This window comes from Nomascus leucogenys, chromosome 4, assembly GCF_006542625.1.
Source record: "Nomascus leucogenys isolate Asia chromosome 4, Asia_NLE_v1, whole genome shotgun sequence".
In the NCBI taxonomy this organism is placed as follows: domain Eukaryota; kingdom Metazoa; phylum Chordata; class Mammalia; order Primates; family Hylobatidae; genus Nomascus; species Nomascus leucogenys.
In genome coordinates, this window is record NC_044384.1 from 98,403,584 (window position 1) to 98,546,548 (window position 142,965).

At 46.2% G+C, this 142,965-nt stretch overlaps 2 protein-coding genes and 2 non-coding genes across 6 annotated transcripts; all 4 read left to right on the top strand.

Moving 5' to 3' along the window:
• Positions 1–3,053: 3,053 nt before the first annotated feature.
• On the top strand, positions 3,054–67,931 carry DCP1A (decapping mRNA 1A). Of its 2 annotated transcripts, XM_003257197.4 has the most exons (10): positions 3,054–3,297; positions 5,748–5,788; positions 8,414–8,541; positions 31,267–31,333; positions 38,327–38,465; positions 46,743–46,856; positions 58,563–59,318; positions 60,540–60,605; positions 63,109–63,327; positions 63,733–67,931. In XM_003257197.4, exons 1-10 carry the CDS (start codon positions 3,163–3,165, stop codon positions 63,811–63,813), a joined length of 1,746 nt encoding a protein of 581 aa, XP_003257245.1. In that variant the 5' UTR covers positions 3,054–3,162; the 3' UTR covers positions 63,814–67,931. The 2 variants fall into 2 exon arrangements, with proteins under 2 accessions (XP_003257245.1, XP_030667469.1); XM_030811609.1 differs by lacking the exons at positions 3,054–3,297; positions 5,748–5,788; positions 8,414–8,541 and adding an exon at positions 28,144–28,147.
• Positions 17,799–17,867, top strand: LOC115834956. Its single transcript, XR_004029938.1, has one exon. It is a non-coding gene; the product is annotated as a small nucleolar RNA SNORD38 (small nucleolar RNA).
• Positions 67,932–68,060: 129 nt separating the features above from the next.
• Positions 68,061–68,164, top strand: LOC115834988. The gene has a single exon (XR_004029968.1). It is a non-coding gene; the product is annotated as a small nucleolar RNA U13 (small nucleolar RNA).
• Positions 68,165–94,057: 25,893 nt separating this feature from the next.
• On the top strand, positions 94,058–125,372 carry TKT (transketolase). 2 transcript variants are annotated; one of them, XM_030811611.1, is made up of 15 exons: positions 94,058–94,330; positions 107,814–107,931; positions 108,813–108,926; positions 109,709–109,806; positions 114,975–115,166; positions 116,858–116,976; positions 118,579–118,772; positions 119,512–119,676; positions 120,697–120,853; positions 120,991–121,121; positions 121,766–121,849; positions 121,977–122,070; positions 123,231–123,353; positions 124,151–124,331; positions 124,473–125,372. In XM_030811611.1, the coding sequence occupies exons 1-14, from the start codon at positions 94,224–94,226 to the stop codon at positions 124,324–124,326; spliced, it is 1,872 nt and encodes a 623-aa protein (XP_030667471.1). In that variant the 5' UTR covers positions 94,058–94,223; the 3' UTR covers positions 124,327–124,331; positions 124,473–125,372. The 2 variants fall into 2 exon arrangements, with proteins under 2 accessions (XP_030667471.1, XP_030667470.1); XM_030811610.1 differs by lacking the exon at positions 124,473–125,372 and having other exon boundaries at positions 124,151–124,434.
• Positions 125,373–142,965: the final 17,593 nt, after the last annotated feature.

The following is a 142,965-nucleotide window of genomic DNA, read 5'->3' on the forward strand; positions in this document are numbered from 1 at the left end:
CTGCCATTTTGTGTACATATGATGTATGAAGATGCATGTTTATGAATTGAGCCTGCGTGCCTGGAGTCCCACCCTGCACATACTAACATTCCTTTCCTGCCCCATAGGAATAAAGGCAATAAACCCCTTGCCTTTTATGCTTCAAGAAAAGATGCTTTCAGAGGAAGAGCTCAACTTCTCCATTCCCTGGCAAATGAATAAAACCTGATTGCCTTTTTCAATGGGATATTCTTTGTGACTGATACACAGGGGGGAAAAAACTCATTTTATCAGTGACACTTTGGGAGACCCAGGCCAGAGGATTGGTTGAGGCCAGGAGTTTGAGACCAGCCTGGGCAATAGAGCCAGACCCCATCTCTACAAAAAAAAAAAAAAAAAAGTTTTAATTAGCCAGGTGTGCTGGCACACATTTCAAGTTGTTTCACCTTTCTGGACAGAACCAATATACATCTGAAATGTATTTGATGTCTCATGTCTCCCAAAAATGTATAAAACCAAGCTGTGCCCCAATCACCTTGGGCACATGTTCTCAGGATCTCCTGAGAGCTGTGTCAATGGCTATGGTCACTCATAGTTGGATCAGAATAAATTTCTTCAACTATTTTACAGAGTTTGATGCTTCTCATCAACACAATGACAAAAAACAGTGGTCCTGGGATATAAAATCATAGGCAATACAAATATTTAGTGTTATTGTCTTGAAAACATGGTTTTATCTTACAAAAATTTTCAATTCTGTTGGGGATGTCAATTTTTTTTCTTTCCAGACGTAGTCTTGCTATGTTGCTCAGGCTGGTCTTGAATTCCTGACCTCAAGTGATCCCCATCTCAGCCTACCAAATAGCTGGGACTACAGGTACATGCCACCATGCCCTTTTTTTTTTTTTTTTTTTTAGATGGAATTTCTCCCTCTGTTGCCCAAGCTCTGGAGTGTAGTGGTGTAATCTTGCGTCACTGCAACCTCCGTCTCCTGGGTTCAAGCTATTCTCATGCCTCAGCCTCTTGAGTAGCTGAGATTACAGGCATGTGCCACCATGCCCAGCTAATTTTTGCATTTTTAGTATAGATGGGGTTTCACCATGTTGGCCAGGCTGGTCTCCAACTCCTGACCTCAAGTGATCCACCCTCCTCGGCCTTCCAGAGTGTTAGGATTTACAGGCATGAGCCAACACATCTGGCTACCATACCCTTTTTTTTTTTTTTGAGTCTTGCTCTGTCGCCCAGGCTGGAGTGCAATGGCACCATCTTGGCTCACTGCAACCTCCGCCTCCCAGGTTCAAGCAATTCTCCTGTCTCAGCCTCCCAAGCAGCTGGGACTATAGGCGTATGCCACCACACCCAGCTAATTTTTGTATTTTTAGTAGAGACGGGGTTTCACCATATTGGCCAGGCTGGTCTCAAACTCCTGACCTCAGGCGGTCTGCCCACCTTAGCCTCCCAAAGTGCTGGGATTACAGGCATGAGCCACCACGCCCAGCCTCCATGCCTTTTTTAATGAAAGAAATGTTGCTTTTTAAGAAGTCTGGCGGGGATAGAACTCCCTATAGTCTCCATGATTTGTTTTACTTGTTAGCTAGTGCCTCTTTCAAACCCTTTAAAATGCTCAACACACATTTACCAAAGAAATGAGTGATCTGCTTAATGCTTTAAATGAAGCAAGACAAATTAAACCCTTCATGGACTCTTCCCAGGGCTGGACAAAAATATTTATGTGGGTCAGACGCAGTGGCTCACGCTTGTAATCCCAGCACTTGGGGAGGCCGAGGAGGGCAGATCACCTGAGGTCAGGAGTTCAAAACCAGCCTGGCCAATGTGGTGAAACCTCGTCTCTACTAAAAAAAAATACAAAAATTAGCTGGGCGTGGTGGCGGGCGCCTGTAATCCCGGCTACTCTGGAGGCCGACGCAGGAGAATCGCTTGAACCCGGGAGGCAGAGGTTGCAGTGAGCTGAGATCGTGCCACTGCACTCCAGCCCGGGCGACAGAGCAAAACTCCATTTAAAAAAAAACAAAGAAAAAGAAAAAATTAGCCGGATGTGGTGGCGGGCGCCTGTAATCCCAGCTAATTGGGAGGCTGAGGCAGGAGAATCGCTTGGATCCTGGAGGCAGAGGTTGCAGTGAGCTTGAGATTGCACCACTGCACTCCTGCCTGGACAACAGAGCGAGACTCCGTTTCAAAAAGGAAAAAAAGAAAAGGGCCGGGCGCAGTGGCTCAAGCCTGTAATCTCAGCACTTTGGGAGGCAGAGGCGGGTGGATCACCTGAGGTCAGGAGTTCGAGACTAGCCTGTCCAACATGGCGAAACCCTGTCTCTACTAAAAACACAAAAATTATCAGGGCATGGTGGCGCGCCCCTATAATCCCAGCTACTCGGGACGCTGAGACAGGAGAATCGCTTGAACCTTGGAGGCAGAGGTTGCAGTGAGTCGAGATCGCGCCACTGCACTTCAGCCTGGCTACAAGAGTGAAACTCCGTCTCGAAAAAAAGAAAAAAAAATCCACTTGTGCCTTCTGCTAATCAGTGTATATATTCAAGGATCTATGCTCCTGGGTTGCAATCCTCAAGCTTGAGCCAAATAAACTCTCTGCTTGCATTTATTTTGCCCCAGAATCTTCTTCCTTTTAGGTCGATATATCCATATCTGAGACCTAGGGTAAATTTTCTGGGCTTCTTGCCTCTCCCTTTCCTCCATGCTTTTCTGTGCTCTCTAAACGGGCCCGGTAGAGTCCGGCATTTCCACATTCCACAGAGATGTTTTCCTTCTGTGGCCCCGGGCCCTGCCAGACAGCGCACCGCTAGGCCGGCACTTTGGCGGTCTCCAACCTTTGCCTGGAAAGAGCTCGGCAGGCGAGCTAGAGGCCAGATCCCAGGACCCAGTTGTTTTAGCTCAGGGAAGGGAAGCGCCAGGGCTCTAGCCTGCAAGCTCCACTGCGCAGCCTTGCACACCGCCCCGCATCGTAGGGCCGTGGAACCTGACAGCGCCGGAACCCGGCGCCCGGAGCGTGCGCGCCGCGGACCAGAATGGCTGGCGTACCGCCCTGCCGCGAGGCCCGCGTAGAGGCGGAAGTTGAGAGGACTGACGCAGATGGGGGAACTTTGCCTCGATGGCACTTTCCTGTCCGCGACTCCGCCCTGCCAGAGGGGCTAGGGTTCGGGATTCAAGATGGAGGCGCTGAGTCGAGCTGGGCAGGAGATGAGCCTGGCGGCCCTGAAGCAACACGACCCCTATATCACCAGCATCGCAGACCTCACGGGCCAGGTCGCTCTGTACACCTTCTGCCCCAAGGCCAACCAGTGGGTGAGTGCCGCCTGGCTCTGAGGACGGCCACCCGGCCGCTGCCGTCTCTTAAAGGGGCCGCGCGGGTTGCTGTGGGGTGGGGGGCACAGCAAGAGGCCAGGGCGGCGGAGACGAGGCCAGGGTCTGGCGAAGAGCCTAGCCAGAGCCTGAGGGGTGTCGGGTTCGCCTGGGATTGGGGGATAGGAGTGAGAGACGTGGCTCGAGACATCCCAAGGAAAAGCTAGTGGAGGGGAGGATTGGAGCAGGATCAGTCTTGGCGTCGGGTCTGGGGACGTGGGCGACCTGCCTTCTTTGCAGATACATTGGGGGTTATGAGATCGGTGGGGTCAAAAGGGTGCCTTTTGAAAGCTTGTGTTTGAGGCTTTGCGAATTATTAGATAAATTACATGTACATTATCTATAAAACACTCTTCCTCTCCCCCTGGCAAACGTAAATGAGAGCCCCTTTCGCAGAGGTCATTTAGGTTTAAAGTTTAAAATCCAATTAGTTTCGATTCTTGGAAGGGGGGGGGGTGGGTCCGGCTTTAATCGAACTACACAGAGTTTCGGAAAAGATTCCAAGGCACTTAGGAAAAAGGCTTCCCTGGTCACTGGCTCCCCGAAGACCTTTGTACAAACAAGAGAGACCCTGTAAATGTGTTTTGTTCCATCTATGATGCTGGTGATGTCATCTCTGAATGCTCCCCTCAGACTCAGTACTTTCTGGCTTTCGTGCACTGGAGAGGGTCCGAAAAGTTACATTCAGTCTGTTCACTGATTCTTGTTAGCCCCTGCTTGAAGCTTTGTTAGTTGTTTAAAAAGCATAATTTCCCACTTTCTTGTAATTGACCCTTCCTAATTAACTCATTCAGCTACAGGCTTTACACTTAGAAAGTAATACGTAAATGCTTGTTGGATTGAATTCACCAATGACTGAAGTTCACATTTCAATAAGATATGAAATCCTTAAACGAACAGAACTCTGGAAGATGACCGTAGTATGTCGTTTACCCTATAATACAGATGCATAGATTATATTTATCAGTAATTTATCGAAAATCATTTGGCATTTATGAACAGTTAATTCAGATGAAGAGTTTTTATAATCACGTTGTTTACCTTTGCCTCCTGGAAGAGAAGGAGATATGGAAAGCCACAAGGAATAAAATTGTAGATTGTTTTTTAAATGTAGCTATTTTAGACATTGCCTTAGTTTGAAATGTTATGAATCTTTTTTCTTTTCTTGGCCTGTATATAAATTTGGGAAATATGGATTGCAGACAAATGGTGAAGACTTGGGGCTAGGACTTTTTACTAAAGAGTTTTTCTAGTTTTTCACAAAGGCTTTCAATATTTTAAAATTTTACATTGTGGAGTTCTGTTTTAAATATGAAATACAAGCTATAATAACCTGAATTGAAAAATAAGCTGCTACTGTTTATTTGGATCCTGGCACATAGAGTATGACAAAAATCTTTTCCCTCTTTATTATTTTACAGTGAGTTATAACTTTGCATGATGTTTTTTGGTGGGCAAATTTTCTTTTACTGTAAGACAGTTGATTACCAATTTCTTATAGTAATAACCTAACATTTTAAAGGTAAGAAAAAGCCTCTGAATCCTTAGGAAGGAAAATAATGATATTTAAGCTAGGGTAGTACTTATGGAAGAAATCAAGATGATCAATTTTCTAAATTTTTTAATCCCAACACATTCAATATATGATTAACATTTAAAATGTTAATAATGTGTTGATTACAGTAAAATATTTAGGTCCATTGTAGGCTGTAAATTGCAGACTAATAAGCTTATTTATTTTTTAAAAAACACTGAACTGTGTTTAAAACCTAAATACACTCTTGTCACAAAAAATGAACTATGGAAAAGGCCTCCAATAATTACACTGAGGCAGGGTATACTTTCAGTATTCATGATTCTTCAAGTTCTAAAAATAACAAGCTGATTTTATTTGGTAGTAATTCTTAACCACAAAATTTGCTAGTTGTGAAAATGTACGAAAACTCCCCAGTGATGAAACAAAGTATCCTATAAGAAAATTTCATTCCTTTCCTTTTTTAAAATTAACTTGGATAAACTTAAAAGAGAAGAAATTGCAGTATACAGGACCTTAGCTTTAAAGTTAAGAAATCTGGCTAAAACATTTTAGCTGTAAAAAGTGAAGGTTTATTCTATGATTTTATCCTTTACTAATTAAAAAAGAAAAATGCTGCAGATACAGATATGTTGCTGGATTAAACATTGTATATGCTTATGCACTGAAAGCATACATTAGAAATGGTAACCACAATTTGTGGAATGAGAGGGAGACTTTACCTGTTCAAAAGTGGTGAATTTTATAATAAATGAAATGAAACAAGTTGATCTTAAACGTGAAGCGTTACTTCTCCACTGGGACTATTTGGGGTCTGATTATGGGGCAAAAAAACTAATTGAGTCATTGTCTTTCATAGGAGAAGACTGATATAGAAGGGACCTTATTTGTATATCGAAGGTAAGTTTTTAAAATATGTATATTTGTTTTTAACAGTATAGTGGTGAACAATGTCAAACGGTTCAATTCTCTTGCACATTTGGCTTTGGAACCTTCCTGCTAGTATCCTTCAAGTTTTCATCTTTCCCTAGCTGTGAAATCTTAACCAGGTTCTTTCTTTTCTCTGAGCCTTTCTGTGATTCAGAATAAACTGAACTAGAATTTATATTAGCAGCCTAGCAAAGCAATTTCAAAATAATAACGATTGAGTCTAAAACAGATGCCTGCCTCTCTCTCCCTACCCCCATATTAGAAAGAAAAAAAAAAGATATATATTTGGGGAAAAGACAATACATAGACTAGCTCTGTAAAATAATGTTATTGAGAGGTTGATCCCTCTGTTCTTTCATTACTACATGAGTGGTTGTCTTTTATGACTGGTTCTGTCCTCTTTCCCAACCCACAGAAGTTCTAGATTATGTACAGTGTCTTATTTGAGAGTTCTTTAGAAAGCTTGGATTATTCATGATGGCATATTTTTTATTTTTAACTTATTCAAAAATTCATTATCTTTAAGATTGGTTTGCAAATTGCAACTTTTTTGTTAGGCAGCTTTTGGGGCCTAAAGACAACTGACAGTATATGATAGTCATGGGGTACTTGTTTTCCTGGATTCCTCTAAGGTCTTACTCTGACAGGGGCAGGTTCCTTCCCTTATTTTCTAAAGCTTAGGGAGTCAGCAGGAGTTACTACTGATATCTGGTCTTTTCCCTTTTTTTTTTTGTATTGAGTTGCCTTTTAAGGATTGCCTTTTTCCATTGATGCCAATTTAAAAGAATTTCTCAAATAATCTTCTAAATTTTATACAAAGCTTTGAGATCTTGTCTAAATGCACTCATTTTTTTCTTCTTTTAAGTGTAATTCTTTGATATTTGTACACCAAGCTCTTTTTTCTTAGACACTTTGTTCCCTGCTATTCATCTTTCTCCTTTTAAAAAGGAAGGGATCGGCCGGGCGTGGTGGCTCACGCCTGTAATCCCAGCACTTTGGGAGGCCAAGGTGGGTGGATCACGAGGTCAGGAGATCGAGACCATCCTGACTAACATGGTGAAACCCCGTCTCTACTAAAAATACAAAAAATCAGCTGGGCGTGGTGGCAGGCACCTGTAGTCCCAGCTACTTGAGAGGCTGAGGCAGGAGAATAGCGTGAACCCAGGAGGTAGAGCTTGCAGTGAGCCGAGGTCGTGCCACTGCACTCCAGCCTAGGTGACAGAGCGAAACTCCGTCTCATAAAAAATAAATAAATAAATAGGAAGGGATCTTTACCCTCACTCCCTTCATTACTCTTCATTAGCAATATACATCTCTAGAAACTCTTATTAGAACATTAGTTTCTATGATATTTGGAAAAAGTACTTTACTGGCTTTATTGTTATCATACAGAGGCACTGATTGTAGAAAGTAGGAGATTTAGTGTAGTGGGTGGCTGGATTTAATACAATTCACGGAGGCTTATATATATGGTACTGATTCTAATTAAAGGAGACGCAAGAAACTGTGTTTGGAAAATGTGAGACTATTTTGTGTACCTTGGATAAAGAATACCAGGATGTCAGACTATCACTTTGCAGTGATTACTTCATATAGTAGAAGCTTGGATTTGGAGTCAAAAAACCTGAAACTGAATCCTAGTTATATTATTTGTAACTCATTATTTGTGTGACCTCAGGCACAGGCCTTAATCATTCAAAGCTTGACTCCTAATCTATAGAATAGTGTTCTGTTAACACCCCGGGTATATCGTAGAGAAACATGAAAAACTATGAAGTGTTAGGTACATGTGAAGAGTAAAGGATCATGTACCGAATCCCTCTGATATGGGAACCAAGGGTGTTTCCTATTGTAGGATTCAAGGCATTTTCCGTCTAACTCAGGAGCACTATGTAAATATCTATTTGGTGCAAGAAAAACATTATTGTAATGATGGGCAGCCATTATAGCCAATCCAATTGAATGATATTTCATTCAGCAACTGTGTGTCTGTCTTGGGATATATGTGTGAAAAAAGTAAGACAAAAGCTCCATCTGCACGGGGCTTACATCCTAGTGGGGGAGGACAGTAAATATTAAAAATAAGTGGTATGGATAAAAGAGGAAGGTTAGAGGTATTGAGCTTGGGAGTATTAAAAAGGATAGTTCAAGTAGGCCTCATGAAAAAGGTGACATCTGAACAAAGGCTTGGAGGAGATGAGATAGCTGTGCAGCTTCTGGGGCAGTAATCCAGGAAGAGATCTTTAGGTAGAAGCACACATGCAGAGAGAATGGCAAGGAGCCCAGTGTGGCTGGAGAGTAGGAGCTGGAGAAGAGCCATAGGAAACGAAGTCAGAGGGGGGAGTACATCAGGTGGGGCCTTGGTGGCCTCAGTAAGGACTTTGGCCGTTACTCTGAGAGACTGTCTTTGGAGACTTCTCGTCAGAGGAGGAGTATGATCTGATTTAAATTTTTTGTTTACAGATATAAGTGCTGATAATATTGTATAATGTTCTAATGTATTCTTTTTTGAAATGAAAATAAAGTACATAGTAGATAATATTTCTACAGATTAAATGGTAACTAAATATTTTTTTTTCTTCTATTAAACCTAAGGTCAGCTTCCCCTTACCATGGTTTTACCATTGTGAATCGACTAAATATGCACAATCTAGTTGAACCAGTGAATAAAGATTTGGAATTTCAGCTCCATGAACCATTTCTTCTGTATAGAAATGCAAGCTGTGAGTATATCTGTTTTATTATAGTTATTATATTTAAAATTGAGTGACTTTAGTTTCTATCAATCCATTATTTAGGAAGTTTCAAATTACAAAACAAAATATGGTCTCTACTTTATGATTATAAATGAGTCTGTTAGAAAGATCAAACCTTTTAAACTGGGCTCTGAGGCCAGACGTGGTGGCTCATGCCTGTAATCCCGGCACTTTGGGAGGCCGAGGAGGGCAGATCACTTGAGGTCAGGAGTTCGAGACCAGCCAGGCCAACATGGTGAAACCCCGTCTCTACTAAAAATACAGAAAAAAATTAGCCGGGCTTGGTGGCGGGTGCCTGTAATCACTTGAACCTGGGAGGTGGAGGTTGCAGTGAGCTGAGATCGCGCCACTGTACTCCAGCCTGGGCAACAGAATGAGACTGTGTCTCAAAAAAATAAACTGAGCTCTGAAACTGGAAACATTCTTTTGTATATAATTTAGTTTACTATTTCATTTAATAGCACTACATTTCTGTTGTTGGTTTATTAAAATACGGTTTATGCCTTTGTTTTTTTGCAGCTGTGGACTATCAGCTGCCCATGTCCCTAAGCAACAGAACTTAGTTTGGGACACACAGGATGGGAACAGATACAGATAATTCTTCCCACAAAGAAAGTATTATTATTATTGTTATTATTATTTTCTTTTTTTTGAGACAGAGTCTCACTCTCTTGCCCAGGCTGGAGTGCAGTGGCGCGATCTAGGCTCACTGCAAGCTCCGCCTCCCAGGTTCACGCCATTCTCCTGGCTCAGCCTCCCAAGTAGCTGGGACTGCAGGCACCCGCCACCACGCCTGGCTAATTTTTTCGTATTTTTAGTAGAGACAGGTTTCACCATGTTCACCAGGATGGTCTTGATCTCCTGACCTTGTGATCTGCCTGCCTCGGCCTCCCAAAGTGTTGGGATTATAGGCATGAGCCACAGCGCCCGGCCAGAAAGTACTATTTTTGCCCAGAATAGTGGTGGTGGGTTTTTTTTTTTTTTTTTTTTTTTTGAGACAGAGTCTCGCTCTGTCGCCCAGGCTGGAGTGCAGTGGCACAATCTCGGCTCACTGCAAGCTCCGCCTCCCGGGTTCACGCCATTCTCCTGCCTCAGCCTCTCCGAGTAGCTGGGACTACAGGCGCCCGCCACCACGCCCGGCTAATTTTTTTTTTTTGTATTTTTTAGTAGAGACGGGGTTTCACCGTGGTCTCGATCTCCTGACCTCGTGATCTGCCCACCTCGGCCTCCCAAAGTGCTGGGATTACAAGCGTGAGCCACCGCGCCCGGCCTTTTTTTTTTTTTTAAGATATTTATTACTTTTTCTACTTTATTTTGTCTGAATATGTTTCTAAGTAAGGTTTTTCTATCTGTTTATTTAATTGAGTGTCTACTGGTTACCAGCACTGAGCCAAGAGCTATGGTGCTTTAATGTTAACGATACAGTTACCTATGTGGTGTAAGCAGGCAGTTAAGTCAACTGAGAGTCAGAGATGCATAACTATTACCCTGTTGGAGAGTTGGGATTATGACTCTTCTGTTTTTTAGTCCAGGGTTCTTTCAGGCGTTTTTACAGTCTCTAATAACGATTGGATGTAGTCAGCAAAGCTAGAGTGGCCCTTCCAAGAAACTACACTACTAAAAAATATACTTGATTCCAGTATGTTAGTATGGATATTGAAGGTATGGATGTTTGAGGACAGTTTTTTGGACATTGACTATAGGGATATGAAAACTGGTTATGGTAACAATGATTGTGCTCTAATTAGCATCTAAGGATATAGTTGGAGAAATGTTGCTTCTAACTTAAAAAGTAAAAGTTAATGTGTTTGAATTTCACTTGGCCGGGAGGTAATTGTTCTTGGGGGATGTCTTCGGTATAAAATAGAAAAAGTTACTAAAAAGTATACACCTCTTAATTCCCTGAATGAGAAGTAACAAGGCCTATTTTAAAGCTAGAAACCGCAAGTTCTTTTCCGTAGCACCCTTTTTTTTTTGAGACAGAGTCTTGCTCTGTCGCCCAGGCTGGAGTGCAGTGGCGCAATCTCGGCTCACTGCAAGCTCCACCTCCCGGGTTCACGCCATTCTCCTGTCTCAGCCTCTCCGAGTAGCTGGGACTACAGGCGTCCGCCACCACACCCGGCTAATTTTTTATTTTTTTATTTTTTAGTAGAGACAGGGTTTCACCGTGGTCTCGATCTCCTGACCTCGTGATCCGCCCGCCTCGGCCTCCCAAAGTGCTGGGATTACAAGCGTGAGCCACCATGCCCGGCCAGTAGCACACTTTTAAGTATAAGTGAAACAGGTTCTATCTTTTGACTTCTCAGTAAACTATTTGTCCAGGTAATTACCTCTCAGGTTTTAAATTCTGTGGACATATTCGACATGCTTTGTAATAGCTGTAAGTTCAGATGGATTTATTTAAACTAATGTTAACAATATAATTATTTCAGATTGCTCTTTTCTTTGTACTGAATATTCCATTAAAGGGAAAATTCAGCTGGGCACAGTGGCTCACGCCTGCAATCCCAGGACTTTGGGAGACCGAGGCAAGCAGATTGCTTGAGCCCAGCAGTTTGAGACCAGCCTGGGCAACATGTCAAAACCCCCTCCCCACAAAAAAATAGAAAAATTAGCCAGGTGTGGTGGCACACACTTGTAGTCCCAGCTACCCAGGAGGCTGAGGCGGGAAAGTCACTTGAACCCAAGAGGCCGTCGAGGCTGCAGTGAGCCATGATTGCGCCACTGCACTCCAGCCTGGGCAACAGAGCGAGGCCCTGTCTCAAAAAATGAAAAGAGAGTGGGAGAAATTCTGCAAAGGAATACAGATCCAATTTTTTTTTTTTAAATGAAATAGGCTTAATTCTGTTCTTTACTACCTGGAAACTTAATCTAGCCATCACTCCTAAGTGGTTTGATTATTAAAGTAGTCAGTAGGGAAAGTTATCCGGACCCAGTTACCATTTAGCATAAACCTGAGATGAATTGTATTATATTTTTTTCACAAGGCAAAAGTCCCGTGAAATTGAAAGTGTGACATAACACAAATATAATTGAACCATGAGTAACCAGAAGCTAACTAATCGGAGCTTCAGTTGTCTGGAAATATTTTTATAGTTCGTGTGTGGAAGAAATGAAGGCAAATTATAAGAAAACAAGCTAATACTAGGTTTTATTTTCTGAAAATCAAGCAGATATCCAGAGAATAACATGGGGTCAGCATTAAAATGTCAATATTTTATAACTTTAACTCCACTGTAGTATCATAGGTTAAATTGTTATAATGAGACCTAAAATCATCAAGAGTATTTATTATGTTAACTAGAACATTATTGGGGAGAAAGTGAACTAATGCATTTTACTTTAGAAAATTTTCAACTGATTGAAACAAAACTTTTCTTAGTTGAACAGAAAACTCACTTAACCAGGTCATTTCATTAGGGAAAGTATTTAAAGGAATAGCTGTATTGGGGAGAAGTGATAAGACAACAGAAAATGATGTTGTGAGTGTTAAAGCCTCTCTTGAGTGTGTGTTTTGTCTACCTAGTCTTAAAAGTGGAAAATAGTCTTGTCAGGTCAGCGAGCTATTAAGTTGTTTAGGGATTTGTTCTTTAAATAAAAAGTTAGTATCTGATTATGCATACAGGTAATTATACCTGATTCTATAGCTGCTCTTCTACCATTCTCTTATGGGAAATACCATCAAGACACCTGACCCATTTAACTCAAGTTACACCTTCATATCCAACTTCTTTCATTCAAATTAATTTTTGGAGTTAATGTACTAGAACAGTGAACCATAACTTTTTTTCAGTTCTAGGTTATTTGTTTTATTTATTTTTAAGAGTTTTTCTTTATAAAACATGCCCATCTACACCCACCCCACCCCTCAAGAAAAAGATAAAATCTTACAGAGAAAATTCTTACATTGACTAAGGGCTTAGGCTTGGTGATTCTCTTAAATCTTTGTGGGGTAGTGGTGGTGGTGGTGGTTTTCAAAAGACAAGGTCTCACTGTGTTGCCCTGGCTGGTCTTGAATTCCTGGGCTCAAGCAATTCTCCCGCCTCAGCCTCTCAAAGTGCTGGCATGAGCCACCATGTCCAGCCTCTTGAATCTTTTGGGAACAGTGTATTTTTATTCTGTGCAAGGGCCTTTTGGCAGCCACAAGACACCAGTGGGACTGCAGTGAAGAATGGAGAGGTTATAAATTCTGGAGTTATTGAGTAACAGTGGTATTTCTAGCACCTTATTTCTGATCCTCAACTTACAGGTTGAGAAAACAAGAGGCTCAGAGTTGTTTAGGGAACTGCTCGAGATTCGCAAAGGTAATAAGTGACAGATGCAGAATTCAAGAGTAGGTCTTTCGGGCTTCAAGGCCAATGTTCTTTCCACTCTACTGTAACAATAAAATTACTTCATCAATCCATATTCTAGAGCAGTGCTATCCACTAAAACTTTGCAGTCAGGGAAAATGACAGTTCCGTGTCAGCACTGTCCCATATGGTAGCCTGAAATGTGGCTAGGGCAAATGAAGAACACTTCTTTTTAGTTTATTTAATTTAATTTATTAGAATTTACGTGGCTGTATGTGCTGGCAGCTGCCATGCTGGACAGTGGAAGTCTCAGCATGAGTTCATGTGCTAACATACTCTTTGTTGTGCCATACCTGAATAAAACACCTACTTGGGAAGCTTTGGATTAGATTTTTATGCATCCTATTTAGTCATTCCTTTTTGAAACTTACAAATAATTTCTAGATACAAAAGCTGCAGAATATATCCCTGAGGGTGGCTTTGCCATGGTAACACTCTTTTGGCATGGAATTTAGTTTGCAGATAAGAATTCTATTCTGGGCTTGCCTTACTGACTACAACCTTGGCTAAATCATTTGAACCACTGATTTGACCTATTTATCTTAAAAGGCCATCATGAAAGTAAGGTATTTTGTTAGGCATTTACAAATACAAAATATCATAGACTGTGTCTCCATTCTGGACTCAACAAATGATCTCATTAGTGAAAGAATCCTAGGGACATCAGTGTTATCCACACCCGGCCTATCCAGGTTCTCTTATAACACAGGCCTGTGATATGCTTCTTCCTATCCCTTCTGATAGTACCATGCACGAGCTACAGGCTGTTTGTGTCTCTTTACAAGTATTATTTTCAAATGTTGTAGGGGCCGTTACTAGAAAGCCTGAGGTATACATTGGAAAAATATATATATTAAAAATGAGAAGTCTCGGCCAGGTGTGGTGGCTCACGCCTGTAATCCCGGCACTTTGGGAGGCCGAGGCGGGTGGATCACCTGAGGTCAGGAGTTCAAGACCAGCCTGGCCAACATGGCGAAACCCCATCTCTACTAAAAATATAAAAAAATTAGCCGGACATGGTGGTGCACACCTGTAGTCCCAGCTACTTGGGAGGCTAGGCAGGAGAATCGCTTGAACCCAGGCAGCGAAGGTTGCAATGAGCGTAGATGGCCCCATAGCACTCCAGCCTGGGAGACAGAGCAAGACTCCATCTCAATTAAAAAAATAAAAAATAAATAAATATGGGCTTTGGGTTAGAAGGAAGACGTCTTCCTGAAAAATAACCGTGGGCCTTCCCTCATACAAATCTAAGGTTCAAGTTGTACCATTCATTTAGTATCATTTCTTACCCAGGTCAAGAAATTAACATAAAATTAATCATCAGCTGGTGATTACTCTAGGGCATCTGGCAGAAGCAAATGTAGATCCCTTCTGGCAAGATACATTCTTAGCCCAGGTTGCCCAGGAATATCAGACATGTCTTGTGGTCTAAAATTACTAAATATACAAGAAAATACTTTGCAGTGAATGAAAGGTAGCATACGACAAACAGCAGGATTATACAACCCTTCCCAAAGACTTTAGTTCATGGAAACTAGAGACTCTAATGGATGTAAATACCAGATACAGATTATAAAATAAAGTAAAAAGAAAGAACAGCAAATGTGAAAAAAGAATAAAGGCCCTGCGCAGTGGCTCACACCTGAAATCCCAACACTTTGGGAGGCCGAGGCAGGTGGATCACCTGAGGTCAAGAGTTCGAGACCAGCCTGCCCAAGATGGTGAAACCCCATCTCTACTAAAAATACAAAAAATTAGCCTGGCGTGGTGGCAGACGCCTGTAATCCCAGCTACTTGGGAGAGATTGAGTCTGGAGAATCGTTTGAACCCAGGAGGCAGAGGTTGCAGTGAGCCAAGATCACGCCACTGCACTCCAGCCTGGGCAACAAGAGCTAAACTCCATCTCAAAAAGAAAAGAATAAAATGCTACCAGGCACAGTGGCTCACACTTGTAATCCCAGCACTTTGGGAGGCCAAGGCATACAGATCACTTGAGCCCAGGAGTTCAAGACCAGCATGAGCAACATGGCAAAACCCCGTCTCTATAAAAAATACAAAAAATTAGCTGGGTGGACCTGGGAGGCTGAGGTGGGAGAATCACCTGAGCCTACGAGGTTGAGGCTGCAGTGAGCCATGATCACGCTACTGCACTCCAGCCTGGGTGATAGAGTGAGACCCTGTCTCAAAAAATAAAAAAATAAAAAAGAATTAAATGCTATAAAGAAACAGGAAGATTCGAAAAATAGCTGAGTAGAACTAATAGAAATTAAAATTTTAATTGAAAGACACTCTCTACTTGGATTCAACAGTTAATTGGTAATAGCTGAAAAGAGAATTGGTGAGCTAGAAGAGATACCTGAGGAAATCCAGAATGTATCCAAAAAAAAGGACGAAATGGAAATATGACAGAGTGATTAGAATTATAAACTCTAACATTTGATGGATAAGAATTTCAGAATGATAAAGCAGATTTGTAGAGAGGCAATATTTGAAGAGTTGATGACTGGGAATTTTCCAGAATCCATAAAAGACATAAATCTCAGATTTAAACAATAGAATGAGCTCCAAGCATAAAACATAGAAATATAGCCGGACGCTTTGGCTCACGCCTGTAATCCCAGCACTTTGGGAGGCCTAGGCAGGCAGATCACTTGAGGTCAGGAGTTCGAGACCAGTCTGGCCAGCATGGTGAAACCCCATCTCTACTAAAAATACAAAAATTAGCTGGGCCTGGTGGCAGGCACCTGTAATTCCAGCTACTCAGGAGGCCGAGGCAGGAAAATCGCTTGAACCCGGGAGGTGGAGGTTGTAGTGAGCCGGGATCATGCCACTGCACTCCAGCCTAGGTGACAGAGTGAGACTCTGTCTCAAAAAAAAAAAAAAAAATACACACACACACACACACACCACACACACACACACACATTCTGATGAGATATCAAAGGCAGAGACAGAAGCAACCAAAGGTTACTCAAGATTGAGTGTTTACAAAGGAACACCAGTTAGACTGACAGCATATTCCTTAGTTGCAGCTACTGAGTTTAGAAAACAAAAGAATAATATATTCAGAGGACTGAAGAAAAAAACAACCAATAATTCAGTAATCCAAGAGAACAAAATAAAGATACTTTTCAACAAAAACAACAGCAGTTGTCTCCCCAGATTCTTGCTCTGGGAGCTCCCACAGCAGTGCTGTCAGTGCAGTAGCCACATGTGTCTATTGAGCATTTGCAGCGCGTGGCTGGTAAAAGCAGACAGAACTGGTTTTTCTCTTTCTTACAGCCAAACGCTCCACATTATAACCTGATTAATTGAAAATATTAAGATACAGGCTTGTGGTACCATCAAGCTCTATGAAATTGGTTCTGGCTTTTAATGATTTTATTTTGCAAAAAGCAATAACAAACTAGAAGCTGTTCAAACCTAAGCATTCCAAGATTGTGATGACGGCAGCTAAATTGATTAATAAGGTTTTATGTATTCAAAAGATTCCACCGCAGAACATAAATAGGATATCTTAACTTTCAAACCAATAAAAACCAGGAAGTGGGAAAAAAGTAAATAGAAACCATGGGAAAAAGAAAGCCCAAAATAAAATGGCAGAAATCAATCAATTTAGAACAAATGTTAAGTGAACTAAACTTGCCAGTTAAAAGACTCAGATTGGATAAACATATAGAATTTGCCTACATACTGTTATAATATTTTTAATTATTTTTATCTATTTATTTATTTTAGAGACAGGTCTCGCTGTGACATCCAGGCTGGAGTGCAGTAACACACCATCATGGCTCTCTGCAGCCTCAACCTCTGAGGCTTGAGTGATCCTTCCATTTCAGCCTCCCAAGTGGCTGGGACCACAAGTGCACGCCACCACTCCTGGCTAATACGTTTTTATTTTTTGTAGAGACAAGGTCTCTCTATATTGTCCAGGCTGGTCTCAAACTCTTGGGCTCAAGCAATCCTCCTGTCTTGGTTTCCCAAAGTGCTGGATTACAGGTGTGAGCCACTGCACTGGCCCTGTATGCTGTTTTCAAGAAACTTGAACTCTTAAGATCCTGGAAAGGTTGAAAGTAAGCAATAGAATGAGATTTATCAGGCAGATATCAAGCAGAAAAGGCTGGTGTCTCTGTGTGAGTCATACACGGTAAACTGTAAAGCAAAAAGCATCATTAGGGATAAAAGTTACCACATAATGATGAAAGGAATAAATGACCTAGAAGATAAAATAATTTTGAATGATATATACTTAGTATATGTCAGAATTGCAAACTGAATGTTAAAAATCCCTAATTATAGTGACAGATTTTAATAAGCCACTTTAGTAATTGACAGATAAAGCAGACAAATTTTTTTTTTTAAGAGTTGGGGTTTTGCTTTATTGCCCAGGCTGGTTTCGACCTCCGGGCCACAAGTGATCCTCCCACCTTGGCCTCCCAAAGTGCTAGGATTACAGGTGTGAGCCACCACATCTGGCCACAGACAAAAAGTTATTGGATAGTTGAACAATACAGTTAACCTGATATGATAGACATATAAAAAACCCTGCTGGCCAGGCGCAGTGGCTCACACCTATAATCCCAATACTTTGGAAGGCCGAGGAGGGTGGACCACGAGGTCAGGTGTTCAAGACCAGCCTGCCTAAGATGGTGAAAACCTGTCTCTACTAAAAATACAAAAAAAAAAAAAAATTAGCCAGGCATGGTGGCAAGCGCCTGTAATCCCAGCTACTCAGGAGGCTGAGGCAGAGAATTGCCTAAACTCGGGAGGCAGAAGTTGCAGTGAGCCAAGATCACACTACTGCACTCCAGCCTGGGCAACAGAGCAAGACTCCATCTCAAAAAAAAGAAAAAAAAACCAAAACCCTGCTGCTCTCAGTGATGAAAATTTTGTCCAGTTCTGCTACTGACATTAAGTGATGATAAAGTCTATCTGGGGAGAAAAAAGAAAAAAAAATCCTACTTCTAGCAATTAGAGAATTTGCATTTTTTCAAGTATATATTAGAGGTTTATAAAAATTGCCACATATAGGCCATTCAGCCAAAGAATTTAGGGAGGAAAATAGGGAAATCTGAGTAAAGTTGAAGGAAAATAAAGAGTAGAAATTAATTGCAAAAAGTAGAAATTTCTTTTTTTTTTTTTTGAAACGGAGTCTTGCTTTGTCGCCCAGGCTGGGGTGCAGTGGCGCGATCTAGGCTCACTGCAAGCTCTGCCTCCCAGGTTCACGCCATTCTCCTGCCTCAGCCTCCTGAGTAGCTGGGACTACAGGCACCCGCCACCACACCCAGCTAATTTTTTTGTATTTTTAGTAAAGACGGGGTTTCACAGTGTTAGCCAGGATGGTCTCGATCTCCTGACCTCATGATCCACCCGCTTTGGCCTCCCAAAGTGCTGGGATTACAGGCGTGAGCCACCGCACCCGGCCTAGAAATTTCAATAGAATAGAGCAGATCAACAAAACGAAAAACTCCGCTATAACATGATCCAGCAACAACCATAAAAAGAACAAGGGGAGGTACAATATGCAGTATTAGGAGTAAAAATATAAATATGTTCCAACTAAAGGAAGAGAACATGCATTTTTAAAAACAAGCCACTGTGAAGAACTTTTGCCTGTAAATTTAAAACTTGGATGATAAAGACAGTTTCCTAGGAAAACATAGTTTAACAAAAATTACTTAGGAATAAATAGATTTGAATGGACTCATAAATAAAATAATTGGGCCAATAGATTAAAAATCTCTCCCATCACTTCTAAAGAAAATGCTGAGAGGAATGTTCTATTCAGTAAATGGCACTAGGACTGTTAGTTCTCCGTGTGGAGACCAGCCTCTGTAAAGGTAGCTACGGGGTTCATACACTTCTGGTCTAATCTTCAAGGGAAACTTGTCTCCAAAGGCCACTCTTCTGTGATGAGGAAATCATGCTTCTGTGATTCACTATTCCCTCAGCAAGGTGGTGAGCAACATACCTCCCTATTATATGTACCTAGTACAAGCAACATACCTCACTATTAGGTTGGTGCAAAAGTAATTGTGGTTTTTGCAATTAATGTCAAGAACCACAAATATTTTGCACCAACCCAATACATACCTGCTACAAGCAGCACACCTCACTGAGTAATACTTCTCTTAGAAGATGTTTTTCCTCAAGACCAGTGTCAGAGGTCTTTTGGTTTTCACTGTGGACACTTCTTAGGAATAAAAGTAGTAATGGGGAATCTTTTTTTAATATCTATATGCTTACCTATCACTTAATTAGAAAATGCCCCAAGAATATTCTGTGAAGTGTGTTCTGAGGAATTTTTTAAGAATCTAAACCTGGCATGTGAATCAATAATAAAGTACAGTCATGAGTCACTTAATGTCACTTAACAACAGAGATATGTCCTAAAAGACGTCATTAGGCAGTTTTGTTGTATGAACATCATAGAGTATACTTACACAAACCTAAATGACATAGCCTACACACCTAGAATATATGGTATTGCTCTGAGGCTACAAACCTGTACAGCATGTTACTGTACTGAATGTGAGAGGCAGTTATAGCACATTGGTAAGAATTTGTACATCTAAATACATCTTAAAACGTACAGTGAAAATGTGGTATTATAATCTTAACAGACCACTGTTAGGTATGCAGTCTGTCACTGAACAAAGCAACATTTGTGGCACGTGACTTGTAAAAGCAAACAGAACTGATTTTTCTCTTTCTTACAGCTAGACAGTCTACAGTATAACCTGGTTAATTGAAAGTATTAATAATATAGGTTTGCAGTACCATCAAGCTCTATAAAATTGATTCCGGCATTTAATGATTTTCTTTGGCAAAAACTATTTCAATATTGCATTTTGGGCCAGGCACAGTGGCTCATGCCTATAATCCCAGCACTTTGGGAGGCCGAGCCAGGCGGATCACGAGGTCAGGAGTTTGAGACCAGCCTGACCAACATGGTAAAACCCCACTGCTACTAAAAATAAAAAATTAGCCGGGCGTGTTGGCACGCACCTGCAATCCCAGCTACTTAGGAGGCTGAGGCAGGAGAATCACTAGAACCTGGGAGGCGGAGGTTGCAGTTAGCCAAGATCGCACCATTGCACTCCAGCCTGGGCAACAGAGCGAGACTCCATCTCAAAAAAAAAATTATATATACTCCCATCTCAAAATATATATATATATGTGTGTGTGTGTGTGTGTATATATGTATATATATGTATATATATATGTATATACAGTGAAAATGTGGTATTACATATATACGTGTATATATATGTGTATATATATATACACGCGTGTATATATATACATATATACATACACATATATATAGTGTTTTACCTTGTTTTTAACCAAGGTGATTATTTAACTCGGATACATACCGGAATTCAGCAACATTTATTGAATATGTCATTTGCCAAGCACTTTACCAGCTGCTATACCATATAGATTAAAACTACTGTGTACTTTTAAAGAATTTTATTTATATTTTTAGTCCTTAGGTTCGTTTGTATTTTCTTAGAAAATTATAAGCTGAAGTTACTAAACTGTGTTAGAACTTTCTATGTCAAACTCTTTCTTTAAGGTCAATTTTTTTTTTTTTTTTTGAACAGGTCTCACTCTGTGCCAGGCTATAGTGTCCAAATGATCCTCCATCCTCAGCCCCTGCCCTGAGTAGCTAGGACTATAGGTGTGAGCTACCACACCAGCTAAATTTTTTTCTTTTAAATAGAGATAGGGTCTCTACAAATTTTTTGTAGTGATAGGGTCTTGCTGTGTTGACCAACCTGGTCTCCAACTCCCGGCCTCAAGCGATCTTCCCACCTCAGCCTCCCAAAGTGCTAGGATTACACTATAGCCACTGCACCCCGCTAGGTCAGGATTCTTAATGAAATTTGCTACTACAGTAAGCCCAAAGCTATGCACGTTTATTCTTAAAACAACTCCCTGTAGGTTAATGATAAAAATTAATGATTTAAGGTCTGTGATTTGAGAGTTATCTGTTGTAAATTTGAATGACTGGGCTAGTAACAGTGACAATCTGATCTATCAGAGAGACAGTAACGGTATGTACATATTTTTTCTTGGTCATTTTCAGCAGCAGTACTCACCCATTGTTTGGAAAGAGTATATGGTCTTGATTTTCTCTTCTCAGACCTAACCTTATTCTCGCCATAGACCAGTGTGTAATGGTAGTTTTAACCAAAAACGATGATTTTACTTTATGTGCATGTTAGATACGGCATCTTTTTACTGGAAGGTAATCATTTATAAGGACAACTTTTTCATGTTTCCTCCATGTAACACCCTAAGGCATGTATCTCCCACTTAATGCCACTTTTTGTATTTTTTAACATTTTCTGTAAAACCAAAAGCAGTTTTGGGAAAATGGACAAAGTCCTTTTGAGTTTTTCAAAAGAACACAGACATTTCCCGATTTTTATTTTACCTCGACGGGTTTAAACAATTACAAGTTTGTGGTTTGTATGAAACACTTTCAAAGTGATCCTATGTGAGTAAAATCTGATTTGAAATTTTCTTAAAAAGGAGTTAATGTCATATATCTACTGGTCTAATATGTTGCTCTTTAGCCTGCTTAACCAAAAAAGACAATTACCTCTTAAGTATAATTTAAAATGTTAAATATTATTGCTATTTAATATTTTTAAGAACTTACCTCCAAAAGCCAGAGAGAAGTACCCCTTCGTTTCTGCTTCACTTATCACTTTTCCTTTATATCGGGCATCAATCTCTTGATATATAGTGTTTTTAATTAAAATTAGATCACTAGAAAAAGTAGGGAGGTTCATTTCCATAGTGTTGAAAATGCCGCTGCCAAATGGAAAGTTTTAGTAGAAGAAATGCTGTAGTGTATGCTTTTTTTGTCTCTCTGCTTGTCCTTTCTCAGTTCAAGGGCAAGTCTCAGAACAGTAGAGATGGTAGGTGGCTGTTGGCATTTGGAGCAAATCTTCAGACTTTCAAAGCACAGCACAAGAAATTTCCTTACAAGATAAGTTTATAATTTGTCCAGTCCAAAAATGTGAGTTCTCCCTCCACACTGAAAGAGGAATTCATAAACAACAAGAAAATTTCCGTGATTCATTCTTTGATATCTTTGAATTCAGTGCAGTACTTCTTTCTTAGCCTGAAGAAAGGCAGTCTTCCACCATCAGCTGCGGCACCGCTGTGCTTGGTATGATTCTGTAATCAGTGAAGGAGAAAGGGTCTGTGGCAACTGCATTAGTCTGGCCTTCTGGACGAAGATAAGGAAAGAGCCTTGCTGTTGCCACATTTGTAGATTGAAGAGGTAAAATCACCACAAAAACATAGAGGGACTTAAGAGTCAGTGGCTGAGTCTGACTCAGTGACACTGTTAGTTCAAATGTTTTAAAAATACATATATTGCTTTCTGGCTCATTGTAGGCGCTGCTTAGTGTTCTGGTAGAGCCTTTACCAAGTGCCTTCTTGGTAACTTTGTAAATCCATGAACATTCCAGAATTTCCAAATCAGATTCTTTTCATTATGATTCACTATTTACTGGCTTTTTCCCCCTCAGGTAGTGTTGTCAGATAAAAGCACTTTTTATCTTTTTTTTTTAATTGTGGTGTTACCTTAATTGTAAAGATTTGTAAAGTTAACCATGCCTGTATCATTTACCTCTTTTAGATAATTATGTTAAGTATTCAATACTTTGAATGTTTTTTCTTTTGAGAACTCACAAAGGAAATCATTATTTGTACCTAAGTGACAGAAATATGTTAACATGTAATATGTAGGTTTTCACCTTCTGTTTACACAGTGAAGTTATCTGTGTATGTAAAAATTGAAACAGAGTAACCACTAGTCTAAGAAGACTGAAGCTCCTCTGGAGTGTGCAGAATAAACCTCCAGACTGGGCCCTTCAGGTTCAGTGCCCTGGAGGATCCAGGCAGGTCTGAGTCACTTACAAAGTCACTGCTTACAGGCATGCTCAGCTTCTGCTATTTCTTTTCTTTTTTTTTTTTTTCTGAGACGGAGTTTTGCCCTTGTCGCCCAGGCTGGAGTACAGTGGCACAATCTCGGCTCACTGCAACCTCCACCACCCTGGTTCAAGTAATTCTTCTGCCTCAGCCTCCTGAGCTGGGATTACAGGCACACGCCACCACGCCCGGCTAATTTTTGTATTGTTAGTAGAAACAGGATTTCACCATGTTGGCCAGGCTGGTCTTGAACTCCTGACTTCAGGTGATCCACCCACTTCGGCCTCCCAAAGTGCTGGGATTACAGGCGTGAGCCACCACACCTGGCCTTTGTTTTTTTGTTTATTTGTTTTTGTTTTTGTTTTTTGAGGTGGAATCTTGCTGTGTTTCCCAGGCTGGAGTGCACTGGCACAATCTCAGCTCACCACAACCTCTGCCTCCCAGGCTCAAGCGATTCTTCTGCCTTGGCCTCGCCAGTAGCTGGGATTACAGGCACATGCCAGCATGCCTGGCTAATTTTTTGTATTTTTAGTAGAGAAGGGGTTTTACTATGTTGGCCAGGCTGGTCTTGAACTCCTGGCCTCAAGTGATCCACCCACCTTGGCCTCCCAAAGTGCTGGGATTACAAGTGTGAGCCACCGCACCCGGCCAGCTTTTTCTTTTTAATAAAAGGAAAGCACAGGCTAAGCGTTTGCTACCAACATTTAAAAATTACCATATTTTATACATCCTTACCTGGATTTCTGATTTTTCTTGTGATAAAATGACATCTGTGACCACACAGCACTTGGATTCCTGCAAGTACTACAGTCAGCCAGAGTTGTAGGTAAGACATTTTCATCACTGATCTCACCACACCCTGAGGTCTCTTACAGTCCGTGAGGTATTTGTGCTTACAACCCTGCTGTGGATGATCGATTAGTAAATTGGTAGAAAAATGTGTAGGAGAGTAGAAGTTAGGGAAAGGAGAGAAAATAAGTCCCCCCCCTTTCTTACACCCCATCTGACCTGTTTCCCAGATCCCTAAGTGTAGATTTTTGGAAGCCTAGGAAATGGGAATTCAAATCCATAGAGGTCAAGGGCCATGCTTCCACCTGCCTTTGTCTCTCCCTTATGATACATAAAGATGACATTTGTGTGGGATACTAGAGCAACTAGACTACCAGTTGCGGGGTGGGGGGTTGGACATGTCCAACATTTGGCAGAACCATAATCATTTACACCAGCATTCCCCAACCTTTTGGCACCAGGGACCGGCTTTGTGGAAGACCATTTTTCAATGGACGGGGATTGGGGGATCGTTTCAGGATGATTCAGACACATTACATTTATTGTGTACTTTATTTCTATAGGTATTGTAATATATAATGAAATAATTATGCAACTCACCATCATGTAGAATCAGTGGGTGCCCAGAGCTTGTTTTCCTGCATCTCAACAGTGGTCCCATCTGGGGGTGATGGAAGACAATGACAGATCATCAGGCATTAGATTCTTGTAAGGAACCACAATCTAGATCCCTCGCATGTGCAGTTCACAGTAGGGCTGGAGCTCCTATGAGAATCTATTGCCACAGCTGATCTGACAAGAAGCAGAGCTCAGGCAGTAATGCTCTGTTGTCTGCCACTCACCTCCTGCTGTGCAGCCTGGTTCCTAACAGGCCACGGACCGATACCAATCCGTGACCCTGAGGTTGGGGACCCCTGATTTACACCACACACTTTGGAAGCTGTACTTTAAGGAGCTGTGGGTACTGTGTGGCAGTAGCAGATATAAATCCTAACAGCAAAGGCAAAAACCTAGTGCAAATCACTGTTTTACTTAGGGTTGTCCATTGTTTAAAACTTTTGCAAGTGGGAGTAATCAGTTGTGATATTGTTAGGTTTATTTTCGTAATTCCTAAAGAAGTTCAATGGTCATTTCATGTGTCTGAATTCTGTACTGAGATTATAATGTTAATGGGATTGTGGAAAGAGTATTTTGGGTTAATATATTCAGATTTGATTTAATTTAGACAGAGGCACCAGATTTTTAAATGATAATCTGAAGACCTTGAAGAGTAGCATTTTAAAATTACCTGTCCTAAGTCTTTTAATCATTGTTCAATATTCAATCAGTAGATATTACAATTTAAATTTTAGAAGTTGGACTCTTTCTCTACCATATTAGTGTTCAGTGGTGGTCTGAAATGAGTGGGTTTTTTGGCCAAAAGGGTTAAGCTGCAAAGATAATTGAATCACATTTTCCAGAGTTACTTGCAGATATACAACATCTCATCTACCTAAGTGTTTGTAACATGCCAAAATCTGTTGTGATCCCATGTCAGTCAGTTTTAGGCTCCATATCCTTTTTCCTGTGTGTGTGTTTTCTGCCCCTCTATCCTAGAGCGTTTCTTGTCTTCTCACTCTTTCCTAACCCTTTGATGTTCTTGGAGAGCCTCCATGCTTATTCTTGTCTTAAAGGAAATGATCTGCCGAGTCAATGCCTTTTCACTTGCCAGGGCTGACTTATGTTTATATACCTATTCCATTTTTATATATAAAAAATGTATTTGTCTACACCCAAAGCCCATTTTCTTGTTTTTGTTTACTGGCGTAAGAGATCTTTGTCAGTATCATCTTTAGAAATTGCATAACTTTTTTTCTCTTTATTTATTTTCTCAAGCACAGAGTTTCAGGAAAAAGAAATTTTATAACTCTTAACATCACCACCAAAAAGCTTTTTATTAAACCACCTTTTTGCTTGGCACCATACTGAGAAAATCTCCAGCCTCCTCAGATCCTTCTAGAAAGTAGGTTAGATCTAAATAATAAATGAACAAAGACAACATATGTATGAGAGTGATTCCCAGCTCTGTTTCTGTGACATTTCACAGCATCTCTAGAAGTCTCAAGGGATTTTACAAAGATACCAAATTAATTTGGCTTTTCTTGATCTTATATGAGCCATGTACCTCTCTCAAGACAAGAAACAGTGAAATATTTTATATGAAATCATAATAGGTTGCTATATCTTTAAACGGGTCTAAGGAAATAGAAAACTCTTACTCAAAACTCCACTTAAAATTTCTCAATACAAAATAGTTCGAATACCTTTAATTTTTGTAATTAGTATTTTTTTTTATATTTTCAAAAGAAAGGGGCCTTCATTTGAAAAGCAAAGGAAACATTTAATGTTCGATATTCTTAGATGGATTGTGATATTTTTTGTGGAAGGCAATGAAATGTCCTATCACACCTCCTAACTTTTTTCTTTTTTTTTTTTTTAATTAAAACATTTTTTAAAAATAAACAAGGTCCCACTGTGTTGCCCAGGCTGGTCTTGAACTCCTGGGCTCAAGTGAACCTCCTGCCTCAGCCTCCCAAAGTGTTGGGATTAGAGGTGTGAGCCACCACACCCAGCCAACTTTTCAATGACTTGTGTTGTATCCTATGCAACATGACTGACTTAGGATAGCTGTTAGCAGTCACAATGTGTGGTAGGTATCCATTAAGTAAGTAGTTTCTTTCATCTTGAGAAAGGCCATTTGTAAAGCAGTGTGCCATCATTTGCCATAGCAAGGCAATACTGTATTGCCAAAAGCCTGAATTCTCTGTGGCATAGTTAATCAGAGAAATTTATTTCAGCAAGTGAATTGTTGGCAGAATGTGTTGGGCCTTAGAGTGTAAGTTCTCTAGAGGGAAGAATGCTTAGCTTCGGTTTGAAGAGGAGGTCCTCTGCAGTTTTAGCTATCTGGTGAACTTGTCTGTCTTTCCTCATGAGTGACAGTGACAGGCTCCGTGGCAGCTCCCTGGGCTTTCTTGCCAGTTGCACACACTGACCGTTTGATATGTTGGCAGACAGCTGATTCTTGGATGCGTGTCTGAACCTCTGCAGGTCTGCTTTTGGCAGAATCGAGTGTGACTCTTATCCCTTACCCATTAAGCTATCATTATGGCTTTCTTATCTTTATTTCTTCTGCAAACATGGCTTTGAAAGTGTTTGGCTCTTTTTAGGCAGTTTGATAATATACAAAAGCAGAAGGCATGTGTCTTATGTCTAAATTATATTGTATTTTTTCAAAGGAAAAGGGGGCATCTTAAATGAAGGTTTTTCAAAATAAGTTGACAGCTTTGATGGACTTACTTTGATTATTGATAAGTAGTTCTTTCCTAAGTGTTCGCTTTATAAGCCCCTGTGAAAACACACTTAATTGCTTCTGTTTAGCACAGAAAAAATTGTGTGTTCCTCTCTAAGCCTGATGTGTTGCATATCATAAACTTTTTTTTTCTTTTTTTCTTTTTTTTTTTTTTTTTTTTTTGAGACAGAGTCTTGTTCTGTCACCCAGACTGGAGTGCAGTGGCGCGATCTCGGCTCACTGCAACCTCTGCCTCCCGGGTTTAAGCAATTCCCCTTCCTTAGCCTCCTGAGTAGCTGGGATTATAAACATGCATCACCACGCCCAGCTAATTTTTGTATTTTTAGTAGAGACGGGATTTCACCATGTTGGCCAGGCTGGTCTGGAACTCCTCACCTCAGGTGATCCACCCACCTCAGCCTCCCAAAGTTCTGGGATTACAGGCGTGAGCCACTGCACCTGGCCGCATATCATAAACTTTTCTTATCACTGTGTATTGTTTTGGTATGCCCAGATTATTATAGCTTATTGGAGGAAAACAAATTTTTGTATTTGGACTTAGGTGTTTGGGGTGTTCATTAGCCAAGCTTGGAAGAGGCATATTTCAAGAAAGGCAGTCATGTGTAATTGCCATATATGGAGTCTTTTTAAAGCCCTGATCTGATTTACTGTAGTTGGAGCAAGCCTTAGCTGCTAAGAGCATAACTAAGAACCTGCAGTAGATAATGCTTAATAATTATCTCTGTAACAAGGCTGCTTCTGTGCTCCTTCCATTGAGATGTTAAAGCTGAGTGAATTTGTTGACTTACCATCATGTAAAACATTCCAAAATTACTTGTTATTCGTTGGAGTTTGATTCTGTTTGGAGCACTCATAGTGCTTTGAAATTCTGTGAAAAAAAAGAGGCACTGTGAAAATGGATTCCAAACATGGGAAACTCTTTCCAGCTGGTTGAAGGCTCAGACACTGGCGAGCCTGGACTTCCTTCAGGTAGTGTACCACCTGTGCGACACATGGTCATACACGGGCTCCATAGATTTAGAGCAGTTTTAGTGTAATTAGAGGTTTTTCCCTGCCTGAGAAGCCCTTTGTAAACAGGGTAGGAAAAAAATTCTTGTTCATGATCTTCATTCATTAAAATGAAGCTGTTCACTCGCTGTATCAATAATATTTTCATCAACTCTGCAATAACAATAGACTCAAAATTATATTTCTGTTGAGAAGGGAACATACATATATATATATATATGTAATTTTTTTTTTTTTTTTGAGACAGAGTTTCACTCTTGTTGCCCAGGCTGGAGTGCAATGGCGCGATCTCGGCTCACTGCAACCTCCACCTCCCAGTTCAAGAGAGTCTCCTGCCTCAGCCTCCCGAGTAGCTGGAATTGCAGGCATCCACCACCATGCCAGGCTAATATTTTGTATTTTTAGTAGAGATGGGTTTCACCATGTTGGCCAGGGTGGTCTCGAACTCCTGACCTCGGGTGATCCACCCACCTCGGTCTTCCAGGGTGCTAGGATTACAGGCAAGAGCCACCACGCCCAGCTGAGAAGGAAACTTTTAAAGTTATGATTTGCCATGAAGTCTTTTGTGGAATAATGGCCTTAATTCAGGGTGAAACAAATAATCGAGCATTAAAATAACTTTTAAAGAGGTGGTTTTCTAAATTGGTATATACTGATAATTATAGAATTCAAATAATAGTTATAAAAATGATTTTTTGATTGATTTAAAATCTCTTGTGCTAGCACTTCTGTTTCCTATATTGTATGGCACCCTCTTAATGTGCCTTTTAACTTAATTATGTATAGGCTTTCTTCTTTTATATGTCACTTTAATCATCAAGCATAACTGAAGCTCACTAACTTTTTGTTTCTATAAAAACTTGTAATGTTATTTCAATGTAATGAGATGTAAGCAATGAAAATGTAGTGACAAGATAACTGGTCTAGGAGTCAGAAGACCCAAGTTTGTTTTTTGGGTTTTTTTGTTTGATTGTTTGTTTGTTTTAAGGCGGAGTTTCACTCTTGTTGCCCAGGCTGGAGTGCAGTGGTGCAATCTCAGCTCACTGCAACCTCCACCTCCCGGATTCAAGCAATTCTCCTGTCTCCGCTTCCTGAGTAGCTGGGATTACAGGCATGCGCCACCACACCCGGCTAATTTTGTATTTTTAGTAGAGATGGGGTTTCACCATGTTGGCCAGGCTGGTCTCGAACTCCTGACCTCAGGTGCTCCACCCGTCTTGGCCTCCCAAAGTTCTGGGATTACAGGCGTGAGCCACCACGCCCGGCCTCACCCAAGTTTTACTTACAGCTCTGAGACTGATTTTTTTCTCTAATTTGTTAATAAGTTACTTAGTCTCTCCGTTAACCCCTATTCCCATCCATAAAAATGCAAAATGAAAGTTCCAGTTAAACTGAGTAGCATAGACTTGTCTCTCCCTGCCATTTACAGCTATAAAACCTGGAAATGACACAACAGACAATCTGGAGAACTCTGAAAGGTAGAAAGAGGACGATCTGGTCAGGACCCCAGAACTGGCAGAACAGCAGCAGCAAAGTGTCTTACAAACCCCCACCCAACATAAGAAGGGGGCCTGGGCCTGGTGTTTCTTGCCCTTCAACCTAGCAACAGAAGGTGGCCCGGGTAGGCTCATTCCTCTCCTAGACTGAACGAGAGTCTTGCCGGCAATACTAGGCCAGCCCAGCAAAACTGGCAAGGATTGGAAGCCCCGCTAATAACAATTGGCCACCAGGGGACTTATGTGTCTCCCTTCCATGAAGGCAGTGGAGCAGGAATAGCAAAGAGGACCTCATTACAACCAGCTCGGAATGGACAGCAGTCTTCTATGACTGCTGTGGTTTCATTTATGTAATATAATACTCTTGAAATTACAACACTGTAGAAATAGAGAACAGGTTCCTATTTGCCAAGAGTCAGGGACAGGGGAGGGGCCAGAGCAAGGTGGATTTGGGCCATAAAAGGGCACCAGGGGTCGTGGTGGCCATGGAAATTTCTGTATCTCGACTGATGTCAGTATCCTGGCTGTGATAGTATACCATAATTTTGTAAAATGTTACCATTGGTGGAAACAATTTATAGGGTACCAAGATCTGTCTGTTCTTTACAATTGCATGTGAAGGTACAATTATTTCAAAATAAAAAGTTTTAATGTTTTCTTAAAAAAAGCATAATGATACCTGCCATTTCTGTGCTAGGGAATCATTGTAAGTATTTAAGGAGGTACAGGGTATGCTGAGCTGTGTCATCATATGGGCCCACATGGTAGCAATGGGTCTTATCCATCTGTGTGTCTGTTTCAGCTTGTATGTTCAGTATTTCTACTCTACCTTATCCAAAAAGCAGTTATAGTAGCTTTTATGTATTATAATCTTTAATAAAGTTCGTTTATCTTGCAGCAAATTTGTTTAGGGCTTTCTTTGAACTGAGCACCATATTGGGAATAAAAAGAATGGGATAAGAAGTGCCATAGACTGAGCTCAGTCCATTTCACATGTAAACAGTCAGTCATAGGATGGATATAGAGCTGGCATTTGTTTGGAAGCTTTGTATTGTAACAATTGTAATACCTTTTTTTTTTTTTTTTTTTTAGATGGGGTCTCACTCTGTTGCCCAGGCTGCAGTGCAGTGGCGTGATCTTGGCTCACTGCAACCTCTGCCTCCTGGGCCCAAGCGATTCTCCTGCCTCAGCCTCCTGAGTAGCTGGGATTACAGGCATGCCACCACAGCCGGCTAATTTTTGTATTTTTAGTGGAGACACGTTTCACCTATGTTGGCCAGGCTGGTGTTGAACTCCTGACCTCAAGTGATCCGCCCACCTCGGCCTCCTAAAGTGCTAGGATTACAGGTGTGAGCCACTATGCCCGGCAACAATTTTAATATCAATTTAGAATGCATCTTAGAATCAGTATGATTCTTAGTTTAATTGGGAGCCTTTTTCTTAAAAGCTTGATAGTACATAAATAATGGTTGCATCTTACACTTAGTAACATCTTAGGTTCACTGAGATCTGGTGATAATGTCTAAAACTATTTTGTGTAATCTTTATCTGAATGTTTTACCTGTCCTGATTTTATTGAACAATTTGGGGAGGAGATACTTGTTTTCTTTAGATAGAGTATTAACAATTTGAGGATCTGATGGTACATTTAGTGAATTCCATGATGATAATGTATTATTTACATACACCCAAATGTTGAAACCTCATTTCCTCTTATCTTTTTTTCCCTTTGTTTTTCAAGTGTCGATATATAGTATCTGGTTTTATGACAAGAATGACTGTCACCGCATAGCAAAACTCATGGCTGAGTAAGTATATTACTCCATAAATTTAACTGATGATATGTGAGAAATGAAAAATAATCCCCTCCCACTTCTCTTTGTTACTAAAGTCTACCAACTCATGTATTTCCCCAATTTCTTTTTACTGCCAAAAACTTTGAAAAGGCTGAAAAGCTTTAAAATATATATAATTATTATCTTAACTCCTCCCAGTGTGCATTTCAGTTTCCTTCCAGTCTTCCTTCTTTATGTATATATTAAGTAGATGTGTGTGATTGTTTTTTTACAAAAATAGGATCCTACTGTATATATACTGCTTTTCATATCAACAGCATTTTTCCAGGGCATTAAATCTTTCTCTGTAGTATTTATGACAGCTGCATTGTATCCAGCTCTATAGACAGATCATGATTTAACCAGAACTTTACTGTTGGACCTGTAGGTTAGGGCTGCCAAACTGCCCGGCTCCAGAGGATATCTGCATCAGGTGTACAGCCTGACCATATACAGTGACTCTGATTTAGGTTCTGTCCAGATTTCGGCTGTAACAAGGATACCATATGTGATAGCCTGATAGAGAACTCATACACACATCTGTATTTAGTTCTTTTAAGTGAACTTGTTTTTGACACAGACTCTAGGCTTAACGGGCCCAATCCACTCTTGGGTTGTGTTCCAGAAGGTTTTTTGTAACTCAGAACCTTGAAATTTAGAAAATTATTTTCCTTGAATTAATGTTCTAAAGGGCAGTTCATTGTCCTCCCTCAAGCTAGCCTGTAGAAGCCAGCCCTTGTGTGACCTGTCCGTATTGCTGGACTGCCATTCTGGATTCTGGAAGCCCACGACACGGAGCTTCTGGGGGCCTGAGGGTCTACAGAGCTCTGGGCAAAAATGCTATAATAGGTAGACGGTATATTCTGGTGCACTTCTGCTTTTTTTCAGTTTTTGCCTGAATCTTCTCAGAAATGTGGACCTCTCTTCCCCCTCTGCCATCCCCATCTGTCAAATCAAAATTCCCTTTGCTCTCTTGCAATTTTCAATCACATGTTTAAAAGAAAATAATCTTAAATTTTTTAACAGTCTAATCTTATTTTATTTTTATTTTATTTTACTTTATTTGGTCTTTTTTAGATAGAGTCTCGCTCTGTCATGCAGGCTGGAGTGCAGTGGTGCAGTCACAGCTCAGTGCAGCCTCAAACTTCTGGGCTCAAGTGATCCGCCCATCTCAGCCTCTCAAGTAGCTGGGACTACAGGCATGCACCACCACTATCAGCTAATTTTTTGGGGGGTGGGTAAAGACGGGATCTCACTATGTTGCCCAAACTGGTCTCGAAGTCCTAAGCTCAAGTGGTCCTCCCACCTTGGCCTCCCAAAGTGCTGGGATTATAGGCGTGAGCCACCATGCCAGGCCAACAGCCTAATTTTAAACTCATGAAAGTATATATAAGTAATTAACCCAGAATCTCAGTTCATGGCTAAGGCCAGGTTATGATCTAAGACTACTAGCATGTCCTGATCGGAAGTTATCGGCCACCTGCTTTGTTGCCTGTTCTGGCTGTGAGCTTGCGGGGGGGGCCCATATTTATTACTTGTGTACACCCCAAGGGCATCATTCTGTATGAACTTATAGTCACTTATACTTGAAAAAATGTTGGCTTGAAAAGAGAGCCACACTTTGTTTTTAGAACACTTTTTCTCTTAAAAAAGATAAAACTATTTTTCATTTTTTAATTTATTTTTTTTTTTTTTGAGATGAGATGTTGTCATACTGCCCAGGCTAGTCTCAAACTCCTGGGCTTAAGGGATCCTCCTGCCTCAGCCTCCCAAGTAATTGAGACTATAGGCACAAGCCACCATACCCAGCTAAAACCATTTTTCAACATAGCCATTTATTAGATGATCACGTGTTTTAGCTTTGAAAGTGACAGCAAAGGCAGCTTACTTGTGGTTACTTAGAAGACACAGGGTTGGCTGGGCGTGGTGGCTCACGCCTGTAATCCTAGCACTTTGGTGGGCCGAGGCGGGCAGATCACCTGAGGTCGGAAGTGCAAGACCAGCCTGACCAACATGGAGAAACCCTGTCTCTACTAAAAACACAAAATAAGCCAGGTGTGGTGGTGCATGCCTGTAATCCCAGCTACTCGGGAGGCTGAGGCGGGAGAATCACTTGAACCCGGGAGGTGGAGGTGGCGGTGAGCCAAGATCGTGCCATTGCACCCCAGCCTGGGCAACAAGAGTGAAACTTTGTCTCAAAACAACAACAACAAAAAGGCACAGGGTTGTTGATTCATGGTTATCCAGAAATCCAGAATTTTTTCTAAACTTTGGAATGTATTAATATATAAACACTTTCTCCTGCAGAATGAGGGCACGTGGGCTTTGAGTGAAATGATCTGGCTCTTTTAGCTCTAACAACTATTGAAAGAAAACCATTTCTCTGTCAGGGCACATGTTACCCCTAATGCAAGATTTCAAATGATAAATGAAGCTGAAGACTGAAGGCCTGTCTAAAAATATTTTATTGAACCCAGAAATAGGATTAGGAGTAGAAATGGAAAGCTGGAAGGGAAAAGAAGAGCATTGGGGCTTCTTTCACCAGAAATGCCCAAAAAGGGACAATTGCTTAAATTTTCAGCTTGTTTGACTAGAAACAGATGTGTTATTAAAAGTGATTTGAGCCTGGGCACAGTGGCTCATGCCTGTAGTCCCAGCACTTTGGGAAGTCAAGGTGGGGAGGATTGCTTGAGGCCAGGAGTTCAAGACCATCCTGTCCTGATAGCAAGATTCATCTCTGTTTAATTAAAAAAAAAAAAAAGGGGAAGAAGAAAAGAAAGTGATTAGAGAGGCCAGGCACAGTGGTGTGTACCTGTCATTTCAGCTATAATACTTGTGAGGCCCAGGTGGGCAGATCACTTGGGCCCCAGGAGTTCAAGATCAGCCTGGGCAATATAGTGAGATCCCATCTCAAAAAAAAAAAAGTGATTAGAGAATACCCTGGTGAAACTGTTGATTGTGAGTTTTAAGTGTCTGGCCTATTTATAGCTGAAGAGAATATTGTATGTTACCATTAACTTTGTGATAAATGCCTCTCTGGTCACCAAAACTAAAGAAGACTATCTGTCTTTGTTCTAAATCTGCCTGCATAAGCCTGTTTGTTACTTTTTGTTGTTGTTGTTTGCTACATATTTGAGAATATCACCTCTACTATCCAAAAATACTAGCACAGTTCTTGTTAGTATATTATACATATAAATAAATGTGTCCATCAGTGCCCATTCTTTTAAATACAGTTCTTCCCATCACTATTTGACAGCCACAATCTAATAAAGATCCTCCAAGTAAAAAACTGATTTACTCCAGGCCGGGTGCGGTGGCTCATGCCTGTAATCCCAGCACTTTGGGAGGCCAAGATGGGCATATCACAAGGTCAGGAGATCGAGACCATCCTGGCTAACATGGTGAAACCTTGTCTCTAGTAAAAATACAAAAAAATTAGCGGGGCATGGTGGCGGGCGCCTGTAGTCCCAGCTACTCGGGAGGCTGAGGCAGGAGAATGGCGTGAACCCGGGAGGCAGAGCGTGCAGTGAGCCAAGATCACGCCACTGCACTCCAGCCTGGGCGACAGAGTGAGACTCCATCTCAAAAAAAAAAAAAAAAAAAAAAAAAAAAAAACTGATTTACTCCAAACAATGTTTATAAAAACGAGAAACTATGTAGGAAAATGAGTGAGCTTCTAGACCTATGTCATCTAAATTTGTATATTCTCTGGTCAGTGGTGGCAGAGTTGAAAACCCACTAAACTTAGAAGCTGTTGACTCTCCTAAAGAGGAAATCCAGTCTGCCAGAAACTCTTTTTTTTTTTTTTTGGAGACAGAGTCTTGCTCTGTCACCCAGGAGTGCGGTGGCGTGATCTGGATTCACTGCAACCTCCACCCACCTGGGTTCAAGCAGTTCTCCCGCCTCAGCCTCCTGAGTAGCTGGGATTATGAGTGCCTGCCACTGCGTGCAGCTCATTTTTGTATTTTTAGTAGAGACAGGGTTTCACCATCTTGGCCCGGCTGACCTTGAACTCTTGACCTCATGATCTACCCACCTTGGCCTCCCAAAGTGCTGGGATTACAGGTGTGAGCCACCACACCCGGCCTCAGAAACTCTTCTTAACAATAAAAAGTTGTTTGAAGATTTGGCCACATAGACTATGTAAACTTTGGAGGACTCATGGAAGTAAGCTTTATTCCTGATCTTACAGACATCTTAGGGGTAGGTTTCGGTGTTTGAAAGGAAAGGAGAATGGCATGGGTGCTATTCATAAAGTTTGGATTAGAAGAGGCCCTAGAGTCCAAGCCTCGTTTATGTGAGAGTCCCTTCCATACCACCCCTGACAGCTTCTGCTTTCAGCAGTGGTGAGCTTTATAAAATTACCTGTTCTGCCTGGGCGCAGTGGCTCACGCCTGTAATCCCAGCACTTTGGAAGGCTGAGGTGGTAAGATCACTTGAGGTCAGGAGTTCAAGACCAGCCTAGTCAACATGGTGAAACCCTGTCTTTATTAAAAATACAAAAATTAGCCGGGCATCGTAGTGCACACCTGTAATCCCAGCTACTAGGGCGGCTGAGGCACGAGAATCGCTTGAACCCGGGAGGTGGAGGTTGCAGTAAGCCGAGATCGCACCACTGCACTCTAGCCCGGGTGACAGAGTAAGGCTCTGTCTCAAAAAAAAAAAAAAAAGAAAAGAAAAAGAAAAGAAATATTCTTCTCTTAAACCAAAATAATCACAGCATCACAGATCCTAGTCTGGGTCAGAGAAGAGTTAAATACCAGCATGGCCAAGTCAGGCAACATGTCAGGAGGTAGGTGGAAAACAGGCTGTGTGACAGATCCTTTATGAAGATGGATTCAGGCTGATGTAGCCTATATTTGAGCATTAAATAAACAATTCATGTTTGGTCTTATTCTCATATCCCATACCAGTCTTTCAGTCTACCATGAAGCTCATGATGCTACATTTGTTTTAGAAGTAATAGTCTTATTAGGAGCTATAAGAATCTAGATAGAGAAACTACATGTTACCTTAAAGCCACATTTTCCAAACAAGAATTCTACCTCAGAGTAAAATTCTATAGTCAAATAAAATTTGAGAAAATCTATAGGCCTGCCCTTCTTGGAGAATCACAATAAATTTTAGCATGCTTAAAAATCAACTGGCCAGGTGTGGTGGCTCATGTCTTATAATCCCGGCACTTTGGGAGGCTGAGGTGGGAGGATTGCTTGAGGCCAGGAGTTTGAGACCAGCCTGGGCAACATGGTGAGACCTTGTCTGTACAATAAAAAAATAAATAAAACAAACAAACAAAAATTCAATGGGTAGGTTGTGGTAGTTCATGCCTTTAATCCCAGTATTTTGGGAGGCTGAGGCAGGAGGATCACTTGAGACTAGGAGTTTTGAGACCAGCCTGGGCAACATATCAAACCCCATCTCTACAAAAATAATAATAAAACTCAAGGATTCTGGGTTTTCTTTTTTTTTTTTTAAGTCGGTTTAATATTGTTTAACCCATTATTTTTAAATAAAAAAGCCATCTCTGTTCACCTTTTCCCCACACTCTAATGAGAGCTCCTGTGCAGGCTGGGTTTTTTGTTTTTTAAAACAGGGTTTCACTATGTTGCCTGGGCTGGTCTCAAACTCCTGGGCTCAAGTGATCGTCCTGCCTCAGCCTCACAAAGTGCTAGGATTATAGACATGAGCACTGTGCCTGGCCTGAATGAATCTTAAAAAAAAAAAAAAAAAAAAGTGCTTTTTTAAAATTTATTATTCAAGCTTGAAAGCTTGAAGAAAAATATAGGAAATAACAAAATATGTGCTTACCACCCAGCTTTCAGTTCCTAATATTTTGCTATAATTGTTTCAGATCTTTCTATACAAGAGAGAAGGGGGTGTTCTTAAAAACTGAAAGCCCACTTAGTGATTTTTTTTTTTTTTTGTAGTCAAGGTCTCACTCTGTCACCCAGGCTGGAGTGCAGTGGCGTGATATCAGCTCACTGCAGCCTCTACCTGCCAGACTCAAGCAGTCCTCCCACCTCAGCCTTCCAAATAGCTGGGACTACAGGCATGTACCACTACGCCCAGCTAATTTTTGTATTTTTTGTAGAGACGGGGTTTTGCCAAGTTGGCCAGGCTAAGTTGGTGGTTTTTAAAAGGGGGAATAAGGGAAACCTTTTATTTGCTTATAGTGTTACTAACTTTTAAGGATTCACCAAGACCTCTATTTTCAAGAACTGACTTTGTCCTTGCTAGCCCAATGTCAATCCAAACTTTCCACAGAGGATTTGTTCAACTATGCAGCCTTCCTGTGTCTTGGTGGAATTGTCCATTTTCAGATTTACTTTAGCAATTAGTTTGACTGATTTTGAAATACTTCAAGGGAAAAAGGGAGATACCTTAGTGGAGTTTTTAATGCATCTCTACCAACTCTAGGAAGGAATTCTGTATTTTTATCCTTCTGAAGGGTAAATATTGGCAGTGTTAATGAGACAGTGAAATGGTAAGTCATTTATTCCTGAAATGAGGTAACTGAGGTTCTGTGTTATATATTGCAAGAATAATGTAATCGGCTGGGCGCAGTGACTCACGCCTGTAATCCCAGCACTTGGGGAGGCCAAGGGCAGATCACGAGGTCAGGAGATTGAGACCATCCTGGCTAACACGGTGAAACCCCGTCTCTACTAAAAATACAAAAAATTAGCCGGGCGTGGTGGTGGGCGCTGTAGTCCCAGCTACTCCGGAGGCTGAGGCAGGAGGATGGCGTGAACCCAGGAGGTGAAGTTTGCAGTGAGCCGAGATTGCGCCACTGCACTCCAGCCTGGGTGACAGTGTGAGACTCCATCTCAAAAAAAAAAAAAAAAAAGAATAATGTCATCATGTGACACTCTTAGTGTATCCTTGGAAGATGAACACCAAAAGAAATCTTGGGTCAGATTTTGTTTCAAGAGGCCTTTCTAAAACCTTGTTCTTCTCCTCTAGTGTGGTAGAAGAGGAGACACGGCGATCCCAGCAAGCTGCTCGGGATAAACAGAGTCCCAGCCAGGCAAATGGCTGCAGCGACCACAGGCCCATCGACATCCTGGAGATGCTGAGCAGAGCCAAGGATGAATATGAGAGGGTGAGGCTCTCTGGGTACTTGGGTGCTGACCAGGGAAGACCAAAACGGGAGGAGGAGGTCTGCAGGAGACTATTTTACTAGGGAAGCTGGCCTCCAGGGCCAGCAGAAATATAAGTTCAAAAAGAAAGCGTGTTAGCACGCTCCTAATCAGTCCCAGCTACTTGGCAGGCTGAGGAAGGAAGATCACTTGACCCCAGGAGTTGGAGGCTGCAGTGAGCTATGATTGTGCCACTCCACTCCAGTCTGGGCAACAGTGAGACCCGTGTCTCTTTTTTTTAAAAAACAGGTGTGTCTTACAATTTTAAACCTAAAACATAAGGAAAGAACTTGCTTACCCCAGAGTACTTGTTTTTGGCAGGAAAATTTACAATGTTTTTTTCTATTCCTATAAGATTACTATGGGAGAAGATGGTCTTGGAGTGCAGAAGTTAGCTCGCAGCAGCTAGTTCTGGTAAAGCTTCGTGCCTGTTGCTTCACCATTGCAGTTTCTGTTAGGATCCTCAGTGGTCCTAGGAATTTGTGTAGGCTTTGAAAAGTATTCTGACAGTTTATACCACATAATACTAAAAAATACACTCATGGTCTGTAATTGGTGGTAGATGCACAACCTTCATTAAACTTCATTTGGAATTTTACCCAAATGAGAGGCTTTTCTGAAATTACACTGTTTTCTTTCTCTTCTGTTTTGCATTTTAGTTTATAAATTAGCTGATAAAATTTTCTCCCAAAAGTTGAATAAAATGGCAGTTGTGGTACTTTCGTTAATTTATTCAGTACCTGCTTATGAACCATGTACTATGTGCAAGCAGTGGGCATTTCATGGTTATGAAACTCTCCTGGAATTTTACTTGGTACCTCAAAGCCCCCACGCTTCACTGGAGTGAGACAAGCTCTCTACTGCTGAACTTTGTTTTAGCAGAATTATACTGTCACCTTACTCTTCATTAAATATTGAATTAAGTGCTTTCCTTTCATGCCTATTTCACCCTCACCAGAACTTCAAGGAACAAAAAGTGAAAAAGCACTGTCCAAAAGACCCTGTTTCCCGTACAGTTCTGCTATAATACTAGCTACTAAGTTATTAATCAATGATCCTGAAAAAAGCTTCAAATTGGCAAAACGAGTTAAGGTACTGTTGTTAGCATGACTCTTCCACCTCCCATCCTCTTGGGACTTTACAGAGCTCAAAACTGAGAGGTCCTGCAATAAGTAAAACAATAACACCAATTCCCAGATTGACTTGACTGCAGTACCATTTTTTGCATACTGCCCTTTAACAACTCAAGAATTTGGAGTTCAGGAAAAAGTTTGAAAAAAGTGTTCTGAAAGATAGTTTCTTCTGAATAAAAATAGGCATGTTTACCATAAACTACTTAGACCTTCTACATTCTGATAACAAAGGAAGTCCCACCTCCAGGATGGAGAAATGTACGTGAGAGCCCATGAGAAGTTTCAAGTTTGCACCAAATTCTTCAATGTCTCACAGAGAATTAGGAGGAATGAATGGATCTATGGAAGTTAAATTTGGAGAAGCAGTCACCTCTCTAATAAATTAATTGATTCTTAGGAAACCAAATGAGAACTAACTTCAAGAATGGCTTTCTGATTTAGAAGTTACCTTACATTCCCCTCTTCTACCCTTGATGACAAGCGGATTTTCTACGTACATACTTTGTTCTGTTTGTAGAGCCCTTTCAGTGTTCTCATAGGTACCTAGTAAGTCCAGGGCTCTGTCACTCATCCTGAGTGTATCAAGGTACTGTATCAAGGTACTACACGGGACACAAACTGTAGGTGCTGCGCACTAAAGCAGATACTCCAGTAAGTGGCCTGGCTTACTCAGGCTGAGAGGCAAGTAGCCACAACGAGAAAGAAGGAAATAAGACATTATCTTTGAACACAAAGCCTTGAAGGAACTCTAGGGTCAGGTGGGCAATCTAAACATCTGACATTATTTCGAATTATATCAATATTACAAAAGGAATATAGATAGCATGATAGTTTCTGTTTTAAATAAACTTCTTTCACACTATGGAATAAAATATTGTCTATGGGCAGATTAAAATGAAACCTTTTGGGATTTGGTTAAATCTTTGATATTTACTTTATCATGTGTTCTTTCTGTTTTTGAAAACTGTCTGCAATAGGTAGAGCTTCTTTGAATTAGAGTTTTGTTCTCTTATCTGCATTTGTCTATCATCTCATCAGATGGAGCTGGTATAAGCAGTTACCCATGAATTCATGGGTCTTGGTGTTTGGATGGGCTCCCCTCAGCTGCCACATTTTTTCAGATGGCCCCTTTGTTTGTCTTTAGGTGAAGACTCAGAAGATTGGCAGAGTCAAGGGCAGGGGTGCAAGCTAGGCCTCAGTGTTGGGATTTAATCCTGATTCTGAGTCTCCGCTATCTGCTGAGTATGATATAATGAACGAAATTTCAGACTTTTGAATGAGCACTTGTAATAATGAGACTTTTTTCTTTTTTCAGACAAGGTCTCTCTCTGTTGCCCAGGCTGGAGTGCAGGGGCACAATCTTGGCCCACTGCAGCCTTTACCTCCTGGGCTCAAGACATTCTCCCATCTTAGCCTCCCAAGTAGCCAAGACTATAGGCCATGCATCACCACGCTTGGATAATTTTGTTTATTTTTTGTAGAGATAGAGTCTCACTGTGTTGCCCTGGCTGATCTTGACAAGCTCCTGGGCTCAAGCTGTCCTCCCGCCTTGGCCTCCCAAAGTGCTGGAATTATAGGTGTGAGCCACTGTGCCCAGCCTAGAGACTGTTTGAAAATTAAAAATCTGTATAATAAGCGTTTTCTTCAAAAAAAAGATATTACACTTCTATAATATCTTTTAATTAACTTTCCTTTTTTTCTTTTTTTCTTTTTTTTTTGAGATGGAGTCTCGCTCTGTTGCCAGGCTGCAGTGCAGTGGCGCAATCTCGACTCACTGCAACCTCCACCTCCCAGATTCAAGCGATCCTCCTGCCTCAGCCTCCCGAGTAGCTGGGACTATAGGCGTGCACCACCACGACCAGCTAATTTTTTGTATTTTTAGTAGAGACAGGGTTTCACCATGTTGGCCAGGATGGTCTCAATCTCTTGACCTCGTGATTGGCCCGCCTCGGCCTCCCAAAGTGCTGGGATTACAGGCGTGAGCCACCATACCTGGCCTCAACTTTCTTATTTTTTATGTAAAGAAAGATAGTTGAAACCACACTTGGCCCATTCTGAGTTGCTTCTAGCCATAGATGTAATCCTGGATTTTGGTCGGGGGTTCGGGTGGTTGTTTGTTTGGTTTTAGTTTAATTGCAAAACAGTTTTTTAAAGCCCAGAGTATTTTTGTTCTTAAAAAATAGAGGCCAGACACAGTGACTCATGCCCGTAATTCCAGCACCTTGGGAGCCCAAGGTGGGAGGATTGGTTGAATCCACGAGTTTCAGACCACCCTGGGCAACATAGCAAGACCTTGTCTCTACCAAAAAAAAATTTTTTTTTAATTAGTTAGGCATGGTGGCACACATCTGTAGTCCCAGCTACTCCAGAGGCTGAGGCGGGAGGATCACTTGAGCCCAGCAGTTCGAGGCTGCAGTGAGCCATGACTGAACTACTGCATTCCAGCTCGGGTGACAGCAAGACTCTGTTTCTTAAAAAGAAAACAGAAAAGAAAAAAAAAAATAGGATAGGCCAGGTGCTGTGGCTATGCCTATAATCCCAGCACTTTGGAAGGCTGGAGCAGGAGAATTGATTGAGAACAGGCCTGGTCAACATGTAATGAGATCCCATCTCTATAAAAAATTTAAAAATCAGCCAGATGTGGTGGTATGCACCTGTGGTCCTGGCTGTTTGGGGGCTGAGGTGGAAAGATCACGAGCCCAACAGCTCCAAGTTGCAGTGAGCTGTTATTCTGCCACTGCACTCCAACCTGGGCAACAGAGCATGACCCTGTCTCAAAAAACAATAAAAATAAATAAATACCTAAATAAACAAGAACACCATTATTTTTCTTATTATGTAAGCAGTATAAACTGTAGAAAAGTTTTTTCTTTTTTTAAAACAGCTTACAGAGAACGTTTTATATTCAAAAATTACAGTAAACAAAAGAAAATATCATAGTTCTACCACCTAGAAATAATCACTGCTAATACTTTGTTATGTATCCTTGCAAAAATATGTCCAAGTGTAAGTGGTATGTTTGTGTACATTAGATTTATTAAATGTTCTTTGGTAACCTGTTTTGTCCCAAATAACTATCTTTTTTATTGACAGTAACTATTCATCTCACAGAGAATCCCTATGAGATTTCATTTGGTAGAATGAAGTTTTTGAAAAAAGAACTGATATTTATAGCTGTGTGTTTTTCCTTATGTGCATTATATAAATGATACCCTAGGCTTCTCTAATTCTTTCTATTAAGAACTTGGTGATATATCCTTATAGCTGAATCCTTGTAAAATCCTCATGTACAGCATTAACTTTTTATTAGAATAAATTACTTTAAATGGAATTGGTAGATCAAAGGATTTTTATGTTTTTAAGATTTTTACCAAATATTATAAAATTACCCTCCAGCAGGTTTGTCTGTGATTGCCCATTTTCCCTCATTTTTACAAACACTGGATGCTGTTATTAACAAACACAAAATCTCCAAGAAAGGCCCTGCACAAGTATCAGAAATACATTAAATTCTTGAGAACTTTCATTAAAATACAACCTAACAATATAAGCCAGTTTTGTTGCTTATATTTAAGAATTGCAAATCAAATGCCCCAAGGGCCAGGGAAGCCATGATCGTGAGTAAAGCAGGCCGGGTAGAACTGAAGCAGGTTAAGAGCTAGTTCATATGTAAAGGGTCATTTACAGCCTAGCTCTCAGTTATTGCCAAGTGACCTAGTGTTGCAACCTTATCCAGCCTGTCTCTAAAAATTACAAATATGGGGCTTGGGGCAGTGGCATACGGCTTCCAGCACTTTGGGAGGCTGAAGCAGATAGATTGCTTGAGTCCAGGAGTTTAAGACCAGCCTGGGGCCAGGTGTGGTGGCTCATTCCTGCAATCCCAACACTTTGGAAGGCTGAGGCGGGTGGATTGCTTGAGGTCTGGAGTTCAAGACCAGCCTGGCCAACATGGTGAAATCCCATCTCTACTAAAAATAGAAAAATTAGCTGGGTGTGGTGGTATGTGCCTATAGTCCCAGCTACTTGGGAGGTTGAGGGAGGCTGAGGTTCATGAGAATCACTTGAACCCAAGAGGTGGAGGTTGCAGTGAGCCAAGATTGCGCCACTGCACTCCAGCCTGGGTGACAGAGCAGAACTCAGTCCACAAAAAAAAAAAAAAAAAAAAAAAGGCCGGGCGCGGTGGCTCACGCTTGTAATCCCAGCACTTTGGGAGGCTGAGGCGGGCGGATCACGAGGTCAGGAGATCGAGACCACAGTGAAACCCCGTCTCTACTAAAAATACAAAAAAAAAAATTAGCTGGGCGTGGTGGGGGGCGTGTAGTCCCAGCTACTCGGAGAGGCTGAGGCAGGAGAATGGCGTGAACCCGGAAGGCAGAGCTTGCAGTGAGCCGAGATTGCGCCACTGCACTCCAGCCTGGGCGACAGAGCGAGCCTCCGTCTCAAAAAAAAAAAAAAAAAAAACAGCCTGAGCAACATGGTTGGTGAAGTCCTATCTTTACAAAAATATAGCAAAAAAAAATCATAGCTTGCTGCAGCCTCAAACTCTTGGGCTCAAGTATCTGCCTGCCTCAGCCTCCACCATGTTGGTCAGGCTGGCTTTTTTTTTTTTTTTTTTTTTTTTTTTTTTTGAGAAGGAGTCTTGCACTGTTGCCCAGGCTGGAGTGCAGTGGCCCAACCTCGGCTCACTGCAAGCTCTGCCTTCCAGGTTCACGCCATTCTCCTGCCTCAGCCTCACGAGTAGCTGGGACTACAGGCGCCCACCACCATGCCTGGCTAATTTTTTGTACTTTTAGTAGAGACAGGGTTTCACCGTGTTAGCCAGGATGGTCTCTGTTTTTATTTTTTATAGAGATGGGGTCTCACTATGTTGCCCAGGCTGGTCTTGAACTCTTGGTCTCAAGTGATCTTCCTGCCTCAGCTTCCCGAAGTGCTGGGAGCCACTGCTCCCAGCCCCAACTTTTTAATGTTTCTGAACATTTACACCTTCTGTTTTAAGAACTTGTTATGAACAATATTTTAACTTTATATTTTCTGTAATACAGTTCCAAGCATTCCACATAATGGCGTTGATACTGGTTGTTAGTGATGTTGCAAAGAGAGGCATGTTAAAAGATTTAGATATTTCACAGGCTTTCACAAAATGTTCTGCTGCTATTCAAATCGATAACACTGAGTAAATGACGTTCTGAAATAATACAAGGATCAAGTCATTTGGGTGGGAAAAAATGCATGCTATCCATTTAATATTCGAGTACCTACTCCTGTGATAAGCACAAATTGTCTGTAGCATGATATCAAGAAAATCTGTCTCTGAACTGAGTTTAGGGCTGCTTTTTAAAAAAATCTCATCTCTTGCATTTTCTGAACTGTTTTTGGTGTCGGTTTTGGCATGGATGATGTTCATCAGATGCCGGATCAGATAGCACAAATATTCAAGAATTCATAACCCGTAATTCCATGTCCATCTATTGGTCTGATCATTTTTTGAGGATTCTTTTTAAGAACAAGATTATTTTCATTTTTAATGTCATGAGCACATTAATGGTAACTTAATAATGTTAGTACAATTGGATGTCCATATACGACAAAAAAAAAAACCTAACCTAATAACATCTTAGAGAATAATCAACTCAAAATGTGTCATAGGTGTAAATGTAAAATATAAAACTATAAAACTTTTAGAAGAAAAATGTATTTTTCATATGACCCAAGAAGTACCACTCCTATGTATTTACCCTAGAGAAACAAATTTTGCCAGGCACGGTGTGGTTCACGCTTGTAACCCCAGCACTTTGGGAGGCCGAGGAGGGTGAATCACCTAAGGTCAGGAGTTCGAGACCAGCCTGGCCAACATGGTGAAACCCCGTCTCTACTAAAAATATAAAAATTAGCTGGGCGTGGCGGTGCGCGCCTGTAATCCCAGCTACTCAGGAGGCTGAGGCAAGAGAATTGCTTGAATCTGGGAGGCAGAGATCACAGTGAGCCGAGATCAAGCCACTAAAATCCAGGCTGGGCAACAGAGTGAGACTCCATCTCAAAAAAAAAAAAAAAGAAATTTTTGTCCACTTAAAAACCTATATCAGTGTTTATAGATGTTGTATTCATAACCACCAAAAAACTGAAACAACGCAGATGTGCTTCTGTGGGTGAATGGTTAAACACTCACGTATTTATATAATGTAATACTACTCAGCAATATAAAGGAATGAACTATTAATACCATACAACAGCTTGGATGTACCTTAAAGGCATTATGCTAAGTGCAAGAAGCTGGCATTCTACTTATATTCCATTTATATGACATCTTTGAAAAGACAAAACTAGAGTGAGAGAGAATAGACCTAGTTGCCAGGAGTGGAGGGAGGGCATGACTGCAATAGGACAGCACAAGGGAATTTTTTTTTGGATGATAGAACTGTTTTATATCCTGATTATGTTGATAGGGACATAAATAGAACTGTACACCCCCTTAAAAATTAATTTCACCATATGTTAGCTTTTATTTAAAAATAAAATCAGGTTGGGCCCAGTGGCTCACACCCGTAATCCCAGCACTTTGGGAGGCCGAGGTCGACGGATCACAAGGTCAGGAGTTTGAGACCAGCCTGGCCAACATGGTGAAATCCTGTCTACTAAAAATACAAAAAAAAAAAAAAAAAAAAAAAACAGCTGGGCATGGTGGCTCGCACCTGTAATCCCGGCTACTCGGGAGGCTGAGGCAGGAGAATTGCTTGAACCCAGGAGGCAGAGGTTGTAGTGAGCCAAGATTGCACCACTGCAGTCCAGCCTGGGCAACAGAGCAAGACTCCATCTTGGAAAAACAAATAAATAAGATTAAAAGAATATGTGATAAAGTAATACCATTATCTTTTTCTTAAAAAGGTGATAAAAATAACAGTTGTGGCCAACACTGTTGTCTAAAATTAGGTGCTCAGTGTTCTAGAAATTTTATTGCATGTTACTTACATTGGAGTACAGAGCAAACATTTTGAGGTTGGTTTTTCTTTTTAAAAAATAGCATTTTTGATAACCTCAGATGCTGTTTTGTGAGCCAAATAATAGCAATTTTTTTTCACAAGATATATTTTTTCTTTTAACTTTTTAAAGAATCAGATGGGTGACTCAAATATCTCCAGCCCTGGGTTACAGCCAAGCACTCAGCTCTCCAATCTGGGAAGCACTGAGACTCTAGAAGAAACGCCCTCCGGGTCACAAGATAAGGTTTGTACAGCTAAAGCTCTAGCTTTGTCCTAAGTAACAAAGAGTAACATTCAGTACGGATGCTAATGAATGCAAGTTTGATTTGTCAGTTGTGTCAAGGTTCATATGTGCAGCAGCATAATGACATCCTCCTGGGTCATTATGATCCGAGTAACTGTTTAACCTTTTTGCAGCAGCCTGCTACCTGGTTTCCCATCTTTTGCCCCCTGGTTGCCTCTTACCTATTCTTAACCCAATAGCCAGAGTAATCCTTGCAAAACATAAGTCAGATTGTGGCATTCCTCTGCTTAAAACCCTCCAGCAGTGTCCCAGCTCACTCAAATAATAGCCAGGATCATGATAGTGGCCCACGAGGCCCTACCTTATCTGGCCCCTCTACCCCAGGCCTCATCTGTCACTCTGCATTGCTCACCTGGCTCCAGTCCCATTGGCTCTCTTGCCTTTCCCCAAATGTGCCAGATATGTTCCTGCCTCAGGACAGGCCTTTGCACTTGTTCCCTTGGTCTGTAATACTTTCCTCCCAGATAGGGCTTGCTCCCTTTACTCCCTCAAGCCTCATATGTCCTCCGTAAGTCAGGCCTTCTCTGACTACCCTATTTAAAATAACCCTTGGCTAGGCACAGTGGCTCACACCTGTAACGCCAGCACTTTGGAAGGTTGAGGCAGGCAGATCATTTGAGCCCAGGAGTTTGAAACCGGCCTGGCCAATTGACAAAACCCTGTCTCTACTAAAAATACAAAAATTAGCTGGGTGTGATGGCACATGCCTGTAATCCCAGCTACTCAGGAGGCTGCAGCACCAGAATGGCTTGAACCCAGGAAGCAGAGGTTGCAGTGAGCCGAGACTGCACCAGTGCACTCCAGTCTGGGCAACAGAGTAAGACTCTGTCTCAAGGAAGAAAAAAATAATAACAGTAACACCCCTTGGACAGGCACGGTGGCTCTCATCTGTAATCTCAGCTCTTTGGGAGGCCAAGGCAGGAGGATCACTTGAGCCCAGGAGTTAGAGACCAGCCTGGGCAGCATAGTGAGACCCCTTCTCTAGAAACAAATTTTAAAATTAGCCAGACGTGATGTCATGCACTTGTGGTCCCAGCTAATTGGGAGGCTGAGGTAGGAGCCTCGCTTGAGCCCAGGAGGTTTGAGATTGCAGTGAGCCATGATCATACCACTGCACTCCAGCCTGGGTAGCAGAGCAAAGCCCTATCTCAAAAATTTAATTTAATTTAATTTAATTTAATTTAAAAATAAAATAAAATAAAACTGCCAGGTGCAGTGGCTCATGCCTGTAATCCCAGCACTTCAGGAGGCCAAGGCAGGCGGATCACCTGAGGTCAGGAGTTCGAGACCAGCCTGGCCAACATGGCAAAACCCCGTTTCTACTAGAAATACAAAATTAACCGGGCGTGGTAATAGACACCGGTAATCCCAGCTATTTGGGAAGCTGAGGTAGGAGAATCGCTTGAACCCGAGAGGTGGAGGTTGCAGTGAGCCATGATTGTGCCACTGCACTCCAGTCTAGGCGACAGAGCAAGACTCCGGCTCAAATAAGTAAATAAATAAAATAAAACAACCCTCCCTTACCTCCATCCTCTTGCTGTACTTTATTTTCTCACTAAGGTTTCTAACCAGCTAACATGGTTTCTGTTTTTGTTTTTTGTCTGTCTCCTGCCCACCAAAATATAAGCGCCATGTAAAGCAGTTTTGGTTTTTTGTTTTTAAGCTGTCTCTTACAGGAAAGAAGGGCAGTTTTTTGAGCCTTGTTCATTGCTGTATCCTTAGCATGTAGCACTGTAAATATTTGTTGAATTAGTTCTCTTTATAACTGATAGTCTGATAAAAGAACAGATATCAAATAAAATCCGTCGTTTTTTAAGTAGACTTTTTTTTTAGATAATTACAGATTTATATGCAGTTGTAAGAAATAATGCAGAAAGATCCTATGTACCCATTACCCATTTTCCCACTGATAACATTTTGCAAAATATAATATGATAATCACAACCAGGATATTAACACAATCCACACATCTTGTTCAGATTTCCTTTGTTATTTGTGTGTATATTCAGTTCTATGTAATTTTATCTCATATATAGCTTTGTATATCCACTACCACAGTCAAGATGCTAAATATTTTCATCACCACCAGGGTGTTTTGCCCTTTCATAAACACACTGACTTCCCTGTCATACCCTATTCTGCCTCTGCATCTACCTCTGCCTCCCCAATCCCGCCATCATTTAGCCCTGGCAACTATTAATCCATTTTCCAGTTCTATAATGTCATTAAAAGAATATTATATAAATGGAATCATATATATAACCTCTTGAGATTGTCTTTCTTCACTCAGCATAATTCCTGAACATTTCACTGAAGTTGTTATATATATCAAGTTTGTTTCCTTTTATTACTGAGAGTATTACATGATATGCAAGTACCAAAATTTGTTTAACTATTTTTGGCCACTCACTTACTGAAGAACATCTAGATTGTTTTCAGTTTTGGGTTATTACAAATAAAGCTCCTATGAACATTTATGTACAGGTTTTTGTGTGAACATAAATTTTCATTTCTCTGAGATAAATGCCCAGGAGTGCAAGTGTCAGGTCATTTGGTATTGCATGTTTTAGTTTAATAAGAAACTGCCTTGGGAGGCCAAGGCAGGTGGATCACCTGAGGTCAGGAGTTCGAGACCAGCCTGACCAACATGGTGAAACCCCGTCTCTACTAAAAATACAAAAATTAGACGGGCATGGTGATGGTGATGCCTGAATCCCAGCTACTCAGGAGGCTGAGGCACGAGAATCGCTTGAACCTGGGAGGCAAAGGTTGCAGTGAGCCGAGGTCATGCCATTGCACTCCAGCCTGGGCAACAAGAGCAAAACCCTGTCTCAAAAAAAAAAAAAAAAGAAAGAAAGAAACCACCAAACTGTTTTCTAGGAAGTCTGTACAGTTTTACATTCACATCAACAGTGTATCCAAAATGTTTTTAGATATTTAGATAATTAATTTAAACCAAATTTTGTATTCTAGCTTCCCATGCCCCATTTTTACTGTATCTGGATTTAGGATCATCATCCAGGAGTGTGCAGTGGGCTTACTACTTCCCCTTTCTAAATCATGAATCACTTCATCTTGCTTTTGTGAATCATGAGGTTAAGGATTATTGTACTGCCTAATGCAGATTTGTTGTGAGACCCTAAGGAAGAAATGGACCAGAAAAAAATGCCTTAAGAATTATAAGGTCAGGCATGGTGACTCACACCTGTAATCCCGGGACTTTGGGAAGTGGAGGCAGGCGGATCCCTTGCGTCCAGGAGTTTGAGAACAGCCTGGCCAACATGATGAAACCCTGTCTCACTAAAAATACAAAAATTAGCCGGATGTGGTGGTGCACGCCTGTAATCACAGCTACTCAGGAGGCTAAAGTGGGAGGATCGCTTGAAACCGGGAGGTGGAGGTTATAGTGAGCCAAGATTGCGCCACTGCACTCCAGCCTGGGCGACCAAGGGAGACCCTGTTTCAAAAATCCAACAACAACAAAAAAGAATCAGCCAGGCACAGTGGCTCACGCCTGTAATCCTAGCACTTTGGGAGGCCAAGGCAAGTGGATCACCTGAGCTCAGGAGTTCCAGACCAGCTTGACCAACATGGTGAAACCCCATCTCTACTAAATAGAAAAGAAATTAGCCAGGGGTGGTGGCACATGCCTGTAATCCCAGCTACTTGGGAGGCTGAGGCAGGAGAATCACTTGAACCCAGGAGGCTGAGGTTGCAGTAAGCCGAGATTGTGCCATTGCACTCCAGCCTGGGCAACAAGAGTGAAACTCCATCTCAAAAAAAAAAAAAAAGTCATAAAGCACTGTCCATTGAAAGACGAAAAATGAGTGTGACAAGCCATAGCTTGTTAAGCCTTTCAACAATAGCACTGAGTCTGTAGACATACAGAACTTGAGTGGTACAGATAGTGCCGATGTGTTATTCCGTCATTTTTCATATACTTTTAAAACTTCACTTCTGGTCGGGCATGAAGGCTCACACCTGTAATCCCAGCACTTTGCACTTTGGGAGGCCGAGACAGGCGGATCATGAGGTCAGGAGTTTGAGACCAGCCTGGCCAACATGGTGAAACCCTGTCTCTACTAAACATACAAAAATTGGCCGGGCGTGATGGCATACGCCTGTAATCCCAGCTACTCAGGAGGCTGAGGCAGGAGAATTGCTTGAACCCAGGAGGGGGAGGTTGCAGTGAGCCAAGATTGTGCCACCGCACTCCAGCCTGGGTGACAGAGCAAGACTCCATCTCGGGGTGGGGGGAAGACTCCATTTTTTAAGTTATAGTGACAAAATTTTATGAAATACTGAGATCTGGATATTGTCAGAAGCCATGTGATTGACTAAAATTAGTTTAAATTTATCATCAGCTGCTGCAGGCAGGTACTACATTTGTTTAGTAACACTGCCATCTAGTGCTGAGGAGCAAGTACTGCTGTCAAGCCTTAATAGTATTACATTCCATTTCAGTTGCATAGCTCACTTTTTTAAACTTTTCTTGGGGTTGTTTCTGTAGTATATTTTGTTATTGTTTGCTTCCTATGTTCAAGAATAATGCCTATCTTATAGTGTGCCCACTGCAGTGACCAGTAGCTCCAAACAGAAATGTAAAATTCTGTAAACATCAATTCTCTGTGGGATGAGGAGTAAACCATATTAAACCTGATGCTGAATATGAGAATTTTGTCCTGTGCTGTACATGCTGTTGCTCGCTGAATGCCATTTCCTGAGCTAAACGGTCAGACTAACAGTTGATCTACATGAAGTATTAAAAAACTCAGAATCCTAACTTTAAGCATATTCAAGCATGAGGAAAGAGTAACATTTTACCTTTTCTGTGGATGATGGAAGGTTAATTCATGAATAAATAAGCCCAGCTACTAGAGGAGGGCAACCAGTTTTTCTTATCAGAAACAGAAAAGAATGCAGAGACTGAAACTTTTGGGAATTTGTGTGAAGAGAAATGTTCTGCTCACCCAGGCTCCTATGACAAATTCAACCAGTTAGGTACAATCATGTGTCATTTAACAATGGGAATACTTTCTGAGAAATGTGTCATTAGGCGATTTCATTCTCCGAACATCGTAGAGTGTATTTATACTTTCACAAACCAAGAAACCAAGATGGCATTGCCTACTAACACCTAGGCTCGATGGGATAGCCTATGGCTTCTAGGCCACAGACCTGTGCAGCACATTACTGCACTGCGTATTATAGGCACTTGTAACACACTGGTATTTGTATATTTAACCATAGAAAAGGTTTAGTAAAAACACAATATTATATTCTTATGGGACCACTGTTGTATATGCAGTCCATCATTGACCAAAACGTGGTTTGTGCCAAATGATAGTATTTCCAAACGTTGATGCATTTTGATCTGTAGCCACCTCAGTTATTCAAACCTTAGCTGTACCTGTTTTCCAGAGGTAAGTATCACCATCCAGGTGATTAGGTAACCTATAATCTGCTGAATTGACATCTCCGTATGGTGGCACACTGCTTACAGATGTAGACTGTATTGTTAGAACTAAGTTGGAGTCTGGTTCTGTTGTTGTATTTGGGCATCATCTATAAAGTGGCAATAATGATTTACCTACTCTAGCAGATGAATAGAGTAATACATGTAAAGTGCTTAGCATAGGGCCTTCCACATAGTGAGCATTCTGTGTATGATGATTCATTATTGCCATCACAAATTCGTTTATTCCCTCTTATATGAGAAAACCTCCAAAACGGTAATGCTTTACCATACACCCCATTCTAGAGAAAGTTAGAGAATCTGTCTGGCCTCGCAGTAGTTATAGGGAGGCAGCATAGAGAATCTGAAAACCTGCTGCTGCTTTTAAAGTCAGGGGTCAGGGTTCTACCATATGGTGGTTTCATATTTTAATTTAAAGTAGGTGTGTGTGTGTGTGTGTGTGTGTGTGTGTGTGTGTGTGTGTGTGTGTGTGTTTGTTTGTAGAGACAACGTCTCACTCTGTTGCCCAGGCTAGAATGCAGTGGCCTGATCATAGCTTACTGTAACCTCAAACTCTTGGGCTTAAACGATCCTCCTGCCTCAGCCTCCCAAGCAGCCAGGACCACAGGTGCACACCACCTTGTGCAGCTAATTTTGAAATTTTTTGTAGAGGCAGGGTCTCAATATGTTGACCAGGCTGATCTTAAACTCCTGGCTTCAAGCAGTGCTTCCGCCTAGGCCTGCCAAAGTGCTGAGATTATAGGCATGAGGCACTCTGCCTGACTTAAAGTAGATTTTTGGCTGTTCAAAGTTAATTCATGTTTCACTGGACAAGTAAAAATTGCTGTCTGGATTATGCCTCAGGTGTATTTTGTGATGAGGTTTCTCCATGTCCTGCCATTTGATTATTCCTTTTCTTAAATTTCTGCAACATAGACCCAATCTGATTTCTGTTTTTCAAAGTAGTTTATATCTAAATATTGGTTTGTGTGTCTGTATACATATGTCTGTAATAGAATGGGGTGGTTATGATCCATTTAATTTGCATTAATAAGAATTAGTCTTGTTGGCCAGGCACGGTGGCTGTAATCCCAGCACTTTGGGGGCTGAGGCAGACAGATCACCTGAGGTCAGAAGTTCAAGAACAGCCTGGCCAACATGGTGAAATGCTGCTAAAAATACATGTCTAGTAAAAATACAAAAATTAACCGAGCGTGGTGGCACATGTCTGCATTCCCAGCTACTTGGAAGGCTGAGGCAGGCCTATCGCTTTAACCCAGGAGGTGGAGGTTGCAGTGAGCCAAGATCACACCACTGCACTCCAGCCTGGGTGACAGTGAGACTCCATCTCAAAAATTAAAAGAAAAAAAAAAGAATTAGTGTTGTTTTCCAGTACTTTTTTTTGCTAAGAAATCTGACCCATTTTTTTTTTTTTTTTTTTTTGAGACAGAGTCTCACTCTGTCACCCAGGCTGGAGTGCAGTGGCGCTATCTCGGCTCACTGCAACCTCCGCCTCCCGGGTTCATGCCATTCTCCTGCCTCAGCCTCCCGAGTAGCTGGGACTACAGGCGCCCGCCACCACGCCCAGCTAATTTTTTTGTATTTTTAGTAGAGACGGGGTTTCACCATGTTAGCCAGGATGGTCTCGATCTCCTGACCTCGTGATCCGCCCGCCTCGGCCTCCCAAAGTGCTGGGATTACAGGCATGAGCCACCGCGCCCGGCCTGACCCATTTGTTTTCTAAACATATAATGTGTATAAAAAGGAATTAACCCAAAAGATTTTAATAGGAATCTCCATATAAGATATACAAATGGCCAATAAGCACATGAAAAGATACTCCACATCCTTAGTCATTAGGGACATGCAAATTCAAACCACGTTGAGGTATCACTTCATACTCATTAGGATGGCTAATATCATTAAAATGGAACATCACAAGTGTTGGAGAGTAATGGAGAATACGCCATATACTCTGTTACCTCATAAACTGCTGTATACCGGCAACCCTGTTGGATTGCTGGTGATAATGTAAAATGATTCAGGCACTATGGAAAAAACAGTTTGGTGGTTCCTCAAAAAGTTAAACTTAGAATTACTATATGACCCAGCAATTCTGCTCCTGGGTATATACCCAAAAGAATTGAAAACAAACATTCAAACAGATACTTCCACACCAGTGTTTATAGCAGCGGTATTTGCACTAGCTAGAAGGTGGGAACATCTCAAGAACTCCAGTGTCCATTAATGGATGAATGGATAAATAAATGTCATATATACATGCATTGGAACATTCGGCCATAAAAAGAAATGAAATTCTGATACATGTTAGAACATGGATGAACCTTAAAAACAATAATGTGAATGTACTAAAGGCGACTGAATTTTACACTTAAATATGGTTAAAATGGTAAGTTTTATGTATATTTTACTACAATTTTTTAAAATAGGGAGATAAATGTCTATTGTGCTGTCAGTAGACATTTATGATGCCATGAATTCACAAGTGACTAAGTCACAATGTTCAGTGTAGTAAATGGAACCTGTGCACATGTCTGCAGCTATGTGGCCTGGACAGAGAAGTCTGTCCCAAGGGAGAATTTGTCGTCTATTTTGACCTAGATGGAATGGGTTTGAAACATTACCAAACAGCTGTGTCCTGGATGATTTTTTGCATCGGGAGTGACCAGGAGGTTTATAATAGCCTAGCCTTGGTTATCCTACCAGGTGTTTTGTTGTTGTTGTCTTGCATTGTGGGATATGATATTCCAGGAGCATTTAATGAATTTTTGTTTGGTACTCCATGCTTGCTATTAAGACCACATGGTGAGCCGGGCACAGTGGCTCATGCCTGTAATTCCAGCACTTTGGGAGGCCGAGGCACGCAGATCACCTGAGGTCAGAAGAAGTCGAGACCAGCCTGGGCAACATGGTGAATCCCGTCTCTACTAAACATACAAAAATTAGCTGGGTGTGGTGGCGCATGCCTATAATCCCAGCTACTCAGGAGGCTGAGGCAGGAGAATCGCTTGAACCTGGGAGGAGGAGGTTACAGTGAGCTGAGGTCGCGCCACCACACTTCAGCCTGGGCGATAGGGCAAGACTATGTCTCAAAAAAAAAAAAAAAAAAAAAAGACCACATGGTGTTTATGTGATTATAGTTTAAGCCAACTTCAATTTAATGCTTTTTGGGCACCAGACATTATATTGAGAATTTAATTTTCACAACAGTGCTCTGAGATCATTGTCACAATGTCCTCGCTTTTCAGATAAGGAACTAAATTAGAAAGATTATGCTGGGCTCAATGGCTCACTACAAAAAATTTAAAAATAAACAGCATGGTGGCATGCACCTGTGGTCCCAGCTATGTGAAAGGATTGTTTGAGTCTGGAAGGTCAAGGCTGCATGAGCTGTGATCATACCACTGCACTCCAGTCTGACTGAATGAGACCCTGTCTCAAAAAAAAGAGAAAGAAAAAGAAAGATTATGTAATTTTCCCAGTTAACAGCAGAGGTATCTTTTATTTCAGACCCTAAACTCTACAGTTTTTTTCAGAAGTAAAAATATGAAGAAATTGAACCATATAAGATCTTTAGTATTTTTTTGTATCCATGGTCTAAAATTATATATCAATACTGTCTTATATTTGAAGTGAGATTCTAACATTAGTAGAATCTATTGAATATTTTCTAAGGTGAAATGGTTTGGTATGAAGCTACAACTTTTTTACAACTGTGGGAGGTTCTTGCCTCTTCCTCCACAACAGTTACTTTTTACTGACTATATTTTTTCAGACCTGCCCTGTCCCTCTCACCTAGCAGATGATGCTGTCCTCATACCAGGGAGAGAAGACAGAATGGCACTCCCTTAACTTTCTGCCCTTCACATGCAAACTTGCCTGCATGCTCATCGCTGCTGGCCCTCTTTCTCTGTTGTCTGACATGAGCCCCTCCTGACACAGGATCTCTTGCCTTAAGCTCCCCCTCCTCGTACTGACTTCCCCCTACTCCCCGAAAGAACTTTAGGAGAGAGCACTGGTGAGTGTCCGCTATGTACTGATGGGGTCTGTAGTCCTGGGTGGTGGTGCCATTACTTGAGTAGGCAAGTCCAAGAGCAAGAAAGGCAAGGATTGGGGAATACTTGAGAAAGAGATCCCCTGCCTTGGCAAACTTGCTTTCCATGGTGTTAGGAGTGCTGACATTAAACACACACTTCCTGTGTGCTGGGTTCCATACATTTCAGCCTCCCACCAGCCGTCCCTACTTTATAGAGGCCTGAGACTCAGAGAAGTGGACAGCACTCCTCAGGCCACACAGCTGGAAAGGAGCAGAGCCAGGCAGCGGCGGTCAGCTCCAGGCCCTGCCTCTGGATGGTTGATGGGACATCACAGCTGTGTCGCTGCAGCCTCCTGAGGGGATGCTTTTGCTCCCTTGTATTACCATTTTTGTGTTTTAATAACACAAAATAACATTACCATTTTGTGTTCTAAGTCAGTACCTCCAGGTTCTAGATGTCCCACAGAGACCTCCAGACATGTTCACAACTAACTTCAGCTTCCCCCTCTCCCTAACCCCAGGGGCTTTTCCTGGGCTGGCCTGCCCAGGCAGTGATACCACCACCCAATACCGAGATACCAGGGTGTCCTCTAGGCTCCTTGCTCCTACCTGGCCAGCCACCAACTCCTTCCATTCCAACTCCAGTTCTCATCCTCTTCTCTGCCAGTATCTTAGTCCAGACTCTTCTCAATCTCACCCCTACAATTTGTCCTTTATGTGGCCGACCAAGTGCACATTCTAAAACATAAAGCCTGATGGCTCATCCCCTGAACATGCCGCCATTACCCTGTGGATAAAGTCCAGATCCTCTAACGTGTCTCAGATACTCTGCAGTCTGCCTGCTGCTTCTCTCTTTCCCTGTCACCCTTCTACCCAGCCTCTGACCCAGCTGTGCTGAAGCACGTGCGGCTCTCTCAGTGGCTGTGCTCCCCATTCAGCTCGCCTCATCCCTCCCCAGTTTCACTCCTCTTCCTGGTGCCTTCCCTCCCACTGAGCTCTGCAACTCTGCCTTGTGTGTGTGTGCACGGGGGGCTGGTGGGGGGGGGCCCTTACCAGTTGTCCTGGCCTCTTCTTTCACATCACAGTCACAGCACAATGCCTGGCACCTGATAAATTCAAGAATTTTTATCAAATGGATGAAACATTTGCCTGGACAAAACTAGGTTTGTTTTCCTGTAGAAATGTGATCACACCATAGTCTTATAATATTGATATTATACTAATTTGCAGTGTACTTTGGGGCCTTACAGACTTTCTGAAGCCTTGAGAATCATGTGTTTCAGTGAACTAATTTTTTCAGTATAAACAGATCTAAACAACTAATTCACTTATTTTAGGAATAAAAAGTTGAGGCTGTCTGTGTTTTCAAAGTGCTTAGGTGTGTCTCCCACTAAAATGTAAGCTCTGTGAGAACTGTTGTTACTCCCTTGCTGCATCCCGTAGGCCCAGGTTAGAGCAAGACCTGGCACCCTGTGAGTACTCAGGAAATAAAGGTTATTGACTATGGGAATACTGCTTAAAAGTACAGAAAAGCACGAATGTTTTTCCTTTGAACAGTTATGGTGTCAATAAGCCAACTTACTAAAATATGTATAAATTTTAAATTGTTAGGCTTAAATGCTTTTTCTTAAGAATTCTGTGAGTAGGGAATAAGGCAGGGGGAGGTGGGGATGGCCCACTATTAAACGATTAGATTTATTTTCTGATATTTGAGACCCAGTCTCTGAGGTCCAGTGCCTAGCGTTTCATCGAGAACAGTGAAAGTAAAGGTAGAATCACCTGATGAGCATTTGGTCCCTGTGTCTCCTCTAGTGTCATTTCCGTATGTGTTGCTGACATGAGGCAATTGGGCACAGTCAGCTTTGCCAAGAAAAAGAATGGTGAATTCTGATCCTGCTACCCAGAGACCCTAAAAATTTGAATTATATTACCAACGCAAATTTCCATCCACCAACCTGGGGTCACTAGATGAACCTGGGCCTTAATCCTTAGTACATCTTCAGTTTTTTCCATTCCTTATTTTTATACTCCATCCATCCTTGATTCTGCAAAATCTTTGGCTTCTGGAAAAGAAGTTTGGTTATGCTGATTTATAAGAGACCTCTTTGATCGGGTGGTTTCATTTGTTTTTCAGTCTGCTCCGTCTGGACACAAGCATCTGACGGTAGAAGAGTTATTTGGAACCTCTTTGCCAAAGGAACAACCAGCAGTTGTGGGTCTGGATTCAGAAGAAATAGAGAGGTTGCCAGGAGATGTCTCCCAGAAAGAGCCCAATTCCTTCCTACCATTTCCCTTTGAGCAGTCAGGAGGAGCCCCTCAATCAGAAACCCTGGGTGTCCCTTCTGCTGCCCACCACTCAGTCCAGCCTGAAATCACCACCCCGGTGCTAATCACTCCAGCCTCCATCACACAGTCCAATGAAAAGCATGCCCCAACCTACACAATCCCGTTGAGCCCCGTTCTCAGTCCCACTCTGCCAGCTGAAGCTCCTACTGCACAGGTTCCCCCCAGTTTACCTCGAAACAGCACCATGATGCAGGCAGTGAAGACCACGCCTAGACAGAGGTCTCCACTCCTGAACCAGCCAGTCCCTGAGCTAAGCCATGCCAGTCTGATTGCCAACCAGAGCCCCTTCAGGGCCCCACTGAACGTGACGAACACAGCTGGCACATCCCTCCCAAGCGTTGATCTTCTCCAGAAACTCAGGTTGACCCCACAGCATGACCAAATACAGACACAACCACTTGGGAAAGGTGCAATGGTAGCCAGCTTTTCTCCGGCAGCTGGTCAGCTGGCCACACCTGAGAGCTTCATAGAGCCTCCCTCTAAGACAGCAGCAAGAGCGGCGGCCTCAGCCTCCCTGAGCAACATGGTGCTTGCTCCCCTTCAGGTAATGGCAGGAGGGTGGGGATGGGCACAGTGGGTAACTAACTGGATGGGATGAAACTACAGAGACCTTGGTTTTAACTGTTATGACACTGACAGTTTTAAAGAGTTGTCCCTTTAAAGTATGTCAGAGGCTAGGAGACAGGTGAAGTAAGAAGCCGTATCATGAACAACCAAGTAATTTATATTTTCCTGTCTGGATATTCACTTTAGTGGGGGTTGTATGTTTGTTTTGCTTTTGCCCAGCAGTTCCAGGAGTCCTCATTTGACTGAGGACCAAATTATTCCAAAGCTTAACTCCCTTCCTATCTCCCACGGCAGTCTCCTAGAGTGCCTACCTTGTGCCAAGTACCCTAGAGGTGCCATAAGAGCATCCTAGACTTGAAGGTATGAGGTCAAATAAAGCTGATTTTTTCAACTGTCCATGTTTACATCACCTTATAAAGAGGTGCCATGCTGCCTAGATCTCTCATCTCTACAGACTCAGCAGCAAAAATATGCCCAGGCTGAAGGACAGATATCATATCACATGTTCTTACTTTATTTGAACTCATGGAGATAGAGAATAGAAGGATGGTTACCAGAGGCTGGGAAGGGTAGTGGGAAGGTGGGGGGGAGGTGGGGATGGTTAATGCATACAAAAAAAAAAGTAGAATGAATAACACCTGTATTTAATAACACAACAGGGTGATTATAGTCAATAATAATTTAAGTATATATTTTAAAATAATGAAAAGAGTATAATTAGATTGTAACACAAAAGAAAAATTCGTGAGGGGATGGATACCCCATTTTCCATGATGTGATTATGCATCGCATGCCTATATCAAAACATTTCATATACCTCATAAATATATACACCTATATACCCACAAAAATTAAAACTTATGTATATTCCTGGGCTGTCCCTGGCTTTTATAGGAGATACAGGTTTCAGGTTTTTCTTTAAAGATACCTGAAAGGCTCTGCACACACCCCTTCCCTCAGGAGCTAAAGAGGAGAGGCTGTCGCAGAGCTCTAGTGCAGTTGAATTGTTGGCTGCATAGTTGCAAGTTCCTGTCAGACTCTTCCCATGGGAATCTAGGAACTAGTTAATATCTGAACCATTTTCTGTTACTAACTAACCTAGATTTTCCACTGGGAAAGTCTTTTTCAATTAAGACTGGGAAGTCTTCTTAATTGAAACTTCTTATATCCATCTATCTTTTCTTCATAAACATTTCAGTCTATGCAGCAGAACCAGGATCCTGAAGTATTTGTCCAGCCTAAGGTGTTATCCAGTGCCATCCCGGTAAGGACTCGCTTTTTTTTTTTTTTTTTAAGACTAGTCAGATGCCATAGTGAGAAGGTAGAAAGAGTAGAACAAGGAATTTGATCTGTAACTGGCTGTGAACAGTCAGGTGAGATAACTCACTACCTTTGGACCAGCCAGGACTCCCTCTTTCTGAAGAACACATTATGGATTTTTAAGTTCTGCTGGATGTGAAGTAAAAGGTTGTCAGCTTAGTGAAAAGAGTTAGCTATGGAGCCCAGCCCATCTTAGATGCCTTTCCTAGGCCAGGTCCTCTCCCACCCCGTCCTGGCAGAGTCCATTGCTGTGGCCTCTGTGGATCTCGAGGCATCCGCATGGATATCTTCCCTGACTGTGTGTGTAGAGGGCACGGTGGGCCCTTACTTGGTATTTGTGAATGGGTGACTGCTAAGAGTGTGGTAGCCTGGCTTCTATAAGTAGGAAATATTGCCCTGGAAGAGCCGTGATGTCCCAGGTGGCAGAGCCACTATCCTGCTATAGTCCTCTCATTTCCCATTGCTCTGAGAATAAAGCCTCCCAGGCCTGTGTCTTCTGTCCCGTTTGTCCTCCCTTGCTTCATTTTTTGTTGTCCCTACTCTCCATCACCCACTAACCTTGCAATGCACACAGGTTTTTCTTAGCTCCCTAAAGTCATTCCTGTTTTCCTTTGAGCCTTTGTATCCTCCTTGAGTCTTGGAGTTTAAATGGGAACCAGCTTCTGACTGGTCTTACATCTTGGAGTTTAAATGAGAGCCAGCTCCTGACTGGTCTTGGAAACGAGCCTCTTTTCTATGTGTCTTGTCCTTCTGCATGGTGATCTATCTGCAGGATCTATCTCAGCCTGTTTTTGCACCAAAAATAAATAAATGAAAGGTAAATAGCTCAGATGCCAAACACCATACCCTTGAAACTGTGACCAGCTCTGTGCTTTTTGTAAATGAGGAGGCGACATATAAGAGAAAGAAATGTAGATCTCTGTTGATTGTATCAAATCTGAGAAATACTGAAAATACTGATTATTACTGGTTTAATGTATTCAGATAATTAGCTGGAATTAGCCTAGAAGCACATCTAAATGGAGGAGAGAGGTAGATGTTAGCTTTATTTTAAGAAATTTTCTCATTGCTATCTATAATAGTATAAAAAAATAGATTGAACATAACTGGATTTTTTTTTTTTTTTTTGGAAGCGGAGTCTTGCTTTGTTGCCCAGGCTGGAGTGCAGTGGCACTATCTCAGCTCACTGCAACCCCCGCCTTCTGGGTTCAAATGATTCTCCTGCTTCAGCGTCCCAAGTAGCTGGGATTACAGGCACCCATCACCACACTCCCCTAAGTTTTTGTATTTAGTAGAGATGAGGTTTCACCATGTTGGTCAGGCTGGTCTTGAACTCCTGACCTCAAGTGATCCTCCCACCTAGGCCTCCCAAAGTGCTAGGATTATAGGCGTGCACCACCACTCCCGGCCATAACTGGATTTTTAAATTCTTCTTTATTGCAGTGTAATTTACATAAACTGAAATGCAGATTTTTAGAGGCCAGGCGTGGTGGTTCATGCCTGTAACCCCAGCACTTTGGGAGGCCTAGGTGGGAGAATCACTTAAGCCCAGGAGTTCAAGACCAGCCTGGGCAACATAGTGAGACCTCGTCTCTACAAAAAAATCAAAAATGAGGGGAGGATTGCTTGAGCCCAGGAAGTTGAAGCTGCAGTGAGTGGTGACTGCACCACTGCACTCCCACCTGGGTGACAGAGTGAGACCCTGCCTTAAAAAAAAAAAAAAAAAAAGACGAGACGGAGTCTTGCTCTGTCACCCAGGCTGGAGTGCAATGGTGCAGTCTTGGCTCACTGCAACCTCCACCTCCTGGGTTCAAGCGATTCTCATGCCTCAGCCTCCCGAGTCTGGGATTACAGGCACACGCCACCATGCCCAGCTAATTTTTGTATTTTTAGTACAGACGGGGTTTCACCATGTTGGCCAGGCTGGTCTCGAACCCTATCTCGGCCTCCCAGAGTGCTGGGATTATAGGCATGAGCCACTGCGCCCAGCCAAAAAATGCAGATTTTTAAGTGAGTTATTGACACATATATGTAATATCCCTTGGGCAACCCAATCAATATGTAACATTCTGTCACTCCAGAAAGTTCCCTCATGTCCTCTTCAGTCGTTTCCCCAACTCTCCTCCCAAAAAGCCTTTACGGATTTTTCTTACTGTGCATTCTATACTGTTACTTCTCTTACCTTCTGTGGTGGTTGGACTTGGCTTCCCGTAATGATTCTAGGACATTCTTATATAAATGGGCTCGTCATCCTTTAGCTAATGGAAGTTTATAACCAGATGTCAGATGTTCAATTGTTCCTACTGAATGTTTACCTGCACTCAAAATAGTCTGTCTCTGTGCTCCACTCTTCTGTTGTTTATGCCTGTTTCCACATGGTGCCTATTCTGGGCCTGGCTACATAGGCTTCTGCACTTTGGTACAAAATGACCATTGTCACTCTCCAGGTTGCAGGCGCCCCACTGGTTACTGCAACAACCACTGCAGTGTCTTCAGTCCTTCTGGCCCCAAGTGTTTTCCAGCAGACAGTTACAAGATCTTCGGACCTTGAGAGGAAAGCCAGCTCCCCTTCTCCTCTAACTATTGGAACACCAGAAAGTCAGAGAAAGCCTTCCATCATTCTCAGCAAGTCTCAGCTCCAGGATACATTAATACATCTAATAAAGGTATGTAGGATACCAATTTTATCTTTGATTTTTCATTATTTAATAAAAGAAATTTTATAAATTCCTCTTACAGAATCAGTTCATAAAGTAAATTCAAAAGACTAGCTGGAGGCCAGGCAAAGTGGCTCACACCTGTAATCCCAGCACTTTGGGAGGCCGAGGCGGGCCAAAAAAAAAAAAAAAACAGACTAGCTGGGAGTACTGTTTCTCTTTTTTTAAGCATGCAGTCCTGGTGGAGAAATATCTGCGTGAACTCAAAATATTAATCATGATTGTCTCTGGGTGGTGGGATTATCAGTTATACAAATCATTTATACAATTTTTTTCCTAAGCTGTTACCAAGGAAGTAAAATCTGATGAGGTAAATGTGGCATTCGTATCCTTAACCTTTATCATCTCTTCTAGAATGATTCCAGCTTCCTCAGTACACTTCATGAAGTCTACTTGCAGGTGCTGACCAAGAACAAAGACAACCACAACCTATGACTGGAGCAGAATAAGTCTAAAGGCAGAGCCCCAACCTCAGAGACAAATAGGCTTCATCATGGAAACTTCTGAGCAGAACATTGAGTTTGAGAATCCTGAAATTGAGCCTATGAGAAAGAGACTCATTTCTTAAGAATGTTTTCCAAGTGACGTTCTCAGTGATAATGGAGGTTTCACTGTGAAGCATCACCAGCAGACCTTTGTTTTGACAAAAAAAAAAAAAAAAAAAAAAAAAAGAGATCATTGTGTTAAGTTATGTGGGTGTTTTCATCAGCTAGGAGCAAGGCTGTGGAATAAGGAGTCAGATTCTCAGCTCGCTTTCACTTTCAAGGACTTACAGAGGAGTAGTCACCAGCCTCACAGCAGAAGTTCAGCCTGGCCCCCACCGCTTCCCCCAACCTACCCCATAGAAATGGGCTTTGGGCTGACATTCAAGTTCTGAACAGAGTAGAAGGCAGCTCTGCAAAGTAGCTTCGAGTTTTTAGGACCAGAATTTAAGCCAGTAAATTAGGAATTATTTCCTCAAGTGAAGTATATTTTATATGAATGCCCCATTTGGGCCCTAAAAGTTGTGAAATTTCTTAATAGCATTTTGTTTTTAAGTGCCCCAGTCCTGCCCCGCAGCAGGCCCCCCAATGCAGCATTACCATTTGATTAGGGCACTGTCAGGCTCTGGTGGTGTGGACACAGGCATGTCATACCTTTGAAGGAAAGGCTGGGGCTGGGAATGCCCACATCCTATCAAATCCTCATTTTAGGTTAAACTCTCCATTGGTTCTGAAAATGCTAAGTTTGTGTGTGAAGCACAGCCTTATTTTCCTTTTCTGTCATTGTTGATTGTTTTCCTTAACACTTTGACAAAAGGACCAGTGGACCAATCTGACAAAGCCATTCTGGTTCCTTTCCTTGAGTGTACTGAGAATAGTTTTAAAGCTATGCAGAAAAGGGAGCTGTTATTCACACTGCCCTTATTTTGTTGTAGAATTATGGAGTTAAAAGAAAATGTGATTCCGAACTCTACCAATGTATTCCTAGGCTGTGAGTACTTTCCCAGCCCAAAGTGTGAAAATATGTAAAGAAGCTTTGTTATGCTGCTATTGATCTGCCATGATTTCTATTTATTCTTTTATGGCATGTAATGGTGTTTAGTAATATTTTAATGTAGATTTTGATTTATTTCAGCAATAGTAATTTTAAGATACTCTTTGAATGAAAGTGTCTTCGTTTCTATGATACAGGTCATTTTGTAGTATTTAACCAATTAAGATGCACTGCTTACTTTTCTGAGCACTATTTAATGATGGGGTAAAAACCCAATTGGCTCAACCAGCTAGCATAAGGATTAGCTGTGAATAATGCTGACAGATACGATGGTTCCTTAGGAACAATCATTTAAGCTTTAATGGTAACTCAATCATAAGTCCATAGATTATTTTTTTCTAGCTGAAATTTTAGAAAATTACTTGTGAATTACATACTTGTTTTAGTTTGGTCTTAGTTTTTAGCATAAAGAATGATTGGCTTTTGTTGATCTAAACATGCTTCCTGGACAGGGTTTCTGCTTCTCGTTTTAGTGTCTTCTATTGCTGTCTACCTAATTATGTGTGAATTGTGCAGAATTCAGGGAAGCTTGTAAGTTTTCATGCTCAATTATGAATCGTTTGTTTTCACAGATAGTATGTAAATTAAGCAACCAAAAATGAATTCCTTATGCATCATCTAGGAACGAGAAAGCTATAGTAGGATACAGTGTTGCTGACACCAGGAGATGGTGTCCAGGGAGCCACGTGACTTCCATAAAGTGGACGCACCAGTAGGTGTGATTGCACCTCAAGTGTGGTCTCAGTGGGCTTTGGTGAACAGACAAATCAAGGGATTCTTGAATTGAAATTATGCTTTTGAGTATATAATATTATGAGAGAGTTAAGAGAGAATATCCTAAAGAGAGTCTGTGATCATACTAATTTTCACCTTTAATGCTGGGAATGGATATGATAGACACTAAAGAGAATCTATGATAAGGCTTCCTTAGTGTGAAAGTAAACTTAAGTGCCCAAGTCATGGAGACTTGAAAAGGGTAAACCTGTTTCACCTCCCAAATTTATATATTCAAAGTATTTACTTAAAATTCAGAAGCCAGAAGTTCATGTCATGATTACCAGGAAGTTCAGGCCGGAATGAATCCCTAGAGAAGCCAGGCCAAGCCTGGATAATTGCAGTCGGATGACCCTGGCCCGAAAGTCACAGTTCAGTTGCCTTATTCCTAGTTCAGGCTTACTATCTAGAACCTCATGCTATCTTAGGTTGCATGTTTACATTGCTGCAGTGTCTTTACTGGAAGCTTAGTTGGATCGAAATGGACACCAAGATGGAGATGCTTCTGGCTAGATTTCGCAGAACCCCAGGAGACCTGCATTTAGACCACTCTGTCCATTTGTGTGCCCACCCCCACCCCCAGGGTCTAAGTGTAGGCTCCGAGAGGAGCAGCCCAGAGCTTGGAGGAGAGGTGTGTCTGGGGCACCACTGGTGGGTGGTGCTGCTCTTTTTGTTGTACGGTGTCTTTTAATGACTCTCACGCCTCCCAGACAGCCTTGTTCCTTTAAGGCAGAAGCTCTTCTTCATCGTGTACCTCCTGGGATTTGTGAGGTGTGAGATTTGGCCTGCTTGACTTTGAATTCAAGTTTTTCAAGTGACTCTCAGTGTCAGAAGAAGCATTTCATGCTGTCCACATGTGGTATGTCCACAGCTCACCTTCGAAGGCTTAGATGTAGCCATCACAGAGAGTGGTATTTTATTAAGAACCCAAGTCCCAGCCTGACCAACATGGTGAAACCCCATCTCTACTAAAAATACAAAAATTAGCCGGGCGTGGTGGCACACGCCTATACTCCCAGCTACTTCCAAGGCCGAGGCAGGAGAATCACTTGAACCCGGGAGGCAGAGGTTGCAGTGAGCCAAGATCACACCACTGCACTCTAGCCTGGGTGACAGAGTGAGACTCCATCTCGAAAAAAAAAAAAAAGTCAAGCTGGGCCCCTCTATACAGGGGGACACACAGGCTTAGTTTAGTATATATCTAACCAGATTTTGCATGTCAAGCATTTGTTCTTTTCCTGGCTTATGTCTTCTTGTAGAAATTATATAAAACCTATCAAATCCACTACTAGGTAAATTTTTAAACCATGCAGCTTTATTACTCTACTCCCCCAAAGAATGTAGTTTGAAATTTTCTTATTTCCGTAGTAGAGGCCCTAACTGCCATTGTATTACTATTAATGCAACATGAAATTGACGGTGCCTAACTGCTCAAAAAACAAAGTCAGCCATCATACTGTAACTGAGAGGAATGAGAGGTGGCACAGGCACGAGTGGGCTCAGCCCGTGTGAGTGAGGAGAACTAAGGAATCGCAGGGTGCGCGTCCTGCATCCTGGCCGCACATTTGCTGCAGAGCACGTGTTTCTTTCTTGCCTCCCTTCAGTTTTCTTCAGTTGCGTTCAGTGTTATCTTCTGGAACCAATAGTGCCCTGTGTTCTCAAGTCTCTAAAATGCTAAGATCTGAGCAAAGTCAAGCAGCTTACACTAGGCTTTTCTACAGCTGTGCTTGAGAACATTTCCGAGTGGACCAGGGCCTCAAGGAGCCTGTTTTTCAGCAAATTCAGCAGATGTGTGCAGTGATTCCCTCTGTTTTGTATTTGACACCTTCATTTAAAATGCTAAGATGCAATATCATTCACTTCAAAGTGGGGAAAATGCAGAATTGTGTTTCCTTTTTATCTGTGTGATTCCTTAAGAAACATGTTTTTAAAATGTGTTCTAAATGGTTTTTTATTCTGTATTACTGCTTTGGCCATGTGGCTCTCATGACTTTCATTGTACCAGATTCTCAGCTCCCTGAAACGTAGGGACGAGAAGCTCTGGAATTACAGCAAGATTTTTGTTCCATGAGCGCAATACTGTATCATTAACATTTTTAATGGTATGGATTTTATACCATCTGTGTATGTTTGCAAATATTAAGTTATTACATGTTTTAAAATGAGCGTTTTTCATCCTAAATTTTATATGTTTGCAAATATATTTTTTTAATAAAATTTCAAAACCAAGTTTTAGCACCTACTAAAATTTAATTGTGTTTTTATTTAATTTGTAGAAATAGGGCCTTTTGAATGAGTTGCTGCACTTTTGCAGAGTGCCATACTGGTGAAATGGGATGAGGCAAAAAAACAACTGACAAAACTATTATCAGGTTCTTTTGTACTTCATAAGCGTGAGGATTAGGTGTTCACACACAGGTGTGAGATGTGCCATCCTGAAACATTGTTACAATGTCGGCATATTACCTGTCTGACACAGAAAGAAAAAAAGAAAGAAAACTGTTATCTACCTGTTTCCAGCCTGTGTAGTCAGGGTTCTCCAGAGAAACAGACCTGAGAGAAGATAGAGTTATGTACCATGTGATATTTCAGTCAACAACGGACCACGTCTATGACAGTGGCCCCATAGAATTATAACCCTATTTTTACCCGACCTTTTCTGTGTTTAGATACACATATACTTATCCTTGTGTTATAGTTGCCTACAGTATTCAGTACAGTCACATGCTGTACAAGTTTGCAGCGTAGGAGCCATAGGCTGTACCATGCATGTAACCTAGGTGTGTAGTAGGCTATGCCATCTAGGTTTCAGTTAACCACAGTCAACCCAGGTCTGAAAATATTAAATACAAAATTCCAGAAATAAACCATTTTAAGTTCGATGCCGTTCTGAGAAGCATGATTGAGATCATTCGCCATCCCACCTGGGCTGTGAATCATCCTTTGCCCAGCAAATCCACGCTATATGCCGCCCACCAGTTAACCACTTAGTAGCCATCTCAGTTATCAGACCAACTGTCGGGGTATTGCAGTGCTTGTGTTCAAGAAACCCTTATTTAATAACGGCCCCAAAGCGCAAGAGTGGTGATGTGGCAAGTCGGGTATGCCTAAGAGAGGCCATAAAGTGCTTCCTTTAAGTGAAAAGTGGAAGTTCTCAACCTTTTAAGGAAAGAAAAGTCACATCTGGCTGGGCGCAGTGGCTTACACCCATAATCCCAGCACTTTGGGAGGCCAAGGCGGGCGGATCACCTGAGGTCGGGACACCAGCCTGACCAACATGGAGAAACCCCGTCTCTACTAAAAATACAAAATTAGCCGGGTGTGGTGGCGCATGCCTGTAATCCCAGCTACTGGGGAGGCTGAGGCAGGAGAATTGCTTGAACCTGGGAGGCAGAGGTTGCAGTGAGCCGAGATCATGCCATTGCACTCCAGCCTGGGCAATAAGAGCAAAACTCCGTCTCAAAAAAAAAGAAGAAAAGTCACATCTGAGGTTGCTGAGATCAACATAAAAATGAACTTTCCATCCATAAAATTATGAATAAAAACTTTGCTCTAGTTTTGCCGTTGCTTTTTTTTTTTTTTTTTGGGCACAGATTCTCTGTCGCCCAGGCTGGAGTGCAGTGGCATGATCTTGGCTCACTGCAACCTCTGCCTCCTGGGTTCAAGCAATTCTCGTGCCTCAGCCTCCCGAGTAGCTGGGACAACAGGCATGCGCTGCACACCGGGCTAATTTTTGCATTTTTTTGTAGAGACAGGCTTTTGCCATGTTGGCCAGGCTGGTCTTGAACTCCTGACCTCAAGTGATCTGCCTACCTCAGCCTCCCGAAGTGCTGGGATTTCAGGTGTGAACCACCATGCCTGGCCTGCTGTTGCACTTTAAACTGCAAGTTATAGCCATGGTGTGTGATAAGATGGAAAAGGTGGCTGGGTGCGGTGGCTCACCCCTGTACACCCAGCACTTCTGGAGGCCGAGGAGGGAGGATCACTTAAGCCCAGGAGTTCAAGACTAGCCTGGGCAACAGAGCAAGACCCTATCTCTACAAAAAAATTAAAAATTACTTGGGCATGGTGGCTTGTGCCTATAGTCCCAACTACTCAGGAGGCTAAAGTGGGAGGATCACTTTAGCCCAGGAGGTGGAGGCTGCAGTGAGCCATGATTGTGCCAGTGCACTCCAGCCTGGGTGCTAAAGACCCTGTCTCAAAACAAAAGATGGAAAAAGCATTAAATCTGGTGGAAGACATGAACAGAAAATGTGTTCTGATTGACAGCAATATGTTGCACCAGAAAGCATTGAGCCTATACAAAGACTTAAAAGATCCCTTGAAACAGGGACACCAAGCCATTTACTGCAAGAAAGGGATGGTTACACAGATTTCAAGAATACAGGTCAACAGTAGCCTAATTCTATATCACAATGCCTACGTCATAACCTCACTTCTCATCATGTAGGCATCGTACCATCTCACATCATCATAAAAGAACGGTGAGTACAATACAGTAAGATAGATGGTAGATGATATAGATGATAGATAGATAAATAGATAGATAGCTTTTTGTTTTTGAGACACAGTCTGTCTCTGTCACCCAGGCTGGAGTGCAGTATCGTGATCTCAGCTCACTGCAACCTCCACCCTCTTCCAGGTTCCAGTGATTCTCATGCCTCAGCCTCCCAAGTAGCTGGGATTACAGCTACTCTACTCAGGAGGCTGAGGCAGGAGAATCACTTGAACCCGGGAGGTGGAGAGTGCAGTGAGCCAAGATTGCACCACTGCACTCCAGCCTGGGCGACAGAGCAAGACTGTCTCAAAAATAAAAAAGGAAAAAAAAGAACTCTCAAGTGTTCCCAGATAAAGGGCATAAGTCTAATCATGGCCAAAAACACTTATTATAGGAGACTTTACAGCCTGAATCATTTCCCAGATTCAATCAATTCACGTGTCTTAAGCTCTTACGATGTGCTGGGCATCTAGGATGATAATGAAGAAAAGAAGAGGGGGGGGACGGAGGGAAATAAAACATAATTATTATAGAAAATAGAGAAAAGTTTAAATGAAAAAAGGTGGTTTTTTTGTTTTTCTGGTTTGGTTTTTGTGTTTGTGTGTTTGTGTGTTTGTTTGTTTGTTTGTTGAGTGAGGGTCTCACTCTGTCACCCAGGCTGGAGTGCAAAGATGCAATCCTGGCTTACTGCAGCCTTATTTTTAGTAGAGACAAGGTCTGGTTCTGTTGCCCAGGCTGATCTTGAACTCCTAGGCTTATGCAATCTGCCCACTTTGGCCTCCTAAAGTGCTGAGATTACAGGCATGAGCCACCCTGCCCAGCAAAAAAAAGGTTTAATCAGACATCTATTAATAATTATCATATAATAATGTAATCATTGGTGACAACTTAGTATAAATTCTCCCTAAAATGTTTGCTGTATTTGCCTGTCTTTGAGCTAACTCTTGCTGTATGTTACACACACAACCCCCTCAGTCATCATTAATGCTGCATGCTCATTCATTCAACACTTTAAGAATTGCTGTCCAGGTGGGTGCTGTGGCTCACACCTGTAATCTCAGCACTTTGGGAGGCTGAGGCGGATGGATCACCTAAGGTCAGGAGTTCAAGACCAGCCTGGCCAACATGGTGAAACCCCGTCTCTACTAAAAATACAAAAAATTAGCCAGGCGTGGTGGCACATGCCTGTAATCCCAGCTACTTGGGAGGCTGAGGCAGGAGAATCACTTGAACCTGGGAGGTGGAGGTTGTAGTGACCTGAGATCGTGCCACTCCACTCCACTGGCTCATGCCTGTAATCCCAGCACTTTGGGAGGTTGAGGCAGGTGGATTGCTTGGGCCCAGGAGTTCAAGGCCAGCCTGGGCAACATAGCGAAACCCTGTCTCTACAAAAAAATACAAAAAATTAGCTGGGTGTGGTGATGGGCGCCTGTGGTCCCAGCTACTTGTGATGCTGAGGAGGGGAGGACTGCTTGAACCTGAGAGGCAGAGGTTGCAGTGAGCCGAGATAGCGCCACTGCACTCCAGCCTGCATGACAGAGCCAGACCCTGCCTCATTTTTTTTTTTAGCTCTGTCGCCCAGACTGGAGTGCAGTGGCGTGGTTTCTCATCACTGCAATCTTCACTTCTCGGGCTCAAATGATTCTCGTGCCTCAGCCTCCCAAGTAGCTAGGTGAAAAAAAATTTTTTTAGCATGGCCGAGCGCAGTGGCTCATGCCTATAATCCCAGCACTTTGGGAGGCCAAGGCAGGCGGATCACCTGAGGTTGGGAGTTCGCAACCAGCCTGACCAACATGGAGAAACCCCGTTTCTACTAAAAATACAAAATTAGCCAGGTGTGGTGGCGCATGCCTGTAATCCCAGCTACTCCGGAGGCTGAGGCAGGAGAATCACTTGAACCCAGGAGGTGGAGGTTGCGGTGAGCCAAGGTCGCGCCATTGCACTCTAGCCTGGGCAACAAGAGTGAAACTCCATCTCAAAAAAAAAAAAAATTAAAGAATTGCTGTTGATTATTTTCCTGATCTTCACAATAACCCATGTTAGGAGAAGGACATTGAAGCTGAGAGTGACTGAGTCTGAGTCTGTGCCAAAGATTGCATATTAAGCAGAGGTGGTCAAGGACCTGAACTAAGCAGCCTGGAGAGGTGCTCTAGAATTCCCTTTTTTTTTTTTGAGGGGGAGTCTCACTCTGTCACCCAGGCTGGAGTGCAGTGGTGCGATCTCGGCTCACTGCAACCTCCATCTCCCAGGTTCAAGCAATTCTGCCTCAGCCGCCCACGTAGCTGGGATTACAAGCACGTGCCACATGCCTGGCTTTTTTTTTTTTTTTTTTTTTTTTTTTTTTTAATTTTTAGTAGAGACAGGGTTTCACCATGTTGGCCAGACTGGTCTCCAACTCCTGTCCTCAGGTAATCCACCCGCCTCGGTCTCCAGAAGTGCTGGGATTACAGGCGTGAGCCACCTCATCCGGCCAGAATTCCTTTCTTGACTTCGTTGCCTAAGTGATAAATTATCCTTGAGGCTTTTCATAGTGTCTGAGGTCATTCACGTTACTGCTGTTTATTAAAAACTTCTCACCTGCTGCTTTTCACCTGTCAGGTCCTAGGAAGCCAGGTAACCAAGTTCATTGGAATTTTGTGAAAAGCTAAAGTCAATAGGTCCTGAATAAGAGCTGTAGAGTTTCCTCTTTAAATGAAACAGATGGGTTTGGGATTTCTTGGTTGTCTCTAAAGACATTTTCCCTCACTGTTTGTGGGTCCTGGTTCATAGATTAGGTGTTGCTATAAAAAATCTGATCTTTGAGTAAGAAGTGTATGAATAACAGCTTGTTGAGTCTTCTGAAAAGTAATGTTTGTCTCAGCTGTCAGGAACCAGACAGTCTCTCTCACCAGAGGAGAGGCGGGAAGCGGTGCAGCCAGGCTGTCGATGTGCATGCAGGAAGCCCATCATCAGATGAAGGCAGAAGGGAGCAACAGCAAGAAATATCCAGTCACAGAATCAAACCAAGCTTGAAGCTCACCCTCCACTTCCGTGTTTGACACAGTATGAACTGGCTACCTATTACATGTAATATGAAGAGTCCCTAAGAGCTTTCTAAAGGGCTTAGATCAATTCAAGATTCTAAACTCTTAGAGTTTGCTGAATGGAGTTTTAGGTAAGAAGACAGCTGCCACACTCACACAGAGGTATAAAGAACCCATGCTGAGCCTATGCCATGGGGCTCCCAGCCCATGAGAGCCTTATGCACCTTGCATGTCTCTTCAGGCTCACCAGGCTACATTAGCCAAAAGTAAAGACAGCTAGGCTGGACACAGGTGGCTCACACCTGTAATCCTAGCACTTTGGGAGGCCAAGGTGAGAGGATCATTTGACCCCAGGGGTTGAAGATTGACCTGGGCAATATTGCAACATCCCCATCCCTTACAAAAAATAAATTGAAAAATCAGCTGGGTGTGGGTGGTATGTGCCTGTGGTCTCACCTACTCTAGACACTGAGGTGGGAGGATCACTTGAGCCTAGGAGTTCAAGGCTGCAGTGAGCTATGATTGTGCCACTGCACTCCAGCCTGGGCAACAGAGCAAGACTCTATCTCTAAAAAATAAAATAAGATAAAGTAAATGACTTTTAAAGTAAACAACAATTAAACGACTGCTAGTAAGAGATTTCTTATAACCAGCAGAGTTGGAATGTCTGGGGCAGAGGTGATGCAAAGTCATTGTGACAGTCACATCATGTTCAACCAACATGTATTTCAGATGAGTTTGAATAAATTTGAAGTGCAATTCCACAAGAAATCATAAGCTGACATTTGCCATGTTTGTCCCCTCCAAATCTGATGTTGAAATGTGATTCTGATGTTGGAGGTGGGTCCTGGTGGGAGGTGTTTGGACCCCGGGAGTGGATCCCTCACGAATGGCTCCCTGCCTTTCTCATGGCAGTGAGTGAGTCCTTACTGTTAGTTCCCAGGAGAATTGATAGGTTTTTTTTTTTTTTTTTTTTTTGGTTTGGTTTTTGGTTTTGTTTTTTGGGGTTTTTTGCTTTTTGTTTGGTTTTGTTTTGTTTTCTTTAATTGAGACAGAGCCTCACTCTGTTGCCCAGGCTGGAGTACAGTGGCGCGATCTCAGCTCACTGCAACCTGTACCTCCCAGGTTCAAGCAATTCTCCTGTCTCAGCCTCTCAAGTAGCTAGGATTACAGGTGCACACCATCACACCAGGCTGATTTTTGTATTTTTAGTAGAGATAGATTTACATCATGTTGGCCACACCGGTTTCGAACTTCTGACCTCAAGCAATCCACCCGCCTTGGCCTCCAAAAGTGCTAGGATTACAGGTGTGAGCCACTGTACCGGGCCAAGAATGGGTTGTTAAAAGGAGCCTGGTACCTCCTCTCCTCTTTCTTGCCTCCCCCTTACCCTGCGATCTGCATGGGCCACCAGCTCCCCTTTTCCTTCTGCCATGAGTGGAAGCTTCCTGAGGTCCTCGCCAGAAGCAGATGGTGGCTCCATGCTTCTGGCACAGTCTGCAGAACTGTGAGTCCAACAAGCCCCTCTTGTTTATAAATTCCCCAGCCTCAGGTGTTCCTTTATAGCAACACAGACTAAGTCAGTACGTTCTCATTGATGGCTCCCCACCCCCCTGAGAGGCAGAGCTTACTCCGAGTGTAGCCTCCCAGAAGGGCCACAGTGCACACCTGTGCACACGCACACACACACATACACACATACAACACCAACTTCCTGTCACCCCAGGAAGGGACAGGAGCATTGGTTGTGGCAGGACTGATGTCAGTCCTTTAGTCTGAAGGGGCCCCAGATGGCCCCAGGCCCAGAATGTGGAGCCGGGAAGGTCGCCATGATCCACAGGGCAGCTGTTTTCCTACCAGGTCCCAGTCACCCCAGAACGGTGGCTCTGGCCCTGCCTGAGCCCCAGGGAAGCTCTAGGAGGCACCCTCTGCAGGCCGCTTCCCATCTTCTGCGGTGTCTCTAAGTCGGCAGCGGAGCTCTGGCTTCTGAAGTAGGTGCCAAGTCTGGGCCCCTACACAGTTTTGCTACACAAGCCCCATTTTGCTGTTTCTCTGATGTGTCCCTGCCCCTCAGAGTCTGCCCCTTCCAGGCCAGGTGTCCTTCCCTGAATAGAGCTTTCTAGCATGCTCTCCGCATCTCGCAGGCACTGAGAGGCTTCCCTAACTTCTGTCTGACGCCCTCCAGCCCAGCCCTCAGATGGGAAGGGGACCCTAGCCATGGTATGCGGACCATCGCTCCCATTTAATGTGGGTCCTGCGCAAGAGGCCTCAGCTCCACTGGACACCTCCACTCTTTTTAAAAAATATTTTATAAATCCTTCTTTGCTATCTTAACTTGGAATTCATAGATAATATAACTTATGGCTATACACGCAATTTCTTTTTTTTTTTTTTTAATTATACTTTAGGGTTTTAGGGTACATGTGCACAATGTGCAGGTTTGTTACATATGTATCCATGTGCCATGTTGATTTCCTGCACCCATTAACTCGTCATTTAGCATTAGGTGTATCTCCTAATGCTGTCCCTCCCCCCTCCCCCCCACGCAATTTCTTTTTTTGTAAGAAAGATCTTTTGTAAGAAGGAGCTTCTATTTTTTTTCCTTTAATTTTTTTTTTCTTTACAAAAAAACAAAACAGTCAGCCACGGTGGCTCATGCCTACAATCCCAGTACTTCAGGAGGCCGACGGGGGAGGATCACTTGAGCCCACTGCACTCCAGCCTGGGCAACAGAGCAAAGTAAAAATAAAAAGGCTTGGCCAGGCGCGGTGGCTCACGCCTGTAATCCCAGCACTTTGGGAGGCCAAGGCCGGTGGATCACCTGAGGTCAGGAGTTTGAGACCAGCCTGGCCAACATGGTGAAACCCCATCTCTACTAAAAATACAAAAAATAGCTAGGCTTGGTGGTGGGCCCCTGTAATCGCTACTAGGGAGGCTGAGGAACAAGAATCGCTTGAACCCAGGAGGCAGAGGTTGCAGTGAGCCAAGATCATACCACTGCATTCCAGCCTGGGCGACAGAACAAGACTCCGTCTCAAAAAAAAAAAAAAGAATTTTTGAAATGATTTTTTTGTACACACAATTTTAAAATAATATTCTCTAATTGTAATATAAAGGAAAAACGTTAATAATGAAATGTTTCATATTAAATATGTATGGGGCACACCTGTAGTCCCAGCTACTCAGGAGGCTGAGGCAGGAGGATTGCTTGAGCCCAAAAGTTCAAGTCTAGCATGGGCAGCATAGCAAGACTCTGTGTTAATATGGAAATGCTTGGGCACAGGTACACAGGTACACAAGTTCCCAAAATGCCCCATAGAGGACCTCTGGTCTTCCCTCTGAAACCTCTCCATACATCACTGAAAAGCATGCTACTCTCCCATATAACATCTGTGGAGGAGCCAGCCACGGTGGCTCACGCCTGTAATCCCAGCACTTTGGGAGGCAGAGGTGGGCGAATCACTTGAGCTCAGGAGTTTAAGACCAGCCTGGGCAACATGGCAAAACCCATCTCTGCCAAACACACACACACACACACACACACACACACACACACACAAAGCCAGATGTGGTGGCGTGCACCTATAGTCCCAGCTACTAGGGAGGCTGAGGTGGGAGGATCACTTAAGCCCAGAAGATCGAGGCTGCAGTGATCTGTGTTCACACCACTGCACTCCAGCTTGGGTCTCAAAAAAAAAAAAAAAGAGTTGGCCAGGCGCGGTGGCTCACGCCTGTAATCCCAGCACTTTGGGAGGCTGAGGCAGGCGGATCACTTGAGGTCAGGAGTTTGAGACCAGCCTGGTCAACATGGTGAAAGCTTGTCTCTACAAAAATAAAATTAAATTAACATAAAAAGAATACATGTTGAAATGAATGTATTTCCTCAATCCCCTCTTCACCTATGCCAGGTAGACACAGACACAGTTTTGTTGCAGAAAATTCTGTTATTTCAAAACCGGCTATCACCCCCTCCTTGGTGCCTTCCCTGATCAACAACCTCAGCAGGCAATTGTTTGTACAAATCACAGGACAGTGCGGCATAAACACGTGCTGCTGGGGCATCCAGCACCTGTACCCAATGCATAGACCCTGGTAAATGAAGTGATGAGTGAAATCAGAGGATTAGTGATGGCAAAACCACTTCCCTGCCCTGACCAGATGGCCAGCAGCAGCACTTTTCTGTTTTGCACAGTAGCATGGAACAAATGCTTTTTTTTTTTTTTTTTTTTTTTTGGAGATGGAGTCTTGCTCTGTTGCCCAGGCTGGAGTGCAGCGGTGCCATCTCAGCTCACTGCAACCTCCACCTCCCAGGTTCAAGCGATTCTCCTGCCTCAGCCTCCTGAGTAACTGGAACTACAGGCACCCACTACCATGCCCAGCTAATTTTTGTATTTTTAGTAGAGATGGGGTTTCACCATATTGGCCAGACTGGTCTCGAACTCCTGACCTTGTGATCCGCACACCTCGGCCTCCCAAAGTGCTGAAATTACAGGTGTGAGCCACCACACCCGGCCTAACAAATGCTTTTCTAATGCCTTGTCCAAGTCACTAGAACAGAATGACTGACTGGGTGCCCTTGCTAATTCTGGAGGCAGGGATGGGAAGAGAAAGAGTAAAAGTCATATGTTTAGGGACCAAGGAACCCTGGTTTGGGAAGTGACATATCTCCTCACTCACTTTCTCAGGCAACCTTACGAGGGAAGTGCTCCTGATGGTTTCAGGTTTTCCAGGAGGAGCTGTGGCTCACAGTGGTTAAGCAACCCCTCTGTGAGCCACTCGCTGGAGCTTTTTAGTCCTACTCTAAGAAGCCAGTTTCACTCTCAGCTATTAACAACCAGCCCAGGAGAAAATCCACTGAACCTCCCCACAACACAAAACAAAAGCTTTAATATTTAATACCCACTGGAACAAAATAGCTCCTTCCACCACCAGCCTTGCTCATGGAAACCCAAGAGGTACCAGAAAGGGGGACAAGGATGAAGATCTCTCCCTACTGCGTCCTGCAGACTGTGCAGGAGGAGCCCCTAAGAGTGTCCTGTCTGTCACTGGCACTGCCCCTGCCCAGCCCAGCCTGTCCGGTGCCCCTGGGTAGGAGTTGACAGGGGCTGTAGGGCGTTGCTGGAAAGCAGCTCCTGCTCCTCACACTAGGAGGTACCCAGGCCTGTGGCAGTGCCACACAGAGCCTGACCGCACTACTCAAAAAGTGCAAGTTACAATGACTCGGCATGTTTTCTTTATGCACAAGGAAAGCAGGCCGGCAGGGCTTGGCTGTCTCACACTGGCACTTACCTCCGAGGAGTTCCAGGCCTCTCCAGCCCCAGGCCTTCTAGGGTGAGTCAGAGGGCCAACGATCCAGTCTGGCCCTGGGATTGGCCAGGGATAAGCAGGGTCATGTCTGCAGGGGCGACCAGAAAAAAAAAACCCTCTCTCCTGGAGGCACAGTGCTAGATGGAGGGAAAGCACAAGTATTGTTTGTTGCAGTATAAAAGCAGAAGTATTGCAAACATCCAACCAAAGGGGGACAGTGGTTCACCTTCCTCTGTGCCAGTAGTAATCCTAGGGTAGAAAAGAATGTGGACTCACGTGGGGAAAGATGCACAACCTGTGGAGCATTAGCATCTTTATTTAAAATATTGATGCAGACAGGCGGATCGCCTGAGGTCAGGAGTTCAAGATCAGCCTGGCCAACATGACAAAAACCCGTCTATACTAAAAATACAAAAATTAGCCAGGTATGGTGGTACACGCCTGTGTCCCAGCTACTCGAAAGGCTGAGACAGGAGAATCACTTGAACCTGGGAGGCAGAGTTTGTGCAGTGAGCCGAGATTGCGCCCCTACACTCCAGCTTGGGTGACAGAGTGAGACTCCATCTCCAAAAAGAAATAAAATAAAATATTGGGCCAGGCGCAATGGCTCACGCCTGTCATCCAGGGATGACGCACTTTGGGAGGCCAAGGTGGGTGGATCACGAGGTCAGGAGTTTGAGACCAGCCTGGCCAACATGGTGAAACCCCGTCTCTACTAAAAATTCAAAAAAATTAGCCCAGCGTGGTGGTGGGCACCTGTAATCCCAGCTACTGGGAGGCTGAGGCAGGAGAATCGCTTGAACTCAGAAGGCGGAGGTTGCAGTGAGCCGAGATTGCGCCACTGCACTCTGGCCTTGGTGACTGAGCGAGACTCTGCCTCTAAATAAATAAATAAAAGAAACACTTAGGTTAGTGTGTGATTGAATAATTGGGTACTAGTCTAGCCAAATTGACACATAAAACTGACCATCACAGTATTTTTGTTAAAATTCCAAATTTTCTACACGGAATATGTGTTACTTGTATAATATTTTTTAAAAAGCAATAAGTGACAAAACCACCGTGATGAGATAACACTTTGCACCCACTAGGATGCTTCAGGTAAAAAAGATACAACAACAGGCAGGGTGTGGTGCTCACACCTATAATTCCAGAACATTGAAAGGCTGAGGCGGGCAGATCACAGGTCAGGAGCTCGAAACCAGCCTGGCCAATATGGTGAAACCCCATCTCCACTAAAAATACAAAAAAATTAGCTGGGCATGGTGGTGGGTGCCTATAGTCCCAGCTACTCTCACGAGGCTGAGGCAGGAGAATCGCTTGAACCCAGGAGGCGGAGGTTGCAGTGAGCCAAGATTGCGCCACTGCACTCCAGCCTGGGTTACACAGCAAAACTCCATCTCAAAAAAAAAAAAAAAAAAAATACAACAACAACTGTAGACAAAGTCATGGAGAAACTGGAACCCTCATTCATCACTGGTGAAATTGTAAAATGGTGGAGCCACTTTGGAAAATAGTTTGGCAGTTCCTCAAATGGTTAGATGACCATTTGTAGAATTGCCATATGACCCAGCAATTCCATTCCTGTGCATATACCCAAGATAACTGAAAACACAGGTCCACAAAAAAATGTTTACATCACCATTCAAAGCAGCATTATTCATAATAGCAAAGAAGTGGAAAAAAAACAAATGTCCGTGAACTGATGAATGGGTAGGAATATTGTGGCATATCCACAGGATGGAAGATTATTTATCAACAAAAGGAATAAAGTACTAATACAAGCGACAAGGCGGATGAACCTTGAAAATATCATACTGAGTGAAAGAAGTCGGACACAAAGATCACAAATTGCAATGGTGCCATTTACATGAAATATCCAGAATAGGCAAATCCATAGAGACCACAAGTAGATTCCTGGTTGCCTGGAATGAGGAAGAGGGAAAAATAGGGAACTACCAATGAGTACAGGTCTCTTTTTCTGGGAGGTAAAAATGTTCCAAAACTAGGCGAGGTGTGGTGGCTTACATCTGTAATCCAAGCATTTCGAGAGGCTGAGGCCGAAGAATCACTTGAGTCCAGGAGTTCAAGTCAAGTTTGGGCAGCATAGGGACACCCTGTCTCTACAAATAATAAAAAAAATTGGCTGGGCATGGTGGCTCACACCTTTGGTGTCAGCAACTCTGGAGGCTGAGATGGGAGGATGGTTTAAGCCTAGGAGGCCAATGCTACGGTTGAGCCACTGTACTCCAGCCTGGGCAACAGAGAGACCCTGTCTCAAAAAAAAAAAAAAAAAAGAGTAAGTTCCAAAATTAGGTAGTGCTTAGAAGTGCACAAGCTGCACAATCTGTGAATATACCCATGGTATAATACAAAATACATTTGGTCTTTTTAGATTTGTTTAATTTTTAAAGATTTTTTATTTTTATTTTATATATATATATTTTTGGAGATGGAGTCTTGCTGTGTCACCCAGGCTGGAGTGCAGTGGCATGATCTCAGCTCACTGCAACCTCCACCTCCGGGGTTCAAGTGATTCTCCTGCCTCAGCCTCCCAAGTAGCTGGGACTACAGGAGCACGCGCCACCACACCCTGCTAATTTTTTTTTTTTGTATTTTTAGTAGAGACAGGGTTTCACCATGTTGCCCAGGTTGGTCTCAAACTCCTGAGCTCAGGCAATCTGCCTGCCTCAGCCTCCCAAAGTGCTGGGATTAGAGGCGTGAGCCACCACGCCTGGCCTAATTATTATTATTATTATTATTTATTTTTTTTTTTTTTTTTGAGACGGAGTCTCGCTCTGTCACCCAGGCTGGAGTGCAGTGGCGCAATCTCGGCTCACTGCAAGCTCCACCTCCCGGGTTCACACCATTCTCCTGCCTCAGCCTCTCCGAGTAGCTGGGACTACAGGCGCCCACCACCACGCCCGGCTAATTTTTTTGTATTTTTAGTAGAGACGGGGTTTCACCGTGGTCTCGATCTCCTGACCTCGTGATCCGCCCGCCTCGGCCTCCCAAAGTGCTGGGATTACAAGCGTGAGCCACTGCGCCCGGCCCCTAATTATTATTTTTTAAGAGACAGAATCTTGATCTGTCACCCAAGCTAGAGTGCAGTGGCACAATCATAGTTCATTGCAGCCTCGAACTACTGGGCTCAAGCAATTCTCCCACCTCAGCCCCTGGAGTAGACACTTGGCTAATTTTTTTTTAATTTTATAACTGCATAATAGTTGTATATATTTTTTGGATACACGTGATATTTTGATACACATATACAATGTGCATATGATAATCAAATCAGGGTAATTGGGATATTCATCACCTTAAACATCTATCATTTCCTGGTGTTAGGAACATTCCAAATCCACTCTTCTAGCCAGGCGCAGTGGTTCACGCCTATAATCCCAGCACTTTGGGAAGCTGAAGCAGGCAGACTGCTTGAGCTCAGGAGTTTGAGACCAGCCTGGGCAACATGGCCAAACCCTGTCTCTACAAAAAATATTAAAATTAGCTGGATGTGGTGGCACACACCTGTGGTCCCAGCTACTCAGGAGGCTGAAGTGGGAGGATCACTTGAGCCCAGGAGGTCGAGGCTACAGTGAGCTATGATCATGCCACTGGGCTCCAGCCTAGGTGACAGAGTAAGACCCTGTCTCAAAAAAATAAAAAAAATGTCCAGTTTTCTAATTATTTTGAAATGTACAATAAATTATTGCTAACTGTATTTGCCCTATTGTGTTACTGAGCACTAGGCCTTACCCTAGCTGTATTTTTGTACCCATTAACCAATCCCTCTTTATCTCCCACATCCCCACTACCCTTCCCAGCTTCTGGTAATTACCATTCTACTCTCTATCTGCATGAGATCCACTTTTTTAGCTCTCCCATATGAGTGAGAATATGTGGTATTTGTCTTTCTGTGCCTGGCTTATTTTACTTAACATAATGACTTCCAGTTCCATCCATGTTGCTGCAAATGACAGGCTCTCATTCTTTTTTATGGCTGAATAGTACTCCATTTGCATATATATATATATATATATTTTTTTTTTTTTTTTTTTTTTTTTTGAGATGGAGTCTCACTCTGTCACCCAGGCTGGAGTGCAATGGTATGGTCTCGGCTCACTGCAACCTCTGCCTCCCGGGTTCAAGCAATTCTCCCACGTCAGCCTCCTGAGTAGCTGGGACTACAGGCGTGTGCCACCACACCTGGCTACTTTTTGTGTTTTTAGTAGAGACAGGGTTTCACTATGTTGGCCAGGCTAGTCTTGAACTCCTGACCTCATGATCTGCCCGCCTCGGCCTCCCAAAGTGCTGGGATTACAGGCATGAGCCACTACACCCAGCCTGCTTCCATATCTTGATGAAATATATTTAGTATTTGTCCCTAGTTCCTGTCACAGAGCTAAAAACCCTTGGAATTTCCTTAGCAGAAGGCATGTCTTTTGTTACTCATAAGCCACTCTTTGATCACACCTGCGTTTATACTAACACAGTGACTCCGGGTGAGGCCTCTAGATAGGCTCGGGATGGAGCAGTCACCGGAAAGACCAAGTAATTAGAGGATTAGAGGTCTGGAACTTTCAGCTCCCTCTCCTCACATACCTCAGCCTATCTGTCTCTTCATCTGGCTATTTCTCTGATTCCTTTGTAATATCCTTTATAATAAATGGGTCAACGTAAGTAAAATGTGTCCCTGAGTTCTGTGAGCCACTCTAGCAAGTTAATTGAACCGGGGAAGGGATCTTGGGAACCTCAATTTATAGTAAGTTCCTCCGAAGTTGCGGAGGCCAAGACCTGTGATTGGCATCTGAAGTAGGGGACAGTCTTATGGACCTGAGCCCTCAGTCCGTGGGATCTGACACTGTCTCCAGATAGTGTCACAACTGAGTTGAATTAGAGGACACATGGCTGGTGTCCACTGCAGGATCGCTTGGTGGGGAGAAATCCTCACATATTTTGGTGACCAGGGACCACAGAGGCGTTCTGTGTTGTAGTGACTATATGAGAATTTAAAAAAAAAAAAAATTAATTTTTTTCTGTATCCCTCAACACCAAAAATCATTGAATTATACACTTTTAAGGGAGGGTAGATTTCAGGGTGTGTTCATTTTATCTCAAAATGAGATAAAAAATGTGATTAAAAAAAAAAGAGGCTAGATACAGTGGCTCATACCTATAATCCCAGCACTTCGGGAGTCCGAGGTGGGTGGACTGCTTGAGCCCAGGAGTTTGGGACCAGCCTGGGTAACACAGCAAAACCCCATCTCTACAAAATAATTAGTAGGGCATGATGGCACACACCTGTGGTCCCAGCTACTCGGGAGGCTGAGGTAGGAGGATCACTTGAACCCGGGAGGTGGAGGTTGCAGTGAGCTGAGATCGTGCCACTGCACTCCAGCCTAGACAACAGAGTGAAACCCTGTCTCAAAAAAAAAGAAAAGAAAAGAAAAAAGAGAGACAGAGAGAGGCAACAAATGTGAAAAGAAAAAGAGGGGAAAGTCATGTGTACTTGGGTGGGCTGGCTCCCAGCAGAGTCGAGGAGCCGGCGCGTTTTTCTCCTGTCTCCAGGCTCCCTTTCCTCCCCTTTGTCTCCCTCTCATAGGGCTCTTGCCCAGTCCCAGGACCCTGGAGTTCACAGACATCCTGGTGAAAGTGATTTGCAAAACTCATCTCAGAATTCTCTCCTCTCATTGCACTTCCCTTTGCTACTGGCCAGAGGGGTCCAATACACTCCCACCCCCTACACGTAATTGCCCAGAAAAGTTTATGGGTCTATGACCTGAAAACTGTCAGAAATCTTCCAGCCCTACTAAACCTAGTTGGATCTGCTTTTCCCAGACAGAGAATGGCCCCAAGGGGCTCTGACTTGGCACACAGGGCCTGGCACAAGAGGAGAATTCAACCTCTGCATGTAGCAAGAATTAAGCCTGTCTTACAGATGTGAGGAAACAGGACTAGAGAAAGGGCTCCACTGAAGGCCATGCAGGTTTCAGGCTCCCTCTCTCCTCTCACTCTGTCAATCCCACCACGCGACCTTGCCAATTGGAAGCAAAGGTGATGAGTGGCAGAACCAGACTTTCTGGCCAGCCCTCAGCCAAATATGTATCCAGATCTCTGGCAAAGTTGCCACCCTCCTCTCAACACCTGCTGAGGACTCTGGTTCAGGAAATAACTCACCAGGAGGACAAGATTTAGGCACGAAAATGTTAACTGCAGGGCAATACCCAATGATTAACAGCCGGAAGGGGTCTGAGCACTCAGCCCTAAGGGATGGTTAATAGATGAGGACACGGCCCTATGATAGGAAAATGCACAGCTAGTAAGAATGATTTCTTTGAAGCATTTTGAAATGTTAATGAGGAAGTATGGGGGAAAAGTGTTTTACATGATTCTGACAATGGATTTTTTTTTTTTTTTTTTTTTGAGACAGAGTTTCGCTCTTTCGCCCAGGCTGGAGCGAAGTGGCACGATCTCGGCTCACTGCAACTTCCGCCCCCCAGGTTCAAGCAATTCTCCTGCCTCACCCTCCCGAGTAGCTGGGATTACAGGCACACACACACAGCTTCCTGAGTAGCTGGGATTACAGGCGCCCGCCACCACACCCAACTAATTTTTGTATTTTTTAGTAGAGGCGGGGTTTCACCATGTTGGCCAGGCTGGTCTCAAACTCCTGACCTCAGGTGATCCGTCCACCTCAGCCTCCCAAAGTGCTGGGATTATAGGCATGAGCCACTGCATCCAACCGACAATGTATTTTTTAAAACAAGGAATTCACAATAGCAAACATACTGAGCAATGACTGTCTTCAGCCTTGTCTGACAACCTGAAGTGTATATCCACCCCCTACTTTGCAGCCCCTCTCCAGCCCCTGACCCCGACCCTGACCCTGTTGTATTTATTTATTTATTTTTGAGACAAGATCTGGCTCTGTCACCAAGGCTAAAATGCACTGGCTCAATCATGGCTCACTGCAGCCTCGAACTCCTGGGCTCAAGCAAGCCTCCTACCTCAGCCTCCCGAGTAGCTGGGACTACAGGTGCATGCCACCATGCCTGGCTAATTTTTAATTTTTTTTTAAATGGAGTCTCGCCCTGTTGCCCAGGCTGGAGTCCAGGGGCACGATCTAGGCTCACTGCAACCTCTGGTTCCTGGGTTCAAGCAATTCTCCTGCCTCAGCCTCCTGAGTAGCTGGGACTACAGGCGCCCACCACACCCAGCTAATTTTTGTATTTTTAGTAGAGATGGGGTTTCACCATGTTAGCCAGGCTGGTCTGGAACTCCTGACCTCAGGTGATCCGCCCACCTTGGCCTCCCAAAGTGCTGGGATTACAGACGTGAGCCACCGTGCTCAGCCTAACTTTTTAATTTTTAATTTGTAGAGACAGGGTATCACCATGTTGTGCAGGCTTGTCTCATGCTCCTGGACTCACGCGATCTTCCTGCCTTAGCCTCCCAAAGTGCTGAGATGACAGGTGTGTGTGAGTCACTGTGCCTGGCCTATTTTCTTCATAACAATTATATATAATAAATCAATATTTGTGAAATGAGCAAGCAACTTTAACAGTAGTCCCCTTTGAGTGGAATAGTCCATGATTTTAGTTTACTTTGAAATTTTCTGGGCCAAGTATAGTGGCTCACGCCCGTAATCCCAACACTTTGGGAAATTGAGGCGGGTGGATCGCTTGAGCCCAGGAGTTCGAAACCAGCCTGGGCAACATGGCAAAACCCCATCTCTACCAAAAATACTAAAAAATTAGTCGGGCATGATGGTGCATGCCTATAGTCTCAGCTACTCAGGAGGCTGAGGTGGGAGAATCCCTTTGAGCCTAGGAGACAGAGGTTGCAGTGAGCCGAGATTGTGCCACTGTACTCCAGCCTAGGCGAAAGCAAGACCCAGTCTGGAAAAAAAAAAAAAAATTAAGTACTTTTAAGGTTTTTCCAATGACTATGTTTTACTTCGATAATCAGAATTGAGTGTTTTTAGGCCGGGCACAGTGGCTCACACCTGTAATCCCAGCACTTTGGGAGGCCAAGGCTGGTGGATCACCTGAGGTCAGGAGTTCAAGATTAGCCTGGCCAACAGGGCAAAACCCCATCTTTACTAAAAATACAGAAATTAGCTGGCCACAGTGGTGTGTGCCTGTAATCTCAGTGCTTTGGGAGGCCCAGGCAGGCAGATCACGAGGTCAGGAGTTCCAGACCAGCCTGGCTAACATAGTGAAACCCTGTCTCTACTAAAAATACAAAAATTAGCTGGGCACGGTGGTGTGTGCCTGTAATCCCAGCTACTCGGGAGGCTGAGGCAGGAGAATTGCTTGAACCCTGGAGGCTGAGGTTGCAGTGAGCTGAGATCGTGCCCCTGCACTCCAGCCTAGGCGACAGAGCGAGACTCTGTCTCAAAAAAAAAAATTAGCTGGGCCGGGTGGCACACACCTGTAGGCCCAGCTACTCAGGAGACTGAAGCATGAAAATCTCTTGAACCTAGGAGGTGGAGGTTACAGTGAGCTGAGATTGTGCCACTGCACTCTAGCCTGGAGGACGGAGCTAGACTCTGTCTCAAAAAAAGAAGAAGAAGGAGGAGGAGGAGGAGGGAAGGGGGAAGAGGGAAGAGGGAAGAAGAAAAAGAGGAAGAGGAAGAGGAGGAGGGGGAGGAGGAGGAAAGGAGGAGGAGGAGGAGAGGAGGAGGAGGAGGAGAAGGAGAAGGAGAAGAAGAAGAAGAGGAAGGAAGAAGAAGAAGAAGAAGAAGAAGAAGGAAGAAGAAGAAGAAGAAGAAGAAGAAGAAGAAGAAGAAGAAGAAGAAGAAGAAGAAGAAGAAGAAATTGAGTGTTTTTAAAAAACAAAAATAAATTGAGTACAAGAGAAATCAGACATTCTGTGAATGAATTGAACCATTTGTGTTCTCAAATGGGAGCTACATTATCGAAAGAGGCATTTCCCCAAAAATGCCTCCCGAAGGAAATTTCAGGCATTGGGAGGAGAGATAAATGTATTAAAACTCAGTCAACCTACATGCCTCTTTTGGGTACTCAGGAGCAAGGCTGTCTACTCAGCGCAGGAGGGCACGAGCTGGACACTCACTCCACAAGGACTCCTCCCAGGCCCTTGCAGGCGGCCAGCCTTGGATATGAGTCAAAAACAGTGTCCTGAGGACCCAGAGCTGGATGTTGTCTCCATTGCAAGCCCTGTGCTGACTTGGGGCTCCCAGAGGCTGGCCCAGGCATGCCCCAGGAGCACACATGTGGGCCCAGCCCTGCCAAAGCAATGTCCAGTGCTGTCACTCAGGAATGCAGCTGCCCAGGGCCCATTCATGCCTCATCAGTGCCCGCTGGGTGAACGTGCAGGAGCACATCAGGATGGCGTTGCCCTAAGTTTTATGTGGATAACAAAGCAAGGACAGGAGAGGCACCATCAAGCTCCCACTGCCTGGGGGTTTGCTCCCAACCCAAAAACATCCAGGGCAGCAGCCTGGCTTATGAAACATGGGAGCAGCTTTACATAATCATAGGAAACCAAGAGACAATGGGTGTTCACAAAAATGCAAACTGCCCCTAACTTCACTGGCTATTTTTTCAAGATAGAATTTTATTTTGCTTTTTTTCTTTTTCTTTTCTTTTTTTTCTTTTTTTTTTTTTTTTTTTTTTTTTTTGATATGGAGTCTAGCTTTGTCTCCCAGGCTGGAGCACCATGGAGTGATTTTGGCTTACTGTAACCTCCACCTCCCAGGTTCAAGTGATTCTCCTGCCTCAGCCTCCCGAGTAGCTGGGATTATAGGCTCCTGCCAACATGCCCAGCTAATTTTTGTATTTTTAGTGGAGACAGGGTTTCACCATGTTGGTCAGGCTGGTCTGGAACTCCTGACCTCAAGTGATCCACCTGCCTTGGCCTCCCAAAGTGCTGAGATTACAGGTGTGAGCCACCGCGCCTGGCCTATTTTGCTTTTTTTCTGATCAGCTGGGTGTAGTGGCTCACGCCTGTAATCGTAGCACTTTGGGGGGCCAAGATGGGCAGATCACCTGCAGCCATGAGTTCGAGACCAGCCTGGCCAACATGGCGAAACCCTGTCTCTACTAAAAATACAAAATTTAGCTGAACGTGGTGGCAGGCACCTGTAATCCCAGCTACTCGGGAAACTAAGACAGGAAAATTGCTTGAACCCAGGAAGCTGAGGTTGCAGTGAACCGAGATCGTGCCACTGCACTCCAGCCTGGATAACAGAGTGAGACTTTGTCTCAAAAAAAAAAAAGTCAACCATGTGCATTGCCAATAAATTCCAACAAAAGAGAAAAGGCTAGATAAAAAACTGAAAGTCCCCAATTCCCACTCTCTAAGCCTCCCACGGTTTGTGAACCTGTCCCTGCAGACTCTGCGTGCACATGTAAACTTACACACACCTACAAGCATGCGCACAAGTGCACAAAGGCACACGCGTGCTTTTATTTATTTTTGACAGAAATAGGATCACCCTCTATCTGCTGTTCTCTACCTTGCTTCTACCCCATTAACAACATATTATGGGCCAGGTGCAGTGGCTCATGCCTGTAATCCCAGCACTTTGGGAGGCCAAGGCAAGAGGATCACTTGAGCCCAGTAGTTCAAAACTAGCCTGGGCAACACAGTGTGAGACCTTATTTCTTAACAGCAACAAACATGTGAAGGATGTGTGAGCATCGTCTGTGAGTGTGAGTGTGTGTGCATGTCAAACAGTTCCTGCAATCTGGGATTCCTCATGCCCGGCCCAAGTGCAGCCCCCTCTGGGTCCCCAAAGTACAGGGGACATGAAGAGGTGGGACATGACTTCCTGACACTGCCAGTCTGTTATGCAAGGTGCCCCTGCCCAGTATGGCTAGACCAGTCCTGGAATTTCAGGCTGAAGGGCAATTCAGAACTCTCTGCTCCACATTCCACTCTAGGCAGCCAGTACAATCCATCAGCACTGCCTTGGTGATCCAAGCCATCGCCCAGGAACAATACTGGGTGGTACAGCACCCCTCAGGATCCCGACCCCCCTCAGGTCCCTTTTAGTGATCCTGGAGATCCCCAGGGAGTGGCTGTGGGGGACTCTTACGTGGGGACTCACACTGTCCTGGCTCCTCTAAGGGTGACCTTCTCCCTAGTGCTGCACGGGTCCTGGGGGACAGCTCAGATTCCAGCATGTGGCTCTGCTCTCAGGTCACTGTGGCCTCTGCTGGCACCTGATGCCGGCAGTAGGACATTTCTGCCACTTCCTACCCCCTAACAGAGCACCTTTGTGCCTCGGTTTCTGGAAAGGCCGGAATGAAGGACACCAGTCTGAGTGGCCAGATTCCCTCCCCTGAGGCCTCCCTGATGCCCTCTCGGCTTGGGTGCAGCCCTGGCACTTGCTGATTCTGTGTCCTCGGGCACATCACTTGACATTCATGCTTTCATTCTGCAGGCACTCGCTGAGCACCTATTGTATATGAGACCTAGTTGTAGTCCCTGGGGATAGAGCCAGGGACAAAAGACTGTATCCTGGCTCTCCCGGAGCTGACAAAAGATCATGCCGATAGGCAGAGAGCCCTGCAGAGACCAAGACAGGCAGTGTGATGGGAAGCATGGCTGTAGATCCAGGCCATGTGAGGAGCCTCAGGAAGGGCTCTGCTGGCTCAGGGAGCAGCCTGTGCAAAACATCTAGGAGGGAGTGGGCTTGGTATTTTTTAAGGAATGTGAGGTCAGTGTGGCTGAGATGGGTAGGGCTGGGGGACCTGAATTATATCCAAAGGGTGGAGGAAGAACAACATGGGAGTTAAGCTGGGGAGAAACAGTTCTCTGGCAGCCATGGGGAGGGTGAACAGGAGGCTGAGAGAGGATGGGGTGTGAGGGCAGCAGGGAGCCAGATGTTAGCTGGAAGCCAGACAGGATCCCAGGGCTTTCTTCCAAGTGCCATGTGACTTCTGAGGTGTGAGGGTTTGAATAAAGACCCTGGGACCTGGGGACAAGGGAACCACCCTGGACAAACTGGGTGCTAGCAACACCTTCAGCTAGCCTAGGATTCTGGTTCTGAAGCTGACCTTCGGGAAGACCAAGAGCTCTTGAAATAAGGCTGAACCCTTGGGCCCTGTGAAAGGGAAAACACTCAAACTCTGTTTTTCCTCTGTTCTCACACCACAACAATTAACACAAAAGACTTCTGTGATCAAATGTGTGGGGGTTTCTCCCCATGCACCAAGCAAGCAAGCAATTCTGCAGCGACACCAGCTGGGTGTCCTCCAACTCTATTCCATTCTGATGCTAAGTACCTGGAGATAGCCTCAGAAACAACAGGTTAAGGATTCGGTCCCCCAAGAGCACCTTCTCCTTCCCATGAGTCGCAAGATCGGGACTGACCAGCTTCAAGTTGGGGTTCCCACCACTCCCTCTTTGGGTTCAATTAATTTGCTAGCGCAGCTCTCAAAACTCAGGAAAACACATTTAGCCGTTAGTTACAAAGGATATTTTAAAGGAGACAAAGTAACAGCTAGGCAAAGAGATACATAGGCGGTGGCCTGGAAAGGTCTCTAGTGAAGGAGCCATTGTCTCCATGGAGCTGGAACGTGCTATCCTCCCGGCACGTGGATGAGTTCTTGTTCACCTTCCTGTGAGCCTCTGTGTGTTCCGCTGTCCAGAAGCTCCTGAACCCTGTCCTCTCGAGCCTTTCATGGACATTTCATTGGGTAGACATGATTGACAACCTTGTGGAAATGTGATTAGACCAAAAGTATATGATCTAATACTAATTGACTGAGTGGGGAAACCCAGGAAGACCTGTGTGTCCTGACTCTTCTTGGCCTCTCTGTGAAGCTCACTGTCTGGTAAAAGGGCAGACCCTTGAAACCTTTTGAAAGCTCTGTGACTTCCAACTCTGTGGCCCTTAGGACAGTGGCTCCCTAACGGAATGGGCTCAATTTCCCCATCTGCCTAACGGGACTCATCCTTATCACTCTGCACCCACTCTGGTCTTCCCTCCATGGGTATGGGACAGAACCCCTTCTCATGGGGGTCTAATGACCTACAATTACACGAGGTAGGTGAGAGAACTTACTTATGGCCAGCTCCAAGACAGACCGGCAGGAGAAGAACCTGCCATGGGGAGAGAAAGGAGCAGGTGAAAGGAGGGCAGGAGAAGGCCTGAGAGACTCTGTTTCTGGGGTCTGCTCCTGAGGCCTAAAGCACCCCAATGGCATAACAAGGGTTGGGGGGAGTTCTAAGCCAGGGACCTATATATGCGTATCATAATATCACAGGCCCTATTCATGTGGAACCCCAGGAGGAGAGGAAGCCACCCTGAGGTGCCTGGAGTTCCAGGTGGTGGGGAGGGGACAATTTTCTTTCCATTACTCCTAGGTCCCCAGAGCCATGGTGAGTTCTGTGCCATTGTCAGAGACCAGAGTGGGTGCAGAGTGATAAGGATGAGTCCCACTAGGCAGATGGGGAAATGGAGGCCACTCCCTTAGGGAGCCACTGCTCTAAGGGCCACAGAGTTGGAAGGCACAGAGCTTTCAAAGGGTTTCAAGGGTTTGCCCTTTTTCCAGACAGTGAGCAGCCTGAGGGCAGAGGTGGCACCTACCAGGCCTCTGAGGGTGGCACACTCTGGGGCCCCCCTCCAATCCTAGTCCATAGTCCTCACCAGCCAGACACCATAGGGCCAGCCTCTGCGGGCTAGGCCAGCTAGAGCCAGGTGCTCTATGGGATGCCATACTTAGGGTCTGATTGGGCATCTGGGGGGTCAGGCCAGCAGAGGAGCACCTGGAGGCGAGCTGGGGGACTCACTCAAATTCAGTCCATCGCCTCATGACCCACAGCTGAGTATGGGCAATGCGGGGAGGACATAGAGGACACAGGGCGGCCACTGGTGCCTCTTGGATCTCACAGGGTTTTTAGCTCCCTGCCCAGCCACCCATTTGAGGGTCTTGCCTTTATCTTTCCTCTGCCAAATGGAGCTTCTTCCTCTGTAAAATAGGCATTGTAGGCAGTATGTACCTCACTGGCCAAGTGTGATAGGCGGATTGAATGAAACAGTGTCTGTGATGAAAGTCCCCTTCGTAATCCCACTCTAGGGAGCCTCATCCCTCTGGGAACCATGGGGTCTGATACAGTAGTGGTGGGTGTCCCTGGCCCTACAGACCTGGAAGCAAACCCAATAATCTCCCTAAGAGTCAGCAGTGTTTCTAGGCCCTAATAATTTGTAAAGGGTCTTCCCCTAGTAATTTCTCAGTTATCATCACCTGGCATTGTCATGGCTACCACTATCCTATTCTCATTTTCAATAATCTCCATCCCCTGTGCAGGGCTCTAAAGCCCTGAGTGGCTGGGCATGGTGGCTCATGCCTATAATCCGGCACTTTGGGACGCAGAGGAGGGCAGATGGCTTGAGCCTAGGAGTTCAAGACCTGCCTGGGTAAAGTGGCAAAACCCCATCTCTACAAAACATACAAAAATTAGCTGGGTGTGGTAGTGTGTACCTATGGTCCCAGCTACTTTTGAGGCTGAGGCAGAAGATCACTTGAGCCCAGGAGGCTGAGGCTGCAGGGAGCTGTAATCACTCCACTGCATTCCAGCCTGGATGACCGTGGGTGACCCCGTCTCAAAGAAAAAACAATTTTTTTTTTTTTTTGAGACGGAGTCTCGCTCTGTCGCCCAGCCTGGAGTGCAGTGGCGCAGTCTCGGCTCACTGCAAGCTCCGCCTCCCAGGTTCACGCCATTCTCCTGCCTCAGCCTCTCCGAGTAGCTGGGACTACAGGCGCACGCCACCACACCTGGCTAATTTTTTGTATTTTTAGTAGAGATGGGGTTTCACTGTGGTCTCGATCTCCTGCCCTTGTGATCCGCCCGCCTCGACCTCCTAAAGTGCTGGGATTACAAGCGTGAGCCACCGCGCCTGGACAAAACAATTTTTTTAATTATTAAAAAAAAAATAGGGCCTGGTGCAGCGGCTTATGCCTGTAACCCCAGCACTTTGTGAGGCCGAGGCGGGAGGATCACCTGAGGTCAGGAGTTCGAGACCAGCCTGACCAATATGGAGAAACCTCGTCTCTACTAAAAATACAAAATTAGCCAGGCGTGGTGGCACATTCTTGTAATCCCAGCTACTCGGAAGGCTGAGGCAGGAGAATTGCTTAAACTCGGGAGGCGGAGGTTGTGGTGAGCAGAGATTGTGCCATTGCACTCCAGCCTGGGTGACAGAGCGAGACTCCGCCTCAAAACTAAGTCCTGCAGTCTCTTGGGCCTGGGGTTGGTCGGCTGGGGCCAAGCCTGGCACCCACCAGCCTTGCGACCTTGATTGCCCTTGCCAAGCCTCAGTTTGTCCGTCTCTAAAATGGGATTAGCTGTGACAATTCCACAGAGGACTGTGTGGAGGAGGGAGACTGAGAGGCCTTCGAGTCAGGAGCCAAGTCTCGAACCTTGAGTTGTTCGTTGTGTTACTATTATTGGTGTGTGTGGTTAACTGCTAACCTCGCAGTCCGCAGCAGCCCAGCGCCTAGGGGAGGGGAGCGGGCAGGAGGCGGCCCCAGGAGGGGCGGGGCTGATGGCCTGGGGTGATTCGAGCCCCGCCTCCTCCCCCTGCCCCGCCTCTCCCTTCCCCGCCCAGCTCCGCCCGGCGTCTTAACGCGCCTCCGCCCCGCGCTCGGCCTCGGCAGCCGCCTGTCGTCGCGGGAGCAGCCGCTATCTCTGTGTGTCCGCGTGTGCGCCCGGTCCCCGCCCGCCGCACTATGGAGGGCTACCACAAGCCTGACCAGCAGAAGCTGCAGGCCCTGAAGGACACGGCCAACCGCCTGCGCATCAGCTCCATCCAGGCCACCACGGCGGCGGGCTCTGGGTGAGTGCGCGGCGCCGGCCGGGGGCGCGGCTCAGGCGGGGCGGGGGGCATCTGCAGCGGCCAGATTCGCCGCGGGCTCTGGGTCGCGCCGCGCGCTGCCTAGACGAGGAAGGTGGCCCGGGCGCCGTCGGAGGGCGGAGACGCGCGCCTCGCAGGGCCCCGGGCTGCAGGCGGCTTCCGCTGCGCAGTGCACTCGCCCTACTGCTCGGGTTCGGCCGCGTGGGCCTCTGGTCCTCCGTGCGCCTCAGGCCGGCTCTTCCCCACGCGGATCGCCGGCCGCGCAGCTGCATGGTGGCGCGGGGGATGGGCTCGCAACTCGCCAAGTCTCCTCTAGGGCGATGCCGGGAAGGCCACCATTATTGCTGTTCTAGAGAACGCGGCCCTCTTAACCCTCTCCACCACCTGGCTGTGTGGGCGCCGCCGGGAGTGTTCCCCCTTCCAGATGAGGAAACGGAGGCTCCAGTTAGTCAGCTACCCAAAGTTACACACAGGGAGATCCGGCATTTGAGGCCCAGCAGTCCGACTCTAGAGAACCTGTTTTTAACTCCTCTTGCAGGAGACTTGGGGGCCTGGCCTTCTCCCCACCACAGACTACGCTCCCTCACCCCTGTCTCCTGCCACCCCTGGGTTGGGTCCGAGTTTGGAGCAGGGGGCTGCTGAGACGCCAGGCAGCGGCGCGGCTGATGGGGGGGAAGAGGAGAGGAGGGCGGTGGCACGTGGATGCAGAACCCTGGCATCCATTGTGAAAAGGAGGTCTAAGATTTGACCTGAGGCTGGAGGAGGCGGAGGGGAAGGAGACTGAGAAGGCTAAGCGCCGGAAGGACGGAGTTCCAGGGCCCTAGCGCCGGGAGTGAAGTCCTGGGGCAGGGCCAGCCACCAGGTGCTATATCTCCGAGGTAGGAGCTGGCGTGCTTATGCCCCGATATCCTTCCCCGGCCAGCCCTTTTGGCCCAGAAGGTGGACAAAGGCAGTTGCTGATCCCAAGGAGCCTCCTCTGTAGCGGAGACAGGGATAATTAATGAGGGCCACCGTGCATGCAGCTGGAGGTGTACAGTGGGGTGGGTGAGAGGGTCAGCCAGTGAATTACTTCAGAGCCTGCTTCCCACTCTGTAAAGCGGGGACAGTAATGGCACTTACGACGCTGGGTGGTTTCAAGGACTCCAGTGCTCTACTTGGAGGCTGCTTTGAGGCCACAGTGCCAGCAGTGCGCCAGGCTTATGACAGGGTTGTGAGGGCTGCGTGGTGGATGATTTCCCGGGACCTTCCCAAACAAGCTCTATGTTTCAGACAGACAAGATTCAGGCTTCTGGCCAGTTTCATTCAGGATGTATTATTAAGTAAATCTGTTAACCTTTCTGGGTGGGTACGCATTCACCCTTTGTGCCTTTAAGACACCCTGTTCTCAGAAGGGATTAGATGTCTTTCAAAAGCCCTTCCCCCACCCACTCCCTTGCACACTTTGGACCTGTTAGCTCTCCTGGGTTTGTATCAGTCTTACCACTTATGTGGGGTATCCCCTGCCTGGGCAGGGACCTGGCTTACTCTCAGCTCCCCCTTTGCCAGCCTGGCACACGGTAGCTCTGCCGGCCTTGTGTTCCTTGTTTGGTACTGTTGGACCTGCTACCTTTGGCCGTTTCAGGGGGTCTGAGGTCTAGCTGGAGAGAAGCAGCAATTAGCCAACTAAGTAGTATTGCACATCTGAGCATCTTTCAGGGCTAGATAAAACATGCAGATGTTTACAGGGTTCCTGAGCTGCCGAGTAGGTATCTGGTATAACACAGCATCATCATTCGTTGCATCCTGAGAATAACCCTGTGAAATAGATTGTGTTGTATTCACATTTTATAGATGGGGACACTGAGGCTAGTGTGTTAAGTTACTTGCCCAAGCTGGTAATTGGTGGCCATTCCATACTGTCTGGTTGGGGCTCATGCTTCTTGGCAGGGCATGGTGGTTCATGCCTGTAATCGGGAGGCCGAGGTGGGAGAATTGCTTGAGCCCAGGAGTTCCAGACCAACCTGGGCAACATAATGAGACCCCATAGCTTAAAAAAAAATTTTTTTTTTTTTTTTTTTTTTGAGATGGAGTCTTGCTCTATCGCCCAGGCTAGAGTGCAGTGGCGCGATCTTGGCTCACTGCAACCTCTGCCTCCTGGGTTCAAGTGATTCTCCTGCCCTACCCTCCTGAGTAGCTGGGGACTACAGGCATCCGCCACCGCACCGGCTAATTTTTGTATTTTTAGTAGAGACAGGATTTCACCATCTTGGCCAGGCTGGTCTCTTGACCTCAGGTGATCCACCCACCTTGGCCTCCCCGAAGTGCTGGGATTACAGGCGTGAGCCACCGCCCCCGGCCAAACATTTTTTTTAATTGGCTAGGTGTGGTGATGTGTACCTGTAGTCTCAGCTATATGGGAGGCTGAGGCAGAGGATCACTTGAGCCCAGGAGGTTGAGGCTGTAGTGAGCCTTGAACGTGCCACACGCTCCAGCATGGGTAACAGCGAGACCGTGTCTCAAAAAAAAGAAAAGCCAAGAAAAGAAAAATAGTTGGGCATGGTGTTACATGGCTGTAATGCCAGCGCTTTGGGAGGCCAAGGCAGGAGGTTTGCTTGAGGCCAGGAGTTCAAGACCAGCCTGAGTAACATTAGCAAGACCCTGTCTCCAAAAATAAATAATGGTTCGGCCAGCTGCAGTGGCTCATCCCTGTAATCCCAGCACTTTGGGAGGCGTAGGCGAGTGGACCAGCTTGGCCAACATGGTGAAACCCTGTCCCTACTAAAAATACAAAAAATTAGCTGGACGTGGTGGCGGGCACCTGTAATCCCAGCTACCCAGGAGGCTGAGGCAAGAGAATCACTTGAACTCGGGAGGCAGAGGTTGCAGTGAGCTGAGATTGCACCATTGCACTCCAGCCTGGGCAACAAAAGTGAAACTTCTCAAAAAAAAAAAAAAATGCCTCTTGGGCAAGTGGTCTGTGCCAGGCTGGAGAATGGTGAAAAAGGTGAAAGGGAAGGCCAGGTACAGCCCTGGTGGATATTAGTCAGTTTGAAAGGCACTTGGAGAGAAATAAGATTTACAAATGTAGGGTGCTCCAAAAGAGTGGAATGTCAAGTGGGTCTCCTAGTTCTTTGTTAGGCAAAGTCTGATTTCCTCACTGCCTTTACCCCTCCGGAAACATACTGTGGTGACTGAGAGTTACACCATATTTACATTGTAATGTCTTGGAGGGGGAAGCTCACTGAACTCAAAAAGTATCCATTTGCAAAAGAAAAAAAGGATATGTAAAATACAGTGACTGTGTATGTATATGTATATGTTTAAAATATGCAAAAAAGTAGGGAAAACTTATTTTTCAGAAGGAAATAACATTGCTATGCAACCCATATTTTGAAAGGTGTGTGCCAAGAGTATGTGTGTGTTTGCACCCAAAAGCTAATCAAGGAAGACTTGAGACACAGGTAGTGTCCTGTTTCTGGTCTACTGTTCCCTCTCTGCAATGAGGCATAGAGTGAAGGCTTAGTCCGGAAGCGCTGGCCCAATCTGGGCTGTAGTCACAGCTAAAGTGACAGTTTGTCAGAATGTCCCCTTTTCTGGGGGAGCTGGCAGGATTTTGATCCAGTCCTTTTTCTTTTTTTGAGATGGAGTTTCACTGTGGTTGCCCAGGCTGGAGTGTAATGGTGCGATCTTGGCTCACCACAACCTCTGCCTCCCAGGTTCAAGCAATTCTCCTGCCTCAGCCTCCCAAGTAGCTGGGATTACAGGCATGCACCACCACACCTGGCTAATTTTGTATTTTTAGTAGAGACGGGGTTTCTCCATGTTGAGGTTGGTCTCGAACTCCTGACCTCAGGTGATCCTCCCACCTCGGCCTCCCAAAGTGCTGGGATTATTATTGGCCCCTTTTCCTTTTTTCTTTTTTCTTTTTTCTTTTTTTTTTTAAGACAGGGTCTTGCTCTGTCACCCACCAGGTCTGGAGTACAGAGGCACAGTCATGGCTCCCTTGCAGTCTTGAACTCCTAGGCTATAGCAATCCTGCCTCACCCTCCTGGGTAGCTGGGACCACAGGCATGTGCTACCATGTCTAGCTTTGGTCCAGTCTTTCACTGGCCACTTACTGAGACAGGATTCATACATTCTGTCAGTGAGGACCCAGGCTCGTTTCTCGATAGCTTTCCCTTTCCTGTGCCATCACTGACCCGTGTGCAGTGAACCTCACCAGGCCCGGGAAGCAGGGACACTGGCCTCTGTCAGGAGTTGGGCCTGGAGGTGAAGGGACAGACCTCACAGAAGGCTCTTTGTTGAGGCAGCGCCCACAGTGGCTAGAGCTTCTCTGGGGTCATCTCCTTCCATGGGCTGAAGGAATTGTGGCAAGGGTCCAGCTCATCCTGGCTTTAAAAAAACAAAACCCCAATGGCCTTGTCAGAAGTGGCCTGGATGCTGAGGCTGGTGGCAAAGATTTCTCAGTTCTCACCAGGGCCAGACTGTGGTGTTATCCAAACAGTACAGTGTCATCTGAGGACTCCATCACAGTCAGGCCTGATTCAAAAGGGAAGGTGGTCTGTGCTTTCAACAAGTCCCCCCAGGGTTTCTGACCCACAGCTTTGGGGAGGGTAATGTCTGGCCAGTCCTGGCTGGTGGACACGGGAGATGAGTCTAACCCTGGCTCTGTTCCTAGTGGCTTTGCCTTTGTCAGAAAGGCCCTTCCGGCCAGATGCGGTGGCTCACGCCTGTAATCACAGCACTTTGGGAGGCCAGGGTGGGAGGATTGTTTGAGTCTGGGAGTTCAGGACCAAACTGGGCAACATAGTGAGACCTCATCTCTACAAAAAAAAAAGAAAAAGCTGTGCATGTGCCTGTAGTCCCAGCTACTTGGGAGGCTGAGGTGTGAGGATCACTTGAGCCCAGGAGTTCAAGGCTGCAGTGAGCTATGATCATGGCTCTGCACTCCAGCCTGGGCAACAGCGAAACCCTGGCTCTTAAAAAAACAAAACAAAACAAAAAAAACCTTTCTATCTCAGGGTCTCAGTTGCCCAGGCTGGAATGCTGTGGCGTGATCTCTGCTCACTGCAGCCTCCGCCTCCTGGGCTCAAATGATCCCCTCATCTCAGTCGCACAAGTAGCTGGGACCACAGGCATGAGCCACCATGCCTTGGCTAATTTTTGTATTTTTTGTAGAGTTGAGGTTTTGCCATTTTGGCCAGGCTGGTCTCAAACTCCTGGGCTTAAGCGATCCACCTGCCTCAGCTTCCCTAGAGTACTGGGATTACAGGCCATTTTCTCCATCTTGAAAGGAGAGGTTCATGGATAGGTGGTTTCAAACTGGGTGCCTGGGGATGGAGTGAGTGGGCTCCGGGGTTCCACCACCTGCTGTTGCTGATTTTACATCTTGGTGCTCTCTGTGCCCTTGAAGTGGCTGGGATTGTATCCCAGTTTACCCAGCTCTGACATCTGAGGTGCTTTGGCTGAAGGCTTGAGGGCCTCCTGGGGTCTCTGGCTCCATGTGGCCCCGCCTCTCTGGGCCTGCTTCTGTTTTTGGGCTGCCTCAGGACCCATCCTGGCCCTGACTGAGGCAAGAGCATGGCCGTTGAGATTGCCCCAGCAGCAGCATTTCCCCACTCTGTGAAGACACTGGCCGTCCTGGGGTGGCTTGGTTCTCTGCCCGAGTGACCTCTCCTCTGCAGGGCTGGTGGTCGGTGTTTTAAGAAACTGGAAGTGAAGTACAGCACCTGGTTAGGATCTGACTGAGACTTTCTCGTGGCTTCGTATGGACTCTAACTGATGTCCAGCCCCTGTTGTGGCTCTGACCCCTCAACATTCATTGTTTCTTGAGGCAGGCTTGTTATCACTGTCGCCTAGTTCCACAAAATCAGGAACTCCCTTCTTGCCACAGACCAGTTTGCCCTGGGTGCTGGGGACACTCCTAGAGGTCAGGGACCTGCACAGAGCTGGGTCCTCAGGCAGGCTCTGCTCCTGTCCTGAATGGAGAGGCAAGGTAGGGGAGAGAGGGTGTGCTGGGAGCTGGGGTGAGCCCACCTGCAGATGGGGGTTGCTCAGAAGTCAGTTGCATTTGTGCACTGGGTGGCATCTCCGAGGACTACACAGCTGAAAGGGAAGTGTGAACGCCGAAGAGCTTCCTCTGCTGAGCTCTCCTAGCACCTTTTTCTTCCGTTTATTTGTTTGTTTGACAGAGTCTCGCTCTGTCACCCAGGCTGGAATGCAGTGGGGCAGCAATCTTGGCTCACTGCAACTTCCACGTCCCAGGTTCAAGCGATTCTCTGCCTCAGTCTCCCAAGTAGCTGGGATTGCAGGTGCATGCCACTACCACCCAGCTAAATTTTGCATTTTCAGTAGGGACATTTTCACCATGTTGGCCAGGCTGGTCTCGAATTCCTGACCTCAGGTGATCTTCCCGCCAGCCTTGGCCTCCCAAAGTGTTGGGATTACAGGCGTGAGCCACCGCTGCAGGCCCTTTTTCTTTTAAAACACATTTTTAGGCCAGGTGTGATGGCTCATACCTGTAATCCCAGCACTTTGGGAGGCCAAGGTGGGTGGATCATTTGAGGTCAGGAGTTCGAGACCAGCCTGGCCAACATGGTGAAAGCCCATCTCTACTAAAAAATACAAAAAAAATGAGTCGGGCATGGTAGCAGGCACCTGTAATCCCAGCTACTGGGGAGGCTGAGGCACGAGAATTGCTTGAACCCGGGAGGCGGAGGTTGCAGTGAGCCACAATTGCACCACTGCACTCCAGCCTGGGTGACAGAGTGAGAACTTGTCTCAAATAAATAAATGAATAAATAAATAAATAAAAACAAATTTCTAGCAGCTTGATTAAGGTATAATTGGCGTATCATAACATTGTAAGTGATTTTAATGAATTTGCAGAGATTACTACAAAAATTTACCACATCTCCTAAAAGATCTCTTCTGGACATTTGCTGTCACTCCCCATTTCCACCCCCAGTCCTGGGCAACCACTAATCTAATTTTCTGTCTCTAAATTTAACTCTTCTAGACATTTCATATAAATGCAATTATACAGAATGAGTTCTTTTGGGTCTGGCCTCTTAGCATAATTTTTAGAGGGTCATCCATGTTGTAACATGAATCAGTACTTTGTTCCTTTTTTGGGGGGTGGGGGGGCAGGGTCTCCACTGTGTCCCCAAGCTGGAGTGCAATGGCACAGTCATGGCACACTGCAGCCTCAACCTCCCGGGATCGAGCAGTCTTCCCACCTCAGCCTCCTAAGTAGCTGGGAGGCACTCACCACCATACACAGCTAATTTTAAAAATTATTTGTAGAGACAGGGTATGTTGCTGAGCCTGGTCTCAAATTCTGGGCTCAAGTCATCTTCCTGCCTTGGCCTCTCAAAGTGCTGGAATTAACAGGCATGAGCCACCACGCCCAGCCCTTCATTTCTTTTTATGGCAGAATATTCCATTGTGTGGACACAGTGCATTTTGTTTATCCATTCATCAGTTTTTCTTAGCATTTTGCTCTTATCCTAGCTCTGCTGCTGGCAGGCTGTGTGACTTTCGGCAAGTCACTTACTCTCTGTGGACCTTAGTGGCCCCATCCTCCAAATGCAGCATAGTCTAATATTTACTGAGCAATTGCTAATTTCTATGCACGGTGCCACCTTCTATACATACACACTACATCATTCAATCAGATTCTTCTTTTACCTCAGTTTTATAGTGAGGAAACTGGCTCAGAGAGGTTACAGCCCCAAGGTTACTAGGATACATCATGTATTCATTTGTGCACTCAGTTTGTGCCTGGTACTGTTCAAGCCTGTGGATACAACAGTGAAAGGCCCAAAGCTCTGTCCTCAAGGAGCTTGTATTGCAGTAGGGTAGACAGGCAATAACCACCTAATGTCAGGTGGCAAGCATGAGTGAGGGGAAGAAGAGCTATTTTAGATAGTGTGGTCAGGGAGGGCTTCTTGGAGGAGGTGACATGGGGCAGAGATCTGAAGAAACAACCTGAGGTCTGGAGCCAGAGGTTCTTTCCGGGCAGAAGCCAGCTCAGGTAGTTCAGGGCACAGGAAGAGCAAGAACTGCTTCTGATGTTCAGTTCCACCTGACATCCTGGGATTCTCTCTTGAGTTTTTTTTTTTTTTTCTGAGGTGGAGTCTGTTGCCCAGGCTGGAGTGCAGTGGTGTGATCTCGGCTCACTGCAGCCTCTGCCTCCCAGGTTCAAGCAATTCTCCTGCCTTAGCCTCCCGTGTAAAGTAGCTGGGACTACTGGCCCGCACCACCACACCCAGCTAATTTTTGTATTTTTAGTAGAGGCGGGGTTTTGCCATGTCGGCCAGGCCGGTCTTGAACTCCTGACCTCAGGTGCCTCAGGTGAGCCACTGCCTCTGGCCTCTTCTAAATTTTTTTTTTTTTTTTTTTTTTTTTTTTTTGAGACTGAGTTTCACTCTTGTCTCCCAGGCTGGAGTGCAATGGTGAGATCTCGGCTCACTGCAACCTCTGCCTCCCAGGTTCAAGCGATTCTCCTGCCTCAGTCTCCCGAGCAGCTAGGATTACAGGCATCCACCACCATGCCCAGCTAATTATTGTATTTTTAGTAGAGACGGGGTTTTACCTTGTTGGCCAAGCTGGTCTCAAACTCCTGACCTCAGGTGATCCACCTGTCTCGGTCTCCCAAAGTGCTGAGATTATAGGCGTGAGCCACCTGAATATTTAAAAAAAAAAGTATATGCATAAAGAAGAAGATAAATGATATACTCCTGTCATAAATAATGAACCTGTGTGTAGCTACTCCCAGGATTAAGAACTAGTACAATACAGTGATTTTTGGAACTACAGTAGGTCCGTCCCTCCTCATCTTCCCTTCCCCTGAGAAAGAACTATACCCTGAATTTTTTGTTCATTATCATTCTATTGTTTTCCTTTTTTTTTTTTTTTTTTTTTTTTTTGAGACAGAGTTTCGCTCTTGTTGTCGCAGGCTGGAGTGCAGTGGCGCCATCTCGGCTCACTTCAACCTCCGCCTCCCGGGTTCAAACGATTCTCCTGTCTCAGCCTCCCGAGTAGCTGGGATTACAGGCATGCGCCACTCTGCCCGGCTAATTTTGTATTTTTAGTAGAGATGGGGTTTCTCCATGTTGGTCAAGCTGATCTCAAACTCATGACCTCAGGTGATCCGCCCACCTCGGCCTCCCAAAGTGCTGGGATTACAGGCTTGAGCCACCGCGCCTGGCCTGTTTCCCTTGTAGTATATACAAAAAGACTTGTACATAAATCAATATGGTCTTCTTTGTTAAACAGATCCTTCTGCACTGTGCTTTTTTCACACTATATTTGGGAAAGAATATTGATACCGGATTTGTGAAGTGTAGCTCATTCTTACTGCTGTATAGTATCCCATTATATTAATATATTCCAGTTAACCTCGTCTATTGATAGACGTATAAGTGAGTTCCAGGTCTTGGAATTGCAAACAATGTGGGGCAGCCCTGTTTGTGTTTCCTTTGTTTTTTTGTTTTTTGTTTTTTCCTGAGATGGAGTCTCACTCTGTCACCGAATCTGGAGTGCAATGGTGCAATCTTGGTTCACTGCAACCTCCGCCTCCTGGGTTCAAGTGGTTCTCCTGCCTCAGCTTCCCAAGTAGCTGGGATTACAGGTGCCTGCCACCATGCCCAGCTAATTTTTGTATTTGTAGTAGATACAGGGTTTCACCATGTTAGCCAGGCTGGTCTCGAACTCCTGACCTCAGTTGATCCACCCACCTCAGCGTCCCAGAGCACTGGGATTACAGGTGTGAGCCACTGTGCCCGGCCTGTTTGTGTTCCCTGTAGAATGTGTGGAACATGTGTGTACATTTCACTGTATGTTCCTACTGGTGAAGTTGCTGGGAGTTAAGGAATGTGCATCTTCGGCTACTGATCTGGTTTATTTTTAATGCTTAAAAGATTACTTAGGTTCTCTATTTCTTCTTGAGTCAGTTTTGGTAAATTATTTTCATTATTTTTTTTTTAGACAGTCTCACTCTGTTGCCCAGGCTGGAGTGCAATGGCATGATCTCGGCTCATTGCAACCCACGCCTCCCGGGTTCATGCTATTCTCCTGCCTCAGCCTCCCAAGTAGCTGGGATTATAGGCATGTGCCACCACGCCTGGCTAATTTTTGTATTTTTAGTAGAGACGGGGTTTCACCATGTTAGCAAGGCTGGTCTTTGAGCCGCTGACCTCAGGTGATCTGCCTGCCTTGGCCTCCCAAAGTGCTGGAATTACAGGTGTGAGCCACCGCACCCAACCTGACATCCATTATCTCTTGAAGGAGCCCACCCGGAGGGTGAGGGAGCCTCTCTGGCCTTTTCTTGCATAGAAACCTGTGAGCAGGTGGAGTGAGCACTAAAGCGATGACAGAGATTGTCCTGGCCAGGGGGCATCTGGAAGAATATATGTTGTCCTGGAGGGGAGTGGAGAGGGTGCTTTTTTTTTTTTTTTTTTTTTGAGATGGAGTTTTACTCTTGTTGCTCAGGCTGGAGTGCAATGGTGCAATCTCGGCTCACTGAAACCTCTGGCTCCCAGGTTCAAGTGATTCTCCTGCCTCAGCCTCCCGAGTAGCTGGGATTACAGGCGTCCACCACCACGCCTGGCTAATTTTTTGGTATTTTTAGTAGAGATGGGGTTTTACCATATTGGCCAGGCTGATCTTGAACTCCTGACCTCAGGTGATCCGCCCGCCTTGACCTCCCAAAGTGCTGGGATTACAGGCGTGAGCCACCGCCCCCAGCCTGGAGGGGGCTTTAAGGGACTTTTTTTGGGCCTAGCTCTAAGCTTGCCACACCACTGTCACAGGTTGAACTAATTGGGGTTGTAAGTGGACTGTTTTGGTCAAGGCAGGGTTTGTTAGTTTTTTTTTTTTTTTTTTTTTTTAACAAACTGTCAAGTGTGCTTGTTAGCCATGTTTATCACAGAGTCAGGGTATACAATAAGTACCCTGTAGCCCCTCCACCATGCTCCTCACCCCATCTCTTGCCATTGTTCACCCAGAGTTGTCACACACAGCACCACGGGATGGGGCGTCCACCTGCAGTTGTGCAGGCAGTCTGGAATGGCAGGAAAAACTCTGGCCCGAGGAGGCCACAGGCTTAAATGTATGCCTTTGGCCCCAAAGGCCCTCTAGTAAGTTGAGCTTGAAAGTAACTGTCTCCTGTGTGCTCAGTGCTTTACAGTGTGCAGAGCCCGGTCTCAATCCTTGGTTTATTTCTCCCCTCTTGCCTGCCTGTGGCCAGCAGGTGTGGGTGGTGTCACCATCCCTGCCTGTAGATAAGAGCTGCAGGTGCTGAGAGGGTTGTCAGTGGTCGCGGCTGCTGGAGACCTGGGGTACTGTGCGTGCGTTATCTCACTGTGTCTCCCAGACACTCTCCCAAGTGAAGAAGCTGAGCCCCGGGTTGACGAAGCACTTGCTCAAGTCGTGAAGCCCAAGTGGCACAGCTCACCTCCCCAACCCAGGACGCTCTGCCGAGGGAGAGCCCCAAAAGCTCTGGGGAGGAGTGCGGGGACACCTGGCTCCTAAGTGTTCTTCTTTTGTGCGTGTTTACTTGGTAGAAGTGAAGAGAGTGGCCGCAGCAGGCTGGATGCAGCCTTTGGAGGGAGTGAAAGGCTGCAGGCCTAGCAAGGAAGGCTTAAGATCAGCTGCACGTTCTACTTCTCACCCTTGGTCACCTCGCAGCTGACCTTCCTCTCTCCACGTCTACTCTATCTGGGCCTGGGTGTGCCTCTGCCACGCACGGAAAGAGCCTGTGCCACACCATTTCTCCCTGGAACCCCTTCTGGTGGCCAGTGGGAGTGTCACCCCCGGGTGTCGACGTGGACGGGGCAGGTGGAGCCCTGCACTTACCGTCGTTATTCTTCCCCGGAACGGTTTGGCCCAGTGTCCACCCACATCCTTCTCCCACCAAGGATCCCTCCTAATGGGACCATGGCTTTAGAAACAGGACCCCTCAGGGCCAGGGCTGCCCTTGGAGGTGGGAAGGATGAGAGGTCAGCCTGACTGGGGTGGCCTCCAGTTGAAGCTGGTACTGGGAGCGTGGGATTAGGGTCCCTGCCAGGCAGAAAAGGTTTCTCGTTTACCATGTCCTCACCTCCCTCTTTCAGGTGTAGTGTCTTTTCCCATGACCAGGAGTTCATAGAAATAGTTAAGTATAAGATGATCGTGTGCGAGAATGTTGGTACTAAACCAGCATGGACAGTTTTCTGGATTTCTCTACTACTAACTTGTCTGCACTGAGCGTGACTCACCCCTAACCTGGTGGGAGCGCTGACTGGAGGGGGCGGGAGGCTGGCGGCGTGAGCTCCAGGTGGTGCATGTGCCCTTGGGCTTGGCATGGGGCTTGTCTTCGTGTGAAGGACCTCTGGGAGCAGTGAGAGGGCTGAGCTGAGCTGCATGTGGAGGGGCCCTCCCGGGAGGCCTGTGCCCTGAGGCTGAACTTTTAACAAAACCCTGGGACCAGAGGGCTTCAGGGCTGACCAGGACCTGCAGCACTTCCTGCTGGGAAGCAGGAAGCAATAGAAAGTTTAAACTTTCTATTGCTCAGTAGCTGCTCAGTGATTAAAACAAGTCTAAAAAGCCAAGGGGACTCTGGCCCCACCACTCCCAGGCTGGAAGGCAGGTTCTTGCTTTGTCAGCCCTTCCTCAGCCCTTGTCCATAGGCAGAAGGGGTTTTTATTAATACATGATTGTAGCCTTGTAGAAGATGAGATTGTGTGTCTTGCTTTGAAAATTCTACACAAAAGCCTGTTTCCTAGTTGCTACAGCAGCCCTCAAACTGCCCATTTCTAAAGCTTTCAAGTAGCCCAGTGATGCAATTGGAAAGCCCAAGGCCCAGTTTTTCAGGCTACCACACCCTGTGTGTGGAGGCTGCTGGGAGGTCTGTGGTAACTCCATGAGCCTCAGTCCCTTCCTCCCTGCCCCGTGGGCTCAGAGGCCCAGCACCCCTGGGTGCTGAGAGGGCAGGGTGCCCTTCACAAGTGGGCAGTGTCCAGGCAGTCCTGTCAGGATGTGGGGTCAGTCATAGGAATGCCGGCGCCCGTCGGCTGCTGAGTCCTTAGACTCCTGGGGGCCACTAGGTGGGAACTGGCTTCTACCCGGACAGCAGCTGCCCCCAGCCGCGGTGCTAGCCTTGGGCTGAGTCTTCTGTGCTAGATCTCTCCTGGGCCCCTCCTTCCTTCTTACTCAAGTCCAATCCCAGATATTTTCAGTTGCCGTGATTCTGAGGATCTGGTGCCCCTGGAAAGGTGCAACAGTCCCCAGCACCCACTAGCTGGCCCAGGCCCCAAACTTCCAGGAGTGGCCTTCTTGAGACCATGTGTCACCCTCCCAGGGAACAAAAGCTCGTGGCTGTCTGATAAGCCAGGCCTGTATGACTCCTCGGGACATGTACCCTCAGGTCCCTGTACAGCTGAGCACGATAGCTCAGGAGTGCAGGGCCATGATGTATGCGTCTGTCTTCTCTCCTGGGCCACAGCCACCCCACGTCATGCTGCAGTGCCGCAGAGATCATGGCTGTCCTCTTTTTCCACACCATGCGCTACAAGTCCCAGGACCCCCGGAACCTGCACAATGACCGCTTTGTGCTCTCCAAGGTAAGAGCCCAGCTGCCCACTGCCAGCCACACCTTGCCTGGAACTAGGGTCACACGGGCCCTGGAATGGTGAGTGGTCTTTGAGGAGGCCTGGCTGGGCCCACCTCTCCCAGGTGCCTTCTCCCTGCTCGTCCTGGCCTCTCCCTCAGTGTCCTGCTCTATACTGACCCAGCTGGCTAAGGAATACAGGACTGAATTGATGGGTTGCTCTGCCATGGAGCCCAGGTACATGAACAATGCTTTAACCCAAGGAAATGGAGTAGGGGACTATGGAAACGTCTGTTGTGTGTTCTGCCCAGTCTGGGTGTTGACAGGCAGGACTGGCATCTCGGTCTGGGTTGTGGCTCCCTGCCTGCTCTGTCTGCATTGTGCCAGCGCTCCCGAGGCCACGGCTTGTCCCCCTCAGGGGTGGTGGTGTGCTGTAGCAGGGTTTTGGATGGGGACCCTCTGACCCGCCCCTTCTGGGTGGAATCACAGCCACAGATCCCTGAAATCCACCTGTGCTCAGGCCTGCCTCTGTGGCGTTTGGTCTGTCGGGCAGGCTTTAGAGCTTAGAAGTCTGTCCAACTTGTTCCCATGCCACAAACCAGGGATTAGGGCAGCCGGCTGCCTGCTGGGGTTTTGGCTTCGTCCAGCCTCACAGCTGTGCCCCCTGCACCTGTCTTAGTGCCTGCCCGGCCTTGGCAGTGGGAACTTTGGGCTGAAAACCAAGAGGCTGAAGAGGGCCGAAAGGGGAGAAGTGGCCTTCACTTCCTTCCTCCCCTCAAATGGATGCTGCAGTTGGCTGGCTCGGCCGGGCCCCAGGGGTCAGTGTGCAGTAGGCACAGCCCGAAGTAGAACCGCTCCCCACCTGACCTCACCCCACTGTCCATCTCCCGGCAGGGCCACGCAGCTCCCATCCTTTACGCGGTCTGGGCTGAAGCTGGCTTCCTGCCCGAGGCGGAGCTGCTGAACCTGAGGAAGATCAGCTCCGACTTGGATGGGCACCCGGTCCCGGTAAGTGCTCCTGCCAGAGCCTCCCATGCCTCTGCCTCCACTTCCTGTTTCCCAGGCATGTGGGACGGGGGTAGGGGGTGCCCACTGAGAAGCCAAAGGTATTGAAAGGCAGAGGAGGCATTGAGATGAGGAAGGAAAGAAGCAGGTGTTTTGGGGACATGTATTCACCCCAAGCTGGTGCCAAAGGGGATGGCCTTCTGAGGCCTCAGCCAGGGTGCTCTGGGATGACTTCAGGGAGGGCCTCTCCCCAAGCTACCCTTCTGCACTGGGCCTCCTTGGCTAGGTAGCTACAGCTCAGGAAGAGAGGGGACTCAATAAGGGAGTGGCTGCAGGATGCTGGCGAAACCCTGGGGAAGGGACCCAGTTTATTCCTTGGGGTGCCAACTGGCATCCCTGCAAACGTTAAGATTTCATGGATTACCACAAAGACTCACATGGTCTGGGTCCCCATGAGGGCCAAATGTTCTGTGTCAATTTTTTCATGATTCTCTCTCCCAGCACTTTGTGAAGTGGGTGATGTGGGAACTGAGGCTCACAGAGGTTCAGTCCCTTGCCTGAGGCCTGAGGCCACATAGCTGGCTAGTGGGCAGGGCTGGGATTTGAACCTATAACTATAATTAGTTCATTAGGAGAAGAAGTCACATGCTAGGTAGAGGCCACCCTGGGGCCTGACCTTCTGCAGGGGAGGGGCTCGCTGGGCTGGGTGGGAGTGTGGCTCCCCAGGCGGGTGAGACCAGGATCCCTTCTCCTCTCAGATTAACTGTGGCCTTCTGTTATGACAGAAACAAGCTTTCACCGATGTGGCCACTGGCTCCCTGGGCCAGGGCCTCGGGGCCGCTTGTGGGATGGCCTATACCGGCAAATACTTCGACAAGGCCAGGTAACACGCCTATTCCCCACCCCCACCCTGGGTAGTTTTGGGGAGTGGTCCTTGGGTGACCCACCATTCACCGCCACCCCCAGACTCTTCCTCTTTCCTGGCTAGGGCAGAGTAATACATATGCGTGGCCTCTTTTGCTCTTTAAACATCGCTATGGCTGGTGCCATGACTGGCCCCCTTTACAAATGAGGAAGCACTCAGGAGTTAAGGGACCTGCCATGGGTCCCTCAGCAGTGACTGGCAGGGCCGGGTTTGCACAGAGTGCGTGCTCCCAATCATGTGCTCTTCAGCCAGAGTGCCTAGGCGGAGGACTTCCTGTTTTGCCCCCAGCCCTGTGCCCAGACCCCAGAAGTCTCAGAAAGACCCACCCCCAGGCCCCTGTCTGACTAGGCACCAGGAGCCCAGGCCTGAGCCACTTGCCTTTATCTTGGTAAAGGGGAGGGTTGTATGTTCTGGGGGGTTCTGGGATACCTGTAAGCCACCTCGTATCAGCAGGGAAGAAACAAACATTTGAGAGATTGAGCCTTCAGAGGGTGGGTGATGAGCCTGACCAGAAAGGTGTGCTGCTCCAGCGCCCACCAGGTGATTTGTAGGAGTGGCCCCCCAGGCAGGTTCTAGCCAAAAGTTTGTCTACGGGTGGTCAGATGTTGCCTGGGGGGATGAGGTTGTAAACTGTTAAGAATAATGGCCTGCTGAGGGAAGGATTTCTTGAGGCCAGGAGTTCCAGACCAGCCTAGGCAACAGAGCAAGACTCTCTCTACAAAAAATACAAAACTTAGCCAGGCATGGTGGTGTACACCTGTAGTCCCAGCTACATAGGAGGCTGAGGTGGGAGGATCACTTGAGCCTAGGGCTTCAAGATTATAGCTATACATGATTGAGCCACTGCACCCCAGCCTGGGCTACAGAGCGAGACTCTGCTTCTTTAAAAAAAAAAAAAAAAATTTTTTTTTTTTTTTTTTTTTAAAGAATAATCACTGTATTAGTCTGTTTTCATACTGCTGATAAAGGCATACCCGAGTCTGGTTAAGAAAAAGAGGTCTAATGGACTTATAGTTCCACATGACTAGGGAGGCCTCACAGTCATGGTGGAAGGCAAGGAGGAGCAAGTCACATCTTATGTGGATGGCAGCAGGCAAAGAGAGAGTTTGTGCAGGGAAACTCCCGTGTTTAAAACCATCAGATCTCGTGAGACTTATTCACCATCACAAGAACAGCATGGGAAAGACGTGTCCCCATGATTCAGTTATCCTCTGCTGGGCCCCTCCCACAACCAGTGGGAATTATGGGAGCTACAAGGTAAGATTTGGGTGGGGACCCAGAGCCTAACCATATCAATCACTCATCAGAAGGGTTCCTTTGCCCTTTGGGGGCTAGGCCCTGTGCTTAGTGCTCATGTGCTGTATTGGGTTCCACCTTTAAAAGCCCCCTGTGAGTTGGGTAGTGGTGTGAGAACTGTGGCCCGTCTTACAGGTGAGGAAGCTGAGGCAAGATGCTGACCTAGGCCATCTAGTCGGTGGTGGAGGTACCCAGAGTCAGTATTCAGCATTCCCAGGCTGCTCTTGGAGAGGCCGAGGGCACCACAGGAGCTGGGGGAGTCCTGTGGGCGGGAAGCCTCCTAGAGGAAGAAGGCCAGTGGGGCCAGCCCGCAGGGTGGGAGAAGGGCCCAGCTCTGCAGCTGGTGGCATCTCCACTGCCCTGTCCTCCACCCCTGCAGCAGAAGTGCCATAGTGGGGTTCGGGATGACTGTGGGTCCTTGAAGGACAGGAGGCTGCAGGGAGCACCTTCTGTGAGCAGGCCCTTCCCCAGGACTGGCTCTCCAAGGAGGCCTCACAGTCCCTTCCAGACCCCCTCAGGCCAGTGTCACCTGACCACAGTTTGCTTTCAGTCCCTGGCTGAGCCTTGGGGCAGGCTTGGCTACACCCAGAAGTGATTCACCATGAAGTAAAGAGAGAGAGACACACAAAGAATGAGATGCATGTTTAAGAGCATTTTATTTGGCAGAGAACCAGAGATGTGAGTTAATTATTCCCTACAGTTGCTGGAAATAATTCCCTGTGAAGGGGCATTTCCTGACCCTAACATAATGGAACAAGTCAGTGTAGGGAGAAGGAGTTTAGCTGGGTTCCCAGAAGCCAGGGTGGCTTGGGGCCAGGGTTGCCTGGAGCCTAGGCCCCTGACTGTACCTGGGGGAAGGGGCCAGGGCATCCAGGGATTATCATGTCAGGCCAGGCACCCGGAGGTAGCGTCTTGATAGAGCAAACTGGTCTCCGCTCACTGTTTCTCCCTGCCCTCCTGTTTAAAAAGTACAGAATGATATTAAGAAATGAACGTTTTCCTTATTTTTTTATTTTTATTTTTTCTGAGATGGAGTCTCGCTCTGTCACCCAGGCTGGAGTGCAGTGGTACGATCTCGGCCCACTGCAACCTCCGCCTCCCGGGTTCAAGTGATTCTCCTCCTGCCTCAGCCTCCCAAGTAGCTGGGACTACAGGTAGGTGCCACCACGCCTGGCTAATTTTTTGTATTTTTAGTAGAGACGGGCTTTCACCATGTTAGCCAGGATGGTTTCAATCTCCTGACCTTGTGATCTGCCCACCTCGGCCTCCCAAAGTGCTGGGATTACAGGCGTGAGCCACCACGCCCAACCAACATTTTCCTTATTCTTAACACACTGCCTCCCACCCCCAATTTAAATCCAATGATGTATTTTGTCCATGTTATCATGAGAAAAGCTTACAAATCTGTAATCCCAGTGTGTGTGTGTGTGTGTGTGTATAATGTAAAACCTAGTATTACACTTTAAACCAAGCCTTCTATCATGAGCTTTTTCTCCTGACATTAACAGTGGAGAGCTGGTTTTTTTTGTTTGTTTGTTTGTTTTTGAGATGGAGTCTTGCTCTGTCACCCAGGCTGGAGTGCAGTGGTGCCATCTTAGCTCACAGTAACCTCCGCCTCCTGGGTTCAAGTAATTCTCCTGCCTCAGCTTCCCGAGTAGCTGGGATTACAGGCCCACACCACCACACTCAGCTAACTTTTATATATTTAGTAGAGACGGGGTTTCATGACATTGGCCAGGATGGTCGGTCTCAAACTCCTGACCTCAGGTCATCTGCCCACTTCAGCCTCCCAGAGTTCTGGGATTACAGGCGTGAGCCACTGCAACCCATCCTGAGAGCTGGTTTTAATGATCACATAATGTTCTGTTTTATGGAGATGCTATAATCCATCTAGCCAGTCCTCTGTTGTTGGACACGTAAGGTAGTTTCCAAATCGTTCTGCAACAAATGTCGGCCTTCTGTTTAGGGTCCCGTCTCTTCAAATTAGTTCATGAATGGATGTTTGCAGCCCCCCACCCCTAACTCTAACAGCTCAGGCAATACCAAGCCTCAGGGTTAGCCCAGGCTCCTGTAGGCCCCTTCCCTGTTCACAACCCCTTCCTTGGCATCTCCTCGGGACCTCAGCACACCCTCCGACCTGAGCCTGATGGCCCCATAGGGCTTAGCCTTGTCCCTAGTCTCGAAGCCAAAGCTGTGCTGGGCCTCCAGTGCTAGCCTCGGTTCGACTTCCCTGGAAGTGGGTGTGGGCTTGGGGTGGCAGCCAGTTGGCTTCCCTGGAATCCTTTTCTGGGAAGTCGAGTTGGCTTCTCTGGCTCAGCCCCATCATGTGGCCCCTTTCTGTAGCTGCTGTGCCAGACCAGAGCCCCTCCAGGGTCTCTGGGCCCCCTCAAAACCTACAGGGGAAAGAGGAGGCAAGGCTGGGACAGGATAGGGCCTCTGAAGTGTGGGCCTGAGGCTTTGTCCTTCAGGCCATGGTACCCCACAGGGGCACCACCTCCTGTGGTGGAGGCCGCAGAAGAGCAGCACGAGGCAGGAGAGGCTGCAGGGAGTGCTCCCAGCCTGCTGGCATGTGGAAGTGCTGAGTCATGCTGACAGCTCCGTGGCTGGCTGTCCCAGCCTCTTCCTGCTGCCCCTGCCTTGGCCCTGCAGCAGGGAGGCCTGGAGGCTTGGACTGCTGAGCATGCAGCCGGGTTGAGGGCCTTTTCCTGCAGGAGCAGAAGGGCAGCCGTGTCCCCTCTGAGCCCAACCAGGCACCAGCCTCATTTCCTGGGGCTACACAGCTAGACACTGGGCAGGGTAAGGGGAGGTCCCCAAGTCCTACCACTCCTCACCCTACATGCATGCTTACATGGCAAGGAGTGGACAGTCTAGGCTATAGTCAGACCTGCATTTGAATCCTGGCTCAGCAACTTCCTGACAGCACGGCCTTCAGACAAGTCCTGTGTCTGTTGCTGCCATCCCTCTGCTACCCCGATCCCCTCACGTCTCCCAGGCTGGGCTCAGAGTCCCTGAACTGGTCTCCCTTCCTCTAGCCTCACCCCCTCGCCCACCCTCCCCAGAGGCCTGGGAACGTTCTGAACTGGGTAATTTATCCCAAGTTCACTGTTCTTTTTAACATGTCTCACTGTCTTGAAAAGATCACAGTTGCCTGTGTTGAGGGGAGGAGAGGGCCCCCGTGGTAGAGAAAGGGCCAGGTGCAGCTTCAGTCTTGGGGTCAAGAGCCAGTCTTGGAAGCTTGGGGAGAGCCTGTCCCATGAAGCGCCTGGTCCTCAAGGGCCCTCTGCTCCGTCCTCCCCTGAGCCCTCTTGCTCCAGGGTGTTGCCTAGAGTGCCTCAGGCCTCCCTGGCCCACCTCCCTCCTCCGGGCAGAAGCAGAGCTTGGTTCCCAAGGTTCACCTTTACCACTGGCCCACCCAGCCAGTCCCAAGGCCTCCTCCAACCTCTGGTTCAAAGCGGGGTCCGTCCCCTGCAGCAGGTGGCTCAAGCCTGTTCACCCACTGTTACTCACTTTCCTCTCGTTCCAACAACCCCCATTTTTCTAGATCTTATTAGCCAGATCCCTGTTGTCCTAGACCTCTGTTTCTTAACAACCAGTACTTTTTCCTGAGCTCCTGACGGCTTCCTTCATGGCCATTTTCTCTTGGGGTGTGGCTTGTGGTAGGCTGCAGGGACCTGGTGACACTGTTGCCCCTCGAGTGTAAATGCTGTCTGTTCTGCATATCCACACGTGGCTGCTCCTTTACCCAGAGTGCAGGCTTCTTGGATGGGTAGGGGTGGGAGCCAGCTGGGTCCAGGTGACGAGGACTGGCCTGACTCACTCTCTGTCCACAGCTACCGAGTCTATTGCTTGCTGGGAGACGGGGAGCTGTCAGAGGGCTCCGTATGGGAGGCCATGGCCTTTGCCAGCATCTATAAGCTGGACAACCTCGTGGCCATTCTAGACATCAATCGCCTGGGCCAGAGTGACCCGGCCCCGCTGCAGCACCAGATGGACATCTACCAGAAGCGGTGCGAGGCCTTCGGGTACGTACGAGGCTGTGGCCTGAGTCTGGTCACAGCACGGAGAGTGGTCTGTGATCGCAGCTTTGCAGGTGCAGGTGCAGGAGCTGAAGCTGGGACCTTAAGCACCATCTAAAGGTCCCTTTCTTTAGCATTTGACTCACAATTTCAAACTCTAGGCATTTGGATTTAGTGGCTCAGGATATGTGGGCCAGGCCCAGTTTTAAGTGAGTTTCCTTGTTCTTGTGGTTGTGGCATGGTGGCTCTCGGAGCTTCCACACACCATCTCACGTCAGCTCACTTTGTTCTTGAGGAGGGAGGGTTCTTGAGGGATGGGGGCTCGCTCGGTAAAGCTAAAGGACATATAGCTGTGGAGAGGTTTGAACCTCAGTTTGGTGGCCACGTCCTGTGCCCAGCCCCAGCCAGCCTGGGAAGGAGGAACAGGCTCCTGGTGAAATGGGAGATAGGGTTTCCAGATGCCCCCCTTCGGCCTTGATTGGTTACGAATTCAGGGTCAAAGGGCACAAAGCAGGGAGGTCAATCTGCATGGGTGTCAGCCAGAGGGGCCCCACCTCAAAGCCTCCACCGGTGTCCCCAAACACAAGCTGTTCTGCACAGGGGCCCAGCGTTGGCTGAGGAGGCTGTGGAGGGGAGGGAGCAGGGCAGGCGCCGTGCAAGGCTTTGAGACTCAGGTCAGGCCTCCAGGGCTGCGTTTTGCAGATGAGCCCACGCCTGTGACTACACTAAGTAACAGGATGCTTGGGGTTACCTTGCAGTAGCACAGCAGACGCAGGCCTCAGAAAGGGAGAGGAGGAAGGGAGGAAATAATCTCTGTTGGACAGGCGAGGAAACTGAGCCACAGGGTCCTCACCCCATAGGCCTCCCCAAGGCCACATCTATCTGCGGACTCAGAGTACAACCCCAGCAGCACCCCCAGGACCTGTGTCCATAACCTCCTGACTCAAGCCAGATCCCTGAAGTCCTGGCTCCACCGCTAACTTGCTTTGTGGCGTGGGTCACGTTACTTAACTCCACCTTCAATGTCTCGGTTGATTTGTCTGTAAAATGGGGCCAACTCAGCACCCAAGCATGGCGTGGTGAGGCTTCAGTGGGCTAATATGGGTAGTGATTGGCATGGCACTCAGTTTGAGAAGTGCTATTTTTATTCTTATTATGCCAAAGAGAGTCCCCAAAAAGATAGCTTTTCGAGAGAAAGGCTGCTCTGCCCCAGCTCCTTCCTGTATATTTGACAACATGGTTCATTTCAAAAACATTTCCAGCACCACATCCAGCATCTGTGGAGTGATCAAATGTGTTCCCCAAATAAAAACTGGGCCAAAAAATTCATCAAGAATCTAATAGCAGACAGATTCCAAACCCAGTGTGCTGACCCCAGAACAGCTTTCAGGAGGAAATGAGCAAATCAGGAATGAAAGAGACAATAAAGGAACTGAGCTCTGGATTACTTAGGAAGAGGAGGAAAACCTGTTCAGAGGCAAACAGAAGGAAGTAAAATAATGTGAAAAAGAAAAGGATTTAAAAAACCCAAACTGGAAACAGGAATGTTGCAAGCTTCCTACTACTCCAGCTGAGGCCACAGTTGTGGGGTGGAGCCTGGGCAGACCCCCAGATGCCAAGGCAGACCTTTCCCTGGGAGGCTTCTCGGTGCTGTGGCCCCTGGGAATTGCCCCTTACTCTCTGCCCCCTGTCCCCAGTTGGCATGCCATCATCGTGGATGGACACAGCGTGGAGGAGCTGTGCAAGGCCTTTGGCCAGGCCAAGCACCAGCCAACAGCCATCATTGCCAAGACCTTCAAGGGCCGAGGGATCACGGGTCAGTATGCACAAGCCGCCCTCTCCACCTTCACCCCTGGCCCAGACCCTGTGGCTATATAGCTGTGACCCTCACATCCAGGGAAACACCAGCCCTTGGTGCTCACTGAGTGCACCAGGCTCCAGGGAAGGGGAGCGGGAGACGCTGTGACTCAGTGACCCCTGTGGCTGAGCCAGGATTTGAACTCAGATCCATCTGGCCTCTGCCGGTGGGGGCATGTACAGGCAGGAGAGGAGGAGGGACTTAGAGGGTCTGTGGGTGAGAGGAAGGTCTTGGAGAGAGGCAGCCCCTGTGCCCCGCCCTGGCTGGTGCCTTTCAGAGCCGCAGCTCTGTGTGCTCTGCCAGCTCCGGCCACCTGCTCCAGCTGAAGGGCCAACACAGAGCCAGGCAGGGCCTGGAGAGAACTGTTCCCTCTAGGAGGTGAGTGGGGTACTCCTCAAGCAATGGCAGATGCTGAGCAAGGCCTGTGTGGGCCGAGAGCCTCGGGGGGTTTGGAACCTGGGTTCTGCCCCAGGCCGGAGAATGAGGCAGGTGTAAGTCACTCCCCGGCACCCAGGTGTGGGCTCCAGATTCCTAGGCCTGGGATGGCCTCACCCATTTTAAAGATGGGAAAATGAGGCTGCAAGTGGTCAGGGACTTGCCCGGGGACAGAGGAAGTCTGTGGCACTAGGGGGGCTGATCCCAGGGCCTGGGTCGGCTTCCCTGCCAAATGCCCCTGGCTGCCCACCTGCCTGCTCTCAGGGGTTGTGGCTTGTTCTGCCCATGTAGACTCAGGTATATGAGGACGTTCTGAGTGGGGGTTTGGCAGTGCTGGGAGGTGTCTGGGAGGGGGTGGATGTCGAGGAAAGGGCTCTGGGATATTGTCATGGCTTTGGTGCTGCTGCCTGGCACTGCCCTCAGGTGTTAATACCGGGCAGGATCTGGACCACTTGCAGCTTCTGGGGGGCTCCTGCTAGTCTTTGGGGCTGCTGGATGCTACCTGGGAGTTCAGTCTGTTCTTGGCTCTGGCCAGACTCTAGTGACTAGTGAGGTGACCTCCAGGAAGAGGAATATTCAGCCTTGCTGGCCCCACACAACAAGGTGCCATGGGGTGGGCATGCCTAGGTGCTTATAGACCCCTCTGCTCCTCACAGATGCATCGGGTGACCCTGGAAGCCCTGTTCTGGGCCTTGGGTTCCCCTTCTGATGGCCAGGGTCCCTTCCAACCCAGTCGACAAACTATTTCTGCAGCAGACACCTCCACTTGTGTGACCCTGCAGGCGGGGTTGCAGGGAGGAAGAGAATGGACACATTGGTGAAGGGATGGGGCAGCAGGCCCAGAAACACACACCTGCCCACGTCTGGCCCCTCCTTTCCCACTCAACTGTGAGCTCCCGGAGGACCAAGCAGTAGGCAGTGAGTGGTGGGCACATAGGAGTCCATCCTATTCACTGCGACCCTCCTTTCCTGGCCCCTGTGCCTGGCTGGGCTCTGCCTGTCTGGGATGATGCCATTCCTCCCTTGCCCTCGGCAGGTGGGGGGCCAGTCTCCTGGAGCAGCCTCCTGGCCCTCTGGGAGCTTCTGTCTTACCCATTCCTCTGTCCTCCCGTGTTGGGTCTGCAGGGGTAGAAGATAAGGAGTCTTGGCATGGGAAGCCCCTCCCCAAAAACATGGCTGAGCAGATCATCCAGGAGATCTACAGCCAGATCCAGAGCAAAAAGAAGATCCTGGCAACCCCTCCGCAGGAGGACGCACCCTCGGTGGACATTGCCAACATCCGCATGCCCAGCCTGCCCAGCTACAAAGTTGGGGACAAGGTACAAAGTGGGGCCCGTTTCTCTGGACCCGTAGTTCTCAGGTTCCCCAAGTCTGTGGCCCAGATACACCCTCTGGAGGGCGGGAAAGGGAGGAGAGCGATTCATTTAGGGCAAGGAGGAGTGATCCCTGTGGTGTTGTTCCTGTCACTTCCCTCAGCAGGACAGACAGCTCTGGACTTGACCTGTGGAGGCTCAGAACGGGCAAGGGAATTGCCCAGTTAGCAAGCTTAGCAAGCTACTGACAGAACTGGGATCAAAGCCAAGGACTCACTCCCAAGTCCTTGCATCGCTGGTCCACGAGGGACCCTTGGCCTGAGCTCAGGACCCCCACATGACCTGGGAAAGGCTAGGCAGAGCTGTCCCGCTCCAGGTTTCTGTCCCAAGGGAACCCATCCATGCAGCCTGCGCCTGGCCTTGACTTTCAAGCCTTCTGTGTTCCCGTGCAAAGTGGAATAGGTTCATAGACCTGGTGCAGCAGGCGGGAAGTTGGGGCTGGTGGGTGTCTTCTGTAGCTTATACCTTTCACAGCCAGGCTAGGGGCGGGAGCTCCAGGGGCTCCCAAGATATTGACCGTAGTCGTTGGCAACCTTTCAGCAGTTAAAAGCCTCTGCAGGACCTTGTGCTGCAGGGCTTCCATTTTTGGCCCCGTTTTAATCCTTCTCTGAAAGCAGGGCTGCAGGCTGCAAGTGTGCACTCACCCTCAGAGGGGTCCAGAGCCTTGCCACTATCTTCCTCACAGATAGCCACCCGCAAGGCCTACGGGCAGGCACTGGCCAAGCTGGGCCATGCCAGTGACCGCATCATCGCCCTGGATGGGGACACCAAAAATTCCACCTTCTCGGAGATCTTCAAAAAGGAGCACCCAGACCGCTTCATCGAGTGCTACATTGCCGAGCAGAACATGGTGGGTGCCGGGGCCGGCAGGGACAGCTCCACCCAAGGCTGAGGGCTGTGGTCTGAGGGGTGCGGGGCAGCCATATTGGCAGAGCCAGGTGCCTGCTGTGGGCCAGCCCAGGGAGACGATAAGAAAAGCCAAGACCCAGCGTTAACCCCTGACCTTGAGTAGCCACAGTTTGGGAGGTTCTGCCCTGGTGCAAATGTCCTGGACAGGTGTGCACATGGGGGAGCCGAAGGGGACTGCAGGTGCTCTCAGGAGGAGCTGCGTGCAGGCCAGGCCTGATAGTGAATGGGGTCTCTTCCAGGTGGAGGACAGGCCCGGCCAGTAGGTGGGGCCGTGATGGGTTTAGCAGCCAGAGTCTGTTGAGCACCCGTAAGGCACACGGCTCTGGGCCCTGCCACCCTGAGGGATGCAGAGATGAGGGAACTCTGGGCCCCTGACATGTACCCATTTGGGGAAGCAGACCCTTGTCAGGAACTGAGGTTGTGAAGTAAAGAACAATGTTTTGTCCATTTTTTCAAAACATCTCCTCCTGGTGGTCCAGGAGCCCAGCCTGGCTTGCAGGCCCCTAGGGACAGGGAGCTTCCTCTCTCTGGAGGGCACTCACATCTCCAGAGTTCTTCCAACTGGACCTGAAATTCTCTCTGTGGTTTCCGGAGACTGCTCTGCAGGGTGTGGGGCTGGGGAGGCCCCAGGTACTGGGGAAGGAGGCCTCGTGTTGGCTGGCAGATTTTGGAGCCTTGAGGGGCAGCCGGTTTGGAACTGATGACTGTACTCAGTGCTGCTTCTGGATGGGTGATTTGGGGTCTGGAGCCTCAGCAGGCATGAGGCTACTGCCCTCGGACCCTAGGGAGGGGTTGGGAGGACCAGTCTCTGCAGAAGAAGGTGGTGGGCGACACATTCAGAAGCCCAGAAAGGATGGACAATCTATACACAAACTGTGGCCTTCTCCACGAAAGGGGTCCTAGGCTCCCCGACCACCCTCTGCCTTCCCCTTTGGGCTGACCCTGCCCCACCTGCCCCCAGGTGAGCATCGCGGTGGGCTGTGCCACCCGCAACAGGACGGTGCCCTTCTGCAGCACTTTTGCAGCCTTCTTCACGCGGGCCTTTGACCAGATTCGCATGGCCGCCATCTCCGAGAGCAATATCAACCTCTGCGGCTCCCACTGCGGCGTTTCCATCGGTGAGTTTAGCCCCAGGGCATTTACACCTGGAGCTCCCTTGACTTTTGCACCAGGAGGTATGGGAGGGGGATGGGCCAGGATTCCAGCCCATGGATGGGGGGGTCTTATTTCTGCATATCCTTTCCCCACACCTCAGGGGAAGATGGGCCCTCCCAGATGGCCCTGGAAGATCTGGCTATGTTTCGGTCAGTCCCCACATCAACTGTCTTTTACCCAAGTGATGGCGTTGCTACAGAGAAGGCAGTGGAACTAGCCGCCAATACAAAGGTAGGTCACATGGCTGCTGTTTCTCCTGCTGGTAGCCATCGCTTCCCAAGGGAAACAGAAGAGGAGGCCAGAGCTGGTCACTGCTGCCCCAGGGTGTGTTTCCTGACCTTGCCCCTGGTGTTTGTGTAGCTTGTGGAAGTTAGACAAGAAAAAATGAAATACACGCCCCACTTACTGCCACGTGGCAGACACCGTCAACTGATTGCCACAGTATGTCTTCGCTGAGAATCCTGGCAGCCCAGGCTGGTCCGGCAGTTGACACCTGTCCACCCTCCTGAGTTGGGTTCTCTAAGACAGGCAAGGATGAGCTGAGCCCTGTGGTCCAGGCCCGGAGCTGCACACCACAGACCCAGTGCGTGTGGTTCCTGCCCCTCTGCCTGGTGCAGTCTGCGAGAGTAGCCCACCTGCAGCCAGTCTACCTGGTGGAAAGTTGCCTTCGGTCTGGGGCTGCAAGGTGGTGGGCAGTTCTCAGAGTGTTCAAGTGGGGTGCGGGTGGCAGAGGGCAGGCAAGGCCCTTTTCCCTGCTGGAGTAGCCAGGATGCAGTGACACTCCCATGGGAAGGGATGGCCTCTCTAGAAAGACCTCGTCTCTGAGGTTGGGTGTGCCACATCCTGTATCCTCAATTTATCTGTTTCGATCTCAGGGTATCTGCTTCATCCGGACCAGCCGCCCAGAAAATGCCATCATCTATAACAACAATGAGGACTTCCAGGTTGGACAAGCCAAGGTCAGTGCCTTGCATGCCCCAGGAGCCCACAGAGCTGCCTGGAACCCTCCCTGCTGTGACTCCCAGCAGTCAGGGCACATCCTGCCCCAAGGCCCTGAGCCTCACTCACCCTCTGTGTCACCCCCAGGTGGTCCTGAAGAGCAAGGATGACCAGGTGACCGTGATCGGGGCTGGGGTGACCCTGCACGAGGCCTTGGCCGCTGCCGAGCTGCTGAAGAAAGGTGAGGAGAAGGGGCCTCCAAAGTCATCAACTGAGCGGCCACTGCATGCTAGGTCTTAGGGTTCTTTCTTTCGTTCTTTCTGTTCTTTCTTGAAGAGCTCACAGCTAAAGAAAAAGAATTTCATTTCATTAAATAATGATGGCAATTAAAGCCATCCTTTGAGCACTTGTTCTGTCTGGCATGATGCTAAGTCCTAGGGCTGCAGTGCCCACAGTCCTTACCCTATGACTCTAAAGTCGAGACCCCCCCAGCATGGTGGTCAGATCAGTGGCCTGGAGCCTGCCAGCTGGGCTGGAATCACTCAGCCAGGCACTAGTTAAGGAAGTAAGTTATTCACTATCACCATGCCTGTTTTCCTATCTGTAAAATGGAGATATTAGCCCCTTGCCCGCAGGGCTCTCCTGAGGTGAGGGTTACATGCATGTGACTTGGTATTCTATTATTACTGCGAGCTCACAGTGTTGGCTAGAGGCATTGGCCTCTCCTGCAATAGAATCACATAAGAGATGTCATGTTTTAGCACGAAAGAGGGGGCAGGTGTGGCATCTTCCAGAAAGTGGCTTCAGAATGGGTAGGAATTGATTAGCAGAGAGGAGAGTGAAGGGAGGCCGGAGCTGGGCCAGGCAGGAGCAAGATGGGGCTGGAGGAGCCAGAGGAGTCCATCCCCAGGCACGGGGAGACCCAGGGGGGTGAGCTTTAAGCAGGGGCTGGCAAGCATGGGTTTGTCCTTCTGAGAAGGTGCTTCTGCTGCTGGGGCCACACGGGGGGCCTCTGATCACTCTGTGGGCTGCACCTCCCCCATGTCACCGCATCAACGCTCACCTTCCGTCAGGCCGGACACCTGGAGTGTTTTCTTGCATTCCCTTATGTCTTCAAGGTTGTGGGAGGATGAGGGAAGGCGCTCAGGGCCTGCACACTCCACTCTGGGTTCTTGGATACTGCGGGCAACACAGCTGGACCAGATGCCCCAGTGCAAGGGATTGGCAAGCATGAGCTCAACCATGGGAACAAGGTGGCAAGTGGTTCTTCCTGGGACGGGGACAGGCCTGCAGGCTGAGCTCTTAGCTACACGCAGCCCTCAGGATGTCCCACCAGGCCCCCACCAGGGCAGACAGTGGTGCCCAGCCCTCCTTAGCCACGCCGTGTGCTCTCCCTCACAGAAAAGATCAACATCCGCGTGCTGGACCCCTTCACCATCAAGCCCCTGGACAGAAAACTCATTCTCGACAGCGCTCGTGCCACCAAGGGCAGGATCCTCACCGTGGAGGACCATTATTACGAAGGTAAGGAGGCCCGGGGCAGGCAGGCTGGGCAAGGGGCAGGGCCAGACAGCCCGAGCGTTGGATGTGCCTCTTCTATCTGAGCCCCAGGAGGGCAGCTGTGGCCCAGAACACCCAGAGCTATCCCTCAGAGCAGCTGGGACGTGGTCTGTTAACAGGCCTCAGGCTTGGCCTGGGGACCCAGCTAACTCACAGCTGCTGATGAGTTCTGTGGAGCTCCTGCTGCCCAGGAAGCTGGTGAGGATTCCAACCTTGCTGCTAAATGGTGGATGGTGGTGTCCCTGAGGTAGCGTAGGGTAGAAGCTATGGTGCAGCTTGGAAAGCAATGCAGAATTTCTGGTATTTGTGAGTCCTTCGCACAGCAGGCTCCCAAGTACACACCAGCCTCTCTAAGGAGGAGGCCCCAGTGGGAGAGATGGGCTTTGACTCTGGGGTCAAATGTAGATAATCAGACTGTGGGCGGTGGCTGGCCGGTCACCAACAATGGTGTTTGAAACATTTAGAGGCCATATTTGGGCTTATAAAAATAGTTCTGAGCCATGCATGGTGGCTCACGCCTGCAATCCCAGCACTTTGGGAGGCTGAGGACGGTGGATTTCTTGAGCCCAGGAGTTGGAGACCAGCCTGGGCAACATGGCAATACCCGTCTCTTTAGAATAAAAAAAAAACAATGAGTTATGTGATGGGCTCATGGCTACAGGTGGAGAAAGGCAGTGCCTTGACTAAGGCTGACAGAGGGCTGGGCCCACCACTGCTCACCCTGAGGCCTCGTCTTCTGACTCCCCTCCTTTCATTTCTAGGTGGCATTGGTGAGGCTGTGTCCAGTGCAGTAGTGGGCGAGCCTGGCATCACTGTCACCCATCTGGCAGTTAACCGGGTACCAAGAAGTGGGAAGCCGGCTGAGCTGCTGAAGATGTTCGGTATCGACAAGGATGCCATTGCACAAGCTGTGAGGGGCCTCATCACCAAGGCCTAGGGCGGGTATGAAGTATGGGGCGGGGGTCTATACATTCCTGAGATTCTGGGAAAGGTGCTCAAAGATGTACTGAGAGGAGGGGTAAATATATGTTTTGAGAAAAATGAATTGGCCCTGAAATGTTTTCTTCTTTGATGTGTTTGCAGCCAGTGCAGGTTCTGAGGAAGAAAGGGTGGAGGGTGCGCTAGGGAGGCTGGTGTCCTTGGCCCTGGGCCAGGACCTGGGTGTCCCAAGTTCCCTTGGAATCACCTGCAACTGCCCTCAACCTCCAGAACTGTCGCTGCCTCCCATTCATCACCAGGTGACATTTGACTGCAACCTGCCTTCTGGCTGAGAGGCTGAGACCTACATCCCTCATTGTGACCTCAGTCCGCCCGGCCCTGAGCGGACTGTGGAATTGCCTCGGTCTGGAAGCTGACCAGGCACTCTCGGGGCCGCCCCACCTCCCCCAAGTCCCCACAGCCTTGCAGTCAGGTCTCCTGGGGTAGGGAGGTTCACTTGCTTGTTGTCCCTCATCCTTGTCATATCCTTTTAACTAGGCATCTCAGAGAAGCAGAGACAGGGCAGCCTTCGTCCGTCCTGGGGGAAAAGGGACCCTCAGGATGGCATGAGAGGTCCTCAGTCCCAAGTGTGGAACTGTCCCCCTCAACTTGTTTTAAAATGCAGATTTCTGGGTCTTGCCAATGGGGCCTGGGACTCCATGTGACAACTGGCCCAGGAGCTTCTGATGTCACACAAAATTCTGCAGTCCCAAGCTCCAGCCCCGGCCTGCTCTGCTGTTCCTAGGTGACTGCCCTCACACTGCTGACCACAGTGGATTTCTCCCCCTGCTGCTCGGGCTCAGCTGGGGTCAGCCCTGTTTATAAGGTCAACTGTGCAAAACCTTGTACTGGCCAAGAACAAACTAGTGCTGGGGGAGGAGGGCTGGGTGCCCCGGCCACTGGTGGAGTCCCCAGGAAATCCTCAGAGCTGTTGTGAGAATGAGACACATTTGTGGACATGTCCACCTGTCTTGACCGTCTGGAGAGAATAAGCCTGTCAAAGCCAAGGTCAGGCAACTGCCCCCCACTTAGCTACCCAGCCAGGTCTAGCAGTGCCAGGGGCTGTGCCTGTGTTTGCCTGAACACCAGTTTCAGAGGGAGCAGGCATGGGGTGATGTGGTTTGGTCCCAGGGAGGTGCCCTGGGCTGATGCCTGTTCACCAGTGTGTTGAGGGCAGACCTGGGATTGGAACCTGGGTCTTTGTGAGTCTAGAGATCCCACCTTCTGTACCCTGCTGCCCCTAGGGCCCTCAAAAGAGGAATCATGCAGTAGGCTCCCTGGAAGGGCCCTGGTCCCACAGGATGATAGGAACAGCCCGGGGCTCAGGTCCTGTGCGTCTCCAGAGCCCACAGGCCCCTGCAGAGAATCTAAAGGCAAATACTGGGACAAGGACACCTGAGCCATAGGCACAGGCCCAGCCTGGTGAGCCCATCTACACTGGCTAGCCATGCCCCAAGGACCTGGGAGGCCTGGCTAACCCAAAGCAGAGGGACAGGAGGGGCAGCTGCCCTCACCCCCAGCCTGCCCGGCCTCTCCCAGGCCCACACAGCTTGTGAAGAAGAGGACGAGAGCCTGGGCAGCAGGCGCTGGGGCCTGGGCAGGATGAGGGAGGAGAGTCAAGACCCCTGACCCAGTCACCCAGACCCAGTCCTGGGACATCAAGGCTACAGGAAGCTGGGACATTCAGGAATCCCAGGCCATAGTGAGCTCCTGAAAAACTCTGCCTCCTTTTTGGCGAGAAGACTTAGTGTTTAACGTGCTTAGTGTAGGGCGTGCTTGGTGCGGAGCGTGCTGGAAGCCATCACTGGGTCCTCATGGGAGCCTGACGAACTTGTCATTTCTCCCTCAGCCCCTGCTCAGGAAGTACAGGAAGCCAAGACAGTGCCGGAGGCCTGACTGGAGGCTGGTGTGGCCTGACCTGTCAGCTAGCAAGGCCTGGCGGGGCCTCATGGCATAGGCAGCTGAGCAGGAGGGCATTATGGCCCCACAGCAGCCTAGGACAAACTTTCCTGGCACCAGGGAAAGCCCCTCCCACCCCTGCTGGTAAAGGGGAGGCTGAGGCTACAATCCACACAGCCACGAGCCGGGATGCAGCTGCAAGGAGGGCATGCTGGTGACCTCTCACGTCCCTACCCACTTGGGCAAAGGCTGTGGCAGCTGAGCCTGACGGGCGGGCAGGGCTGGGGGCAAACTCCCCAGACCAAAACTACCCCCACCACCCTCTGCTCAGTGCATGGGGCAGTCTTCTCCCCAAGCCTCAGTTTCCTCATTTGTTCAGTGGGAATCAAGACGGCCTCACAAGGCTGTTGTGAGAATGAAATAAGAGAAGTGTTAATGCCTTTAGAACACTGCTAGGCAGATACGGGCTCAGAAGAAGTTGGAATTCCTAACAGTTCACAGGCAGGGCCACTTGGCTGGGGGGCGCCTTTGTCACCGTGCGTTGTGTGACTACAGACATTTAGGAAGCACAGACTTCCGCCCGTAGCAGGCCAGGCTGGGCAGTCGGGGCCTGGCTCTCAGGGGTGGTGGCCCAGCACACAGCTGTTAAACTGATCGTAACTGTCCTTGACACAGCCCTGACCTGTTGGTTATCAGCTTCATTGTGATATAATTCACATACCACACAATTCACCTATTTGAAGTATATTATTCAGGGGGTTTTAATATATTCACCAAGTTGTGCAACAACGCCACAGTCAATTCCAAAATATTTCCATCATCCCCAAAAGGAACCTTCTATCAGTCCTCTGCTGAGGGCCACACAGATGCCTCTTGCTGCAGAGCTGGGATCACAGCTGTCCCCCTGCTCCCACCAAAGGTCCCCTCCCAAGATGGGTGTGTGTAGGGCAGGATCTGGGTCCTGCCATGAAGGGAAAAAACCACTTCAAACAGCTTGTCCTGCTTTCCCGCCTCCAGGGCGAGGCTCTGCCTGCAGGACCTGGGGCCCATGTGTCCTCTCTGGTCTTCTTTGGGAGGAGGAAGAGGGGAGAGGAGGGTGAGGGCTGTTGGCCACCACGCTGGGTGGGATTCCAGAAATCGACCCTCAGGGATTGGGTTTTACGGACACACGGATCTGCAGTATGAATCATGAAAACACCTACACACAGAAAGTGGGGAAAGGAACAGCACAGCAGAACAGAACGGTGCTGACTACAGGCACCTTCCCCTGCTCAGGGAGGACCCAAAGCTAGGTCTCCTGCAGTCTTCACTCCAGAGAAGGGGGGTTGCCCAGACATGGCCCTAGGGGCAAGATGAGGAAAGTTCCTGAGTTGGGCCCAGGGGGTGCTGGCAACCCAGGTTGGACACTCAGGGCCTGTATTCACACTGGTTTTGGTGGTTTATTCTAGGTCAGGCACAACCTTGGGAAGAATGAGCCCTTTGTTCCTGGTTCAGCTGGCAAAACAGGAAAGGGCTGCCCTAGGGTCGGGGGGTCCTGCCACTGCCCCACAGCCTGGACCTGAAAGCTGCTGAAGCCTCAGTCGGCTGAAGCCGCCATGAGACAGTACCATAGGCTGGGTGGCTCAAATAACCTAAGTGTGCTTCTCCCTGTGCTGGAGGCTGGGAAGTCCAAAATCAAGATGTGGCCCCTTCAGTTTCCAGCAAGGCTGTCTGCTGGGCTTGCAGGTGGCCTTGCATCTGTGTGTGCTGGGGGCAGGAGGAGCGAGCCCTCTCCGGTGCCTCTTATAGTATAAGGACACTAATCCCATCAGATCAGGGCTTCGCTCTTAGGACCTCGTTTAACCTTAGTTACCTTTTTACAGAACCTCTCTCTAAATATAGTCACATTAGGGGTTAGAGCTTCAAATTATGAATTAGGGTTTGGTTGGAGGCCATAGCTCAGTCCATAGCAGCCCTCAAATCTGCCAAGTTCACAGTTCACTTCTCTCCCAGGGGCACACTATTCTGGATGTCGGAACATGAAGTATAAGAAAAATGAAACTATCTGAGATTTAAATGAGAAGAGGGGGCTGGGTGCAGTGGCTGATGTCTGTAATCCCAGCACTTTGGGAGGCCAAGGCAGGAGGATCACTTTTGCCCAGGAGTTCAAGACCAGCCTGGCATCATGGAGAAACCCCATCTCTACACAAAATCCGAAAATTAGCCAGGCAGCAGCATGTACCTGTAGTCTCAGCTACTCAGGAGGCTGAGGTAGGAGGATCACTTGAGCCTGGGAAATGGAGGTTGCAGGGAGCTGTGAGCACACTTCTACACTCCAGCCAGGGCAACAGAGCAAGATCCTGTCCCAATAAATAAATAAATAAATAAATAAATAAATAAATAAATAAAAGCTAGAAAGAAGGAGGGTTCTTTGAAAAGGGAGCAGAGGCGGGGTGTGGTAGCTCACGCCCATAATCCCAACACTTTAGGAGGCCGAGGCAGGTGGATCACCTGAGGTCAGGAGTTTGAGACCAGCCTGACCAACATGGTGAAACCCCATCTCTACTAAAAATACAAAAATTAGCCAGGCATGGTGGCGTGCACCTGTAATCCCAGCTACTCGGGAGGCTGAGGCACAAGAATTGCTTGAACCTGGGAGGTGGAGGTTGCAGTGAAACAAGATGGCACCACTGCACTCTAGCCTAGGCGACAGAGCGAGACTCTGTCTCAAAAAAAAAAAAAAAAAAAAAAAAAAGCAGAAACCCATCAGCAGGCCACTGAGCACCCCTCCACACACGTCCAGGTCCAGGGCAGGAGAAAACCCCAATCCCCCTCCTTGATCTGGGTCTTACCTCCCAACCACAACAGTTTCCAACACTGGCAAATGCTTGCCCCCAAAATGTGGGTTTCTGCCTCAAGTCTTCATCAAAGTACCTCAGGTAGTCTTAATTAGTACAGCAAGTTGTACATGTTATGTTTTTAGTGATTTCAGATCTGAACATTCTATACATACGTTTTACACATGTTTTCACAGGAGAAAGGGACAACCGGCCAGAGTGTTTTTGTTTTGTTTGTTTGAAGCAGGGTCTCACTTTGTGGCTCAGGCTGGAGTGCTGTGGTGTGATCTTGGCTCACTGCAGCCTCGGCTCCTGGGCTCAAGTGAACCTCCTACCTCAGCCCCGAGTAAGCTGGGTCTACAGGTGTGCACCACCACACCCAGCTAATTTTTGTATTCTTTGTATACACAGGGTCTCCCCATGTTGCTCAGGCTGGTCTCGAACTCGTGAGCTTAAGCAATCCACCAGCCTTGGCCTCCCAAAGTGCTGGGATTACAGGTGTGAGCTGCTGCGTCCGGCCTACTGATCAGAGTTTTAACAAAAACTTCCCATCCATACACCACACTTTAAATTCTGGAAGTTTCTATCTCCACTCCTGTATGTCCAAAAGACTGAGAAATCCCCACCCAATTCAGAACTGGATGAGGTGCTTTATCCCTTTAAGAGTTTAATTGGAGACAAGCAGAGACCTCTGCACATGCCTGAGCCCAGGTTCCCCAGCGTTGTGGGGTAAAGGGCTTTGACATTTCCACCCCACCAGGAATTTCATTTGAGCTGATCTCTGCAACATAGATCTCAGCAATTGCCTGTCCATTCATCCTCACTGGCCCACATTGCATTGCTTTGCAGGCGGTAGTGGCCTGCATGGAAGAGGAGCCTGCAGCGCCACCTGTAGGGCTGGGGAGGGATGGTCTCATGGACCAGAGATCCTGGCTGCAGCAGTGCCTCCTGGTTGTTGTCACACAGAACTGAAACTGGAGGGTGCATGCTGGGACAAAGATGTCAGGCAATGATTCACTCCCTGTGAGACTAGGCAGGGCTCTCTTCCAATAACACCGGAGTCCATTGGTTTTACTTTTTCCTTATTTTATTTTTTCTAAATTTTATTTTATTTTTTGAGATAGGGTCTCACTCTGCTGCCCGGGCTGGAGTGCAGTGGCACGATCTCACTGCAGCCTGGGCTCAGGTGATTCTCCCACCTCAGCCTCCTGAGTAGCTGGAACTACAGGCACATGCCATCAAACCCAGTTAATTTTTGTATTTTTTGTAGAGATGGAGTTTCACCATATTGCCCAGGCTAGTTAAATTTTACTTTTTAAAAGGCTAAACTCGAACTCCTGGGGTCAAGCAATCCTCCCACCTCAGCCTTTCCAGTAGCTGAGACTACAAACGTGTGCCACTGCACCCAGTTTGCTTTTTTTTTTTTTTTTTTTGAGACAGAGTCTCGCTCTGTCACCCAGGCTGGAGGGCAGTGGTGCGATCTCGGCTCACTGCAAGCTCTGCCTCCCGGGCTCACGCCATTCTCCTGCCTCAGCCTCTCCGAGTAGCTGGGACTACAGGTGCCCGCCACCACGCCCGGCTAATTTTTTTTGTATTTTTAGTAGAGACGGGGTTTAACCGTGGTCTCGATCTCCTGACCTCGTGATCCACCCGCCTCGGCCTCCCAAAGTGCTGGGATTACAGGCGTGAGCCACTGCGCCCGGCCTGCTTTTATTTTTTATTGACACCTAATAACTGTATATATTTATGGGTTACAGTGTGATATTTTAATACATATATACAATGTTTAGTGATCAAATCAGGGTAATTAACATATCCATCACCTCAAATACTTATCATTTCTTTGTGTTGGAAAGATTCAAAATCCACTCTTTGGCTGCGTACAATGGCTCACGCCTGTAATTCCAGGCGTGAATTTGGGAGGCCGAGGCGGGCAGATCATGAGGTCAGGAGTTCAAGATCAGCCTGACCAACATGGTGAAACCCTGTCTCTATTAAAAATATAAAAAAAATTAGCGAGGCATGGTGGCGCGCACCTGTAATCCCAGCTACTCAGGAGGCTGAGGCAGGAGAATCACTTGAACCAGGGAGGCGGAGGTTGCAGTGAGCCAAGATCGTGCCACTGCACTCCAGCCTGGCCAACAGAGCAAGAATTCATTTCAAAAAAAAAAAAATCCATTCTTCTAGCTATTTTAAAATATAATTCAGTAACAATAAGTTGTTAATTATGGTCAGCCTACGGTGCTGTGTAACACTAGGACTTACTCCTCTGACCTAGCTGTACTTTCATGTCTGTTAACCAGCCTTTGGTGGTTTTACTTCCTAAATGATCCCAAACGTGCCACCTTCTGCCCTCATCCTGGTCCAGACCTCCATCACCTCTCCCGAGAGGGAGCAGTCAGTGGCCTCCCAGTTGCCTCTTGATCTCCCTGCTCTCTTATTCTCTACACAGCAGCCCAAGGGAAACTTCTAGAACCTGACACAATGGCTCTTCTGCTCCCACATCCCCACTCACACATGGCTGCCAGTGGATGAAGGCTTTTCCGACCCTTTCCAGCCTCATCTCAAATCTTCTCCTCCTCACTTCCCAGATCCCAGCTCTGGCCCAGCTCCTCTTAGTTCTTCAGTGGTCTCTCTCACTCCCTCTTCTGCCTACCCACCACCCCCAAGTCTGAGTTGGTGCCCCAATGCTTAGGACTGAGGAAAATAAAAGTTGGTTTGGCAATAGGAACAATGGTGACCCAAGATGGGAAAGAGAGGGCTGGATGGTATGGTGGGAAGGGGGCTCAGGAAAGGCTCCTGGGAGGAGAGGGCATCCAAGCCAAGGCTTCAGGTGTGGACTGGGGGTCTGAGAGTGAGCTGTGGGGGGCTGGGGATGGAGTTGGGGTGCCCATTCCAGGAGGAGTCCTATTTGGGTAACAGCAAACATCTAGTTTGACTAAAAGGCAGGTGTAGGGGACAATGAAATGAGTGTGGGAGATGGAGCCTTGAATGCCAGGGGACTAGAACGTGGTCAGTCACAGGGAATCAGATTCCAACCCCCGGTGGCCTCAGGCAAATCTCCCATCCATCAGAAGGGCCTCTGCTTCCTCATTGATAAGACAAGATATTGTTGGCAGGGCACTGTGGCTCATGTCTGCAATACCAATACTTTGGGAGGCTAAGGTGGGAGGATCGCTTGAGCCTGGGAATTCAAGATCAGCCTGGGTGACCTGTTTCTACAAAAAATACAAAAATTAGCTGGATGTGGTGACGCACACCTGTGGTCCCAGCTACTCAGGAGGAGAGCTTGAGGTTAGGAGGTCACGGCTGCAATGAGCCATGATTGAGCCACTGCACTCCAGCCTGGGCAACTGAGTGAGATCCTGTCTCAAAAAAAAAAAAAAAAAAAAAAAGGCAGGCTATTGTCACAGTCCCTACCTTACAGAAGATTGCACACTTTATAGCTCAAATAATACTCAGGCCAGATCTCAAGGTACTAAACACACATTTGGGATAGGGGTGATGGACAGGCAGAGACTTGAGCCAGGGCTGCCTGGTTAGCCACCCCGAGGGCCAGTCCCAGCTTCCTCACCAACCACTGAGAGATCCCAAGCATGTCCTGCCCTCTTTTGTCTTGGTGTCCCCAAGAGAGAGAAGAAACAGAGTCCCCAGGCATCTGGTAAGAGCCCAAAGCTGCCTGTCCCAGCTCAAGATATCTCCAAGGAATCCTCCAAGGATTTTAAGGGTAAACTTAAAATTCCTGCAGATTTTGCCCTCTGCTCTATAACATCCAGTTTTACTATAAAAATAATATTTTGCATCGCTTATTCATAGATTTGGCATTATTCCTCCCTTAAATTTTCAATAGAATTCTCCAATGAAGCCATCTAGGTCTGGAGTTTTCTTTGTGGGAAGGTTTTTAACTTCAAATTCAATTCCTTTCATGGACATGGGCTGATACGGTTTGGCTCTGGGTACCCAAATCTCATTTCAAGTTGTAATCCCCACGTGTCAGAGGAAGGACCAGGTGGGAGGTAATTGGATCATAGGGGCAGTTTCCCCCATGCTGTTCTCATGATAGTGAGTGAGTTCGCAGAGAGCTGATGGTTTTAAAGTGTGGCACTTCTTTGTTCTCGCACTCACTCTCTCCTGCTGCCTTGTGAAGAAGGTGCCTGCTTCCCCTTCCCCTTCTGCCATGATTGTAAGTTTCATGAGCCTCCCATAGCCATGCAGAACTGCAAGTCAATTGAACCTCTTTCTTTTATAAATTACCCAGTCTCAGGCTTTTTTTTTTTGAGACAGAGTCTTGCTCTGTTGCCCAGCTGGAGTGCGGCGGCACAATCTTGGCTCACTGCAGCCTCTGCCTCCCGGGTTCAATCAATTCTCCTCCCTCAGCCTCCTGGGTAGCTGGGACTATAGGTGCATGCCACCACGCCCGGGTAATTTTTTTTATTTTTAGTAGAGACAGGGTTTCACTATGTTGGCCAGGCTGGTCTCGAACTCCTGACTTCAAGTGATCTGCCCTCCTTGGCCTTCCAAAGTGCTGGGATTATAGGTGCACACCATCATGCCTAATTTTTTTTATTTTTAGTGGAGACAGGGTTTCATCATGTTGGCCAGGCTGGTCTCAAACTCCTGACCTCAGGTGATCCACCTGACTCAGCCTCCCAAAGTGCTGGGATTACAGGCGTGAGCCACCGTGCCCAGCCCAGGTTGTCTGTTTCTTGAGTGAGTTTTTGAAGTTTGTATCTTTCAAGGAATTTGTTCATTTCATCTAATCTGTACTGAGCATCCCACAAATTCTGAAATGTCGTATTTTCATTCTTTTCAAAATGATTTCTAATCTCCTATTTGATTTCCTCTTTGATCCAAGGATTATTTAGAAGTATATTGTTTAGTTTTCAAATATTTGGGGACTTTCCAGAGATCTTTCTATACTGACTACTAATTCAATTCCATTGCGGTTAGAAAACATACTTTGTGTGTCTTGAATTCATTTAAATGTATTGAGAATTGTTTTGTGACCCAGAGTATGTGTACTTGAAAAGAATGTGGATTCTGCTGTTATTGAGTCAACTCAGTGATAGTGTTGTTCAAATCTTCTCTATCCTTACTGATTTCTGTCTACTTGTTTTATTAATTATTGAGAGAGGGGTGCTGAAATTTTCAATGTTAATTGTGAATTTGTCTATTTCTTCTTGTAGTTCCATTCATTTTTGCTTCATGTATTTTGAAGCTGTTATTAGGTTTTAGGATTGCTAGATATATATTTTTTTTAAGTGAAAGCAAGTCTATTAAGAAAGTAAAGGAGGCTGGGTGCAGTGGCTCACGCCTGTAATCCCAGCACTTTGGCAGGCCGAGGCAGGCAGATCACGAGGTCAGGAGTTCAAGACTAGCCTGACAAACATAGTGAAACCTCATCTCTACTAAAAGTACAAAAATTAGCCAGGCGTGGTGGCTCACGCCCATAATCCCAGCTACTCAGGAGGCTGAGGCAGGAAAATCGCTTGAACCCGGGAGGCGGAGGTTGCAGTGAGCCGAGATCGTGCCATTGCACTCCAGCCTGGACGACAGAGCAAGACTCCGTCTCAAAAAAAAAAGTAAAGGAATAAAGAATGGCTACTCTGCAGGCAGAGCAGCCGGATTGCTAGATTATTAGAATTATTGGGTTTTTAGAATTGTTATTTGTTATGTTCTCTTGATGAATTGACATATTATTTTGAAATGACCCTCTTTATCCCTGGTACCATTCTCTGTCCTGAAATCTACTTTGTCTGATATTAATATAGCCACTTCAGTTTTTTTAGATTGGTGTTGGTATGGTGCATAATTTTCTGTTCCTTCAGCTTTACACTATTTGTATATTTATTTTATTTCTTTAAAAAAGTGATGGGGTCTCACTCATGCTCAGGCTGGAGTGCGGTGGCACAATCATGGCTCGTTGCAGCCTTGAATACTGGGGCTCAAGTGATCCCCCTGCCTCAGCCTCCTCAGTAGTTGGAACTACAGGCACATGCCACCATGCCTAGTATTTTTTATTTATTTTTCATTTGTATTTATTTATTTTTTGAGACAGGATCTGGCTCTGTCACCGGGCAGGAGTGCAGTGGTGTGATACTGGCTCACTGCAACCTCTGCCTTCTGGGTTCAAGCGATCCTCCCACCTCAGCCTCCTGAATAGCTGGGACTACAGCCTCATGCCACCATGACTGGCTATTTTTTTTTTTTTTTTTTTGAGATGGAGTTTCACTCTTGTTGCCCAGGCTGGAGTGCAATGGAGTGATCTCAGCTCACCGCAACCTCCACCCTCCCAGGTTCAAGCAATTCTCCTGCCTCAGCCTCCCAAGTAGCTGGGATTATAGGCATGTGCCACCATGCCCAGCTAATTTTTGTATTTTTAGTAGAGATGGGATTTCTCCATATTACCCAGGCTGGTCTCAAACTCCCGACCCTCAGGTGATCTGCCCACCTCAGCCTCCCAAAGTGCTGGGATTATAGGCACAAGCCATTGTGCCCAGCTTTATATTTTAATGCAGATTTCTTACAGTCAGCATACAGTTGGGTCTTGCTTTTTAAATGCAGTCTAATGGTCTCTTCCTTTTAACTGGGTGTTTTGACCAATTACCTTTAATGTGATTACTGGTATTGTTGGGTTTAAATCTACCATCTTGCTATTTGGGTTCTATTTGTCCCATCTGTTTTTTTGTTCCCCTTTCCTTTTTTTTTTTGCTTTCTTTTGAATTGAGTATTTTTGTGATTCTTTTCACTCCTTTGTTGGCTTATTAGTCACAACACTTTGCTGTGTTATTTTTGTGGCTGCTTCAGAGTTTATAGCATACATCTTTACTTTGTCAGTCTACCTTCAAGTGATGTCACTGCCACACCATGCATAGTATAAGATCCTTACAATAGCACACTTCCATTTCTCCCCTTCTGGTCCTGGGGCTATTGTTGTCATTTTAGTTCTATTCATGTTATAAACTCAACACACTCTTGTGGGATTTGGATTTTGCTTTAAACCATTTATTATCATTATTTTTTTGAGAAGTCACACGCTGTTGGAACTGCAACCTCTGCCTCCCAGGTTCAAGCGATTCTCCTGCCTCAGCCTCCTGAGTAGCTAGAATTACAGGTGCACGCCACCACGCCCATCTAATATTTTGTATTTTTAGTAGAGACAGGGTTTCACCATGTTGGCCAGGCTGGTCTCAAACTCCTGACCCTCAAGTGATCCGCCGGCCTCAGCCTCCCAAAGTGCCGGGATTACAGGTGTGAGCCATTGCATCCAGCCTATTGTTATTATTATTATTATTGACAGCAGACCAGTAGAATATTTGTTAGAAAAACAGAGATTGTTGGCAAGTATCCCAATAAAAATTTGTTATACTCTTTTGTTTCATGTTATTTTCAGCTTCAATGAATCCTGTCCTAGTGTATCACAAAATATTTTTAAACTCACAATTATAAACACAAGTTGAGTATTCCTAATCCAAAAAAATCCAAAATCCGATATGCTCCAAATTTCAGGCCAGGAGCAGTGACTCATGCCTATAATCCCAGCACTTTGGGAGGCCGAGGTGGGCAGATCACCTGAGGTCAGGAGTTCAAGACCAGCCTGGCCAACATGGTGAAACCCCGTCCCTACTAAAAATACAAAAAATTAGCAGGGTGTGGTGGCACTCACATGCAGTCCCAGCTACTTGGGAGGCTGAGGCGGGAGAATTACTTGAACCTGGGAGGTGGAGGTTGCAATGAGCCGGGATCATGCCATTGCACTCTAGCCTGGGTGACAGAGCGAGACTTTGTCTCAAAACAAACAAACAAAAAAACCCCACAAATTTCAAAGTTTTTTGAGTGCAGACATGATACTCAAAGGAAAATGTCACTGGAACATTTAAGATTAGAGATTTTCAGATGAGGGCTGCTCAACCAGTAAATATAATGCAAATATTCCAACATCCAAAAAGATTCTAAATCCAAGACACTTCTGGTCCCAAGTGTTTTGGATAAGGGATACTCAATCTGTATTACATTTATCTCATTCATTCAGACTGTTTGACTTGCCAATTTAAATCAACATAAACAGAGTCTTCCACTTAACAGTTCGTTTGAATTCATCTGATGGCCACTAAGCACATGAAGAGATGTTCAACATCACTAGTCATTAGGGAAATGCAAATCAAAACCACAAGATACTACTTCACACTCACTAGGGTGGCTACAATTTTATTTATTTATTTATTTTGAGACAGGGTTTCACTCCTATCACCCAGGCTGGAGTTCAGTGGAGCGATCTCAGCTCACTGCAACCTCTGCCTCCTGGGTTCAAGTGATTCTCCTGCCTCAGCCTCCCCAAGTAGCTGAGACTACCGGCACAGACCACTGTGCCCAGCTAATTTTTGTATTTTTTGTAGAGATGGGCTTTCGCCATGTTGCCCAGGCTAGTCTTGAACTCCTGAGCTCAAGCAATCCACCTGCCTTGGCCTCCCAAAATTCTGAGATTATAGGAATGAGCCACCATGCGATGGCTATAATTTTTTTAAAAAAACAACAGAAAATAACAAGTGTTAGGGAGGATGTGGAGAAACTGGAACCTGTGTACATTGCACAAATGTAAAATGTAAATGAAAAAGCCTGCACCCGCTGTGGAAAACAGTGTTTCAGTTCCTCAAAAAGTTAAATATAGAATTACCATATGACCTAGCAATTCCACTCCTAGGAATATACCCAAATGAACTGAAAACAGGAACTTAAATAGGTCCTTGTACACCTATGTCCACAGCAGCATCATTCACAATAACCAAAAGGTGAAAGCAATCCAGGAGTCCATCAACGGGTAAACAAAACGTGGTACATACACACAATGGGATATTATTCAGCCTTAAAGAGGGAAGAAATTCTGGCACATATTACAAAGATAAGCCTCAAAGACATTGCGCTAAGTGAAATAAGCCAGCCATGAAACGACATATACTGTGTGATTTCACTTATTTGAAGTACCTAGAATAGTCAAATCATAGAGACAGAAAGTAGAATGTTGGTTGCCAAGGTCGTGGGGAGGGGAGAATAGAGAATTATTATTTAACAGAGTTTCAGTTTGGGAATATGAAAAGTTCTGGAGGACGAATGGTAGTTGATAGAGTTTGGATATTTGCCCCCTCCAAATCTCATGTCAAATTGGAATCTCCAGTGTTGGAGGTGGGGCCTGGTGGGAGGTGTTTGGGTCATGGAGGCAGATCCCTCATGAATGGCTTGGGCCATCCCCTTGTTGATGAGTGAGCTCACACTCTGAGTTCACAGGAGATCTAGTCATTTAAAAGTGTGTGACCCCTCTCCTCACCCCACACATGCTCTCTGGGCTCCTGCTCTGGCCACATGATGTGCCTGCTCCCTCTTTGCCTTCCACCATGATTGTAAGCTTCCTGAGGCCTCCCCAGAGGCAGACCCAGGTACTATGCCTCCTGTATAGCCTGCAGAACTGTAAGTTAATTAAACCTCTTTTTTTTTTTTTTTTATAAATTACATTGCCCAGTCTCATTGGGCAATGTAAATTGCCCAGTGCCATTTCTTCCTTTTTTTCTTTTTTCTTTTTGAGCCAAGGTCTTGTTCTGTCATCCGGGCTGGAGTGCGGTGGTGTGATCACGGCTCACTGCAGCTTCGACCTCCGCAACTCAAGTGATCCTCCCACCTCAGCCTCCCGAGTAGCTGGGACTATAGGTGTGTGTCACCATGCCCAGCTAATTTCTGTATTTTTTGTAGAGATAAGCTTTTGCCACGTTGCCCAGACTGGTCTTGAACTCCTGGGCTCAAACGACCCTCCTGCCTCAGCCTCCCAAAGTGCTAGGATTGGTTGCACAATGAAATATACTTAATGCCACTGAATTGGACACTTACAAATGTTTAAAATGGTAAATTTTATATTTTGTACATTTTGCCTCACAAAAAATTCATTTGAAATTACTTATTTGGAATCAAAATTTTTTATTCTTTCATATATATATATATATATATATATATATAATCATACATGAACTTGCATTGAACAAGTGGTTATTGAGTGAATGAACAAATATTTGTTAAATTTCAGCTAACCAAAGCTAACTTCATTAATTTAGTCCCTAACTATGTCTGAAAAGACTGAAGAGACTTTTAATTTCACCTTTGCAGAAGAGGAATTGTTTCTTCTCCAACTTTATATTGAATAATTTCCATTGCCAAAGTCCTGTGCTGAGGGGAATGGAAAGATGAACAAGCCCTAGTTCATGTCCTCTAGGCCAGCAATTCCCCAAGCCTGGCTCATGAACAGAATGGAGAATCTTTTTTTTTGTTGTTTTTTTTTGATTTTTTTAGATGGAGTCTCACTCTGTTGACCAGGCTGGAGTGCAGTGGTATGATCTTGGCTTACGGCAACCTCTGCCTCCCGGGTTCAAGTGATTCTCCTGCCTCAGCCTCCCGAGTAGCTGGAATTACAGGTGCCCGCCACCATGCCTGGCTAATTTTTGTATTTTTAGTAGAGATGGGGTTTCATCACATTGGCCAGGCTGGTCTCAAACTCCTGACCTCAAGTGATCCACCGCCTTGGCCTCCCAAAGTGCTGGGATTACAGGTGTGAGCCACCATGCCCAGTCAGAATGGGGAATCTCCACATGTTGCAAGTCCTAGGTCCAAGACAAAACCTTTCTGTGGCTTTCTTTAGCATAGAAAAGACAGGGTGAAATTCTCAAAAAACGGTTTACTAAACCAAAAGAAAACAAGCAAAGAAAATAAACTTACAGAGTACCCAAAGTACAACATTAATCAGACTTTCCACCAATTTCTAAACTTCCCAAACCAAAACATTGTCTTTCTGTTCACATCTCGCATAAACCTGAAAAATCTGCATGCAAGCCTAAAGCAGAGTCTCAATTTCCAAGGCTACATTGAAACTGCCCTTTGCAGAAATTATAACAGCGAGAAAATTATGACAGCAAAATCTGATCTAACCAACTCCATCTTGCTTTTAACCTCCAAACTGCCCTTGGTCATTCCTGGGCATGGGACTCGCTAACCTTGGGAGAAATTTGGTTTGTGGTTTAAATGATAATAGCCCTTCCCAAAACTAAACGACCTTTGTAAAACTAATGAAAGGCCACCAAGTTAGGAGGATGAAAGGGGCCTGAATTCTGCTAAGAAAAGTATTATGTTGGTGCAAAAATAATTGTGGTTTTTGCAGTTAAAAGTAATGGCAAAAACCGCAATTACTTTTGCACCAACCTACTAATTAAATGATTACCAGCCATTATTCTGGAGGTCACAACATTTAAAACTTCCCCCAGTTACTCCTGTACATGACATCACCATTGTAAAACCCCAAATTGGCCCTTTGAGATATCTTTTCAGGCTTTTTTTTTTTTTTTCCAGACAGAGTCTTGTTCTGTCACCCAGGCTAGAGTGGAGTGGCACGATCTCTGCTCACTACAACCTCTGCTTCCCGGGTTCAAGCGATTCTCCCACCTCAGCTTGGAGGTGGAGTAGCCAAGTAGCTAGGATTACAGGTGCCTGCCACCATGCCCAACTAATTTTTTTGTATTTTTAGTAGAGACACGGTTTTACCATGTTGGCCAGGCTGGTCTTGAACTCCTGACCTCAAGTGATCCTCCCACCTCAGCCTCCAAAAATGCTGGGATTACAGGTGTGAGCCACTGCACCTGGCCTGGTCTCAAACTCCTGACCTCAAATGATCCACCAGCCTTGGCTTCCCAAAGTGCTGGGATTACAGGTGTGAGCCACTGTGCCTGGCCTGGTCTTGAACTCCTGACCTCAAGTGATCCTCCAGCTTTGGCCTCCCAAAGAGCTGGGATTGCAGGTGTGAGCCACCATGCCCTGCCTCTTTTCAGGCTTTTGCATTTCTGACAACCAGATTGCCCCTACCCAGACTAGCAACTCCTCTAGTGGTACCCACCCAGAAGTGGACTCAGTGCAGGAGGACTGCTTTTCCACACCCCTATGATTACATCCCCAACCAATCAGCATCACACATTCCCTAGCCTCTTGCCCACCAAACTATCTTAAAACACTGAATTTTGGGGGTGGCTGATTTGAGTAATAATAAAAAACTGTTTCCCATTTAGCTGGCTCTATTAAACTCTTTTGAGGTGGAGTCTCACTCTGATGCACAGGCTGGAGTGCAATGGTGTGATCTCAGCTGACTGCAACCTCTGCCTCTCAAGTTCCAGTGATTCTCCTGCCTCAGCCTCCAGAGTAGCTGGGACTACAGGTGCCTGCCACCACACCTGGCTAATTTTTGTATTTTTAGTAGAAGCAGGGTTAAACTCTTTCTCTATTGCAATTCCCCTGTCTTGATAAATTAGCTGTATCTGGGCAGTGGGCAAAATAAACCCATTGGGTGGTTACAACACATCTTATTATCAACCCTCTGGAAACAGTTAATCTAGATATTGGTGGTAAAAACTACCTTCCTCCACTCTGCTCTTTCTCTCTCTCTCTCTCTCCAGTTTCAAGGACAGTAGAGTGACAGAAGGCAGGGAGATGAAACAGAAGGAGACATTTTAATATTTTAACCAGAAATTTACTATTTTAATCAGAAGTTGCCAAAAAACAAGATGCAGCCTTTCTTAACTAAATATTTCTAAATTCTCATGCTTCAGGAGGTTACCTAGATAATAGTCTTTTTCATGTCTCTGGTTGGGAGAAATATCTCCATCCCTCCTCTGTATTTATTCCCTCCTATGATGGCAATTTGTTATGGATTGTGAAATTCTTAAAGCCTGGGTAATTTTCTGGTCATCTTTATTATTTATTTATTTATTTATTTTTGAGACAGTCCTGCTCTGTCACCCAGGCTGGAGTGCAATGGCATGATCTTGGCTCACTGCAACCTCTGTCTCCTGGGTTCAAGCAATTCTCTTCAGCCTCCTGAGTAGCTTGGATTACAGGCACATGCCATCACACCTGGCTTTTTTTTTATTTTATTATTTTTTTTATTTCTAGTAGAGACAGGGCTTCGCCATATTGGCCAGACTGGTCTTGAACTCCTGACCTCAGGTGATCCACCTGCCTCAGCCTCCCAAAGTCCTGGGATTACAGGCTCATCTTTATTTTCTTCCCATAGCCAGGCACAGTGTTTTGTATGGGGCAGGTGCCACAGGAATGGCTGTTCGATAAAGTGGGTAACTGGAAAAATGAGTTGCAATTGATAATACATTAACCCAAGACAACTGCATTATTGTGGTTGAGAAAGTTTCATGCACAGATGCACTGCTGAAGGTTTCCTGCATTTCATGATTTATACAGAATCAGTTTTATTGCCTCGTGTATGCTCTTATAACAGTAATAACATTTACTTTTATAATGGAATGTTAAGTCTTGCGACCTCTGGAACAAATTTGCCTGCCTTTGCAATTTCAGATAAGACTTTGCTGAAGCTTCATTACTTCATTAATACACCAGTCATGCATGTAGTTACTGTTTGGGTCTCCTTTGTTCCTTTGTATAGATCTTTATTTCCATTGGGAATAACTTTTCCTCTGCCCGGGAACTTCCTTTAACATTTTTAACAGATACTGGAGATGAATGATTTCAGCTTTGGCTGTCTGAAAAACCCTTTATGAGATCCTTGTTTCTGAAAGATATTTTTGTTAGCCATAGAATTCTGGGTTCTGTGACTGGCCTCTGAAAGGTATTTTTGTTAGCTATAGAATTCTGTGTTGACAGGTGTTTTGGTTTCTGTGTTAGTACTTTAAAGATGTTACTCCATTATCTTCAGCTTGCATTGTTTTCAAAGAGAAACCTATTGTAATGTTGTAATCTTTATTTTTGTTCTGTATGTAGCATGATTTTTTTTTTTTTTTTTTTTTTTTTTTTTTTTTTTTTTTTTTTTTTTTTACTGGGTGCTGGCTGCT

What these genes read in the sequence shown, in the direction of transcription:
- TKT (XM_030811611.1), top strand. Translation starts at nt 94,224, where the DNA reads ATGGAGGGCTACCACAAGCCTGACCAGCAGAAGCTGCAGGCCCTGAAG. An exon ending in ACCGCTTTGTGCTCTCCAAG is followed by an intron (nt 107,932 to 108,812) that starts GTAAGAGCCCAG and finishes ATCTCCCGGCAG; the next exon opens with GGCCACGCAGCTCCCATCCT. An exon ending in AACTAGCCGCCAATACAAAG is followed by an intron (nt 121,122 to 121,765) that starts GTAGGTCACATG and finishes TTTCGATCTCAG; the next exon opens with GGTATCTGCTTCATCCGGAC.
- DCP1A (XM_003257197.4), top strand. Translation starts at nt 3,163, where the DNA reads ATGGAGGCGCTGAGTCGAGCTGGGCAGGAGATGAGCCTGGCGGCCCTG. An exon ending in CCTCCGGGTCACAAGATAAG is followed by an intron (nt 46,857 to 58,562) that starts GTTTGTACAGCT and finishes TTTGTTTTTCAG; the next exon opens with TCTGCTCCGTCTGGACACAA. An exon ending in TGTTATCCAGTGCCATCCCG is followed by an intron (nt 60,606 to 63,108) that starts GTAAGGACTCGC and finishes GTCACTCTCCAG; the next exon opens with GTTGCAGGCGCCCCACTGGT.